Here is a 144,179-nt window from a genome sequence, read left to right as displayed (position 1 = left end):
GCGAAATGCATAAAAGGGCTCCCTAGAACACTGATCACTCAGCCTTTTGCATCCACTGCTGCTGGAAGAGCTCCACGGGTCGCTTGGTGGAGCCAGGGCTGGAGCTCCTGGCACCCAAAGCAGACACTCCACACCTGCTCCTCAAACTGGCCATTGCACAGCGCTGCCTGCCTGCCTGTCTTGTCACATCTTGTCTCTCCCCTTTCCCTCTTGACCTGTGTTCCTGTCTGGGTGTGTTACCAACAATATGATGCAATTTCTCAAATTCTTCACGCTGTAGGGAACTTTTACGGGCATTCAGGCACATCATTCTGAAGCAGAGCAGGGCAGGTGCAGTTTCTGGCTCCCTACCAGACAGGAAAGACTGCAGGTCTCACGCTGGGGGATGTGGGGGACCCTAGAAGGGACTTTCCAATCTGACTATCCCTGTCTCCCGAGGCTAGTTCCTCCTCTTTCTCCCTGACTCATGTTCCTGTCTTCCCTAACCCTTCTCCTCATGCGGGTTTACTTCTACATTTTGGCTCCAGACAGGCTCCCCTGACCCTTCAGAATCTCCTCTTTCCTCCAGCGCCCCCCCCCCGCCCATTAAAACAGTGCACGTCTCGTTAGTTGAGAGTCAACACGACAACAGAACCTGGACCCTGCTGAGATCTAGTTAGACCCCTGTGCTGTCTAATAGTGGGAGAAGTTCTGAAAGTCGTGTAGTTGGGTGATTGATGTCTTGAAAGCTCAGTGCACTGTTACACACTTAGATGGTTTAAGTCAGTCCCTCCATGTGGCCAGGGAGTGTGGGAACAAGATATATGAAGCTGTTTGTTGGTGTAACATGATGTTTACTGGTTTACAGTAAACTTTTTCATATAAGGAGTAAACTTTAAAATAATGACTAAAAAGTATAGCCGAGTGAACACACCAGTAATATAGTCATTTGTTATAAAATACTATGTACTGCTCGTTAACTGTGTACTGTGATCTTTTTCAAAACTTATCTTTTATAAATTACTTTATTTCATTTGCATTTTTATATGTATGTGCATGTGGTATATCTGCACTTGTGTGTGTGCACTTGTGTATGCATGGAGGCCCGAGGAAGGCACCCATTCCTCTGTCACTTTCACCTTGTTCCTTTGAGGCAAAGTCTCTTGCTGAATGTGGAGCTTGAGTTCTTTGGCTAGGTTGGAAGCCAGCAGGCCCCAGGAGTCCTCCTTCCTTTGCTTTCTGCAGTTTTGGAGTGTCAGGTGCCCAGAACACCATGCCTGGCTATTACGTGAATGCCGGAATCCAAACTCTGGCCCCAGTGCTGGCTCAGCAAGTGCTCACTGCTGAACCACCTCTCAGCCTCTGTGCTATGCTTTATATGATGGGCAGCACAGGGGGTTTGATTAGCCACAGTAAGTAACGCCCTGTGACAGGCAGCCAAGATAGCTATAATAGCACTCGGGGATAAGAATGTCTTTAACCTCCTTTATAATCTATGGTGTCACTGGCTGCAGTGTTCCTATGTAGTGCACGACTGTATTGTAAAATAGGGTTGTTTACTCCAGTGTAATCCAGGATGTCCTCGTGTGTCCTGGTCAGTACTAGGGAAAAGGTAAAAGCTCTTCACCTTTTCTGATAGGTGTCCAGGAAACCTCTAGAGCAGTGTTCCTCAACCTGTGGGTCGAGACCCTTTCACAAGGTCACATATCAGATATTTACATTATTTTATGGCAGAAGAACGATTACAGTCATGAAATAGCAACGGAATAATGTTGTGGCTAGGGTCACCACAACATGAGGAGCTATTTAAAGAGTGGCAGCATGAGGAAGGTTGAGAACCACTGCTCCAGAGGATGTCTGTCCTGCCCTGTTCTCAGGGTTTGTGATCACTTGTGTATTGGCAAGGTCTAAAGACATCCAAGAGTCTCCTCCTTACAAAACTGAGTGACCAGCTTCTAGGTTAGGCCATGAAGCACAGGCTGAAAACCTGCTCATGCAATGGGGCAGCTTCTGTCTGACAAATTATCTCCATTCATCTGAACCATTTCTAGACCTGTGTGCTGACTCATGCCAAAGCTACACCCTCAGTCTGCAGTTAAGAAACATCCTGGGCAACCATTAACTTTCAGACCACTGGGTGGTAGAATTCTGGTGGCCCAAACAATAAAATCCACACTGATGCTCAGAAAATAAACTAAGTATCCTCTATGTGCAAGCCTCTGGCTAGTGTATTGGAAGAAAACACCCATTTAAATTAGGTACCATGGTACATGCCTATAATCTAAGTGCTTGAGAAAAGGATTGCAAGTTCGAGGTCAGCTTGAAAGATACAGCAGATTTAAGGGCAGCCTGAACTACATGATAAGACTTTTTTTAAAATGACTAGAAAAAGGAAACTTATGCTATGAAACAAACCAAGTTGAACAGAGTGAGTAAGAGGCACAGACAGAAGAGAATAAAAATTTAGGGGAAGGCTTTTCCAAGAGTTTAGGAAAAAAAAAAAAGCAATGACTAATCAAATCAAAACAAAACAACAACAAACCTCGGAGAAGGTCATGGAGGAAAGAACAATGTTACAACCCAAAAAAGATCCACACGTGAAGAATCTGTAAGGTGTATCAAGGAAATGAAAAGAAAATCAGTAGAGTTTGAGGCAGAAAGCAAAGGGTTGGGAGTGATTGAGGTAAGTAGGACTTGAGGCTAGGCATGTCTGGCCTTGGAGAGTTTGGGTATAATCCATGTGACAAATGAAGCCATTGAAGGCAGGGAACCACAGGAAACATTTGAAATCCTAAGGTCATTGTTACTTTTAAGAGTACGGACAGACAGTGGATTACTGAAGCCCTTGGGAGAACATGGCTGAGTGTGTGTCCCTGCTGGGGAAGAGTGGAATGCTGTCCTCTACTCAATGGGACTTGCTATTAGAGGTCATTGTAGCTGGCATTTTCTTTGGGCTGTCAACCAGCTCAATAAAGATGCAGAGACTTATTATTAATTATGAATAATTGGCATTAGTTTGGGCTTGTCCCGCTAGCTCTTTTAACTTAATTTAACCTGTTTCTATTCATCTATGTTTTGCCTTGGGGATTTTTACCTTTCTTTCATTCTGAATGTCCCACTTTCCTGCTTCCTCCATGTCTGTCTGTCTGGCCCCCTGACATCTCCCTGGCATCTATTTTTCTTTCACCCTTTACTGGAGCCAAAATTCCTCCTCCTCCTTTCTCTCCCTGCCCGGAAGTCCTGCCCATACCTCCTCCCTCACAACTGACTGTTCCGCTTCTTATTAGACCAACCAGATGCCTTAGGCAGGCAAGGTAAAACAACATCACATCTTTACATAGTTAAACAAATGCAACACATCTTTGCATAGTTAAACAGCTATTCCACTACAGTCTGTGTGACAGGTAAGGGACAGAGTAATCGCAAGCAGGACTCAGATTTCTTGTCCGAGAGGCTGGTCCATGGTGGTACCATTAAGTGTGTCTGAGAGGGAGGTTGTATGGGTTAGCATGAGTGAGAATCTGTTCATTTGGGAAATAAGTTTCAGACATTTGTCAGGTCTCCACTTGGGGACTTTCACTAGAAAGCTGTAACCTGGAGAGGAGGTCCAGACCCGGGAAAGGATGGCATTTAAAGTGATGGAACTGGGGCTGGAGAGATGACTCAATGGTTAAAACAATTGCCTTGTAAATATACAGGGCCAGATTTCAGATCTCTAGACTCACGTACATGGCAGGTAAGCATGGCAGCCAGCCAGTAATTCTAGCCTCAGGAGGCGGGGACAGGAGATTCAGATCAAGCTAAGAAGACTGACTAGCTGTGCAGGAAAGCTGTGCATTTGACGGGGAGACCCCACCTCACAGAATGAGGTAGAAGAATGATAGAGGAGAATCCCTGACACCAACCTTGGGCTTCTACATGTGCACATATGTGTCCATGCACCTGTACGTGAATATACATATATGCACGCCACACACAAAAGAAGCAAAATAATAAAGCCGTGGAATGAATAGTGTTTTTAGGAAGGTGTGGGAGGGAAAGGGAAGGTCAAAGGTCCTTCACCCCAGCCCTTCCCCTCAAGCCTTCTCCTTATTTCCTAGTCCTTCCTTTAGGCACCTGTGGAAAAAGACGCTTCTCTGCTTCTCTTTCACACAGGAGCCTTGTGGCCCTCAGCAGATGAGTCAGCTCTGCCTCTTTTAAATTAGAAAGCTGGGTGCCAGCAGGCATGGTAGTGCACGCCTTTAATCCCAGCACTTGGAGGCAGATCCAGGTGGATCTTTGTGTGTTTGAGGCCAGCCTGGTCTACAGAGTGAGTTCTGGGACAGCCAGAGCTATTATAGCAAGACCCCATTTCAAAAAATCAAACACACACACACACACACACACACACACACACACAAAAGAACAAAGAAAGATGGATTTCCACCCCTCCATCTCCTTTCTGATGACCTTTCCCTTCCCACCGAAGTGTGGAGACCCATAGAGGTTTCCTAGTGAGATCTGAGCTTGCTTTACCCAGCAGGGCTGTATAAGGGGAATGACTGGACCACAGGCATGGTTACCAGGTGTTTTGAAGGGTCTATACATGGCTGTGTGGTGTGCTTTGATCTAGCAAGGGGGAAGTCTTTTGCCCTGCCCCTTGGCATTGTTATAAAAAGCTCTTTTGAAAAGACAGAAGGGGCCAGTGGATTTTGATCCAGGTCCTCCCAAAGCTATCTTGTGTTTCTGTCTGTCTCCTCTCCTCTGTCCTTCTATCTGAAAGTTTCTTATTCCTCTCTCCTCCTCATAGGAAACTTTGAAAAGGTAGGAGCTGGCCTCCACAGATGGTGCCCTGAGACTCAAAGACTGTACCTGCTTGTCTTTATGTTAAGTGACTGGGCTTTTCTTTTATCTCTCTAGGAATATTTCCTGGTTCAGGGTCATCAAATTATCTGTAAGATAAAAAAGGAAGGGATAGGAGTTGGGGATTTAGCTCAGTGGTAGAGCACTTGCCTAGCAAGCGTGAGGTCCTGGGTTCAGTCCTCAGCTCTGGCAAAAAAAAAAAAAAAAAAAGGAAGGAATAAACTTCAAACATTGCCCCCAAACAAGTACCTAAACTAACAAACACAACAATAGTGTGAACACTCGGAAAGACTACCCTTCTGGCCTGGTCGTGGGGATTAATTGTCTTTCTAAAAGTAGGCTTTTGTGATGAGTAATGCTTCAGCCTGCTCTGCTAAGTCTTGCTGATCGTGTGACGCAGTCTATGAAAGAGAACTGCCTGGTTCTGGGTCAGCTACCATGACTAGTAGACAAGCGAGTGCTCCCCTGAAAGTCGGTTGTGAGGTCAAAGCGCATGGTAAAGCAACGGGTGTCCTTTGGTGTGGTGCCTGAGACTCAAAGACTATGTCTGCTTGTTGTTATGATAAGTGATTGGGCTTTTCTTTTATGTCTCTAGGAATAACATTTCCTGGTCCTGGTAAACTCATACCTTCTCCCACCTATAGCCCCCAGACTAAGCCAGGAGCCAATTCCTGCTACAGAGAGATGTGAACAGGAAATGTCTTCATTATGGCTGTAGGTTACCCACAACAACTGAGGTTTCCTTGTAGTTCATTTCTACTTGGGTTTCACTTGCCCCGCCCCTTTCTTTCTGGTGCAGAGTGAGGCCCCTTTTCTAGCCGCTTTCTACAGTGCCGAAGTTCTTTTTGCTTTTCATCTGCCTGTGACTCGCACTATGAAAAGTGGTCTGATCCACAGCCTTGCCCCTAGGCTGGAGGGCTCTGAGCATCCAATCTTCCGGTCCCTATGAGATAGCAGACCAACAGCAAAGCACAAACCCACGCATCCACTGTGTGCTCTCCTGGCCAGGTTCCTGCCTGACTGTATGCTGGGCTTCATCCCCACAGCTCCTCCGCTGACTTGTGATGTGTTTCTGCAAAAACTGCTTCTTATGGTGCGATTGCTTTACATGCTCAGCTGATGTGGTTATACCTCCTTGTTTATATATTTTTATAGCTTTTGTGACATTTTGGCTGGGTCTCTTGGGTATATATGATTCAGTAATACTTCCTCTCTAAAAAGTTAGACATTATCATGTGACTTGTTTTGGACAAAGAAACATGATCAGAAGTTACATTGTTGCCTCTGAGTCGAGACTCAGAGCCATGGTGTGCCTTGGCACACTTCTTCCAAGGCTACTGCCATCCATCAGAAATCCAATATGAGCCGCATATGAAATCTAAAGCATTTCACTAGTTACACTTCCAAAGAAAAAGACAAAATAATTAATTTTAACAGTATAGTTCATTTAACCTAATTAAGTAAAAAAAAATCATTAAACAGGTAATTAATGTTTTTCAATGCATTTCACCCTTTTGTGTTAAATATGAGATTTAATATGTATTTCACAATTATTTCTCTAGCCAGATGAGCCACATTTCAGGCTCAGTAAGTGTATACGCCTAATGACTACAGTTATCTTTGGTATCCATTGACAATTAATTCCAGAAAAAAACAGCACATAAAATTTGCAGATGTTCAAATGCTTCATATAACACTGGCATAGAGTTTGCATACAGCATATGCCAAACCACTCTCCCATATATTTAATCATTTCCAAATGACTTTATGATACCCAACACAATGACATTTAGGGTAAATAGTTTTTAGACCACATACTGCATTTAGATAATTTCTTTTAAGGTAAGATCTTTATGCGTAGCAAAGATTGACCCCAAATTCAGAATCCCCACCTCAGTCTCTTGAGTACTGAGAGTATAGGCATGCATCACTGTGTCCACTCCTTTTGTTGTAGTTCATTTTGGCTTTTAAGCCAGGTGGAGTGATGATGCACGCCTTTAATTTCAGCACTTGGGAGACAGAGGCAGGCAGATCTTTGGGTCTGAGGTCAACCTGAGCTGTATGAGCTCCAGGACAACCAGGAATATATAGAGTGAAAAAAAAAGTGAGATAGGGGATCACTCACTCTGTAATGCAAGCCAGGCTGGAACTCACTGTGTGTTCTAGACTGGCCTCAAAGTCGTGGTTCCTGAGGATTACAGGCATACAAACCACACCTAGCCTGTATTACCTTTACTAGTGGGTGAATATTTTTTGTTTGCTTGGTTGTTTTAACAATTTTGGCCTGCAAGTGGTTGAATCTACAGAGGCAGAATTGTAGCTCTGGACCGCCAACCACACCAGACTGAGCTGTGTGAGCCTCAGCATCAGATAACAACAGACAGAATCCACCAGGGTTCCCAGAAAGAGTGACTTGGAGCAAAGGCCACACATGCCGCCATTGGTGTTATAGGTGAGTGTGAGGCTGGCCTTCACTGCTGTTAATCACTGACTTTAGGGTCGTCTTTGCAGTGGTATAACTTAACTAATAGAGAAATGTTAATGGAAGGTTAAATACTGATATAAAAGTAAGCTGAAATATGTGGTGTAAGGTAAACCTCCATCTTGAAATCTGAAACCTAAATCCCAGTTTGGAATAATTTAGATTTCAGAATTTTAGATTAAAGATGATTAACAAGTGAAACATAGACAAGTATTCCATAATCCAAAACCAAAGACATGAACAACAACAAAAGCCTCTAAAATCTGAAACACTCCAGGCCTGAGCACTTTGGATAAAGGATACTCAAACTGTACAATCTTTAAAGCAGAAGCAACAGATAACCAGAACATTTTTAGCAACTGGAAGAGTGATAATGAGCTCTATGTAGTGACAAACATTTGGTAAAACTCTTACTTTTCTTAGGAAATTTTACAAGGTATTTGTGGTGGTCTGAATGAAAATGGTCCCCTAGACTCATAGGGAGTGGCATTATTAGGGTATGGCCTTGTTGGAGTAGATGTGGCCTTGTTGAAGGAAGTGTATCACTGGTGGGTGGGCTTTGAGGTTCCAGAAGCTCAATCCAGGCCTAATGTTGCACTGTCTCTTCCTGCCTCCTGGGGATACAGATGTAGAACTCTCAGCTACCTCTTCAGGACCACATCTGCCTACATGCCGCCATGCTTCCCATCATGATGATAAGGGACTAAATCTAAACTGTAAGCCAGCCCCAATTAAATATTTTCCTTTATAAGAGCTGCCATGGTCATGGTGTCTCTTCATAGCACTAGAAACTCTAAGACAGTATTCAAAACACTTGCAGTTTTAGAAACAGGGCTGGATGGCAGAATATTTAGTAACATGTGTTAGCTGTTGTTGTCTGCATTATTAAAGTATTATAAGTTAAAAATCAAGATAATTGCTTTTTTAAGAAGTAAAATAAAAGGAAATAGAGTTTTGGGGACTCATATGGCAGAGACGTATTAACTTTTTATTAAGCCCCAAATGAGGAAGCTAAAACCATGGCTTCTCTAATCAGCATCTTTGAATTCTTCCAATTTCCTTCAGCAAGCCAGTTCCAAATATACTTGATATAACAACTAAGAGGAAGAAGGATTTTATTTTGGTAACAGTTACAGAACTTTCAGTCACTGGACTGGAGATCTGTTGTGAGGCAAGACACCATGACTGTTAGGAATGTGTGTATGGTGAAGAAGCTTCTTTCTCTCATGGTGACCAGGAAGTAGATTGGGAGCCCAGGATGACTCTCAAAGTCATGCCCCAGTGATCTTCCTCCTCCAGGTAGGCCACACCTCCTGTTTCTGCAACCTCCCAAGATGGTGCTAGCACCTGGGAACCAGAAGTTCAAAGCATGAGCTATGGAGCATTACATGACAACCACCATCCAGTTCTTCCTTTCTGTGTCATTTGGTTGATTCCATAGAAATATCTTAAACGATGCCATTATCAAGAGCCATAAATACTCTGCAATCTCACTTTCAAGGAACTTAAACTATGATTTTTTTTTCTCTAGAATCCAAACAACCCTTTGACATATTGATCACCAACTACTGGTTTTGGTTTCGGTTTTAACTATCTTCCTCATTCAGTAACCTTTCCTCCTTTCGTATTACAAGTCAAATTATATTATATGGGTGATTTAGATCCTTTTCATCAAGTTCATGTATTGAAATCCTAGCCCTAGTATCTGAGTAAGTGACTGGATTTGGATGTAGGGCTTTTAAAGATGTGATTCAGATCAGTTAAGGTTACACAAATGGGTCCCAAATCTGACTAGTGGCCCCATAAGAGGAAAGTTTGTTGTTGTTCTTGTTTTAAATAAGAGATAATTTATTCTGAAGCCAAAATTATGAGTAACCATGGCTTAGGAACATGGAGCTGGATTACCCCAGGTTCCACATTCCTCCACGGGAGCAATTCCAGGAAGCTGTTAGTTGTAGAAGAAAGAATGTCAGGATCAAGGCACTTGTAAAACACATTGGTGGATGCATCAGAGAAGCAGGTCACACCTAGGCAGACAAGCCTCAGATATTATCTGTTAGCATTCTTAACCCTTTGATGAGTTAAGAGCTTCGTGAAGTCAATGCATCACAAAGGTTTTTGTGGGTTTATAAGGATGTTAGGTCTGACGCAGAGGTAGGTAAGGAATGACCCCCCCTCATAAGAGGAACTCAGAACATATAAATATCGGGGATGTTCATGTCCACAGGAGATGTTATAAAGAACGTGAGAGAAAGTAGGCCACTGCAGGTGAAGGAGCGCACCCTTAGGAGAGACCAGACCTGCTAAGACCTTGATCTTGGGCTTAAGGCTTCTAAAAATGAGCAAAGTTTGAGTATTTGGCAATAAACAAATAAATATCATATGATTTCAAGACCTAGAAAGACCATAGGGTCTTTTTGATGAATCAGATGTGAGTTCCTATAGAAGACACAGTCCCTAGCGCTTCCCATACACTCAAGGAGGACACTCGATGAGCCAGGTTACCAAGTACCTTCTCTGCTTCCAAGTAGAGAACCTTTACAATGCTTTTCCTAGGAGGCTAAAGAATTCTGGAGGAGTTCTGGAGCTGTCACACTCTCCCAGATTTTAGAGGAGAGAGAATGTGAAGGCATGAAGAGAAATCACTAGTGTAGCTGAGAGGTGTTAGAGATATGGACAGAGGACAGAGAAGCTGGGGATAAGCAGTTAGAATTGTTTGAGTCATAAAATTTGGAGCCACATTTAGCTGTCTTGGCTACTGAGTTTCTGTTCCCTCCAGCACTCCTTCCAGATAGCATTCCCAGCAGGGCCAGGCACTCTATGAGTTACAGCAGGGCAGACCAGACCTAGAGTAGGTTGTCACCAGGACCTTGAATACCCACCTCCCACATGTCATCCAGACCTGATCTTCATAAACATTGGTTGACTGTCCTCTCTCCATTGAAACCTTCCAAGGCCTCTTCATTCCTTGTAAGGTAAAAATTAAACTCCTGAAACATGGTATCCTAGGTCCTTCCCGACTGCTGCTTTATTTAAGAGAGTCATTTCTTGTCACTCATGTTTTATACTTCTGGAGAAATAAAGTATGTTGAGTTTCTTGCTTGTACTGTGATTAATCTATACTTTCCTAACTTACTCTCTTCCTGATTTTTTAATCTACCCTCTACTGTAGTGGCTCTCAACCTTCCTAATGCTGTGACCCTTTAATACAGTTCCTTGTGTTATGGTGACCCCCAACCCTAAAATTATTTTTGTTGCTACTTCATAACTATAATTTCCCTACTGTTATGAATTGTAATGTAAATATCTGTGTTTTCTGATGGTCTTAGGTGACCCCTGTGAAAGTTGGGGGTCACCACCCACAGGTTGAGAACCACTTGTCTTCCTTGTAGCCTGTTAGGATGATTAGATGTTCTTATCTGGATGGTTCTAAAGCCATACACATCTATTGCTAAGCATACTATTCACGTTAAGATTATGCAATGCTATTTTGTCAAGTTGAGAGCTGGATAGATGATTAGTGTTTCTGCCTCTTTTTTTGTCTTTTTTAATTTAAATTTTTTGGGAAAATTTCACAGTTATATTATTGCCTCCATCTTTGCCTTCTCTCCTTCTCTTCCCCTGTTCTCCCAAATTATGGCCCTCTCAAATTATGGCCTCATTTTCTTTAATTATTATTGTTACACACGCATGCACGTGCATGCGCACACGCATGCACACACACACACACACACACAAATGAAACCTGCTGTTTCTATCTAGTATTGTTTTGTATGTATATGTTTTAAATTTTATTTTTATTATTTTAAATTGCATGTAGGTGCTTATTTACACATGAGTGCAGATATCTGCAGAAGCCAGATGTGTCAGATCCCTTGGAACTGGAATTACAAATGGTTGTGAGCTGCCTAACAAGGCTGCTAGCAACCTAACTTTGCTTTTGCAAAAGCAGTATGTGCTCTTGACCCTGAGCCACCTCTCCAGACCCTTGTGTGCATTTGCTTTTAAAGCTGATCACTTGGTATTGGAAAACCAATTAAAGACTTCTTCCCTGGGTTCTCCCTCTCTCCACAGTCAGTCATTAATTGCCCGTATTTCTTCATCTGGGGGTGGGGCTTGTGAGTTCCCCCATCCGCAATGATATGTCAACTGATGTTGTCAATTGTTCACAAGCACCCACATTACTGAGCTGTCATAGATGGAGCGTCCCCAGTTCTTATCTTTATGGCCCAACTTCTGTGATGTTTCCTGAGCCTGGAGTTGTATGAGCTGTGTTGTAGATTCGTCAGTTTGGGCCGAGCACCCCACGGTCAGTTGTTCTCTGCTTCGTGTTTAAGTTGTAGCTTTCTGTAATGGTCTCTATCTGCTGTAAAAAGAAGGTTCTTTGAGGAGGGTGAGAGCTGCACTTGTCTGTGGGTGTAAGTGTGTAAAACATAGTTGAAAATTGTACAGGTCTACAGAAGCGGCTTAGTAGTTTCTCCTCTAGGTTCCATGTCTTACCTGCCCAGGGTAGTTGGCTGGATTTATAGAATGAACTCCCTACTATTTTAGTGAGTAAACCTTAAATCCAGTTCGATGGCTGTTGGTTACCACCAAGATTTAAGTGCCGCCACTATAGTACCTTCGGGGGCATCTTGCTTTTCTGGCCATTATCATGGTTTGTAGGACTTACAGCTGGATGAGACTATTGGCCTTCTATTCACTGATGGGCATTTTATCACTCTTTCTTTTTCCGTATTTGTCGGGGGTCTGCTTAAGTTGCTGATCTCCTCTTGCTTTAACTTTAGTGGTTGGGATGGATCTAGAAATTCCTCCATTTCTTTTAGGTTTATTTTCCTTCATGGAATGTAAGCCTTTAAAAACATTCCCATTTATTTACTTGTTTGTTTTTATGTCTCCCTGTCCATCTCTAATTTTATTAATTTGAGTCATCTTTTTCTTCTGGTTGACTGGGCTATCATCTCAAAGAACCAGCTCTTAGCTCTGTTGATTCTGCTTATTTTTGGTTGTTGCTGTTTCCATTTCTGCTCAGATTTCTCATGTTTCTTGCCATCTACTGGATTTGGGTTGAGTTTGTTCTTGCTTTTTCTAAATTCGTAAGTAGCATTATTAAGTCATTTGTTTGTGACCTTTCTGATTTTTTAATGTAAGCACTTAGAACTATAAGTTAGAACTGCTTTTAATGTGTTCCAGAGTTTGCATTGTAATTTTCATTTAATTCTAGGACATTTTATTTTATTTTATTTTGAGCTGAGGATTGAACCCAGGGCCTTGTGCTTGCTAGGCAAGCGCTCTACCACTGAACTAAATCCCCAACCCCATTTTTATTTTTTTATTGATTACTTTTTTTTTTTTTAACCCATCCATCATTTAGTAATATGTTAGTCTTTGTATTTTTCCTCATGTAATTGAACTCTTCTACCTTATCTTCAAGTTCTGACATTCTGTCTCCTGCTTGATCCATTCTATCTGTAAGGTTTTCCCCTGAGTATTGTAGTCTGGTTACCAAGCTTTTCAATTCCAAATTAATTTCAGCTTAAGTTCTCTTTGATATTTTTTACTTTACTGGATTCAGTTTTTTTTCCCTTTTTATTGAAAATAGATTATTTTCTCATGCTGTACATCCTAATTACAATTTTCCCTTCCTCTACTCCTCCCAGTTCCTCCCTACCTCCCCTCCTCTCCCATCCAAATCCACTCCCTTTCTGTCTCTTGTTAGAAAAGAACAGGCTTCTAAGATATAATGATAAAACATAACAAAATAAAATATAATAACAGAAAACATCACATTGAAGTTGGACAAGGCAAGAAGGAAGTGAACCCCAAGAGAAGACACACAAATCAATGACCCACCCATTCACACACTCAGGAGTCCCCTAAAAATACTAAACTAAAAACTATAATGTATATGCAGAGGACCAGGTGCAGATCCATGTAGGACCTGTGTTGCTGCTTGAGTCTCTGTGAGTTCATGTAAGATTCCCTCAGTTGATTTAGAGGGCCTTGTTCTCCTGGTGTCCTCCCTCCCCTGTGGCCCCCTCTTCTGCAGGCTTCTCTGAGGGGAGAAGGGATTGATGGAGGCATCCCATTTAAAGCTGTGTGTTCTGAGTTCTCTCTCTCTCTCTCTCTCTCTCTCTCTCTCTCTCTCTCTCTCTCTTGTCTGGCTGTGGGTCTCTATTTATGTTTCCATCTGCTGCAGGAGGAAGCTTCTCTGTTGATGGCCGATAAAGTCCTGAGTTGTCTTTAATGTTTCATTCAACAGTATGCTTGTGATTTTATTGCTATTTTCATTGAGCTGTTTGTATCTTTAAACTTCTTGAACTCTTTGTGAAGTATATGATTGTTTATCTTAAAGATCTGCTCATCTATGTAATTCTCTTTGGAGAATATTTCTGCAGGACTGGTGGTTTTAGGGGGAAATATACTGCCTTGGCCTTTCATATTGTGATTTTGGTAAGAGACCTAGGCGTGTATATCTGATATGAGATTCTAGGCTCACTCTTTTGAGTGGGATTTCAGGTTGTTTTTATAGTTGGCCCAACTGGCCCAGTCCACATCAGATATGAGGAGTTGGTAGATCAATCCTTCAGAGAGTAAACAGGGGTGGTTCAATTAAGTGGTAAGCAAGAAAGCACAGGAATGGAACAAATGGATCTGCTTGGATTGGTGCAAGCTTTGCCAGCCCTCTTGGGATGCTTGGGAATGTGAGGATGGTGTGGGTGGGCTGGGGCCTCTAACACAGGCTAGGCTGATACATAGTTTGTGCATACTGTAGGGGCAAGGCCTTGAGGCTTGGAAATGGTGCGGACAGGAGAGGTTCCGCTGACTCACCAGGTTGGATTGGGCACACTGAGGTGTTTCCTGAGCTAGGTCTAGAGGTTGGATACAGTGCAGGCAGGCAAAGGTCCAGGGAACTCACCAGACTGGGCCAACACACAGGATACATGACCTGGGCAAGGTCTATAGGTTGGATTAGAATGGGTGGGTTAAGATCAGGTGTGCTAACCAGGCCGGGCTGTTGCTTGTTGTCATTTTGTTGTGTTTCTTGAGACAGGGTTTCTCTGTGTAACAGTCCTGTCTGTCCTGGAACTTGCTTTGTAGACCAGGCTGGCCTTGAACTCAGAGGTATGCTTGCCTCGGCCTCCTGAGTGCTGGGATTAAAGGCGTGCACTGCCTGGTGGCAAAGCTGTTTTTTTAAGACAGGGTCTCATATAGCCAGGCTGACCTTGAACTCATTATGTCTCAGAAGATGATCTTCAATTACTGATCCTCTTGCCTCTATTTCTCAAGTACCAGGATTGTAGACATGTATCACCACACCTATGCATGTATCTTTTTGTTTGTTTGTTTCATGTGTCTTTTACATCATATATCTTGATCCCATTCATTCCCCCCTGCCATGCTGTCATAAAACAGATGCTACATGTATCTTATAAATGCTTTTAGAAAGCAAAACCAATGATCACTGAGAAGAAGGGACTGGTGAAATCTTGGAGAGCTTGATCTGTAGAGACTTCACAAATATTTCTTGAACAAGTGGCGATGGACAGAGAAGTATGTGGCTGAAATAGCAGAGTCTGGCTCTAATACACATAGTCCAGATGCTAAAAGTACTACAGGCATGTTTGTATACCAATAGTGGAACATAATTTCCCGATCCTTATTTATCTTTTATCAAGTAGGCCTCTAGAATTCTGATTGTATAAGTTAGTACACTTGGTCTTGCCTTCCTTCTTGGAGAGCAGTTCCCAGCACCTGACTTTTACTATAGCTTGCCATCAATTCCAACTGGGGAGCAGAGGCACAGGCTTCCTATGGTGGAGGGAACTGGGTATGTAGTAACTGTGATAATGTTACTGATTATGCAATGTGTCTGATTGTGCAACCGTGGCTAAGGCCTTAGTGGACCTTGACACAGTGGATATTTACTGTGCATTTCTGGACTGAGATATGAAATAACAGACAGTTAGTGTTAAGTAACCTTTTATTAAATGTCAAGGTTTTTGACAATTTATGGAGATATGTTCTCTGGAAGCACTCCATTGTATTATTTCTTGTCCCTGGAACACCAGGAGCTCTACTGTGCCTTTATGTGACCCCTGGACATAGTGGATTGGTTTATAAGTAAAAAATGAATTTCAGTTAAATCAATAACAAACTCCCAAATTCTAAATCATACTTAATTGAACTGAAGTTATCACCTGATTGAAAAAAAAAACTGTCTTATTAATAAAATGAAAGGTTGAAAGTTATGGGATGAAAGGCCTGGAGAAATTCAGGTAGCTGTACACAGCTGCTAAGAAGTCAGCCAGGAAGAATAGCCTTGGGGTAGACATGATCTTGTTCACACCGTGTTCCTTCAGGATGATTCCAACGTAAACATAGCCATGAACTTTCAGTTCCACAAATATCAAAGCCCAGCATAGTTACAGATGAGGAATTAGAAATAGAAAAGGAAAATGACACAAAGATAACAAATTCCTCAGTGAAAGATACTATAGGCCTGGGCTTTAACATGTCTGGGCAAATGTTCCAAGTCCTTTTACCCATTGATATCTAAACAACAGACTCATATGGCTTGCCCTGAAAACATTCATTATTCTGACTTGGCAGGTTATATATTAGGAATACCTCTATCTATCTATCTATCTATCTATCTATCTATCTATGCATATAACAATAACTAATGAAAAAAGAGGCCATGAATTTGAAAGAGAAGAAGGAGGGGTACATGGGAAGATTTGGAGGGAGGACAGGGAAAGGAGAAATGGTGTAATTGTATTATAATCCCCAAAGCAAAAGAAAACGATTTCAAACAACACCTCGGAAATGACTTCTTGCTAGCTACACCCATAGGTCAAATCATCTCTCAACAGGGATCAGCCCTCATCAGAGAAACCTCTCTGGGCAGTAGATGGCAATTAACACATAGGCCTTCAGCTGGTCAGTGTGCAGAGCACAAAAGAATGTGGAGTGTTCGGACCTATCTCAGGCATTCCCATCACACTCCTTAGCCCAGAGCTCAGGGGCCTTTGCAGAAAAGGGTGTGGAAAAGATGATGAGAGTCAAGAGGTGGGGGACCTCAAGGAAGCAGTGTTTTCAGACACAACAGGGTAGACTCACTCAGAAACAGTGACTGTTGACTGCACGCACAAGACCAGTGCAAGTTCTAGCCAGACAAATCCCAGGGTGGGGGTGGGGGTGGGAGAGTGAGAGGTGGGGAGTAGGGGGGGGGGGGCATGCAATCCCACCACTAGCTAAGGAGATGTTAGCATTTGATCTTCCTTGTTGAAACCTCCTGGCTGTGTAGGAAGGAATGGGAGGTTGGGAGCAGGGTAAGGAGAGGTGTTGAGATAGGTGAGTATGTTCAAAATATATGTAATGAAATTCTCAGAGAATGAATAAAACATTTTAAAAACACATTGGAAGGTAGGGCTGATGAATTTTTTGCAAGAGTAATTTTATACTGGAAAAATACTTAGGGAAAGTTAAGGAACTTTCTCCATGGATAAATGGGATAAGTTCAATTCCATATTCTAGACTTTCTCTTTTAAGTGTTTAACATTCTATGCTATCTGAAATTAATATTTATAATGAAGTACAAGTCTAAGTTGTTTTCCTATAGGCTACCCAATAATCTCTTTCATTTTGTGGAATACTTGTAAAATTATGAAGTATGGGTTTAATGTTTGCATCACAAGTCATGATATAAAAACAATCATGAGAGACATTAGCTGTTTCAAGCTATAGGCTACTTGGGGCTACTTTCTTGCTCAGCAGCAGAGAAACAGAGCCGTTTCTTCTTTGAATTAACAATTTAATCATAAGCACGTGCTCTTCTCCTCATGGAAACTGTTAGTTATACAAAGTTCGAACCTGTCTGACCTTTTGACTTCTAGCCAATAGAATACAGAAGAAGTGATGATGTCTTCATTTTGAGCCTCAGCCTTGACAGTCTGGTGTTTTTGTGAAGACATGACTCATCTTTGCTGGCTCCACAGCCGACCACAGACTTGAGCAGCCCAGCTGAGATCAGCCTGGCCCAGCCCGGAAGACCCACCCAGTTGGCCCCAACCTGTACTGCCAATCTACCAGAGAACCAGGCTTTAGAAAATGGTTCTTGCTATAGTGTTTTGAAATGGTTTGTTAAACAACCATAGTTATTGGTACAGGGGCCATTTTTTTTTTTAATTCACTGCCCTCCAAAAGCAAAATTAAGAAATATTGGTTGTTTTGTCCAGTTGTAGAGAGAGTGAGGTTATTTTTTATACTTAACAATTCTGAGAATGAAACCAATAAAATAACTAATTATTTTTCTCTGTGGAAAAAAATAGCATGGGAACACCCAATAAGTAGTCTTGTGGCATTCTTATTGTAAATTTAAATCCTAAATTCAATTATGAGAAAATAGATGAATCCAAGACCTGAACAGCTTGGTGTGTAGGGTTACTTGCTGCTAAGCCTGATAACCAGAGTTTAATATCCAGATTCTACAAGGGAAAGGAAAAAACTGTGAGTTGTCCTGACCTCCACATTCATGCTATGGTGTGACCCTCCCCCTCACACATAAAACATCTCACACACATACACACAAAACAAATGAATGCAATAAAATTGAGAAAACAAACCCAAATTGAAGAACATTCTTTAAAAGAGTCAAGGTTATAAAGATGGTGTGTTTGTGTGTGTGTGTGGGGGGGGGTCAGGGTACCATGCAGTACATGACTCCAGACTGGATCCTTTTATTACAAAGAATATTATACTATATGGACACTGGACAGATATGGATAGAGTTCATAATTAGATGGCTGTAGGACATGAGTGTTCATTTGTGTGTGGTTGTATTGTGTAAGAAATATTCTTGTATAAACAAGGAATATGCCCCTTCTCTCTCTCTCTTAATAAAGCTCTAGAAAGGGTAAAAAAAAGGAATATGCATTCAAATGTTTGGTGGTTTTGAGGACTCATGACCTCTCTCAATAGTTCAATTAAGAAAAGTTAAAAATAAAAACAAAATTTTAAAACAATAGATATTAATATAAGGGCAGGTCTAGTCCCATAAGATAATTAAAAAAAATAGTTCTTAAAAAAATACAAGCCAATAAGAAGCAAACATACAGATGTAGATACAGTAAAAATATAAAATTCTCAGTAATTTGTTTTTGTTTATCAGACTTCCTGGGCATAAATGTTGCCTAGGATCCCATTTCCTATTATTCCTCCGCTTATATTTGTTTATTTTATTGTTTTTGTTTTGTTTTTCTTTGTCCTATTGTTTTGAGTCAGTATCCCACACTGTGGGCCAGACGGGCACAAACAGGCCATCCTCATGAGTGCTGGGATTACGTTGGGAACCCAGCCCTCTACAGTGTTTAAGAATGTAAGAAGAATTCTATTTGGCATGTCAAACTAAAGCACTTAGCCAGCTTTCTTTACCTGGAACCAAACACAGTGAAATGACTACATGCCAGAAACATCCTAAATAGAGGTAGACAGATGGCATATATAGTGTTTAAACAGCGCTGACTACCAAACAAGAAATATGGTAATTAACAGACTGTTCATCGGCATGCATTTTGTTGTCACTGTTTATTTCGGAATGGTTTACTCATGACACTATGATTTGATTATGACAATCTACTAACTTCATTTGACCTAAGACTTACTCATTCTTCTTTATAAGTAAAGCTTTCTCTTAGATAAGTTTTAAGTGTGATATTGAGTTTTAGGAGAAAAAAATAAAACTGTTCTACAGGAGAAATTGTCAAAATAATTATACTGAAAAAAATAAGGTAAAATCCAAGAGATATTCTAGTAAATGTAAATTATGGAGACATATGGATTATGTCTCTGTATTTCAGTTATACAAAGCTATAATCACTTTAATTATTAAGCCTTTCTAGCTAGATAGCTTTGTAAGATGTTTGTTGTCCTACTCTTGTCTATATAATAAACAATTATGTCTGTATTATGTAATGTTACAGATATTCAGCAAACCAGTACAACTATTTACTGGCAACTAGAATAACAGTGTGGATCCATACATCATTATGGATCATAATTTTAGATAAATCACACATTTAAACATTTGAAAAAGAAAATCTAGAAGAAATAGGGATTGCAATTTTTTTTTTTATTTATAGGAAAGTTTCTTAAGGTTAGAAAAACAAGTCAATAGTAGCAATAGTGGAGAGGGTACCTGAACTGGCCTGCCCCAGTAATCAGATCAGTGAAAACCCTAACTGTCATCATAGAGCCTTTCTCCAGTAACTGATGGAAGCAGATGCAAAGATCTACAGCCAAAAACCAGGCCGAGCTCCTGGAGTCTAGTCAGTGAAGAGAAGGGGGATTCTATGAGCAAGGGAATCAAGATCACGATGGGGAAACCTACAAAGACAACCAAACCAAACTAGTGGGAAATCATGAAATTTAGACCAACACTTGTAGAGCCTCCACAGGACTGGACTAGGCCCTCTGCATAAGTGAGACAGTTGTGTAGCTTGATCTGTTTAAGGGCCCCCTGGCAGTAGGATCAAGATCCACCTCTAGTGAATGAGCAGGCTTTTTGGAGTCTACCACCTATGATGAGACACCTCACAGCCTTGAGGCAGGGGGATGGGCTTGGACCTGCCTCTACTAAATGTACCAGGCTCTGCTGACTCCCCATGGGAGATCTTGCCTTCTTGTAGGAGGGAATTAGGGGGTGGATTGCGGGGGGTAGGGTGGGGGGAAAAGGCTGAAGGGGAGGGAGGAGGGAAGAGGGGGAATCTGTGCTTGGTATGTAAAATGAATAAAAAAATTCTTAATTAAAAAAAGAAATACAAGCCAATAAGAAGCAAACATACAGATGTAGATACAGTAAAAATATAAAATTCTCAGTGTGTGACCTTAAAAGGAAAATGTACAGCAAATAGGAGACACAGTGATAAATGTTGAGTTCACACACACCAGGGTGAAAAATGAGTGAAAGCTAGGAGAGAAGGAAAAGTCAATTTATAAGAGAAGAGACACAAATAGAGAAATTATGAAAGAAGATGTATAAATACTGAACCAGTTTACAGGGAAATTTGCTAGTGGCCCAAGAGATGAAAATCATAACTCTGAGCTGTCAGAGGCATCTGCTGAACTAGAAATGTCATATAGCAATGTCACAATACTCAGTGGTGATGAAGGTGTAATGGACTAGCTAGGTGCCTTAGCTGAGTGTCCCTGTGAAGATTGGGGAAGTTACTTTGCATGCTGACCTACGAATATGAATATGTTTTGGAATTAACTAGTCCTTCTACACAAAGGTGATCATTACAAGCGTCTTTATAATAACAAAAACAGTACCTGTGTTGGAGTCAGGGTGGGAGCGAAAACCTAAATACTGTGGCTATTGGTTAAGCAAGCTATAGCAATAGCACCTAATGTAGGAGTAGGCAGCCATTAAAATGGGGTCACGAGTGAACAAAGATGAGTTTAGAAGCCTCAACAAGTAGAAGACAACATGGTATGCCTTGTGTAATTACAGGTCATTGTCACAGAAGAACCAGCGTAAACAAATAAACCACGAGATTATTCATCAAGGCATTGACAGGAGATGTAAGTGCTAAGGAATGAGAGATTCTTTAAAAAAAAAAATGTCTTCCCTATTTTTCAAAAAAATAAAATAAATAAAAAAAAAACCACCCACACTGACATTATGATTTCCAAAGAAAGAGGAGAGATGCTGTGACAGTTAACTGGAAGTTTCTTCCTGTACAAGGATTCGATAACTGTCACCTAAAGTTCATGAAGTGATCATCTGTGTGTGAATGTTAGCACACTCTGAAAACACAACTGGACGATTGCAGAGCACAACAAAGGTCCAGTACCCTGCTGAGGCTCGTGCTCAGGAAGTCCAGTGCTGACCTGCACCAGGAGACTTTCCTCTGCTCGAAGCTGTGGAACACTGTGAGGCTTTACAAACCTACCCCATGCTCACTGGTCAGGAAACCAGCCTCGCTGTTTATGTCAACATAATGTGTGCCTGTGCCATCCCAGCTTTTCACACAATTAAATTCATGGTGTTTTTTCCATGGTAGAATTGCTAACTGGGAGGGAAACAAAACAAAACCACACAAAAACAAAACCAAACAAGCCACCAGGCAGTGGTGGTGCACGCCTTTAATCCCAGCATTTGGGAGGCAGAGACAGGTGGATCTCTGTGAGTTTGAGGACAGCCTGGTCTATAGAGCGAGTTACAGGACAGCCAGAGCTGTTATATAGAGAAACCCTGTCTCTAAAAAGCAGGCAAGCAAACAACAACCCCAGCAGTCCTGCCACCACTGTTTTTAACAGAGGGGTAGTGAGTAGAAGTAGGATCAGGTTTTCTCTCCAGGGAGGGAGGCCATTTTGAATGTTCACAGTACGTTTGGGCTGGCAGTATTGACAATCCAGGAAGTACATCAGTAATATCGTCTTACCTATAATGTTGCTGTTCCTTGCGGTGGAGGGTTTTTAAAGTGAATGTAATACAGCAGGGGGTAATCTTCCACTTAGCTTTATAATTCTATTAGCAAAATGCCAGGAAAGAAGGAATATCATGTTTTCTCAGAATTGTGTCTTTTGCAACTTGAGATTCAAGTTCAGGTTTCTTGACGCACCTCTGGGCATTAAATCTGAATTAATTATTGTGTCCAGTTTCCTCCACCTAACCCCTAAGACAAGTGCAAACAAGCCTGCAAAGGTTACACCATGGCCAGTAGAAATCATGTCAAGGGAGTGCTCAGACAATATGGTGCTCTGCTGGAGTTTGTTCATTGAGAAGAAACAAAGGGAGGTCCAGGGCAGTACCTCATATCTTCTTGTTTAATTCACACTTCCCAGGGATGGGTTAAATCGCATCAAGAAAAATTTTGCCCTAACATCGAAAGGGGGTGGTTTCCTCTTTCTTTTCTCATCTTTCTTCCTCGAGGAACAAGGGGGTGGGAGGGGCTGTAATGCAGCAGGCAGGCCAGGTTGCCTGCAGGCTGATCAGGTTCCCACCCATTCTTAGGAGGAAAAATGTTGTTTCATGGCAGGTCGTTGGAATGACTCACAACAGCAAACAGACTGAGAGCTCTCTGAAGTTGGGTCTTGCCAAAGGACATCAACTCCTCCAAGTGTTTTATTTCTTGTGATAAGTTCTCAGGAAGGAATAATTAAATTAAGGAAGAAATTTCATCATTTTGACTTCTAGAAAGTATACAATTTTCCTCACATTGCCTTTTTGTCTTGGTCATAATTATCCGTGATATATCTTATTGAGAGATACCGGAAGCTGGTCCTGGGCAGGAGAAATAGAAAGGCTTCTTACTCTCTTTATTAAAAATGTAAGTGAAGAATTCCCTCCTCTTAATATAGTTTGGGGGCCAGAACTTATGAGAGTGACTTGTAAATTACTTTTGAGATTGAATTTTGTACAATTTTATTTTAAAAATAAAAATAAATATTAATTAATTGTCATGAATAATAACAGAAGCAAACTACAAAGACCATAGTATATTACGGTTGGGACATGGATGAGACCAAGACAGACCTGGCTGAGAGGCCCAGGTTAGTAACCATTAAGTCTGGAGTTTACTGCCATCTGAGAAGCCATGATTATTGGTGGGTGGTTTGCTCTTCCTTGCATGGTGGTGATGTCAGTAGGAAAATGTAGGTAAGGAGAAGGAAGAATGCCAGGGGTAGAGATAGAGAGGCAGCGTAGTCAGATATGAAAGGTTTTCTTCTGAATTCAGGTCAAAACATACAGGTGAATGTCACCGAGAAAATGAGACTTGGGGGATGCCCTATGTCTTATAGATAATGGATAAGCATAAGATTGGAGGCCTGACCTAGGATGATGGAGTGGTCCAGCGAGAGGTAGGTATGGTTGGGCTAGTTTATAGATAATGGGAATGGGAAGAAAGGGACAAACGCTTGACTCTGTCTAGAATAGGCTCCATAAGGTGCAAGGATTTGTTGACAGTATCAAGAATGAATAAATTGCACACTGGGCTTTGTGCTCATCAGTTTTCCATCACTGAAACCAAGCCCCGAGAGTGCCAACTTAAAGGAGAAGTGGTCTGATTTGGCTCGTGGTTTCTGAGGCTTGAGTATGTGCTCACTGGGCTTTGTTGCTTTGGTCCCGAGGTGCTATCTATGTGTCACAGCAGGAATCATGGTGGAGGTCTGTTCATTGCGCAGTGACTCAGAAGTAAACAGGGAAGAAAAGATGGCGATTCCAAAAGCAAGTTGGGAGTATGTGTCCCATAACCTAATCCTCTGCCGTCCAGAGGCCCCCCTTCCTCAAGGCACCACCATCTCTCAGGAGCACTGGCTAGGAAGGGCTCTTGGGGGACAATTATCTAAATCATAGCAGGTGTCAGAAGAAAAATTGCTGATGTGGTAGTCTCCTGGTGTATATTATGAATTAATAGGGATCATCCAGTGCATGGTAGTTTTATCCAAAAAAATAACAAATCTTAGTAATTCTCTCATGATCCCTTTTAGTCCCTGACTGAAGGCAAACACCTCAAAGGACTTGCCATCTGAGTGCATCAAGAAGACTCATACTTTAGTTTTGGACATGTAATTGAAATGTCTAAAACCTTTCTGTGGCTTTTTAGAGTATAGTATTAATTTTTAATTATTAAAACTGGTATTAGAATTTATCGATTATTTTTGTTTAAATGTGTTCATAAAAAGCATTTAAAACTTAAATTAGATTTATTTATTTTAGTTTATGTGGTGAATGTTTTGTGTGTATGTATGGGTGTGCACCAGATACATGCCTGGTACCCATGGATGTCAAAAGAGGGCATCTGATACCCTGGAACTGGAGTTATAGATAGTTGTAAACTACTATGTGGGTGCTGGGGACCAAATTCATGTCTTCTGTAGGAACAGCCAGTGCTCTGAACTTCTGAGCCATCTCCCCAGCCTTGCAGAAAGCAATTATATTATAAATATTTACCCTTATATTCACAGATGCATATAGCTCTCATCCCTCACCAAAGAGCAACTCTTTCTTTTTCTTTCTTTCTTTCTTTTTTATTTTTTTTAATTTTTTTTATTTTTGGGTTTTTGAGACAGGGTTTCTCTGTAGCTTTTGGAGCCTGTCCTGGACTAGCTCTGTAGACCAGGCTGGCCTCGAACTCACAGAGATCCACCTGCCTCTGCCTCACAAGTGCTGGGATTACAGGCGTGCGCCACCACCACCCAGCTCTCTCTCTCTCTCTTTTTTGGTTAGAAAATGTTTTTGATAATATCTCTGTTTGCAGCTGACCACGTATACTTCCTAGAGTTGTGAGCCTGAGATGTGTTCAGTGGCTCAGACACATCACTAATGAGTTCACCGTTGCCAACAAGCAGTTCATGTCAGGAGATGTGAGTGGCTGCCCGGTACTCTGCTGCAGCTTACCGAGGGCTTAATTTCTCTTTATCTTGTTTATTATCGCTTATGGTGAACAAGCTAGGAATTCATCTGTGTCCTAAATAGGAGAAAGCAGAAGCACCAAGTTTCTTTCCCAGAAGCTACTTTGGGGGCTTGGGGATGTCAGCCTGGAAGCAAGCCCCCCGAGCAGAGCTTTTCTTCTGTTGTGAGTTATCGGTGCCTGGCTTTCCCACTGCATCGCAATTCTTCTCCATGAAAACTATATTCCAAGAGTGCAGGCAGTTTGCTGTTCTCAGCACATCCTGTGTCTGTTCTCATCACTGATTCTTTTTCTTGTGTTGATCGGTAGTAACAGCCACTCCTTTTCTGGAATGTCCCGTCTGTGTGTGTGTCGTATGAATCACGAAAGACCCTCTGCAAGTCTCAGCATCCTCAAAAGTACCTTTCAGCTCCACTAGGGGAAGGAAGTGTTCTGTCTGTGGTCTCTTTACAGTATCAGAGAACGCTTAACCTCTATCAAGTTTGCATCCCCAGACTTGTTGATCATCAGCCTTCCTGACCAGACCACGAGATATTAAAACGCATCATGTGTTCTGAGCACTTTGTACCCCCACCTGCCCACACTCACACCTACACTCGTGCTTGGCTCTGGGCTGTGGTGGCCTTGAATTCAAGGAGCTTGTGGAAAGATCGATGACTTCCTGGCTGCTTTATAGCCTCTCTCCCCACCTCACATGCCCTCACTTGGTTTCTCCTCCTTTCCCATCCCTTCTTGCTACTCCTGGTCTTTATTAGGTGGCTATATCTTCGGCTGCTCTCCTGTACTCACTTAAAGACCAGACTTTAAGGAGTGAGTGGATGTCTTAAGCATAGCCAACCATGTGACCCATGTTGTGTTGTAAAGCAAGTGTGACCGTACTTCCTTTTAGAAAGCAACATTTCCTTATAAATGCCAGAATCAAAAATCTCTCAGGGAAGGAGAAGTTTATTTCTGTAAGAACTTTTAGAAAACTATTTATTATGAAACCAAGTTGCTCAAATATACAAAGACATTAGCTACTATTTGCCTATCTAAAGGAAGGGCTTGATAGGACAGTCTCAGTTATTGATGTGACAATGTCTTTTGCTCAGAGTCACTTTACTGAGAAGCTGGTTCATACTCTGCTGTTCAGAACAGAAGTAAAAATGCCATGAGGTGGCTTGAGGGTCAAAAGCTCTCCTTTCTTTTCTTTTTCTTTTTCTTTTTCTTTTTCTTTTTTCTTTTGTATGTGTGTGTGTGTGTGTGTGTGTGTGTGTGTGTGTGTGTGTGTTAACCACATGACCTTTAGAAGTGACCTTTGCAGTTTCTATAGCTAATATTCTGGGGACTAAAGTCAATAGTTTGTGGGCTGAACAATTTGACTTGGTAACCCCCTAAGCACATTCTAGAAAAAAGTGACATGACAGAAGGTCTCTGTGAGGTGAACTGTTGAAATCCAGTCTACTAAATGAGAGAAGTGGCTTGGACCCAGGTGAGGGGTGGCTTGTGCATGGATATGGAAGAAGGTCAAACGGTACTCACTGGGGATGAGAGCAAATGGGGATTAGAAGACAGGATCAACGAGATAGCTTGGCATCGAGGCCTAACTCACCACTGAAAGAGCATTGAAGTTTTTCCTACAATGGAGACGGCTTTGGGTACTTATGAGAAGCACAACAGGATTCAGTCAGTGCTTGAAAATGAATGTTGTGGCTTTTTTAAAGGGGGCTCAGGTACCACCACAGGGATCCAACCATGCAGTGAATGAACTGGAATGGCTACAGTAGAATGATCAGGACCTGCCATCGGAGAGAGTATGGAGAAGAGAGAGGCTCGGGATGGTTTTGAAGCCCTGAGCTCAGGTACCTGGAAAGCAGAAGTCAGAACTCACGAGAGGGACTCATTTTAAGATGCAGTGGATCAGTTCAAGTCTAAGTGTTGAGTCAGAGGTAGAGGCAGCAGAATGACCCATGGAAGCATAGCATGGACAGATGGCAGGTGCAGACCTCTTGGCTTTAGAGAGGGGGACTAGCGCCCCCTGTGGTGCTATTCCCATGCACTCAGCACAGAAAGCACAGTCCTCCTTAGGAGACTGACAGCATCTCAGAGATGTGCAGACAGAAAGTTTTATGATGAACTCCCAAACAAGCATAGAACGTTCCAAGGCAATCAGGGTAGAACACCCAGACTGGGAAGATGAGAAACCAGGCTGTGTCGTGGTGGAGACAATCCCACAACCACACCAGTTGTTGCCATCAGTTTCTTAATGGAAACAACCAGAGATTCTGAATCACCTGAACATTCATGGCCAACTATCCAGAGTCACTTTCCTGTCTATAGCCAAGTTCCATGTGTGGTGAACTAAACACAGTTCTTCTCAAAGCAAGCCCATCCTTCCTTGCACTCCTTTGCCAGGTCCCTAGGTTAACGATCCTCCATCTAAATTGTTAGACAGGAACTATCGTAGCCCAGAGGCTGTGCATGTTCTGACAAACTAACACAGACAGTGCACTTTGTTTGTGAGGTCTGCGTTGGAATAGATATGTCTGCCCTACAGAGCTGAGGCTGTCTGCCGCTTGGACTGAGCTGAGGGTGATCTCTGTGCACATGTTCCCTTTGAGAATCTGAGGATGCGCTCTTAAGAGGAAAAAAAAGACATATCTATTTCTATCAAATTTTTTCATAAAGGATAATGAATTTTTAGCTAGGAAAATAATTTTTTTCTTAACAATAAAGACTTACAAGCCCAGAAAGCATCTTTAACGTTTTAAAAAGTAAAGAGAGCCAACAAGACAAATGCAGTCTTCCTCTTAATGGCATGGATTTGTTACCTTAACCTCTGAGCCTCTCCCCAAGGTTTTTAGCTTCCCAGGGTTTATCTGCACATATATTGCTGACAATTTGATATTACACAGTCAAACAGTTTTGCAAATAATTTTGCAAATGCCAGAGATCGGATTTCCTTCACCATGTACTGTGTGATGTCCTAAGCAGAAAACTTACACCTTGCTCTGTTTTGATTCTGAATAGGTTTCATTTTGCAGATATTGGTGGCTATTAATGGATGTCCCATATGATCCTTCAGGGAGTTACATGATCCACTGCCTATGTAAAAGGCATGCAAAGTATTGATCTCCAGCACTGGGAAAGAAAGGGAAGGGAGGAGAAGAAAAATAGATGATGTAAGACATGTATTATCTGTGTGGGGGGAATAAAGTCTACCTGTGCCTGTTGGGGAAACAACAGCCAAGGAGAGTAGATCCCCTGAAACAATAACACTGATGTCCTAATTATCCAGATTTGAGATTAAAATTCAAGGCCACATCTTCTGCATTTTTCTAGGTACTTTCCTATGTGGAAAAATATATAAAAGTCCAGCTGATATTGGATTTGCTGAAGATGACATTGTTTTATGCTCTGGCACCTCCTACAAATGAGAGGACTTTTTGCTCAGGGGCCTGGTGAGGAAATGGTTACAAAGTGGTTGCCAGGGGCAACTGGTATCACAGACTCCCCTGACTATGACCCTAGAGCCCTGTGGATCAGGGGCACACTTTAATGGAAGGCAGATGGGCATTGGGCAAGCACCCTGGACTGTCAACTCCTCAAACGTGCACATACTCAAACTTTTTGCTAACACTACAGTTAAATCCCTGCCTTTACCATTCCCACTCATGGGCTGGGCTGAGGTCTTGCCCCATGATCCTGACAAAATGCCTGGATTTCATTAACCATTGTTAATGGGTGACATAAAGATGTTGCAAAAGGAAACAGTCAAGTGTATTTAAGTTTATTACTTTTAACTATAAACTGTTACGTTTGTAATCAGCATGATACGAGGAGGATGCCTTTTCTTCATTCTTTATTTATCCTTTTGATCTTCATTTAGCCTCTTTCAGAATGTGCTAAGCTTACTTTGCAGTAGTTTTATCCTTATACTAAATACAAAACACCGGCTTCTACCTCATACATCACGGATTAAAGTGTGTGCCCAGATCAGATGTAACAAAACAGGGCTTTTCAAACACATTCATGTTTAATAATTAAAGAGGAGCTTCTGGAAATATGATAGCCAAAGTACGTTAATAAATTAATGCTTTTTCAAGATGGCAAGGAGTCACTTGTAAACAACCCCACTGAAAAAGAGTTCTCCTCGCTCATAGGAAGTCTGAGGTCTACACTGTAGGGAGGCACACTAACTGTGTGCACTTGCCATAATAGCTTGTATTAAACACTGAACCTAGTCTTTGGTCTTCTTGCTAAGCCAGAGTACATTCCTGGTATGTCAATAACCAAAATGGATATAAAAAGGTTTAGGCAAGGACCAGAATAACTGTGGAGGGTGGAGAGGGGCCATGGGGTACAGGGGTGGCCATGGTGGTCAGAATGTCAAGGGCAAACATATGAACTACTGAATGGTGATTGGGTCCATAGACTGAATTCTCCCAGATTTAAATTTTTTGTCATTGTATCTGAACAGTCTCCCCTGCTCTATTCCACAGGCCTCAGCTGTAGCAAATAAGAAAGATCAGCTGCAGTCAGAAAGCTCCTCTTTTACTCAGCACCTCCTAAGCCCAGTTTCCTAACCCGAGGCAGTATCAATATTGCAAGTTGTCCTAAATACTCAATAATACATTTAAGCTGCTACACTTAAGACTTGCGATCCAGGGAGCACTCAGTAAAGTGATACTCACATACTCACTCTGTGCTGTTATTCTTTCCTTTGCTTTTCCCTGGCCGTAGAACCCCATTGTAATGATTATTTGTACATGTTTACTAAGCACCAAACCACTATCATGAAATTATAGTGCAGGGGAGTTAAAATGTATGCAAGGATTTACTAAGCAAACAGCAGCAGCAGTGGACCATAAGATAGAGGTCAGAGTCTGTGTGTCTAGTCCCTGCTCACTGAGTACACAGCCACATCGTGGTACAAGGTGGTTGTTATTACACAGCTTAAGGAGACATTGGGTGGCTTCTGAGGGCTGGTCTTGATGGGAATGGAGAGACAGCAAAGGCCTGTGGTGTGTGCACTCTCACGACGGCTTCTCTTATCTGGGATCAAGAGGCTTGTGAGAAAGTTCCTGGTGGGAGGGGACAACTGTCCATGCCTCAGTCCCCGGGTAGAGGGCGAAAGGTTCTGTGGACTCTGAGGCAATGCTTCTCCCAGGGTCATTGGAGAGCAAGACAAATGTAGAAAGTAGCCATGATCTCCAGGGTCCTTTGGATACATTCTCATTAGAAAGGGATCCAGGGACTGCATTGGGAACCCCTTTGTACTGTTTACCTGCTCAGACCCTGTCTGGTCTTACCATACTCTTCATGACACAAACTCTCTGTGCCTGGAGTTTCTACTCTAGCCACATTAAAGTCTTTACAGTTTCCTAACAGTTCTTTTTTTCACCTTCCCATTGACTGAGAACAGAACAGCTCTATCTCCCTTTATCAGCTCCATCCTATCAGCCTGTCTCCTCCATGCCCACAAGACCCAGGCCACTTCATTCCCTCCATGACTGGCCACTAGTGAGTTCTGTAGTCTCAGGGCTTATGGACACTGTGGCACTAACTGGGCTCTGATATATACCCGCACACCTGACCTCCTGTTCCCAAATAGGTTCTCTGAGAGTGGAGACCATATTTGTTTACAGCATAGTGCCAGTTGCACAGGAAGTACTTAGTAATCAAGAGACCAAGGCGGGAGACACTGCACGGGGAAACAGTCTGGAAAGGGAAAGAGGGGGAATAAGAATGTGCTCAGATATCCAGGGAACGGTTTGAAAGACTTGCCATGACTTCACTCCGTAAAAACTCCACCAGCAAGTAAGTTGCTGATTCCTCTCCAAACAGGTAAATAAAACAGGGTCAAAAGTGGACATTTTCCCTTTCTTCTGAATGTTAGAAAGATACGTGTTTATCATTAAATAGAGCCAAATGTATACTTTAGAATCCAACAAGGAATGCTATACATCGTCATTAACACATCTTTGCATGTATTTGCTTACAGGGACTGCAGGTAGCTGTTCCCGTGTAGGAAAGCAGCGCTTTTTTTTTTTTTTTTTTTTAAGAAAGAAAAAAAAAAAATACACGTGTACTACCCCGTAATCTTAGGAGGATTATAACAGGGATAGTATGAATTTAGTTTGCTTGTTTTGTACCCTTCAGTAGGGGCAGATTAACTTCTTTAAACATATATGTATTTATCTGTTTTCTGATGTAGTACATACAGGCTTTTTATAATTTTGTGTGGCAATTACAGAAGTTGGATAGTTATCTAACACGTGTAAGGATAGGGCCTTTCTTTTGTGTTCTATCCTTAGCTTTGAGGAAACAAAAGAATAGAATACAAGTTCAGAAATGAACAGAAAATAACAACAAAATATTCAGTAGCTGGTCTCCAGTGGCTTCTGGCCATCCGCAGCTAGCTACTGGTAAAATTGTGAGGGACAGTGGGACACAAAACTCTGTCCTCACTGCCGCTCTTCTCCATCACGTGGCTTTCTTCAGAATTAACTACTTTGCCCACTTTAGCTCCAGGATGGCCCTTGACTTTGAAAACTGACCCGTGACCACAATGGGTAGATCCAGAGACCTCCAAGTTTGATCTGCTTTCCATTAATGTTAGCATCTAGAGCTTGCCAAATAAATGCTGATGGGAAACAGTTTGAATCATGTGGAAAACTTCAAAGATGAGCATAATTATTACATCGAGGACAGAATCATTGAAATGCTTCCTGTGTCCTTGAGATGTCTCCAAGGAGACACCCTAAAACTGTCATCATTAAGAGTGACAACATTATGCTATCAACAAAGAAAGTTTCAACATAAACTTCTAAAATATTCAGAGCTCTGACCAGCTAGGAGACAATGAAGTTGCTGTGAATAAAGAGATAGACAGACTTGGGGGCATTGAGATGGCACAGCAGTTAAGATGTTTGCCACCAAGCCTGATGACCTGAGTTTGATCCCTGGAATTCACATGACAGGACAGAACTGACTCCTACAAGTTCTTCTCTCACTTCCACATAGTGCCATGGTGTGCCTCTCCTTCACATATAGAAATATTTTTTAATAGATGTTTTCTAAAAAAGAGCTTAGTCATTTCTTCCCACAACTGATGGCAAGGTCCTGTTGTTGAAGACAACACTTACTTATCTCATTGAACACAGAGAAGTCAATCTGGTGCCTAACTAACACTGTCACTCCTACTGAAGAGTGTTCATGGTACTAGAAGGCACTCTGCATGTTACCAGAGAAGAAGGGTAACTGCTGTGGGATGTTCTTTATGCTGTGAATGTGTTGTTCTGATTGGTTAATAAATAAAGTGCTGATTGGCCAGCCAGGAAGTATAGGTGGGACAAGCAGAGAAGAGAATTCTGGGAATAGGAAGGCTGAGGCAGAGAGACGCTGCCAGCTGCTGCCATGACAAGTGAGATGTAAGGTACTGGTAAGCCACAAGTCACATGGCAACTTATAGACTAATAGAAATGGGTTAATTTAATATATAAGAACAGCTAGCAAGAAGCTTGAGTGATTAGGCCCAACAGTTTAAATAATATAAGCATCTGCGTGTTTATTTTGTAAATGGGCTGTTGAATTGCCGGGCTTAGCAGGACCCAGAGAGAAAAGTCTAGCTACAGGTAACCACCAATACAATTACAAACCCTGTTATCTACAACGGTGACTTACCTGAGTGATGTGCCAGTGCAATAGTGGTACAAATGTGAGAGTAACCATCCACTCTATGATAGATTTAAGGCCCCCACTCCATTAGATGGAACCTGTCTTAGGTAGGGTTACTATTTCTATGATGAAACACCATGAGCGAAAGCAAGTTGGGAAGGAAAGGGTTTATTTGGCTTACACTTCCACATCATAGTCCATTTTTTAAGAAAGTCAGGACAGGGACCCAAACAGTACAGGAACCTGGAGGAAAGAGCTGATGCAGAGGCCATGGAGGGGTGCTGCTTTATGGCTTGATCTCCACAGTTTGCTTAGCCTGCTCTCTAACAGAACTCAGGACTATCAACCCACAATGGGCTTGGCCATCCTCCATCAATGACTAATTAAGAAAATGCTATACAGGCTTGCCACAGCCCAATCTTATGGAGGCATTTTCTCTGCTGAGACTCCCTCCTCTCTGATGACTCTAGCTTCTGTCAAGTTGACATAAAACTAGCCAGCACAGAACTCTTGCCTGACATTGCTTGGGTGGCCAAGAACCCAAGACTAGATAGGCTTTGAGCTTAGGGGAAAACCAAGTACTACTACTGTTCTGCTAAAGGAACATAACAATTAAATGACTCCTAATGACATTCTGCTATACCCATAAAGCAGTGTCTCACTGAGCCATTATCAGAGAAGCTTCCTCTGTATTAGATGGAAACTAATACAGAGAACCATACTGTATGATATTCAGAGTGAGAGAACTCGGAACACTCAGTCCTAAATGGGATGTATTCATCAAGCCCCTCCCCTTGGAGCTCGGTGAGCTATGCAGAAGAGAAGGCAGAGAGACTGCATGAGCCAGCGAAAATGGAAGACAAGGAAACAGTGTCTTCTAGTCACTGTTTTATATATATGTGTGTGTGTGTGTGTGTGTGTGTGTGTGTGTGTGTGTGTGTGTGTGTGTATAACACAAAGTGAACTCAACAGTATTTTTGCAGATTTTTTTTGTCTCATATTGCTTCGTTTAAACATTTTTCATCTGACTGGTCTTTTACACCTGTATTATGGTTTCCAATTTTGTGTTTTTATGTTTTTTGTTTGTGTGTTTGTGTTTCTTGTGCTTTTTTTGGTCATTTTTTAAATACATTTTTTATTTGCCTGTTTATTTTCTAAAGAGAGAGAAAAAGAACAAAATGTTGGAGATGGATGGGTAGAGAGGTGGAGAGGACTTGAGAGGCTATGGGGGAGGAGAAACCGTGGTCAGAATATATTGTATACATTTACAATCTATTATCTACCATCTACCATCTATCTATCATCTATCTATCATCTATCTATCTATCATCTATCTATCATCTATCTATCCATCTATCTATCTATCATCTGTCTATTTATCTAGGTTTTTTGAGACATGGTTTCTGTGTGTAGCTCTGACTGTCCTGGAACCCATAGATTCACCTGCCTCTGCCTCCTGAGTGCTGAGATTAAAGACCTGTGCCACCACTGCCCAGCTTAAAATGTTTTTTAAAAGAGCTTTAAATATATATACAGGCATAGTAACAGTGGCCAGATTCAATTCCTGATTTTTCTCTGAGTAGCTGTGTAACTTGGTCAAACTGGTTTCTTCCTTTGAATCTGGATTTCTAACTACCTCCTTAATTTAGTATTCATGGCCGGGCAGTGGTGATGCATGACTGTAATCCCAACACTCGGGAGGCAGAGGCAGGTGGATCTCTGAGTTCAAGGCCAGCCTGGTCTACAAAGCGAGTTCCAGGACAGCCTCCAAAGCTACAGAGGCTCAAAAAACCAAAAACCAAAAACAACAACAACCAAAAAAAAAATTTAGTATCCATTCATTCAATAATTTCAAAATGTTTTCTTATTGAGCAAGCATTAAAACTTAGACTCCCTGCTGGTTATTATTCTCTCTCTCTCTCTCTCTCTCTCTCTCTCTCTCTCTCTCTCTCTCTCTCAAGGGTTTCATTGTCTTGGGGCAAAGCCTATTGATTTAAAAAAATGTAATAACCCCAAAATAATGCAATGCATAATGAAACGGTCTTGATATCAGTAAGATTAATAAGGTGTCACCATACTTGAAAACATTTCCATTTATTGTATTTGGGAAGAGACTTTTTAACTCTTACTCAATTTGAAAATTGCTTAAGCTTAAAAGATATTCCAGCCAAAACTTGTCTTTTAATAAAACAACAGAAAGATGGACAAAAAAGTAAGGTATGAAGAAGAGAGGACATGCAGACAATCAAGGAAGGCTTGAGAAAGGGAAGTTTCAACACCATCTGATGCTTAACAGGTCAGCAGAGATGGTGATGGAAGTGACTTCAAGTGCACAAAATCCAGAAAGTGTAGGGAGTCAGAATGAGGTGTTTGTGGTGTCCTAGGGTTTAGGAAACATTTTTTCAAGGAGATAGCAGCAAACATCTCATACTACCAAAGCCTGCAGAAGACAGTGTCCATTGGTCCTGACAATATTTGGCAGAACGGAAGGGGCACAGAATTGACCAGTGTGTTCACATAGTATGGATGAGAAATTGCAGCACAGAGCAGCTTCTCAAGAAAGCTGTGTGGAGAGATGAGTGAACCAGACAACAGCAAGGAGCTTATTTCCTCCATCCCCGTGGTCTCCCCTTCCTCCCTCTCTCCTTTCTGCCTCTCTTCTCCATTCCTTCCTCCCTTTTCTCCCTCCCTCCTCCCTTCCTGATTGATAAGACCCAAACCCCTTTAAAGAATGTGAAGCGGATCTGAGGGTGAACAGTCAGTTCACCCAGAATGCGAGGCCCCAGGTGAAGGCTGGTCCTGCAGTAGGAACAAATGCCTGTTCTGAGAATTAAGTGAATGAAACATGGGGAGTGGCAGGGACAGGAGGCTTTGATGAGAAAGAAGGAACCAATTACCCAGGAAGAGGAGGGGATTTGTGTCTGGTAACCTGCAAATTCTCTGGACAGGGTTTGGTTTGGGGGGCACAGAAAAACATTTGGAATAATTACAGTAGAGAAGGGGAGTGGGGAACAATATGCATCAATATACATTGATGGGACATATTTGAAACTCAGAATATCTTTGAGATACACCCAGATCAGCTGTAGCGATGCTATCATTAGACGAACTTGGGAGCAGCAGATAGAAGCAGGTGAGGTGATAGCGATTCACCCACTAAGAGGCAGGGATTGGTAACATGGAGAATGTACAGATGTGACTTTCCAGTCAGGAGTGCTTCCATTGGGAGCAGTTACTGTCAAGGCCACAAAGATATGAAATTGCTGAATTTGAAATTGTACAGCTGGTACCATTTGGTTATTGGACCTACGGTTGTGACTGCCTTGTTTTGAGAGCTGGACAGAAGTACTCAACTTCTTGTCCTACTCAAGTCCATGGACACATAAGAATTTTCAACAGATCAATCCAGTTTTTTCTTGTACACAACCTTCAGTGTTCTAAAAAGTAGTAGATTAGTAAATTCTGGGCCCATATTAATAGGATGTCCAATAGCAGAGACACTTTCTTATGCATACAATGACAAAAGTTCTCTCTCTCTCTCTCTCTCTCTCTCTCTCTCTCTCTCTCTCTCTCCCTCTCCCCCCTTCCTCCCTTCCTCCCTCCCTCTCTTTTTCTCTCTCTCTCCCCTCTCTTCTTAGAAAAGAGATCTGAATTCAGATATGGCCAAAGCAAGAGTCAAGGACAAGAGCTAAATGAACCAATTTGTCCTCTCCTCTGGCTGATCAAACTTCTAGGTACTGGGGGTCAAGGCGGGACTGGGATATGGGGTAGAACAGGAAGGCTGCCCAAGCGTATGAGGAGAGAATGCAGATGTGCTACCCCCTGCAGTTGTAATGGTTGTATAAGATTTCAGAGGGAAGCCCAAGTGTGAGCCCAGGTGCCTGAGGCAATCCCACCGATGTGTCTTTGTGAATGTGAGGTAGCCCAGAAGGGAAGGGAAGAAAACTAATGTTTGTTGAGTCCCTAGAGTGAACTAACAGCTCACTCTTCCTCATTTGAGTTCACATATCAGCATGGTATCTTATATGGATTTTTTTTTCCTTACAGAAAAGAATGCAGGGCTCACAGCAGCATAAGAACATGCCTGAGTTTTGCACACAGAGGTCATACTGGGTAGCTCACACATGTGTTACAGAAATAGGCACCGCAGTCTGGGTGTCCAGCTTTGCCACTTACCAGCCTGATATGTGGAGAACTTGTTTACAGTAGTGATACCTAGTTCACTGTTCAGTGAGAATGCTGTCATCAGTGTTGTAAGCCTGTTTTGTAAATGCGGTTCAGTCCTTAACCAGTTGACTTTAAGAAGGTGTTCTAGATCAAATCTGGATGTAAGAGTGGGGCTGGTTTTCTGGAATAGGAATTCCACCTGTTAGCAGTAGCTTTCTCCAGGGCCCCAAAACCTAGTTAGTCATTCCCGATAACCTTTGTTGTAGGTTTCAGACTTTCCTAGCCAAAGTCTTGCATTGCATAAACCTACTGGCTAAAAGCAACAACACCACATGCACATGCACATGCCCAATTACACACTTATGCACATACACAAACAAAAGCACATGCACATACACGCATACTCACATATGCATCTTATTCTGCTTACTGGGTAGAGCTCTGAATCAGTACTTTCCTTCTATGCATTGGGAAGGTTAAATGAAATAACCAACAGGAAATGGCTCCCTCAGTGATAGAAGCACAAAGAAAGCATTTTAGCCCCTGGTGGATGTTCTTATGAGAACTTGGCAAACACCAGGTTAATTCCATTTGGTTGGCTTCTAAGCTCAACTCTTTACCCAACACAGACTCGATTAGTAACTGAAGTCCCAACCTGAGCTCCCAACTCTATCACTAATTCAGTGTGACCTAGCATAAGCTTCAACACCAGTTTACTTTTAACTAAGTGAGAGAGTTGGCAATCAAATGATTTCTGTATAAACTTCTAGCTCTGATGTCCTCTAGATCAGTTTTTGATATAATTTATCAGATTTCTGTTAGGTCTTTTCTGTTTCCTTCAGCCAGCGGACAAGTTCTATTCCATTACTGCTACAAGCAGGGCTGCTCTTACTAAATGGCCCTCTAATTGCTGGGTAGTTTATGGCCTGAGAATGCAAACTAAGCTGAATATTAACCTGGGCAAAGCACCATACCCATTTAGTCAGGGGTTATAGGACTCCTGTCTGCCCCAGACGATGGGCCAGGGGGCATATGAAGAGACACTAATTGTAGTCCCTTCCCTCAGGAAGCATAAGGAGACATACAAAAATCTGACACCACTGTGAGGGAGTATGTGATTAAGTTCAAGCACTACAGGAGTTGAGACTAAGGAAATAACAAGGCCATTCTGAGCTGGGGTAACCAGAAAGGCCTAATACAAGAGTCAGGAGTTTGGACACAGAAGATGCTTGTTTAAGAGGTAAGAGGCATTCGGTGTTCGGCTCCCAGTGTGCATCATGTATGTCAAGAGCCAAGGGTGAGATCTGAGAAGGTCTTTGCATTGCCTGTTGTCTTTGCTGATGCATATGCGTGGGGTCAGGTGACTCTAGGCATTGTTCTCTTGCTCTCCCAGAAGTCCTCATGGCTACCGTTTTGTACAAGGACAAGCATACACAGTGAGTTACTGCATTTACACACGGGGACCTGCAGGTGCCGACAGTGCATTTGGGCCACTCCCCCACCCCCCCATGCTAGATTAAGTTTCATAAAGGTAAGAGTCCTTGTTTCTCTTGCTCTAAGCATGTAGAGCCCCTCCTATAAAACAGGCTTTCGGTAAGTCTTTGTGGGAAAATAGATGAAAAGTTATCTGTACTCCCTAGCATATGGGTGACATATAGGGGGTGCTTCCCTGTCTGAAGCTCTCAACAGTATTACAAGTGTAGCCGTGGTGATTCTTCTACCTTTGGAGTTTGTTCTATTTAAATGTTAGCCCAATCCAGCCGCCTGGCCCGACTCTGAGGCCTAAGTGCTGCTGGCCGGATTTCTCGTTCAAAGCCACTGATGGAGCTACTGCCAAAACTTGCTGGAGCCGAACAAAAATCCAGTGGGTGTGGGTAGAAGTAAAGCTATGCTTGGATGACAAGCAAACACCAGAGAGATTAATCTTACAAACTCACCTTCGAGATCAGATAAAGGCAGTTTGACTTTTAAAGGACGATATTCATTTTTATCAGTTTAATAAACATCTCTTAGCAACATTGATAGTCATCTCTTAATGGGCAGATATTCTTTAAAGCCTTGTTAGAAATTGAATGTAAACCGTTCTCTCATCTTACTTTAGCTTATTGCCTCTTTCATGATGATATTTCACTAAATTAGTCTTTAAAAAATACTTGGTGATATGTGCAAACAAGCCAGAAATTCTTAGGACTGTGGTCTAAAGAAAGCAAATAAACAGAGTTTACAAAATAATTCAGAGCTCTGAAAGAGACAGTGTTGAGTTGTAAATACAGATCTCTACAGACAAGAAGCTAATTATCATAAGTCCACACTCATAAGGATGGCTATAAAGATTAGAAAGGGAAAAGGATCCTCCAGATTCATAAAACCCTGCCAGCCAGTTGCAAAATAATTCTCTCCACAGAGTTCCAATGTGATGGTGATTGACATTTGTACTCCATCAACTGTGTATCGGCATGGACTGAGTACCAACTCTATGCAATGAATAGTTCCCAAACACATTGCCATTCTATATGAGCTTCTTCTGTGGAGCACAGCCAGGGCTCAGTTTCATTAGAAAAGAGACAAGGGACATAGCTGTTATTTGACAAGTCCAGCCACTTAGTCTTGGGGGTAAGTGGTATTAGTATTTGCATGAAGGCATCAATGCCAACTGTAGTGGTTTGAATGTGAAATGGCCACTACAGATCCATGTGTTTGAACTCTTGATCCCCAGCTGGTACTATCTTGGAAGGGTGTGCAGGTAGAGCCTCTGGAGAAAGTGGGTCACTGGGATAGGGCCTTGGGGTTTTGTAACCCAGACCTGCTTCCCTCTGCTCTCTGCTTCCTGACTATTAGCACAATGTGTCCAACGCATGATGCTCCTGCTGCAATGCTTTCTACACTATGATAGATTATCTCCATTTAAATATGAGATAAGGGGCTGGATAGATGACTCAGTGGGTAAGAAGAGCACTGGCTGCTTTTCCAGAAGACCTAGGTTTGAATCCCAGTACCTACTGGGCAGCTCACAAAATATGAGCTCAAACAAACCCTTCTTACCTTTAAGTTGATTCTTGGCAAATACTTGGCCACAGCATCAAGAAAATAACCAGTACCCCAACACCTTCTGCATACATTTGCTGCGATTTTACTGCTGGGGCCAGTTCCTCTTTCTACTTTTTCATAAGGCCTACTTTACTATTAATCATTCTTAAACAAGATTTGGAGTTTATTAAGGAAAGACCTTAACATTTAAACAAGGGCATGGGGGTGAAGGCACATAAAACATGGACAGTAGTGCATGCCCTACAGCTGGCATGGGTGTTTCACGAGAGAGCCCCCCATACGGTCAACTTTCTTGATCTTGATCTTCCTGAGATATCCTAGAATCTTTACTACAGCCACTCAGATTTTCTTGCATTAACAAACTAATATATATATTAGTTTTTATATATATTATATAAAAATATATGGATATATATGATTTTATATTACTTGAAAAGCCCTAAGGTCTTTATTAAAATGGTTTCAAATGAGAATAGCAATTTTATTATGGAAGAGGACTTTAGTTTGTTCATGGATAAAGACCATTTGCAGGAGGAAGTAGAGATGTATTTTCTTTTCAAAAATATCATTGCATAATTCCTATTTAAATTCCAACACAATTCTTCACAGAAATTGAAAGGACAATTTTTAACTCTATATGGAAACACACACACAAAAACAAAATGCCAGGATAACTAAACCATTTCTGAATAATAAAAGAACTGCTGGAGGTATCACCAATCCTGATTTCAAGCTGAACTACAAAGCTACAGTAATAAAAAACAGCATAATATTGTCATAAAAAGACATGTTGATCAATGGAACCAAACTGAAGACCCAGACACATAGTCATATACCTATGGGCACCTGATTTTTAATAAAGAAGTCAGAAATATATACTGGGAAAGGCAGCATCTTCAACAAATGCTGATCAAACTGGATGTCTGCATGTAGAAGAATGCAATAGATCCATACCTATCACCTGCACAAAATTCCACTCCAAATGAATCAAAGACTTCTACATAAAATCAGATACAATGAACCTGATAGAAGAGAAAGCGAGGAATAGCCTTGAACTCATGGCACAGGAAATGACTTTCTGAATGAAACACCAAGAACACAGGCACTAAGAATATCAATTAATAAGTGGAATTTCATGAAACTGTATGACAAAGGACACCATCATTTGGACAAAGCAGCAGCCTACAAAATGGTTAAAGATCTTTATTTATTATACATCCAATACCTATATATATTGGTATTAGATGTATAATATATATATAATCTAAAATATATAGAGAACTAAAAAAAACCCTGTATATAAAGAAAAAAAATGACCCAATTTAAAAAATGGGTACAGAACTAAATGTAGAGTTCTTAAAAAGATGAAATTCAAATATCCAAGAAACACTTGAAGAAATGTTCAACATCCTTATAGTCATCAAAGAAATGCAAATGAAATTTACTTTGATATTCATCTTACACCAGTTAGAATGCCAAGATCAATAAAACAAATGACAGCTCATGCTGGTGAAGACATGGTGTAAGGGGACACTCATGCATTGCTGGTGGGAGTGCAAACTTGTATAGCCATTATGAAAATTAGTGTGGCAGTTCCTCCAGAAGCAGGAATTAGATCTACCTAGAGATCCAGCTATGCTACTCCAGGGACTATACTCAAAGGATTCTATATTCACACTACAGAGACACTTGCTCATCCATGTTCAATGCTGCTCTATTCATAATGTTCAGAAATTTGAAACAGTCTAGATACCCATCAATAGATTTTAAAAATGAAATTCACAGGTAGATGTATGGAGCAAGGAAAAAAATCATCCCAAGAGAAGTAACCCAGACCACAAAAGATAAACATATGTATTTGCTTACATGTGAACTTTTGCTTTTAAGTTTTCAATAGACATGCCAATGTCTGTATAACCACAGAGGTCAGTGTAGCATAAGGGCCTAGGAGGAAGGGGAGGATCTCCAATAAAGAGGAAAAATAATATATAGTTATGGAGGGACAGAGAGGGGATATTTAAATGGGAGCATTAAAAGGAGAAGGGGAGGGATGAGAAGGATAAAAGGGGGAATATAGGAGGGACAATTAAAATTAAGGGTCATTTGAGGCGGGCATATGGAAACTTACTATAGTAGGAGCTTCTTAAAATATACACATATATGAAAGAAATATAAATGGAGCCACCAAATAATGGAGGAGACAAGGCCCCAAGTAGACATCTCTCACCACCAAGTAAACTTCCAGTGCTAGAAGTACATTACATCTAATTGAATTGTTGGCCAAAGGGGCCTCACGGAAACCTCCAAACAACTCAGGTTATTTGCCAAACTTACTAGTCACTCTTCACAAACTGATGGTAAGACCCTATCTTTATATTTCACTGAACACAGGGAAATTTAGCTGGTGTCTACCTAAAGCCTTCACCCCTACTGATTCGTCTTCATGGTTCTGGAAGGTACTCTGCAAACTACCAAAGGAGAAAGGTAAACACCAACCCAGCTACAAACCTGGCAATCACACAAGGGTGACCTGCCTGCAGGATATGCTGATACAACAGTGGTACAGACATTGAGGGAGTAACTAACCACTATCTGATTGGATTTAAGACCTACTCTATGACATTGAACCCATGCCTGACATTGCTCAGGTGGCCAGGAACCTAAGACTAGACAGGACATGGGCTATGGGGAAAACCACATACTATAGTTCTGCTAAAGGAACATAACAGTTAAGTGACGTCTAATGACATTCTACTATACTCATAGAGCAATGTCTTTCTCAGCCATTATCAGAGAAGCTTCCTCTGCTTCCAACTAATACAGAGACACACCGCTGTACAATATTCAGAGAGTGAGAGAACTTGGAACACTTAGTTTTAAACGGGATGTCTTCATCAAACCTCTCTCCACACCGCCTGTACAGGTCCCCATCGCCCCCCACCCCAGAAGTGGTGGGACCTGGGATGGAGCCTTAAAACGAGGTGGACTAAGGTCTCGTGCAATAGCCAACTTTATTCAGAGCATCACATAATTTATACTCTGAGGGTTAAGAAGAGTAAACTGCACATGGGTAAACTGTGCAATTATAAGGTCAAGTTGCAGGTGTCAGGCAAGCCATGTGTGGCAAGATCGTGTTTTTCCGAAGAGGCAGCATATAAACAAATCACAATAGCCATGAGTAGTATGAGTGACCCTAAGTCAACTCACTCCTATCTGCTACTCCTGACAGGGGTACGAAGACGCGCTCCAAGAACACTTCCACGGTTTTGAAGAAACCGAGATCACAAGACACTTGTCTTGATTTCTTGGGGTTTTCTCACAAGCCCTCAGAATTCTCATGCGAGTCCATGTTTGGACCGTGTTCTGACACAGGTTCAAGCCAGGTGGGGTCCCGGCACAAAGGGGGAAGTGGATATGAACTCCCATCCCTAATCCAGAAGCACGGATAGCTGCTTGCAAAGGGAAAATTAGTTGTCTCGAATGGTGTCTCACTGAGCACACAAACTCTGCTTAAGGATGGGGCCATTCCCAGCGGTGGACAGTCAACACAGAATGAGCTCAGTGGTAATTCTGTACTTTTTCTTTGTCTCATGCTGCCTTGCTTGAGCATTTTTAAAGATCTTTTGCTTGTATATTATGGTTTCAGATTGTGTGATTTTGTTTTGTTTTGGTGTGTGTGTGTGTCTTTCCTTTTTCTCTTTTCTTTTTCAAGATTTTCTCATTGGCAGTGTTTTTTTTTTGTTTTGTTGATGTTGTTGTTTAGCCTGTTGGTTTTCTAAAGCCTGAAAGAAGGATTTGGGTGGATGGGGATGCAAGGAGCATCTGGAGGGAGATGAGGGAAGGGAAACTGACCAAAATGTATCATATGAGAAATTATTTCCAATGAAAAAGTGTCATTGCAAGTATTCATTATATATGGTAGTGTGTTACATTATAAATCAAGCATACTCTCCCTGATAGTTCTACTTATTTTCTCCTCGTTCACCCCCATACCGTCTACCTTCACCCCTTCCCCTAGTCTCTCCATTTCTTTTTACAGTTTAGCTTCAACTTTCATATCACATATAATTAATGTTATATGTATTTATATAAAATATAGGAACCATATATGAGAGAAAACATGATATTTGTCTTGATGAGACTGGCTTAATTCATTTAATATAGTCATTTCCATTTACATCTATTTTGCAAATACCGTTACTTTGTTCTTCTTCCTGTTGTGCACAATTTACATTTTTTACCTATAGGTTGGCTCCATCACTTAGCTATTGTGGATGGTGCTGCAATCTACATCAACGTGCAGTTATCTCTGTGCTGTGTTAACTTGGAGTCCTTTGAGTAAATGCTCAAGTGCAGTATCGCTGAGTGGTACTGCAGATCTATCTTTAGTTTTTAAAGTGCCTCTAAACTGATTTCCATGGTGGCTGGACTAGTTTACACTCCTACCAGCAGGGCATAAAGGCCCCTTTTTGTTCATATACTTGGCAGAATTTATTGTTGCTTGTTTTCTCCATGACTGCCATTATGACTTGTGTGAGGTTGACTCTCAATTTCATTTTGATGGCTTGCAAGATTAAATGTTTTAAAATATGTATTGGTCACTCATGTTTCTTCTGAGAATTCTTTCCATTTCATTATCTCATTTATGGGTTGGGCTACTTGGTTTCTTATTACTTTCCTGAATACTGTAGAAATCAATCTTCTGTCAGATGGACAGGTAACAAAGGTCTCTCATTTGTTGGTTGTCTCTTCACTTGATGAACTATTTCCTTTGCTGTATAGAAGGTTTAAATTGTATAAGGTCCATTTGTTGCTTGTTGACATAATCTCCTAAGTAACTAAAGTTCTATTTAGAAAGTCCTTACCTCTGCTTATTTCTTGAAGTATTTCCCTCTAAAAGTTTCAGATCTTACTTTAAGCTGTCTGATCCATTTGAAGTTGAAGTTGATTTTTTATGCAGGATATGTGTAATGGCTGGTTTTGTGTCAACTTGACACAAGTTAGAGTCATCAGAGGAAGGTGCCTCAATTAAGAAAATGCCTCCATGAGATCCAGCTGTAAGGCATTTTCTCAATTAGTGATCAGTGGAGGAGGCCCCAGCCCATTGTGGGTGGTGCTATCCCTGGACTGGTGGTCTTGGATTCTAAAGAAAGTGGGCTGAATAAGCCAGGGGAAGCAAGCCAGTAAGCAGCACCCCCCATTGCCTCTACATCAGCTCCTGCCTCCAGGTTCCAACCCTGCTTGAGTTCCTGTCGTGACTTCCTTTGGTGATGAACAACAATTTGGAAGTATAATTCAAATAAACCATTTCCTGCCCATCTTGCTTTTTGATCATGGTGTTTTGTTGCCCCAGTAGAAACCTTAACTAAGATGATGAGAGAGAGAGAGAGATCTAGTTTCATTTCTCTGTTATACATGTGGGTATCCAGTTTCCCAGCACCATTTATTGAAGAGGCTATCTTTTCTCCAATGTATTTTTGCCATCTTTGTTAAAGAATTAGATAGTTAGAGCTGTGTGGGTCTATGCCTATTCTAGTCTATCAATTTACATGTCAGTGCTGTGGCAGTATTATGTTGGTTTTGCCCCTATGGTTCTGTAGACCAACTTGCAATCAGGTGATAGATACCTTAACCATTATTTGATTCTCAGCATTGCTGTGTCTGTCAAGGTTGTTTTATTTCTAGACAAATTTTAAGATTTTTTTTTCTATTTCTGTGAAGAATGGTATTGGGGTTTTGATTGGGATTGAATTGATCCTATAGATTCCTTTTAGTTTACTAAAGTCATTCTCACAATATTAACTCTTCCAACTCATGAATATTAAGAGGACTTTCCATCTCTAATATCTTCCTCAATTTCTTTCTTCAGAGCTTTAAAGTTTTCATCATAGAGGTCTTTCATTTTCTTGATTAGCTTTATTCTAGCATCAAAACAAAACAAAGCAAAACAAAACAGTTGAATAGATGCCTGTGGTAGTTTGAATGTAATTGGCCTCCATAAGCTCACTTAGAGAATGGCACTATTAGCAGTGTAGTCTTGTTGGAAGAAGTGTGTCATTGTGGGGGCGGGTGTGGAGGTCTCCTGTGCTCAAGCTACACCCAGTGTGGGCACAGACTCCTTCTGCTGCCTGTGGATCAAGATGTGGAACTCTCAGCTCCTCCTCCAGCACCATGTCTGCCTGCACATCGCCATGTCCCATCATGATGATAATGTTTTAAACCTCTGAAACTGTAAGCCACCCCAATTACATGTTTTCCTTTATAAGAGTTGCTGTGGTCATGGTGTGTCTTCACAGCAATAGAAACCCTAACCAAGACAATGCCATTTGTATGGCTTATTTCTGGCAGTACCATCAAAGATGACCTCATTCAATTCCTCATATACAATATGTGAAGCATCAATGATGATGATGTTCAACTCCTCATATGCAATGGATGAACCAGAAGGACTAAAGGGCAATGTTTTTCTACCTTCCCATTAATACAGTTACAAAGTCCTAAGAACGCTATCCCATAAAGTCAGCTATTCCTATCTCAGCAAAAATTGTAGTATTTTTTCTAGTTTCTTGAACTCTAAAAAAAAAAAAAAAAATAGAATTTGACCTCAAATTTCTTGAATTCATTTATTTTTTTACTCTACTGATATGTAGCACCTTTTGTAAAACTTAAACTTCTGCTACAGCAAAGTTGAGAAGGTAGGTGGGTACAGGACTCAAGTCTCACCGTTTGTGGAGTGGATACCCTGCCTTTGGGGCTTCCTTCATTTCTGGGAGTGATTCCCCCTTTAGAGAGCTGATGTATGGAAAGCAACAGCTATGAGAGGAGGCTTTGAGTCTTTGTTCTACTGGACTTGACCTCTTGACCCTTAGTGATCCCCTTCTCCCACCATTAAGGAGAACTAGCCTTGGGTTACCTTCGACGGAGAAGGAACTGGTCCCAAGGTGAGAGACTCAACGGGACAGATCTCATCCTGTACCATACTGCAGAGCAGATGGTTGTAGCTTGTAGGTAGGAAGTAAATGCTCTGTTATTCCAGATTATTGACAATTTGTTATATAGAATTACCACAGCAAGAGATGATTGATGGAGCTAACAAAGGGTTCCAAGGGACTGAGGGGGTGGGGAAAGGCAGAAGACAAAGTTGAGGGGCCTTTGGATAATGATTTGCTTTATCTACAAATGAAGTCACGGTACTTCAAATAGCACTCCCACAACGAGAGTCTGATACCCTTCATGTCACATTTGCTATCTAGTTTCAATATTTAGTGATAGTGTTAAGACCCAAGCAGTAATTATAGTCCTTGACAAGGTCTGGTAATGGAGAAACCCCTGAGGATAAGACTGAGAAATGTAATGCAGTGAGTGCTAGAACGTTTTATGTTCTGGAGAAATATATTTTAGGTCAGTTTATGAAGAATACACAAGCTTTAGTGACACATTCTTTTTTTTTTCCCCCCGGGAGCTGAGGATCAAACCCAGGGCCTTTTGCTTGCTAGGCAAGTGCTCTACCACTGAGCTAAATCCCCAACCCCTGGTGACACATTCTTAACTGTGCCTTTCTGATAAAAACTCGAAAGCAATGACTGAAGACAAAGATCCGTTTCCATCCTCACTTTGGAGCAATAAGATTGGACCTGTTGAGACAAATACAAACAGAGTTAAAACTACTTTTATAGCAAAAGTGTCTGAATCTGCCAGTAATGGCTTAGTTAATAGTAGCATTGGTATTTCCTTCACTTAGATACAAACTATATTTTTAATTTCATGCTAAGAAATATATGATACAATAAAATATCAAGACAACAAAATGATTCGGACTTACCTCTGGAGTCAATCTAGATGGGACTTGATCTCTGCTCAGTGACTGCAAACCGCTTAAACAGGTTTCTCTTGTTTGTTTGAGGCATTTTTGTAAAAAAGACATTTATTTTTCACTTTTCCTGGTGTTAACTGGGGACAATCATGCCACAGTTCTACTTTACAAAACTCCCAGGAAAGAACAGTCAATGTGATGTTCATGTGAAATATAATTACTCACTTTTCTGCCTTTACAACATGTTTGCAGAAACGGGATGACAGGCCAAGACTCATATAATATACTGCCTGTCATTAATAGCAAGCACATGCCATTGAAAGCATTTCACAATAACACTTATGCAAAAATAATCATTTTTTTGATTCTTTGACTATTTTATGACTATTATAGCACCTCAGAAAGGATTGCCGGAGCAAAGGTATAATAGGAATTTATTGAATAAATAATTCACGATTTCAATCACAAGTAAGTAGTATACATTTAGCATGTACAAAGCTTTCTTCTCTGTCCATGATCTCCCAAGTTGTCCCACGGGCAGAGTCGTGGTTACTCTTATGAAGATGACTTAAAGTGAAGCGATCCTTTTTCTTGTTCATAAAAAACCATCTCTCCTCCTTCAAGATTTATCATAAGACTGACAACTGAATGGATTTTTTAAGTATCCCATAAAACGTGACTCTTTCCTCCCTTTAATCTAGTTTGTACCTCAATAACCTAATTAAGCAAGCAGCGCTAACAATCACACTGAATTATCAGTGAGAATTTCCACTGTGCTTTAAGTCATTCTAATGGGACATCCAGCATCTCATTTCTTCTTTGCAGCAGTCCTGCAGAGTCTATATAATTTCCACAATGCACAAAGAATCCAAGCACAGACATGAATGACAGTTTTAACACCATAACGATAGTGTCAGCAACACAGCTTCAGTATTTGGTTTACCTTTGCACAGAGCGTGAATTTGCACCCCCCCACTCACTTGGCAAGTTCTTTAGGGTAAGTATCATTATGCAAAGATGTCCATACCCCTACCGAATAGTAAATAGTCAACAGGTACTGTATTTCCTGTGGTCCAAAAGTGGACTCCTTTTCTACATCTAAGAGCCTTATAAACTGAAACATTTGTCAAAACGATGTCTTGATTATACGGCAGCATTTCTCTCTTTTTTTTTTTCCTCAAGTGTGTTATTAATCTCCAGATGTTTCTGAAAAAATTCCATCTTAGAATCAAGCCATTACAGAGGCAAACAAGTGCAATTCAATCCAAACTTCTCCAAGAAAAGCTTACTGTAAAGAGTCATTCCAAGTGTCCATGAGATACATGGCTACAGGAGGTCCCTCGCCCTCCCAAAAGCCACCCCCATTCCCTAGAGGAGAGTGGCCGAGTCCACACTGGGGAGGTGACAACATTGCTTCTGTGTAAATTATGTACTGCAATTTTTAAAAAAATCTTCCACCTTAATACTTTGTTTTTATTTTTGAATGGTCAGCCATCAGAGTGGCCCTCTTTTTTTTTGTCCCCCCCAACTTGATGTATGAAGGCTTTGGCTCCCTGGGAGTGGGTTGAGGTGTTGAGGCAGCCAGGGCTTTTCTGTACACTGACTTGAGACCAGTTTAATAAAGTGCACACTTTACCAACAAACAAACCAAAAAGATAGATTCCTTGATATTTTCTTAGCTGAGGAGAACAGCAAAGGGGAAGAGCACCAGACAGGAGGTCGTGAGGCCCATGGTGTCAAGTGAGCCAGCCCCTCTGGTTGGGGACTGTAGGGTGTGTGTATAGTTGTGATCGCAACACTGAGGTGAGAGGGAAGGCAGGAGGAGGGCCAGGCTGCCTCGGACAGTCTGTTTCTCAACTGCAGCTTGAGGGGAGTCCTCGAAGACTGCTGGTGATATCACGGAGGAAGAATTAAAGTGCTCCTGAGCCCTCCTTGTCTTGCTTGGGGCGTCAGTGTTGTGGTTTGAAAGGAACCGTCATAGGCAATCCTTTCCGTGTGGGTGGCTTGAACAAGGAGACAGAGCTGAAGGTAGCTGCTCCCGTGACCCGTTTGTTCTGTTGTTGTTGTTGTTTTCCTGAGAAAAGAGACGATAGAGGCTGTGGTTGAAATTAGCCAGAAGGAGCCATGTCTCTGAAGTGTCAGCCTGGAAGGAGGCTCAGTTGCATGAGGGGAGGTGTCTCAGGGAGGGACGCCTTTTCCAGCAAGCTAAAGGAAAGAGATTCGTGTAGGCACACGTGCATGCAGAACTACGCAGTGAGGCTGAGGGACAGAATGCCGAGTGGCTCTGAAGTTCTTTGCTAAGAATGAAGAGGTGGCAGATAGGAGAGTAGCTGCAGGAGACTGCAGGAGACACTGGAGAGCTGCCATGTGCTTATGTCGCTGGGCGTGTTCCCAAGACGGGAGAATTTATAAGTAACAGAGACATTTCTCATAGTTCTGGAGGCTGGGGAGTCTCAGATTAAGGAAGCAGCAGGTGTGGCACCTGGTGAGGGCTACTTTCTGCTCCCTGTCGCTCTAGTGAGACCAGAGTCCTCACATGGTGGCAAAGCAGATGAGAAAAGGAACCAAAGGGAGAGAAAAGTTCCCTCCAGCTCCTTTGTAAGGCACAAATTCACCGTGAAGGACTTAATTACTTCCCCAAAGGTGCCCTCTCATACCATGACAGTGGGAAATCCGGTTTCACACATGAAGTTTTGGGGAACCTTCAGACCACAGCAGAGACCATTCACCATAGGAGTGCTCTATGCAGTGTCCTGAGTTCCTTTTATGGTGGTAACTCTTGGGGTAAATAAAGAGGAGAAAGGGGAAGATTATTTTCATGCATATAATGAAGTAGGGGATTTTTAGAGAAGATGGATTTGGTGAAAGAGTTAGATGGGAATTCCAGTTTGGGGGGAATGTAGATGTTCACAGCGTGTCTCTTATTTTGGTTTAAGGTGTCTCCAAAAGGCCACCACAACTGTTTCAAATGGTATGTCACCGATGGACTAGAGCTGAATATAACTAAGTCCCCACTCCTAAAGTGTTTGAGTTCTTTTTCTCAAATATTACTTTCTGTTCTTTAGAGACCAGCCAGGTCCTATATAGCCATCTTACAGAATCTAGGGGTCATTTATTCCCTACTGATGACCTAACAGAAAGTAAGTATCTCTCTCTCTTGGTGATAACCCAAACATCGTATTTATGTGACCACTTACTATTTTAACCTTTCAAAGCTAATCATTTTAAAGCACTTAACTCAAATACTTGATTGGTTTCAAGATGTTTTATTACAGCGTGGATGTCATCATTTCTTAATGCCATTAACACTGTTAAAAATGAATTCTAGGGATAAAAAGATGGATCGGTGGGTAAGAGCATAAAAACATCAATATAACTAAAAAGCCAGCCATGGCTGCACATACATAAAACCCCAGCACTGGGGGTCAGGGACAAGGGGATTCTGGCAGGTCTCTGGTTAGCCAGCCTAGGGAGACAGTGAGCTTTGGTTTCAGTGAGAAACCCAGTCTCAGGAGAAGAAGACAGCCCCTGGCCTCCATACCCAAGTATACCTTCAACCCAAAACCCCACCACACATACACATTGAATTCTGTTGGAATGTGTAATACTACATTGTTACTGAGAAAATACTATGATTTTTGTGAGTACCTGACCAGTGTCTTTTGAGTTCTACAGGCATTCTTACATTTCCACTAAGCATAAGTAGTTTCATTTGGGGAAGGGCCTGGACTACAGTGCACTTCTCAGGGTAATGTTGAATTTTTATAACATGCTTTAAAAGAGCTTGATTAAAATCTCCACTGCACAGTTCATTCATACCCACGGCTTGTTTTGTAGGCTGAGCCTGGCAACTGTTGCTATGCTGTTCACTGGGTCATTGAAGTTAAATTAATGTAAGCACCTAGAAATTCAGGCACCAGTTGTGTTCATTTATTAAATTTTTAGTGTATCATGCCAGGACAAGCACAAAGTATGGGAGTAAAAGTGTTTATCAGATTAATACTGATATGCAAGTTGTACTAAAGAGCACACAGTACTGGCAGAAACACTGACAAGTTTTTCAGAGAATCTCCTGTCTGAGAGAAAACAGATATAGGCAGAGGTTTTCATCAGGACTGCTGGCTCCTAAATAACCATACAGAGACTTAACATTAGTTATAAATGAGTGGCTGATAGCTTAGGCTTGTTACTAACTAGCTCTTATGACTTAAATTAACCCATATTTCTTATCTACACTCTACCATATGGAGGTACCTTTTTTCAGCACAGCGTGCTCATCTTGCATCTCTCCTTGTGACTCCACTTTTCTTCTTCCCAGAGTCCTCTCAGTTTGGCTCTCCTGCCTAACCTCTTCCTGCCTAGCTATTGGCATTCAGCCTTTTATTAAACCAATCAGAAGGCATCTTGGCAAAGACACATCTTCACAGTGTCCAAAAAGATTATTCCATAACAAATGGAGTCCTCTTCCTACAGTTTAGAGGTTTCCTGGCCTTGTTTCCCAATTCTATCAGTGTAGGTAAGAGGTGAGCTGCTCACTATCCTGTTAGGTAGGGAAGTTGTAACACTCTTGACCTTCTTGAGAATGGCCATTTGGGGTAAGGCACTGGGACTTATTAGGAGCTGGGCTGCAATATAAAGCATCATGTTACTTGTTCAGGCTTCAAGCAGGTAGAGTCTGATTGCTAGAAAGTAAGGGCTTTGGTTTTGTTTTGTCTTTTATTTTTGACAATTTATTTATACCTGTTTTTTCTATATAACATTGTAAACAGTGCAAAATAAAAGACAAGTATTTTGTTTACCATTAGAAAATCCTGAATGGATAGACAGACTACAATCATTTTTATCAGGAAAATAAAAATAAGTTATGGGACATGAGTGGGCTGCAGATACAGCTCAGTGATAGAGTACTTGCTTAGAATATATGATAAGGCTGGCATATGAATATGAACCTTTAATGCCACAGAAGAAGTAGGAGAAGGAAGAGGAGGGCGAGGAGGAAGAGAGGAAGGAAGAAAAAGAAAAGAATGAATACAATACCTAAAACCAAAGTAAGAATAAAATTCAATAAAGAACAAATTGTTTTTTTGAGTCTCTGGTAGGTAAAGACTTAGTTTCCCACACTGTATTTCATAGGCCTTGGGAAATGCCCTTAGAATGTGTCTAGTGTCTTGGGCCAAGTATGGTGGTGCTTACAGTATGGTGTCTATCACCAACCAACGTTCTTGCCAAAAATGTCCCATCTTGGGAGAGGAGCTTCTGGGTCCCCACCATTCAGCTGAGGATCTGTTGGCATTTGATGGCTACTAAGGGAGGTACCATTGCTTTTCTTTGGGAATGTGGCTGCTGGTGGGTTGTTCAAGTCACAATAGATGGCCCCACATCCATTCCCACATGGTCAGCACTAACTAGACTCAGGGGCCTATTAATTATCATCATCATCATCATCATCATCTTCATCATCATCAGCATATCATCATCATCATCACCACTATCATCATAAAGAATGTCATTAAGTCCAGAGAGGTAAGGTTGGTGGGACCCATGGAGAGATGCAGGGAGGTTGTGGAGTGGATAAGAGCAAAATATATTATATACGTGTGTAAACCTTTCAAAGAATTAATAAAGATATTATTTTTAAAAGATGTCCCAGTGGGTTGGGGATTTAGCTCAGTGGTAAAGCGCTTGCCTAGCAAGCTCAAGGGCCTGGGTTTGGTCCTCAGCTCCGAAAGAAAAAGAAAAAGAAAAAAAAATATGTCTCAGAGCTGGAGAGATGGCTCAGAGGCTAAGAGAGAATAGTACTGCCTGTGCAGAGAGCTGAATTCAATTCCCAGCACCACATCAGTGGGTCAGTAACTAGTGCTCAGGTGATCCAATGCCATGTACACAAACACACTCACAGAATTAAAAGTGGAAAAGTAAATAGGTCTTGGCCAGGCACAGTGCCACACATCTTTAATCCTAGTGCTAAGGCAGAGGGCAGGCAGATTTCTGTGAGTTTGAGGCTATTCTGGTCTACATAGCAAGCTCCAGGACAGCCAGAATTACACAGTGAGAAACTATCTTGAAAAACTAAGCAAGAAAAGAAAAGAGAAGAAATCCTGCATTGGATCACCTTCCTCCAAAAGCAGGACCAATGATGGCCTGTTGTAAGTGTTTCAGCCCACTTGAAATTTTGCTCAAATTCTTAGGAACCTCTGGCTAGTTCTTAAGCATTGTGTGATCAGAATCCCCTGGAGGGCTTTATGGGTATATACAGTTATCCTTCACCTCTACAAGGGATTGGTTCCAACATCCCCAAATCCTCAATGGCGCTAATTCTTTATTTATATGTAATACACACACACACACACACACACACACACACACACACACACACACTATTTTAAACCACCCATCAAGTGCATATAATTCTGAAAACAATGTCAGTGTTATGGACTGTGCTATGCCATAGTTGGTATACTTTATAGTCTAGAGAGTAATGGAGAGTACAAAGGTTCACTTCAGACATAAGATTTTTAGACATTTTCCGTCTACAGTTGTGGTTGAATCTATGACATGGAACCCATGCATGTATAGAGAGAGCAGATATAGAGCCCATGAATACAGAGAGCTGACTGTACACACACACACACGCACACACACACACACACACACACACACACACCACAGTAGGTGGTTCTCATCTTGGTGGTGAGAAATTCTTGCTTGAACTAGCATTTAAGTTTGGCAAAATTAGTATTTTTTCCCACAAAATCTGCCTTTAAGTTGAGCAAAACCCTTTGCTGACATTCCTCATTTGCTCTTTAAAAAGTTGGCTGGTAAGGATGTGAGAGCTTCACTGTCCCTCTATCAAGGACTTAGGGCTATACGCTCCAAGTGAGGCTCAGCCCACCACCATATTTGAGTTGCATTACAGAGACACATGCTAAAGAGAAACAGTGAGATCCACACACCATAGAATATAATTTTCTAGGTGCTTAGTCAAGGTGAGACACAATTGAGGATCATGTTTTTCCCTGGAGGTAACAACTGGAAAGAACTACTTTGGGAAAGGGAGCCCTGATCCTTGTACATACTGCTAAGAGTACACATTATCTAAGTAAGGTTATCATTAAAACAAGTCTTGGGGATTGTGACTTAGTGCACAGTGTATATAAACAGATCTAGCTATGCTATGGAATTAGAGACATACTTCATTTCTGTACTGAACCTTTGATAGAGTGATGAAAAGTTGTTTTGCATTTTAGTATAGAAAGATCAATTTTTGATGGAGATGAAAGATATTAATTGTTATTTAATAGGTCGGTTGTGTATTTTCAGTTAGGCAGCAGGACAAAACTAAGGCATTAATAGCAAACATTCCCTTGCTTGTCTCGTTTTGTTTTTCTTTTTCTTTCTGGAGCTGAGGACTGAACCAAGCACTCTACCACTGAGCTAAATCCCCAACCCCTTGTCTCATTTTTTGTTTTGTTTTGTTTTGTTTTGTTTTGAACCATCATGAGACATGATCATCGATGCTATAGTTCTACTTGTTATGTAAAGTACTTTCAATCATTGTTTTCTTACTAAAATATGAGTTAATTGAAAGGAAAATGTCAAGTAAACTTAGCGTTTCTGGCAAACAAATGGCCAGAGTTGAGGAAACGCTGTCCAAAACCACCATTCACAGGAGTTTAGCATAATTCATTTTTACCACTTTCTATGGCTGAACTTCTAATTTCTCTCCTGTTATAAACATTGCTGCAAAGAACTCTTCCATCTGAATATTGTTCACGTCCATAATGGATTCCTTTGGAGCACTCACCGATGTGGAGCTGAGTGAAAGGGCAGTAATTATATCAGATTAAAGTTTGAAATTAGTGTCCATCAACCAGTTTTATGAAGGCATTTAAGAGGTTAGTAAAAAGGCATTTATAACCCATGGGAATGATTTCTTCTTCATTACTTGAAGGGTCACTAAATGCAGCTGCCTTTAAATATTTTCTGGGACCAAATGATAGTTCTGAGTCAGGGGAAGCCCTATAGTGGGGAAAATGCTTGACTGGAAGATCTGGTTCACAGTTAATGTTAACCTTTCTACTTAATTAGCTTTGTGATCTTGTGCAAGTCCTAACCACTTCAAGCTATAATTTTCTCATGCATAAAATTGTACTAAAAATAATATACTATCTCACTGAGATGTGATTAAATGAAATGATATATGTGAAAATGGCTTGTAAATATTGAAGCATGATATAAAATGTTAGTTGTTGGTATTGCAACAGTGTGATATATGTTCCCCCACCCTCAAGGTACTCTGAAAGAACAATTCTATGACTTCAGAGGTACAAGTCATCTCATGCAGTGAAGATAATCCCTTACCATCATAGGGGTAATGTCCGCAAAAAGGAGATGGACACAAGAACTGTGTTGTAGTGAGGATCTCTTGCTTTACTGATACACCTTTTCCAGTGAATACTAGCAACTGATATGTCGTTGCAGTGGATGTGATTAGTAGCTTCTACATTGTTATTCATCTGCAAATCTGTGAAAACATCAATTACTCAGAAGTCACATGACTTGCTATTCTAGAATTGGTCTGGTGGGTCAGGATTTCTGAGTCCAGGTTAAGACAAGCACTTTCTGGCATCTATGGGTTGTCAGAAAAACAAATGGTGTCCACTGAGACTGCTGCATTACTGCATGAACTGTGTCTGGGTGGCTTCTGGCCATGGACAGAGGCAGGTAGTCTGTTGAGCCTCCTGCCAGAAACCCCTGGTATTGGCCAACTCTGGAGAAGGGAGCAGGGTAGAAATGTAATGTGTTCAAAAGGGCTAGTGGTCAGCACTGAGGGCCTCTGGGCTCAAGTTAGCTCAGACACGTCACGATCCAGGGCCTCGATATTGTTATGTACAGAGCAGGGGAGCTGGGTGGCCTTCAAGGTCTCTTCCTTGAGATTTCTAGAAAGGTTCTGAGGGCTGAAGTGGAAAGTGGGAGATTGTCATTGATGTGGACAGAGAGGTTGCAGCTGGGCAGTGTGGTGGGGGTGGGGGAGCAAAAGTTCTACCCTGTGACATCACAATACCCAGCACAGACTGGATCTTAGCATCTGAGAAGGAAAGCAACAGAAGTTGAGTTACTGACAGAGCAGAGGTAGAACATACCTGGAGGAGCCAGAAGGACCAGCCAGCCATGACTCCAGCGCAGGTACACGACTTTTGCTTAGCTAAGGGTGGAACTTGCTAGTGTCTAGAGGAAAAGGAGACACCCACAGGAGAATACGTCTCTCTAGAAAGAACAGTACGGCACAGGGGCAGCAGCTAAGGTACCTACCAGTCCTAAAGAGTGGTAGGAATCCAGAGGGGCTCCCAGCAGAAGCAGAGCTGGGGTACATCCACTCTACAGTCATTCACAAGGCCTTGAAGCCACAACACCAGGCATTCTCAAAGTTCTCAGACCCCCTACTGGACTCTCCCCAGGCACTGGGAAATTCAGAAGGCACGGGGATCTCCAGTGGTCAGTTCACAGCAACTTTCTAAAGGAAATAACTCCTTTGATGATAATATTCTGCATGACTTTTTTTTCTTTTTAATGGCTTCTTCCAGAATGGCAGAGAAGAGTCAATATTTTAAACATTTAAGTGAAAGAATCATTTTACTAGATATAGTTTAAAAATACAATAAAAATCATGTAAGGTAAAGAAAGGTGTATTTATGGGTTAATGATGGAGATTAACTTCAAAGTCTAGTTTTGTAATTCCAAGGTTTCAAGAGCAAAAGGCTAACCCTAGGGACAGAGAAAGAGAAAGGCCTTCTGGCTGAGAAGTCAAGTTCTACAACTCAGCAGGAGCCATCCACAGTTACCCCCACCCACTCCACCCCCATCTAGGGATCCTCCAGTGAAATAGTTGCTGGACATGTGAACGGCTCTGTTTTCTTTACCTTGCATTGGGATTTTGGCTTCTAAAGTATTTGTTTCTTCCTGGAGGCCCAGAGAGACTCCAAGTGACAGCAAATAGCTGTTTTGTTGAGCAGCAGGGCAGAGCTCAGTGTTGGTGCCAGGCCCTGACTCATCTTTATTTGGACTCCCTTGGGTCTTAACACACACACAGCAACCCCCAGTCAGAGCCCCTGACAACCCAGGCAGGCTTTTCTGAGCATAGTATGCAAGATCCGTTTGTTATGATGTTCCATCAATGAAAGCAATAACCCAGGGCTCTGAGGTAGATCAATTACCCACAGGGTACACCAGGCATAATGGACAAGAAAGAGACCAGGGCACAGTTTTAACAGTCTTCAGCCTCCACCACATCATGAATAAATACATCACAGCAGTAAGAGTAGTGACCTGCTCTGGGAAAGCAGCAGTACCCCACAGCATGTAAAACCCAAAGGGACCCAGGTCAAAGCAGAATGTGCTTGCATGCTAACTGTATAGCACACATTCAACTTCCATTTGGAAAGTTGCTATGATTTTTCACGATTAAAATGTGGTCCAATTTCTTAAGACTCTGAAAATTAAATTGTCCTTGGCCACTTTTTTAGACCGATTTCATTTTATAGATAGTTAAAAAGTAGGCTTAGGTTTTACCTAAACTAAAAGACAAAAAGCATGATTTCCTAATTCATCCTCATTTACATTTTATTGACAGTAATGTTTCATGAACTTTGTGTTTGTCATGTGGCATGGGATTTTAGAGTTGTAGGGGACTAGGAAATCATCCCAGTAGCTCTATCTCCTGAGGAAATCAGCACAGAGATTGGGTGTTGGCTGGGAACCAAGTCCTGTCAAGGAGGTGGCTGGTCCAGTACACTCTGTCCTTGACTCATGTTGAGTTAGTTGATATTGGACTAACTCTTGGCACTTAGAAGTTAGAATACTCTAAAAGTGAGAATATCTCATTTTCCCCACAGGTTATTGGGGAATGCAGATGCTCTCTAGAGGTAACTATGCTCCCTCCCAACCTTTGCACCAGACTAATAGACCTGTAATCCCAGTCACAAAAAGACCCCAAACCCACCCAAAGGGTTGAGAGAATAATGAAAACAGAGGGAAGTTAGCAAGCTACCTTGTCTTGAAGCCTGACTGGATATAGCCCATTACAAAGAAAACAAACGAACAAAAAATAGGATGGGGATGGGGTTGGGGATTTAGCTCAGTGGTAGAGCGCTTGCCTAGCAAGTGCAAGGCCCTGGGTTTGGTCCTCAGATCTGGCAAAAAAAAAAAAAAAAAAAAAAAAAAGGATGGGGAAATGGCTCGGTCTTAACATGCTTACTATGCAAACATGAGATGGCCAGAGTTCGAATCCTCAGTACTCATGTGAAAAATTGGGCATGTTAGTACATGCCTGCAAGCACAGACCTAGGATGTGGAGGTAGGAGGATCATTGGTGCTTACAAGCTAGCTAGTCTTGCCTAATCAGTGATCTTTAGGTTCCTCAAGACAAGCTGCCTCAATGATGCAGAGAGGGATAGACTCAGATCTGACATCTGGCCTCTGCATGTTCACACACACACACACACACACACACACACACACACACACACTACACAAACATGAACACAGGACACACTGCATATATACACTCTAATAAGCATTTATACAATTTACTTTAGGGGTTGGGGATTTAGCTCAGTGGTAGAGCGCTTGTCTAGCAAGAGCAAGGCCCTGGGTTCAGTCCTCAGCTCTGAAAAAAAAAAAGATTTATGGGCTGGAGAGATGGCTCAGCCATTAAAGGCAAGGCTCACAACCAAAAATATACAATTTACTTTGTAACAATTATAGTCTTCTTGTGGTCTTGCCTTTTACACTGCAGGCTATTGAGAGATAATGGTAGCAAAGGACCATGGGAGTACATAGCAGGTGACAGCTAGGGATCAGAAGGTCAACCTATCAGAACCAAGGGTTCTGTTGGAGGAAACCATCACGCAAGGCATTATGGAATTACTGCCTTTTGAATGAATTGGCTGTTTCTTGTTATAAACTTCTTGTGTGATAACAGCTATGATATCTCCCCATTTACCATGCATTTGCATGTTATATGTACATGTAATCTCATGATTGCATCTCAATCTTATGGGCACACATAATTGAGGATAGTCTAGAAGATGGTTTCTTATTTAACCAACATACTAAAATATGCTTCACACTAGGTCTATTGTTTCATGTGGGCTGTAGACACTTAGAGGTCCTGTTCTCCAATCTTAGCCACTGACAAGGCAAAATTGGCCAGACAAGTGTCCTCACAGAACTTTCACAGAGCAGAATTGCAGGTGCCTGGCCTTATTGGATCAAAACCCTTCAGAAGAATTAGAGCGAACCAGAATTGATAGTGCAGGTGTCTGGCCTTGGTATATCTGAGTCCTTAAAGAGATCAATAGCACCTATGTTGCTCTAAGCTTCCTCCACCGGCACCTCCCTATTCTGACTCAAAAAACAATTAACACTTTGTATTTATTTCTACACCAGTTTTTAGTCTCAGTAGACTAATTATGTACAGGTCCTGAGAGTCAGGTGATTAACAGAAAAAGGCTGTTAACTGTCTAACCATGTCTGGATATTATTAATCACATAAAATAGTACATGTATTCTTTGCCTTTTCCTTAAATCTCTCATTGGTTTAATTTATTCCCCTGTAACCCTTGAAGCTATCCCTTTAAGAGATAGCCAGAACTTTTTACAATCTACAGCTATTGTCAGTCACCAATTAAGCAGACCAAGTCTTTGCTAAATGTGACTCTTATCAGAATACTTGTGCCTGAGAGTTTACTTTGTAGTTTTTACTAACAAGTTGTTAACAAATGGCTATATGTATGTGTGTGTGTGTGTGTGTGTGTGTGTGTGTGTGTGTGCAAGAGGGGAAGAAAGATGGAAAGAACTAGGTAGAACAATGAGAGAACAGCAGAAGGGACCGAGAGGAGCTGAGTATGAGAACAGAAAAGAAACTGTGTACATAGAATTGAGAAGAATGAAGCGAATGGACTAAAGGACTCAGTGTGCTTATTTAACATTTGATAGGCCTCAGATTAGAATCCTAGCCACTTGTAGCTTCTGTTCTGGACCCTGATAGAACTCTCCTCAGGGCAGGCACCTGTGGGGAACTCGTTAGTAGGCAGACCATGTTCCTTTAGGAGTGTATAAGTGTAGCCTGCATGTGCATGGGTAAACACTTTGTATGGCAGCCAGGGTTATTTCACACTGAAGTGGTAAGTGACCTACCCTTATTTCCCAATATATTTGCCAAGTGGGGCTTCTGGAGCTTTTCCCTATGGTTTCAGATTTTATTTGGAATTACCTTGTGAAGTCAGGTGCTTTCTCAGCCTTGCCCAGGGTTTTTCTATAGCATTGCATATGTCTTACATCTCCAGTCAGTTTGTAGGTTTATGCCCTGGCACTCTCTGGACACAGGTACTCCACATTTCTAACTGAATTCCTTGCAAATATACTAATATCTATGCAAAGATCTAAATTCTGGAAGAAATCGAAGTGTGAAACAAATAATCTGTTAAGATAAATGCATCTTAATTGTCACTGTTGTCAGCTTGCTCCATTATTGGAAGCAGGTGATGGGTATTTTTGTTGCTCTTGGCAAGTGTAGAAGGTCTTATAGAGTCATACTGGTTTATAGTCAGCTAAAACATCTGACCCCTAAATGGCTCTTCTATATATTCCTGGCTTTCCGTGCAGACTTGTCTGTGGTAAAGAGAAATATGAGTGTTCCTTCAGGGAAAACCAGTCCATTGTGACATAGGCTTTGAGCAGAGCTGTGGTCTGTCTTTCCGCTTCCATATTAATTTCAAAAGCTGTGTAATATATTGAGAAATTTGCATACACTATGGCAGGAAGCTGGTTGTGGAAAACAGGAAGAAAGGGAGTTTGGATTCAGCTTCTGCAATGTGGTTTTGAAGTCCCGGCTCTCTCCAGGAAACTGACATGCAGGTATACCTAGTAAACTTCTGGAATGCTTCCCCTGAAACCACCCCAAAACGTGCAGCTTGACAATGTCACTTAAAAGCCTCAGGAGGGGATAAAAGAAAGAAAGGTACCTCTCCAAAGGTCCTGAGGCATTAAATTATGAGTCTTGCTGCCACCACCTGGGTGCCTTGGCACTTGGCCACACATAGATCCCTGACACACACAGGGCACACCCCTTTGGCCCAGCCCAGCCCCCATCATACCCCTTCCTTTAAGGATTGTGCAACCTGAGGCCTGTGAGGTCTGGAAAGGAATGTGACCCAGAGTCAATGGGTGTTGGTGCCACCAGGGACACAAGGATCTCTCGTGCTGTTTACCCTGTGCCTCCGGGACTCTAGGGGGGAAAAGGTATGCTTGAAAACAAGTCCTCAGCAGAGCTATGAGGCACCACTGAAGTACCTGACCCCTTGTCCTTGCTACCTCCGGAGGCATGCCTCTCATTGATCCCCAGTAAACCTGACCCACCCACCTTGAATCCACTCTTCCTAGTCTCTGTTACAAGCTATGTGTTGGAGGTCTTGTGTGGAGGGAGAAGGGATGTCCCCAGTGGTGGCAGAGTGCCAGAAGCTAAAGGCTGACTGGCCAGGGCTCACAAGGCAAACCCTATGACTGCTCCTCTGTTCTCCCAGGACAAACAGCTTTCTCCATCTTGACAAGCATATTCTGGCCACCATAGGTGGGCTGCCTCACCTCTTCTGCCTGAAGAATGGTGTTACAAGCTGAGTCATTGGATACCCTTCCTTTAAATTGCCCAAATATCAGGATGACCATGCCAACAGAGCTCTAACCAAAAGGAAGGCATTCTCCCCAAGTCCTGTCATTTGTGCTATTAGGACAAATGAGTATCATTACTGGGTATCAGTAATTCTGGGTATCAGTACTTCTGGCTGTCATTACTGGGTATCAGTACTTCTTGGTATCATTACTATAAATGACAAGCGCTACATTTATGAACCAATATTGTTCGCAAACTAAGTGTAATCTCAGAAAAGGAACTTTGAATTGGTTGACTAACTTTTTGCAGAGCTGAGAGTGAACTCAGGTCTCAAACATACTGGGCAAGATTCCCTGAGCTACACCTCACATCAAGCATTCTCCTCCTTTGGAGAATGTTTACAATGAAAAGCTATCATTTTAGAAAGGCTCCTTATTGTACTGGGTTATATTCCTTCCTGTGTTAGGAACTGATATGGTTTCACTCTCCTAACCGATGTGCCATCTCCCATGATATCACATCCTTTCAAGGTAGTTATTTTCACCCCAAAGAATTCAACGTTGGTTTCAATCTAACTCATATTTTTTGAAAGTGTATGTTCTTGGGACTGTACCAAGCACAAGGCATTAGAAAAATGAAATACTGTATAAGCTCGACTTTTTCAAAGTTCAAAGATTTAGTTGGCATAACATGTACACCTGCCAAGAGTTCAAAGGCAAAGTAGAAACTCTAAGTATGTGAAAAATGTGTACACTGTAGATTTCAAAGTGTCCCTGGGGCTCAGCAAAGAAGAGGCAAAGTGGTCTGGAGTGTTTAGGGAGCATTGAGCCATGGAAGGAATCTCAAGGAAGAGAAACAAAATGACTGACCGACCCATGCTTGGGGAAGAAACACATTTTCTAATGAAAATTTTGACCCTGGCAGGACTGGCCTTGTTATCACCTTTTTCCCTTTGCGTTCACAACTCCACAAGCACAGGAAACAATTCACATGCCTTACTGGGACTTCGTAAAGAGGAGCTCTAGAAACGTATAGACACAGAGAGGAATGAAAAGGTCCAAGTAGGTACCTGTGGGTAAGGTGCTGCAGGCTATCACAAGGGCTAGGTCTGAACTAAATCTTGCGTGCTGACTCGGGAGCAAATACCCTAATGTCAGCATACTCCAGATGTAACTCACTGTCTTCTGTCAGCCTGCTCCCTCTGGAGATCCCTATCTCAACCAGTGACCATACTGGATGCCCAGTTGCTCTAGTGGGTATCTGAAATATCCTTGGACACCTAGGTCTATCTGTCTCTCTGCCTTCATCCATCCTGCTCGCAAGCTCATAGCTCTGCATCCTCAAATCGATCATTTGCAGCAAAACCTACCTGTTACTACTGCCTGTCCGGTTGTTATCATCCTTCCCTAAGTTGGCTCATCTCCCTCTGTACTTCTCGGCAATGCACTGGACACTCCTTTCTAAAACTCTCTGGTTTAAAAACAGACGTTTGCAAAACAAGGGCTGCATTTGCTTTGCCTTGTTTGGCTGCGTCAGCCACCCATCCCCTCATTTCTCCTCCTCATTCCTCATAAACCAGATGGATCTGGCTACTTTCAACTTCCTGTCCACCCGGCACTTCCTCTTCTCCACAGTCTTCACGCCATTTCTTTAGCGTTTCTGAGGCTGAATTCCTAACATAACAGCCTCTGCCCTGCGTCCTTCCCTCAGTTTCTACCCCCGTTAGACATGACAGTCTTGCTGTAGACAGCTCTCTGAAGCTTGAGCCAAGTAGTCTGGGAGACTCGGAACCCAGAGAGTGGAAGAATGTGTCAAGATGGAATAGCATGTGCGAAGACCCAGTGGAGAGAACTCTGTGTTTAAGGAACTGAGGAGTCTGAGTGGACAGGGAGGAACTGGCTAGAGGCTACCATGAAGAAATAGTCAGGAGCCAAGCCGGAGGGCAGGGTGTGCTAAGAGACTGCACTATTTGCTTGAGCTGAATGGGAAGTCTTGAAGGGTTAGGAGCAGGACGGTGAGAATGTGTTATTTACATTTTAAGAGAACAGCGAGGGCACAGAGGAGATGGAGAAAGACTGGAGAAGGTTCCAGTTGGACTGGCAGGGCAAACCTAAGAGAAGCGGCAACGGCAGGAAGGCTGTGGGGCAGTGGACTCAGAGCACGGTCAGGACAGATGATCAGGCCAGGCTGGGTGATCAAGCATGGCCAAATGAGGATGAGGCCAAGCGGTTATACAAAGGTAATATTGGAGATAGTAAGGCATGGTATCACGCCCTCTAACCCTTCTGTGGAGACTGGCTTTCATGGCACAGAAACAGGAAGCAACGTGGATTTTTTGGCTTAGGCAAACCTACACTTCTGTGAAAACGACAACTTGTTTTTGTTTGCTTGCTTGCTTGTTTGTTTTGTTTTTGAGACACGGTCTTGCTGGGTAGCAAAGTTGGCCTCTAAATCAGAGCCGTCTTCCTGTCCCAGCTTTCCAGTTACTGGAATTAGAGGCCTGCACCATCCCACTCGCCACGAAAGTGCAGTTTTTGAAGAAGACACTGGAAGTGTCATGGCGGTAGACTGGAAATCTCGGCCGTCGAGATGGGGCGCTCGCTGCTGACAGCACACCGTGTTTAAAGCGGTGGGCCTGTCACGGCTGTGCAGTCCTGGCACACACATATTCATGAAGGAAAAAAAATAGTGATTTTCTAGAAAAGTCTATGTGTACATGGTGTTTTTGGTTTTTTGTAAGCAATACTATTCTGATGAAAAACAATTCTCCTTCCCATCCCAAGTCTCAGTCTACCTCTATGGAACTTTACCTGTTTTATATTTGCTCCAGCAATGTTCTATACATACACAAATGTGACTGAGTACATACATGTTCTCCACATGGTTACAGATTGTATTGTTCATATGATACATATAGAGACAAGGTCTGTTTTCACGTGAGACTACTGCACAAATGCTTCTATGACTTGTTTTTCAAAATGAATTCCCCTATATCTTCATTTTTATTGAAGTATAACTTTCGTTAAATAAAAAGCACTTATTCTAGATGCTCACTGATGTATGCTTTGATTAATGTATGTACCCAGGGAGCTGCTACCCTAATTAAGACATAAAACATATCTCTCACCCCAGTAAACTTGTTCCGTGTCTCCTTCTATTTGATTATCTAGGCTTTTATGGGTAGTTACCGATCAGTGTACCTCTCTAGGTTAGTTTTTCCTCACCCAAGAATCTCTATAAATGGAATAAAATAAACTATACTCTTTTTTTTTCTGCCCTTATACAAGATGTTTTTGTAATCTTTGTTGCTGTGCGTATCTCTGGTTCCTTGTTGATGGGAAGCACCCTTTGTGTGGACATCATTGTAGTATGTGAGTCTTTGTGTCTGGCTTCTCTTTCTGCTCTGTAAAGATGAGGAAACAGAAGAATTAAAATGGAAACTTGAGGAGCAAACTTGAGATGCCCAAATGGAATAGAGGTGGTACATGTTAAGACATTGACAGCATGGGGCTAGAGAGAGGGGTCATTGGTTAGGAGTGCTTGCTGCCCTTTGAAGGACCCAGATGCAGTTCCTAGCATGTGCATGCTGGTTTACAATCCCCCTTAACTCCAGTTTCCATGGATCCACTGCCCTCTTCTGAACTCCCTGGGCGCAGACACACACGGTGCATGTGTATACATGCAGGCAAAAATACAAACACACAAAATGTGCCAGTGGACATGCTAACATGGAATGAGGAAAGCTTTCAGGGCCTCAGCCCTAGACAAACAGTGACAAGCAATTGAAGATTGTTAAGAGTTGGAGAAATGGTCTTCCCTGGGGAAGAGCCCCCAGTTGGTTCTCCAATACAGGTGGTCAGCCCTGAAATACACAAACAAGCAACAGTATATGGACTGAGCAGGCTATCTTGAAGCATTTAGGTGTGTGTGTGTGTGTGTGTGTGTGTGTAACCAAGAAATAAAAGTCAAGAATTTGAGAGAGTGAGGAAAGGTACCTGGAAGAGCTTGGAAGAAGGAAAAAGAAGAAGGAAAGGAATTATGAAATTATAATTTCAAAAAAAGAAAATATTTAAAAAAACCAAGACAAACACATTTTTAAAAAGATATTGACAGCAGTCAGAATGGACTATTTTGTCAAAGTCATGCCTGGACAGACAGGAAGAGATGATGCCAGCTGAAGCCCCGTGGCCTACATTTCCTCCTCTTCCTCCATTACAACCTCTCTAAAGCCCCTTCTATCCTGGGGTACAGAGCGTCTCCACACTGACGTCAAGGATGCACTTGCTCTTCTTCCCAGGCCACCACCGCCCCTGCTGGGGTGTACATGAGCCCTGTCAGTGGGGCCTGTCTGTATCCCTCCCACCCCACCTCCTGTGGCAAATTCTCCCTTTTCCTGACTCCTGAATCCCGCTGCAGCTCTTCTTCCTGTGCCCGGGATCTTGTGACATTGTCTTCTTGGGCCCTTCATTATCTCTGCACACTGCATCAAGAGACACCCAGACCAGCTTCTCACTGTAGTGAACCAGGTTTGCATTTCAGTGATTTCATCAGAGCCAATGAACGGGTAAACCATGGCACAAATAACATGATTCTTAAAATTCAGAGAACTATACCAAGAAGAAATTGAAAATAGAAATCTAAAATGTCTTACTCAGAGAGTGGGTCTCCCTGCCCTACACTTGCTACACGTTTTGGGTTTAGAAGATAAGACCTACCCACTGAACATCATACTATGGCCATTTCCCCTGCTTCTTAAACAAACAAAGAATTTCAAATACCTATACAAGCAGATGTTACTTTCTCCTTAATTTTGACATTTAAAAAAAAAATCAATCATAAGCCAGGCGATGGTGGTACGTGCCTTTAATCCCAGCACTCAGGAGGCAGAGGCAGGATCTTTGTGAGTTTGAGGTCAACCTGATCTACAGAGCAAGTTCCAGGATAGCCAAGGCTACACAGAAAAACACTGTCTCAAAAAAAAAATCAATCATAAAATATTTTTAAGTAATACTATATTAATTGGAGTTTCTGAGAGAAACAGAACCAATGGGATATATTTATAAAGTAAGGTACTGATTCTCATGATTTGGAAGCTGACAAATCCTAGGACCCAAAGTGAACAATCCTGAGACCCAAGGAAAGTGGGTACTTGGTTTGAGCTGGAAACTAGGGAAAAACAATGTCTCTGTAATAAGTTGTCAGTCAGGAAAAGATTTGCTTTAATCTTAGGGAGGGTAAGATTTTGCTCTGTTCAGGCTTACAACTGAAGATGTGGGGCATCTGCTTTTGGGGTTTACTGATTGAAATATTAACCTTATCCCAAACACATTCTCGCAAAAAGAGTTATGTTATACCAAATATCTGGGTACCCTGTAGCCCAGGCAAGCTGGCACATAGAATTAGCAATCACACCCAGAGAATAATCCTGAGTGGACAGTTATCCAGTCTCCAGCAGATCGACACTGTTTACTGCACAACATGTTTGTCTATTTTAGAAATGAAGAAACATATTCAGAGAGTTGAATACGTTTATCTAAGCAGCTCACCTAGTACATGGCAGAGCTGGGATCCCAGACCTCTTAAATGCTTCAGCTGGGTGTGGACAGTTTTCCATGTGTCCCTGAGCTCTTCCTTCCCTCAGAAGAAAGAGAGTTGAAGGCATTAGCTGTTGCTCAAAGCTCAGGGAAAACCGTGACCTGTCTTCATGTGTGAACACGCTGGACTGTGTGCTGTGTGCAGCGTGCAGCTACGGAAGGGCCCCACTCTCCTTTGAAAGAGCTCCATGGAACATTAACAGTTACTGTTGACTGAAAGCCACACCCTTGTGCTGTGTTCGGACACTCACTGTGCAGTGTTTACCACAACTCTGTGCCCTTCCACTACCCACTCTGCCATAGATGGGCAGCATGCCAGGCCTGCTGTGCTGGGCAGGAATTCTGAGGCATCCCTTTCATACTAATATCTTTGGATCCACAGAAGTCTCCTACATTGTCTCATCTGTCCCCATGGGCCAGTTCAATCCTGTTCCATTCCTCTCCCAAATCTTTTATAAACAGCTTAAAATGTGCATGAATCAATCATTCTGTAGGTGTGTGCTGACTGCTGACTCACCCAGTACGGGCTGAGCCTCCCTCTGTGGAGATGGTTCCTATTGCCCCATGAGCTGCTGCTGTTCCCCATTGTCCAGCCTCCCCTGCTCCCCCCCAACCTCCCTGCCCAATCCATGCTTTAAGGAAGCATTGTCCAATAGCAAGCTTTACTATAAGCACCTAAGTCCATCTTATATACTGACTCCTCTGTCCTGTGTCCTTGTAGCCCCCTCCTGGGTGCTCTTGGAGTGTCTTTTATCATGACAATATAATTAGTCCTCACAGTGCTGTTGAGTTGATTTTGACAACAGCCAACATCCCTTTTGTACAGAGGGAAACACTCAGGCTGAAAAGAGTGAGTTTCTTACCCAAGTCCAGTTAGAAGCCATATCTCCTAGGCCAGAGCTTCTGGTGTAGCCTGTAGATAGCAGCTCTGATGAAGTGGAGTGAGGAGACCTTCCTGGTCCCACCCAGGGTGGGCCACATCCAGGACAGTATTTGTGGAAAGGCCCGTGTGGAGGTCAGCATCATGTACAACAATATAAATGCCCAACAAAGAAATTCATATTAGAAGAAAAATGGGGACAGAGGAGAACACATGTTACTGACAGAAGCAGAGCTCCATGGTCTTTCTGCTTCAGTGAAAGGCCCAGGAAAGAGCTGAGACTCCTGTCTGTCTGAAATTTTGATGGGTGACTCAGTTGGGTTCCCTATTCCCAGCAGAAGTGACTTTAGCTCCTATTATATGTTTACAGAAAATCAGCTAGTCTTTTAACTGTAGGGTATTTGGATCAGTGAGTTCTCCGTGGCCTCGTCACAGCCTATACTCATATGTCTTGTCTCTGTGGCGTGATGCTTCCATGAGAGCTTGATCTGACTTTCCATAGAGTATTATTCCAAAGCTGTGACCCAGATTATTGAGAGTGGACAGTCAGGTCTTAGGCAAGGCCTCTGAAAATGGCAGATCAATAAATGTACAAGGAAATTCCATCCTTAGTACTCACAGTTTTCCCACAAAAGGGAGAGAACTCTTGCTCTTCAGGCTGTTTCTCGTTTTTCTTTTAGACGGGAATAAATTAACTGCAGGTGCTTTGCCAGCAGTGGTGACCAAGGTCTCCCTCTAGGCTGTGGACAGGGAACCCACTTCCCACATGACAGGGGTTCTCAGGAAGCGTCGTATTTCTATCCAGGCTCTGTCAACAACTGATTTCTGTAGGAGAGTGCTTGGGGCCTCGTTTCTTAGCTTGTAAGAATTTGTCCCAGTTACTGCGTAGGTCAAATGTAGCCACATGATAGGCTTTGTTGACAATAGAATACAGTATTTTCCTTCAAGATAAGAGGGAGTGTCTTTTGATAGAAACAAGGTGAGGACAGTCAGGAGAGCAGGGCAGAGTGGTGAACGCCTCCATCGGATCAACAGAAAAGTGTGAGCTCTTCCTAGGACTAGAGACTGAGGTTTGTGTGGGAACGGTTGTGCTCCACTTGAGCCCCACAGTCAAGTGTGTTGGCTGAGATGAAGAGTCAGGGTTGTTGACAAAGGCAGAGTTACACTTGATCTGACAGTCTTAGCTGAACAGAAGGTGGTTGGGAAAAGGGTGCACAGACGACAACGGAGGAGCTCAGAAGTGTCAGAGTTTTAACTGCAGCAACATGTTTAGAAGGGAGCTGGCTGTCAAGACAGGTCGAGGTGGGCATGATGGGAGGCTGGAGCTTAAGGCTGAAGAGACTGAAGACATCAGGGACCAGAGTAGGCTAAGGGAAGGGAAGGGGGATGAAGGTGATGACTTCCCGGGAAGGGCACATGGGCACGAAGGCGTCAGCCTGGTGAATGGGATGGAGAAAGTGAGCTGTATGCCAAGGTTCCCTTGAGGAGATAAGAACCAGATCTGAGGCTGACTCCACCAGGATGAGACCCTGTAGGTAACAGGGAAACCGAGGGTCAGGGCAAACTGTCTGGAAGAGCTAGACAGGAAGGGTAGGGGTGCCCAGAAAGTATAGTGGCCTGGATACACACTCAGATTTTAAATTTTATATGAATCATATATAAACGAGTCAGTACACATATAGTTACCATTCTGGCTGCAGGAGAGACACTAAGGATGTGGAAAACCCGTGAGAGTAAGGAATAATTTTGAAGTTGAAAACTGCTGTTGACGGTTGCTTTCTTTTTGAACACTAGAGGGCAATACAGTCACATTGAATGCAGATCAACTTTGTGTTTGGACTCAACTGTTTTGAGTATCTTGCTTGAGTTTTTAAGAAAGTTACAAAGAAGGCCTTTTGACAGACATTCATGTACAGGAGCCTGGGGCAGAGATACAGTTAGATAAGTACTTGGTACCCCCATCTCCTCTGACTTAGAGTTATAATTGCCATGATGAAACACCATGACCAAAGAAACTTGGGGAGGAAAGGGTTTATTTGGATTACACTTGTACATTGCTGTTCATCCCCGAAGGAAATCAGGACAGGACCTCAAACAGGGCAGGATCTTGGAGACCAGAGCTGATGCAGAGGCCATGGAGGGGTGCTGCTCACTGGTTTGTACAGCCTCCTTTTATGTAGAACCCAGGATCACCAGTTCAGGAATAGCACCACCCACCATGGGCTGGGCCCTCCCCCATAGATCACTAAGAAAATGCCTTACAGCTGGATCTCATGGAGGCATTTCCTCAACTGAGGCCCCTTTTGTTAATGACTCTAGCTTGTGACAAGTTGACATATAACTAGCTAGGACATCCTACTTGCCACTTCCCAGGTCCAGGCTCACGGGTCCAGGTTTTTACCTCCAGGACTGGTCCTTCACCCTGCCTTGTCTTGGTCATGACAGTATCTAAGGTCTGGTAGGAGAGGCACTGGGAGAGAGGCTGAGGGACTGATGTTTTGTTGCTCCTACATCTGTGGGGTGGGGTGACAGGGACAGCTGGCTGGCTGTGTCTGTGGTGTGGAACAATCCAGACAACTTTGTGAGATTTGTATAAGACACTGGAAGGAGGAGGAGGGTTGTAATAGGGAGCATGGGGCTTGATGGTGATGAGGGACAATGGGTTTGTTCTCCAGAGGATGGAGACCTATATAAGAGGAACTTGTGTGAAGGAGGCAGAGGGGTCAGAGGAAGAGATGCCACCAGCATTGGAACCCATCTGGTCTTGCATGTCTAGAACCCAGGGGTGTGGGTGTCACTGTTGAAGAATCAGCAAAAATATTACCCACCCTATTCTTATACTTTTGGTTGTGAGCCCAGCCTTTAATGGCTGAGCCATCTCTAGCCCACCCACCCTATTCTGAAAGGGGCCTTTCCCCTCTCACTCCCTCAGAGAGGCCACTCAGCTATGGTGGTACAGTTCTGGGTACCTTCAAAGGGTACTTCAGTAAGACCAAGTTGTAAGTGCAGGCTGTCAGGACTGGAAGATCAGGACGACAGCCAGAGGCTGCTTGCAATTCAGGGATTTCTGAGCATTCCTTTGAAATTTCTCCTCCACAACTGGAGTGAGAAGGCCCGCCTACAAAGGATGGTACAAAGTCTCTGCCATTCCTTCCATGAGCAGGTTGGAATGCACTGCTGCAGAGATCCACTGGGGACACCAGAGGTTTATACAGGCCCTGGTGTACTTAGTGCAGTGACTAAGGACTAAGACCAGGGAACCACACAGCCTCCCAAGCTGCAGACCATTGACATAGGGAGGAAGATGTGTCCCCAAAGGAGGGACACACTTTGTCACTTAAAGCTCTCTTGCCCAGCTTCTTTAAATTTAACAAGACTATAGAAACACAATTTTGTGGCTGAGCACCACAATCCCATTTCCAGACTTTTAGCCCTTCTTGATTGATGTCCGTAGGAGAAATCACATGACCACAATTAACCAGATCTCTTTCCTAAATGGATGTGAAGTCTTAAAATGTAATGTCTGTGACTGTAGACACATTTAGGAAATTGCCAAGTGTAACATATGTGCGGTTTTTTTCAGCATCTCTTTCTCTTTGCAGGGGACACCTGTTACCTAGGTAAGGTTCCAAGCTTCAGGTCAGACCCTTTAAACCACCACAAAGACTGCATCTTGGTTCAGGCCTGCTTCCCTTTGTAGGCTGCTGGACCACAAGTGCCGAAAAGCCTTTATCATTGAAACCCTATTGAAAGAGACTTTTGCCCCAGCAGGGAGCACTTCCCTTGTTTTTTAGTTGCCTAACACCAGTCACTTGAGCTAATCTGAACAGGAGACAAGGACCAGCTCTGGAGTCCCAGGTCAAGGTTCTGTTTACAGATACTCTGTCAAAGAAGGACATCTGTCAGGCTCAAACCTCCTCGGTTTATTACAGCAATTTCTTATCATAAGTAAGCAACAAGGTGTTTAAATTTCACACGTGTGAAATACATACTGCGTTTCCTAGCAGGTGACAAGACTCCATCAATATTTCCTCGGTAACACTGTTCTCAGATTAGAGATTTACTTAAGTGAACGCATGTTGTCCCTGACACAGACTGCAAGGAGGGCCTCATTAGTAGCTCCACATCTAAAGCCATTACTTCTGCCTTCTTGAACTTCAGCTCATTCATCACCCACCTTGGTCACAGGTCGGTGAGAAAGGAAACGGCAAGCCACCCCCCCCAAATTATTAGCTTTTGAAACAAAGCTTTGCATGAGGTATAAATGATCTCAGAGCCAGCCAACCTGTTTTCAAAGCCAAGGTCTCCCACCTGGGGACCTTGGGTAATTTTCTTAACTGCTCCCATCTTATACTTTTCTTCTATAAAATGATAATATAAAATGGCTCAATGAATACTTCCTTTTTAAAAGTAGTAAAAGCATGCTTTATTCAGTAATGATTATGACAGGGAAGGGAGTATGGAACTGGGCTCCATTCTGAATCCAATACGAGCCAGTCAAGATTCACCCCTGGGGCAAAGTCTGGACCAGCAGATAGAAATTTACTGAAAGGCACCATCAGGGATGGGAAGGATTTGGGTGAAGTAGACGTTAGTGTTCTTATTGAATGTAGCTCAGGACCAACTGAGGAATGGGGAATTTGATAAAATATTCAGGGTTATCAGACATTAAGATGGAATAGTCTCTTCTAAGCTTAGGGACTGCTGGCAAGATGGCTCTGTGGGTAAAGGTACCTGCTGCCACGCCTCATAACTTGAGTCCAACCCCTGGAAGCCCCACATGGTGGAAAGAGAGAACCTGCTCCTGAAAGTTGTCCTTTGACCTCCACATTCACACACGGCACATGACTGCCCACCCACACAAAGCAAACAAATAAATGTAATAAAAAAATAAGAATAAACTGAGTTCTTATGACTCACCCTCAAACCATGTGGTCCAGGCCAGACACAGAGACGAGGCTGTAGTTCTGGATGGAAAAGGCTGACTGAAGTTCAGTCAGAGTCTTTGTCATGTGATCATGAAAGCAGTAACACTGTGATCCATTGAGACAGCGCTGAATTTAAGAATAAGAAATTCTCAGCCGGGGGCGTTGGTGGCGCACGCCTTTAATCCCAGCACTCGGGAGGCAGAGCCAGGTGGATCTTTGTGAGTTTGAGGCCAGCCTGGTCTACCAAGTGAGTTCCAGGAAAGGTGCAAAGCTACACAGAGAAACCCTGTCTCGAAAAACAAAAACAACAACAACAACAACAACAAAAAAAACAAAAAAAAAGAAATTCTCTATTTTTTTCCACCATTTATACAATTTTAGTACTTAAGTGAGATAGTCTTGTTACTTGCATTTCCAGCACTGTTACCACCACCTTATCATTACCACCGTTGTCATGGCAACCATCTTTGACTCACCACATCACTGGGTAAAGTGCCTCACAGGACGGAACAGGAAGCAGTTTCCACTTGTATAAGTCATTCAACTTAGTGGTGAATTATAGGCTTGGGAAGCAATCTATCAGGATTTCATGTTCAAACTCCTAAAGCACCTCCAGTGTACTAGGTTCTGATTTGAGGAGGGAAGAAAACAATAACTACCCCCTCCCCCATTCCAACTGCTGCTCCCCCCTTCCCTTCTTGTTCCTCCTCCTCCTACTTCTCCTTTTCTTGAGACAAGGTCTCTCTACATAGTCCTGGTTGTCCCTGGAAGTCACTATTTAGACCAGGCTGGTCTTGCTCTGTTTCCCGAGTGCTGGGATTAAAGGCTTTCACCACTATACCTGACATTATTATTACTTTTGAAAACTATTTCATAAAATACATTCTGATCACAGTTCCCCCTCTCCCAACTCCTTCCAGATCCTCCCCACCGCCTCACTCACCCAACCCCATGCTTTTCTCTCCCTCTCTTTAGAAAACAAACAAAAAACCCAAACTAGAATAAAAAAGACATAAGAAGCACGTACGCAAGCTCGCATGCAAACACACACACACACACACACACACACACACACACACACACACACACACACACACACAACTTCTTAATCAGTCCAAACTAAACCCAGAAAGCAATGGGCTATAAAAGTCCACAGTGTAATTGTTGACTTTTTGTAGTCAACAGTTTACAATAGTCTTGGGAGGTTTTAAAGAGCCCATTTCTCTTTTACAGAGGGGCCACACAGAGAGTGACTTGCTGGAAATCTAAGAAAACAGGTCTATTATTTTTTAGATCCCGGAGCTTGGGCTAAATTCTATGAGACCAAATTTGACTTTGTGTTTAATCACATGGATATCATTATCTTCAGCAGATGTTTCCTTAGGAAACCTGAGCTGTGGAAACATCTTCCAGAGGGCGCCCGCCTGGCAGGTGTTTTCCACATTACTTGACTGAAGAGCTCTCTGAGTCTGCTCTCTCTGATGTGGGGTCAACAGCAGCTCTCAGCTGGGCAGCTCCCTAGAACCACCGGGGACCTCTTTAAAATGCCTCCAGCCCAACCACGCTGCAGGATTTGGCTTTGGGTCCTAGGCACAGACACTCTTAGACTCAGTGCCTGCCATTCTTGAGCATTCTAATCTAGTTCTTCCTCTTTCATCTTGTAAGTTTCCATACTTTCTACATATTTGTAGATTTGGCCAAATTAAGAGCTCAGCCCCATTGTAACTTCAAATTTATATTAATATTTTTCAAGACCTCCAAGTGGGAAACAATGGGCCTCACCTTTGAAACCAAGCTGGTGGGCTTTGTAGATAAAATTATCAAGAAAAACCATTTAAAAAAAAACCTTATAAGAATAATAAAGCACTCTAGGAATTAACTTGTTTGCTCCCCTGTCACGTATAGAATGGGATTCTACAGAGCTGCCGGGGTCGTTATGTAGTTATGGCTGAGACGCTGTTATAGTAACATCTTCATTTTACAGGACCTAAGACACAAAACCCGGAAAGTTTCCTTTCCAATTTCATGTAACACAATGAATTCTGACCAGACTGTCGCTCTCTTTTGAAACTTGCTAGTGATGGTATGAGACTGGATGTGTAACCTAGTAACAAAGTGTTTGTCTGGGCACATCTGAGGTCCTGGGTGCCATCCCCAGCATTGTAGACAAAACCAAATAAAACCCCAAACCCAAACCAGCTAAACAGCAGCAACAACAAAGAAAACAACAAGGTGCCCTGAGTTCTACAAATAATAATAATGATTGTGATGATGATAGGGATGATGATTAGTAATGATGAAGATAATAATAGTGATGATGATGATGATTAATAATCATACCTAAACAGCTGTTGCTCGTCAGATTTGACATCTCTGTGACACACCTAACAACAGGTTTATTTCTGCTCATGGTCTTGGAGGTTCCTGTCTGTGGTTTTCTGACTCCTTTGGCAGGACATCGTGAAAGCAGCAGTATGTGGAGGAGGAGGCTGTTCACCTCATGATGGACAGGAAACGTGCAGAGGGGAAGGGTCTGGGGAATCACATGTGACCTTCACAGCCACATCTCCAGTGACCTACTTATATGAAGTGTCCCCCACAGTCCCATGTGTTGAACCCTTCCTCTCCACACCATAGCAGTGATGTCCGGAGGTGATACAGACTGTAACAGGGATGGCAACACTGCCTTTGTCCGTGCTGTTAGGAAGCCTTTGTATGAAGATGTTTGTTACAACGGTGGCCCTGAACAGCCTTGTTTAACATGAGTGCTAGGTGAGCCTTCTTAGATGTGAAATTCAAGTGAAAGACCAGGTACTCTCACATCCACCGTTTTGGTTGAGCATTCAAGGACTTTGATGGATAGCACCACAGATTCTGTACTAGTCGATTAGGTATTTCTTCAAATAATCCTAACCATATGTTTTAGTTGAGAATGATGTCTTAAAGGTTCTGATGAGCCTCTAAGGGAACAGTGAAGATTACTTCAGTAGAACATGGGGAAATTAATGTTTTTGTTTATTTTGCATCTGACCAAAGTACCTCGCAGAGACAATTGGGAAGGTTTATTTTGAATCGGTTTTCAGGGGGTTTCAGTCCATCATGGCAGGGAGGGGAGGGCAGCCATGGCAACAAGAGAGTATAACAGAGAGCCTGTTCACAGCATGGCAGGCCAGGGAGTAGGACAGGGTAGGAACCAGGGATTGGGTACAACCTTCAAAGGCTTGTCCACTTCTGCCAGCTATCCCTACCTCCTGAAGTTTCCAGAACCTCCCAAATGGCACTGCCAGCTGAGGACAAGTATTCAAACATGAACCCATGGGACATTTGGGATTCAAACCATGACAATTAACATTTCACACCCCTCTCTCCACCAGAGTGGGTCATTTCAGCCTTCCACCCTGGCTTTTCTAAGTCCTCCTTTTTAAACGTTTGAACCATCCACATCACAATGTCTCTAGTTAAAGTTTTTAGATCCATTGCTATGTGCCGTCCATCGGTTCTCCCTTTTACTAATACCAGCTGAAACTCTTTCCTTCAGTGAAGTCTCACCAGGCTCTGCCTTTCCCTTTTGGTGGTGTGTGCTCAGAAACCCTGTGTATAGGCGTGTAATAGCAGCTTATGCACGAGGGTATACATATGTAGTACATATACATAGATAAAGGAAGAAGCCCCTTCCACTGCATCCTCCCATTTGGCATATTCCAGCAGTCGCTTCACGAGGTTCTTTTCTGACCTACGTGGTTGTTTTTGTCCAGAGAGGCATGGCCAGATCTTGTCTACTGCTTTACAGGACCTGGTAGCATCTATCCAAAAACCCATGTTTATGCTTCCTTGAATGGCTTGATTACCATCCCTTCTGGAAGTCTATGACTCTTGAGCCCCACAACCCCAAAGTCTGTGTCCTTTTTTAAAATCAGTATTTTTCTAGCACCCAGTCCTGTGCCTGGACCCAGCGGGTGACTAGTTTGAGAGAACAAGTCAGTAAGAACCTGCAATTTCTATTTTATTTTTATTACTTTTTGTTGTTCTTTTTAAAAAATGCTTTCTTGCTTAAGCATAGCTACAGTTCCATTTTACCCAAGAGTTTTACAATGCACTTTTAAAGCTAATGAATTATGCGATACTGAAATGTTAATGACGTAAGAAAAATAAGTGTGAAAAATATTGAATGGTACTGAAATGTCGGTGTTAAGTGGAATTTGGAAGAGCTGCTGTAATTTGTTTTTGTTGTTTTTGTTTTTCGAGGTAGGATTTTTCTGTGTAGTTTTGCACCTTTCCTGGAACTCACTCTGTAGCCCAGGCTGGCCTCGAACTCACAGAGATCCGCCTGCCTCTGCCTCCGGATTAAAGGCATGCGCCACCACCGCCCAGCTAGCTGCTGTAATTTTTAAAGCCATCCACACCTTGTCAACACAGCAACTGTTTTCTTTTCTTTAAAGGACACTGTCCTTAGGTTGAAGTGATGCTGGAATTTGAGCATTTAGCTCTTCCATCTCTTAGTGGGGTGTGCCCTCACTCCCATTTCTCCATGATGGGTTGCTTCCCAAACTGACTGGAAATGAGATTGAGTGAGGTTTTTCTTTGCCATCTAAAGTACAAACGCCCCCTAGAGGCGGACTCCGTTCTGCACTGAGCTACGGGATGGCTTCAGGCCTTCCTGTCCTGCTAAGGAGCAGAGGCCACCTTTAGGCCCCCAGCCAGGAGCATCACTGGCCCCACCCGAGACTGTCAGCAGGAGCATCACTGGCCCCACCCGAGACTGTCAGCAGTATGCTCTGACCAGCCGTCGCTGGAGCTGTTTTCTCACATGACTTTCTCATGTGAGCGTTTGCGATTGTTTAAAGATTACACGACTGTGAAGCTATGGGAAGAGTTGTATCAATACAGTAAGCCATTAAAATTCCCCTTTATTATTTCCCAGTAATTTTAGCTCAGCTGATTAGCCTTAGAACAAAAAGACAGTGAACTCTAGAAGAAGCCGCTCGCAGGTGAAGGGAGCCGAGAAATCCTGCTGGAAGCCCAGGGCTGTTCCACGGCAGAGCTGGCTGAGCAGCGCACCAGCTAATGAAGGGTGGATGCTGCGTAGGTTCGTGTCACGATGCTCTGTAACAGCAGACTGTACGGTCATGTATGTTTTATTCATCCTTTGTTACGTTTTCCAGAGGGATAACCAATTGGCTGATAAAGTAACAAATGAAAAGTAACCCGACTCCATTGGCCTGCGCAACCCAGCGGCAAGGATGGAAAGGAGTAGGCCTTAGCTCTGCCACGGCCGGACTGCTATGGAGTAGGGCACCTTTCCTGCTGCTGCCGTCGGCTCTCTGCACACCTGTTTCCAGACCCGGTGAAAACACCACGTTCTTCCTGTCGGAGGACAGAATTGGAGTCATAGGAACAGGTACTGTGGGCTATTGGAAACATGCCTGAATTGCCCCGTCTTCAGATGGCTGTTTATATAAATACTGATGCAATTAAGAAGCATTTATGTCCAAATAGCAAATAAACGATTATGCTGGGGACAGTGATTACTTTTCAAACATGGCGTGTTATTTCGATTATGAGAAGTCCCAACAAAATGGCAGGGCCTGTTCATTTCCCCAGTGATGACCACTGCAGTGTGTTGTCTACGTTTAACCAGCCGATCTCCAGGTCCACACTCATGTCTTCTAGTCACGAAAGAACCATGCAAAGAAAGGCATAGTTTGATTCTTGATTTTTCATGATTCACGTACTGCAGCAGGGAAGAAGAGCACTCTTGGATCCCTGGAAGCAGAGTTTTTAGAATATTAGTTTTATTGTGATGCAGTGCCCATCTCCAGCACAGCACTGACCCTTCTTTCAGTTTTAATCAGGACCCTGAAGCAGGTGAGCAGCGTGCAGTTTGGTGACAGTGGTCAATGCTTTAAGAGTTTATGATGGTAGTAGAATTATAATGCAGCCAAAAAGTCATTTTCAGCTCAGAAGATTAAGTATCACATACTGATGATCAAACGTCAATTGCTTGATGACTTTGCAAGGCACCATTTACCCCATTGGATAGCTTATAGAATTATGTTTAGGAATATTAGAATTGAAAAGTATTAAGAAGAATTTATGAAAATTAAATTTATATGCAAGATTAAATAATGGGCCCATTATTTAATACAGGTTGTTTAGGAAGAGGTTTTATAGGCAATTTTGACTACAATTGTTTAGTTGGTATTTCTTGGGACATAATATCTTCATTTTTATGTAAGGATTTCTATGTATTACTCTCTCTGAGATGAAATGACATCTAAATAATACATGAAGAGTCTGGTTCTGAGCCCAGTGAGGAGATGAAGTGTATATTGTTGCTGCTTACACATGAAGAAAATGTGCAATTTTCCTGCACATTTCAGAGCCAGCCAACTGATAACCACACTGGCCAACTTTTTATTATGTCCTAAATATAATACAAATGCCTCAGGGCATTTTAAGTACATTAATTTAGAATCATTGTATGTCTAAAGAGAATTTTTTTGGGCCTAAGGCAAAGAGGACACAAAATATGGCAAACTCTATGCTACCCATTGTGAACATTGCCAATCTATATCATCAGGCAATAGTCCACTACTGCATTTAACTTAGCAAGAATAAATTATAACACAAATTTCTCAAGGAAATGATGATTTGAAAACGCTCATAAATTGAAGGAGCATCATGCTTACCTGGCTATAGATTTTCATTTAGGAAACTAATCAGTGAAATCTGTCTTTATTTTTCCATTGGGATGAGGAATGTAGGAAAGCATGGGCCTGAGGGCAGGAAAACATCCCATGATGATGTTTCCAGGACTTTTCTCTGGAGGGCTTAGGCATAGCCCAATCTCCCTGTTCCACACCAGGGACAGTTTTGAAGGCAGCATCCTTCAAAATAATATTACAATGGTGTCTGAAAATGTTGCCAGGATCCCTGGCCTGCCTTACTCCCAGTGAAAAGTGTACTGAATCAGTATGCAGGCACACTCATCCCTAGGAACTTTGGGTGTTCCCCTGTAAAACATGTAAATGCTAATGGCTAGGATGCTTTGCTTGTAGACAAGACGCTCTTATGCCTGATAAAATGATGCTGGATACCTAATCTAACACACTCACCTCCTATCAGGGACTGGCCAGCAGGGGTCAGCACTGAGAACTAGGCGCTTTGGGATGGAAGGTGAGGCTTGTTTTTCCATAGGGGGCAGGGGCAAGTTTAGCAAAGACCAGAAGGCCTCAGGCTGGGGGTGGTGTGGCTTCCAGAGCCCTGAGTGCAGCCATGGGACTATCTGGAGATGCTTCGAGGCGTTTTGGCGCAAAGAGAATCTCCTTTCCTACTTATTGGCCTTACAAACTGGTCTGCAGGCAGAAACTCCTAAATTTTTATGTGGCTCTTGCATGTCTTTACTTTTTAGTATCTCCTTCCTATTTTATTTTGGGAGCTCCCTCTTAGTCCACAAACGTCTCACTGTATGTGCTGAGAGAAGAACCTGTCATGGTAGCCCTTAGATCCTGTTGTCCCTTCCGGGAGCCTCCCATCCTGGACACAGCTGCAGGCCCCCTCATGGCCCTGGTCAGGTACAGTGTAAGGCCGCATGGGTGGGTGTCATCCCATTCAGGTGATTTAAACACTGTGAACATTTTTGTGAACTGTTAGGCATCTTACCCTACATGATACACCAAAGAACACAGGCTTAGAATCGGATTGATCCAAACTCAACACTCGCCTGTGTAAACCTGACCAGTTTTAGTTCCGCTGGACTCAATATTATCAATTAAAAACAAAATAAATCAAAACCTGGGACAATGACATAGAGATTCACACTCATGACCACTTGGAAGCTACCAACTCATCCTAAGAGGCTTCATAAAGTGACATTAATATACAAATTATTAACTTTCCACGATTAAAACACTAAAAGACTACCAGGTCCTCATTACTGTGAGTTTAAGCAGCTGAATTGGGTAGTATCCAGAGACCAGGCATTGCTGAAGGCCAGACTTCCTATAACTCCATTTTCTATGGTGATGCATAAACTCTTATGTTTATTATTTTAAAAAGGGAGACAGTACTCCTGTGAGTCAGGTAACTCATGTTAACACAACCAATCTATGCCCTCCCTGCCTCTCTGAGGCAGACCTCAGAAAAAGGCAATTTCTCACTGGGATGCCAATTTGTTTGTTTACTCTGGATTCTCTTCCTTAAAGAAGGCCCACAGTGAAGGCACACCAGAATCAGAAGGTGTATAAGGAGCATAGAGTGGGATGAACTGTCTCAGAGCCTCAGACCATCGTCTCTCGCTTGCGTTTCTTTTTTCTTTTTTCTTTTTCTTGGTTTTTCAAGACAGGGTTTCACTGTGTAGCTTTGTGCCTTTCCTGGAACTCACTCTGTAGACCTGGCTGGCCTGGAACTCAGAGACCCGCCTGCCTCTGCCTCCCGAGTGCTGGGATTAAAGGTGTGTGCCACGGCTCTCTGGCTGCGTTTCTTTCCAGCAAGGTTGCATAGCCAATGAGACATGGATTCTTTGGCGTTTCCTTTTGGTAGTATCTAGTTGGTACGCAAGTCTTCGCCTCTGTATTTTCTTTCTGTCCATGTCCATGTCTGTTGTGGTGTGAATGAGAAATGTCCCCCATAGCCTCACATGACTGAACACTTGGTCCCCAACTGGTATTGCTGTTTGGGAAGGTTGGGGGACCTTTAGGAGGTAGAGCCTCACTGACAGTGGGCCTTTAAGGGTTTGCAGACTGGCCCCACTTCCTGTTCACTTTCTACTTTCTGAGTATGGCTGTAGTGGGACCAGCCAGTTTCCTGCTTCCGGCGGCACGTTCCCTGACAGTTGCCGCGTCTTTGCTGCCATGAGAGACTGCATCTCTCTGGAGCTGTAAGACAAAATGAGTTCTTTCTCACTTATGTTAATTTTGGTCAGGGCATTTTGTCACAGCAACAGACTTAAACTAAAGGCAGTGACTAATTACTCTTCAAAACAGCACAGAGGGAACCTGGCTCTGTCAGTTTTATTATTCAGTTATCCGAGGTTTCCATCTGGTCTGACAAGCCCAGGAGACATTTATCTCTTTAAGATAACTTGAAGACAAGGTAGTTCTTCCCAGATCCATCATGCCCTGACCTCCCACTTTGAGTTCATGCAGTCTGTCCCTGGCATTCTTTAGTGCCGATACTAGGATCAAGTGATATGACACATGCAGAGGTGTCCTGACACACAGATGATGCTCGGTAAACGCTAGTTCCCTGTTCTCCATGTCTTTGGGGCCATACAAGAGCTTTGATAGCCTTATTGGTCAGAACGTGTCCACAAACACGGACTGCAAGCTTTGAGGACTAGAGAACAATAGTGAAGAGAGATATGTGAGTGAGCAAGCATAGTTCACTGAGCACAATAAGCAAATTGTTCCCAGACTCACAGGTTGTGGAGATAAATGGAGCCTCACTGGTGTACGGCTCTGCTGTACAACCACAAGGCCTCATCATCATCCCCTGCACCTGAAGAGGGGCTTGAGGCTCCACCCTTCACTCTCATCGTTGGCCCCTAGTTTATATTTATATCATTGTTTCCCTTATTAATCACGCCTAAAGTATGCGCAGTATAACCTGATGCTCCTCCCACCCCCACTCTTCCCGCCCTTTCAGGTCTTACATCTTTCCGGCGTCCAATGCTGCCAAGCATTTCCAGACAAACGCTTTCAGAAGTATTATTGGGTCTTCTGAGAGCGATCCTCTGACCAGGCCCAAGGGTGGCAGCAGCAATGTCTTCTGTCAGTCTTCTGCCTCTGCTTCCGGTAGAGGAAAACTTAGGTCTTTGTCTGCCTGGGGCTGCTTCTCCCTGGAATGCGGTCTCAAAGTTCCAGACCTTTGTCCTCTTATGTCCTTAACAAGTGTCTGGGGAAACATCTCTTTGATTTCTAACTCTCTCCATAACCCAAGCCTGATGATGCATGCTTGTAATCCCAGCACCTAGGAGGCTAGGGAAAGAGAGTTGCTGGTTCAAGGGCAGCCAGGGGATAGATGAGAGGGTGGATTTAAGTATTCTAGGACTATCTGTTGATTTATGGGAACCATGATGCCCTAATTAGCTTTAATTGTCAACTTGACACATCTTAGAGGGATCTGAAAAGGAAGCCTCCACTAAGGACTTGCCTAGACCAGATTGGCCTCTGGGCATGCCTATAGGGGTTACCTTAATTGCTAATTAATGAAGGCGAGTTCAGCCCACTGAAGGCAGCACCATTCCCTTGGTAGTTGATGCAGGGTTGTATAAAAAGAAAGCTAGCTAACATACATACAAAAAACATTATACAGACTGAGCAGGTTGTATTTATGTATTTGGAAATGTGTATGTGTGTGTGTGTGTGTGTGTGTGTGTGTGTGTGTGTGTGTGTGTGTGTGACTGTAATAATAGTTAATGAAAAAAGAGGCTATTAATTTGAAAGAAAATAAGGAGGGGTGTGTGGGAGGGCTTGGAGGGAGGAAAGGGAAGGGAGAAATGCTGTAATTAGATTATAATCTTAAAAAATAATTTTAGCCAGGCGGTGGTGGCAGAGCCAGGTGGATTTCTGTGAGTTCGAGGCCAGCCTGGTCTACAGAGCAAGTTCCAGGAAAGGTGCAAAACTACACAGAGAAACCCTGTCTCGAAAAACAAATAATAATAATAATAATAATAATAATAATAATAATAATAATTTTAAAAAGCTAGCTAAGCACAAGCTGGAGTGAGCCCGTAAGCTGCTCTCCTCCCTGGTTTCTACTTCAGGTTCCTGCCCTAACTCCTCCAATGGCGGACGGTGACCTGGAAGTATAAACCAAATAGATACTTTTCTCCCTCAAGTTGCTTTAGTCATGGTGTTTTATCACGACGGAATGAAACTAGAACACAGGGCATCTCTCGTGTTTTATGAGACAGATGACAAAGAATGAACACATGTTTGTTTACTTTGTTTTTTCTCCCTCAAATGGGAACTATTTTGAACCCTGACTATAGAGGAAAGTCAATAAAGAAAAGATAACTGGGCTGGGAAGATGGCTTAGTCAGTGATGTGATTCCTTCACAAAAGTGAGGACCCAAGGTCCCCGTGTCCCCAGAAAAATCCTGCTATAGTGGCACACGCTTTTAATCCTAGTAGAGGGGAGGCAGAGACAAGTGGATCTTGGGGCTAGCAGGCAAGCCAACCAAGCCAACTGAGAGTGTTCCAGGCCAGGGAGAGACCCTGTCTGATAACAGGGATGAGTGGATTCTGAAGAAGAAAACCTGAGGCTGACTTCTGACCCCCTACTCATGTGGCACATGTGCATGTACACACACACACACACACACACACACACACACACACACACACACACACACACACACACTCTGCTTGCTGGGCTTTGATTTCTCTTTAGCTCTCTTGGATAGTTCTCCCCAGGTTTCCATTACCCACATCAATCAGTTTCTCTTATCTCTACTGGGAATACTATATTCTGGATCTACTGGATGTATTTGGTTCAAATACCTTAGTATATCACTTATTTTCTCAAATTATTCTTCACCAAGGACCTGGTGAACACCTTCAACTTAAAAGAACAGAGATTTAGGAAAATCCACAATAAATTATAGCCTGACTGGGAGGAGATTCCCCAGGAATCACCATAGGTGTTTGAGGGTATAAGATACTTGGGAGCCATGGAGGTTTGAATGAAAATGGCCCCCAAAAGGAGTGGCACTATTAGGGCATGTGGCCTTGTTGGAGGAAGCATGTCACTGGATGTAGGCTTTGGGGTTTCAGGAGCCCAAGCAAACCAGGCCCAGTGGCTCTCTCTCTCTTCCTTCTGCCTGGGGATACAGATGTAGAACTCTCAGCTACCTCTCCAGCACCATGACTGCCTGCACACTGCCATGCTTCCTGCCAGGATGATAATGAACTAAACCTCTGAACTGTAAGCTGGCCCCAGTTAGATGTTTTCCTTTGTAAGAGTTGCCATGGTGCCAGGCAGTAATGGTGCATGCTTTTAATTCCAGCACTCGGGAGGCAGAGGCAGGTGGATCTCTGTGACTTCCAGGCCAGCCTGGTCTACAGAGTGAGTTGTAGGCCAGCCAGAGCTGTTGCACACAGAAACTCTTTTTTTTTTTTTTTTTTTTTTTTTTTGAGAAAAAGAGTTGCTGTGGTCATGGTATCTCTTCACAGCAATAGAACCCTAACTAAGAAAGGCCTCTTAGTTGACAATGACCAAAACCTGGCTAAAACATGCTTAGAAGGGAGTGTGGAAGTGTGTAAATGTCTGTGTTGGTATTTATTGGTTCAGTCTAGGAGAAGGTTGAGTGGTCCACTGTAGGGGGTAGGTACTATGGGTAGGCCTGGAAAGATCTAAAGCCGGAGGACAGAGTTCCAGAGACTCTTCCCACCTCCTGCTGCTCTTCTGTTAGTTGGTTTCAGACTATTTCAGAGCAACCGACAATACTCAACTTGCCCGTTTGATAGACACACTGGGTCACTGTCCTATGTAAAATAATCTAGGGATGAATGCTAATGTCTGGCTTGGATCAGGTAGCAGCTCCTCATCTTATCAGGTGAAATGTGAAACAGAAGCAGGTCTTTGGGAAAGCGTGTGTGTGTTACACTGGAGACCTATATACTCCTCAGAAAAATGAAAAAGAGAGTTAATTGGCTGCTAGGAATATTACCAGTTATAAAGATTTCTAGCCAGAATGACCCAAAGTCTACTTGATAATACGCCTAGATGACCTTTAATTCCAGATTCGAGGATTTGGATTGCTATGTTTATGCATTAACCAATTACTTAACTTGGCAAAATGCTATACATTTATCATGTGTAACATGATGTTTTGCACATTATGCATACATGGTGGAATGGCTAAATCAAGCTAATTAGCATTATCTTATGCTTTTTGTGGTGAGAATGCCTAAGCTCTACCCTTGGCAATTTTTAAGAACACAGCACATCACTATTTGCTATAGTCACCATGCTGTATGTTAGGTCTTCTGAGCATATTCTTCTGACTTACTGAAACCTTATATTCCTTACTAAAAGCTCTTCAGCTGCTCCCCACCAGTTCCTTGTAACCTGCATTCTACTCTTTAATACTCTGAGTCCAAGTTTGGGGTATTTTATTTTTCTAATGAGGTCACGTGTTATTCATTCTTCTGTGTCTGGTTTATTTCATTTAACATAATGTCCTCCAGGTTCATTGATGTCTTTGCAAATGACAGTATTTCTTTCTTTTCAAAGTGCAATCCATCGTGTGGATACACACACCACAACTCACACTACACCATGTGTGCTTAAATTGATTCCGTATCTTTCTGCTATGGACAGCGCTACAATGAGCTAAGGATGAAGATTTCTCCTCAACACACTGATTACATTTCTTCTCAGCCTACACCCAGAAGTGGCATTTGCTGATGCATCCATGGTGTTATCAGTCAGTAACTTTCAGAATCCTGCTATCCAGCAAGATCTTGGACACTTATCCAAAAGGACAGCAGGATGGTGTCGAAGCCAAACAGGAATCCCTCCTTTCCAATCATTCTCATTCACAGCCTGTGTGTAGTGTGGATTGTGGAGAATCTGACTTGTTCCTTCTGCTACTAGGAGCACCAGAAGCCAGAGGAAAGGATTTCGAGGCCAGCAGCTGCTGTGGCAGTTTTTCGACATTGTGAGGAGTCACCATAGCTCTGGTGCCAAGAGAAGAGTGAGACGGAGGATTGGAACAGCAGCTCTAGTTGCCAGAACAGATGAAAAGTTCAGTAGTTTACCAAGTAGAGTAGCGTCCAGTGGACATGTTTGAGTTTGTGTTGTGGTGGGCAGTCAGGATTCCTTCTCCTACTTTTCTTATGTAAGATCCTATAAATTATGCCCCTCTGACACCCAGGGACTCCTCTTTCAAAGAAGAGAAAAATATATCAGGTTCCATGGCTAGCTCTTGACCCTTATAGTCTTATTATTGGGTAGGCTGCTTTTGATCTAAGCGCCTTAAGGCAGTTGGATGTCACTTTCCTCTTTAAAGAAGCTGAAGGTTCACCACAACATTTTGAAATTACATTGTTGTTTTTAGGACAGTCATCCATCACTAAACCTTGCTGAAGTCTTAGGGACTTGTAAGATCACTGTAAGCAACCAGCTAACAATCTGTAGCTTCTGCTTTTGTCTGAGGAGATAATGGCATGGACCTTGTCGGAGGAGAGCTGGGAGCTCCTCCAGCTGTGTCTGCCTGCCACTGCTATGTGTAATGTGGCTCTTTTGATGCCTGTCTTATCCTTACACTGCTTCAATGACTTGGCCTGACTAGGGGTGTCAAGAGAATGAAGAAGAGACAGACACGCATCCCCAGAAAAGCTGGCATCAGTTGGACTACACTTTCTGTTGGAGAAACTGCAGCAGCCCAGAAGCATGGCATGATTATTATATACAATAGAACAGAGGGGCAGTGTTGTTGCATACAGCTGAAACAGGAAACCGGTTATTACACACAGATAAACAAGGAGGCGGGGTTCATTGTATACAGCTGAACATGGAGGAGGCTTTAACTAATCTCAGAAGAGAGCAGTCTCTAGGGAATAGTCTACTAAACACCCAGGGAGAGTCAGCTACAGTGGGCATTTTCTTCACATACTATCAACATCCACATATAGACCAAAAGGAAGACTTTGCCATCCCTCTGAGCCTCACCTGGAGCTGAAAGTGTTGGCCATTTCCTTGGGTTTGAGGCTAGGGTCCTTGACACGGCCAGCTCATGACAACACACATTCACTTAGGACTTGACACACTCAAGGCTTCCTCAGCTCCCCACAGATGCCACCATTGTCACCAGGGATTCTTTGATCTGTCCCTCAAACCCTGAAACCAGCTCCTTAGCCTTGGTATACTCATTCATTCACATTGGTTCACTGGTGTGTGTGTGCGTGTGTGTGTGTGTGTGTGTGTGTTCAAGAGATGGGCATGCATCTTTCATTTAGAATGAACATATTATCTTTTTCTGATTTTCTTTAATGGTTTTTAGTTAATGTTTAATTAGTATACAAATTAGGGAGTTCCATTATGCCATTTTCTTGCATAGATATCACTTATTGGACCTTGTTCATCTTCTTCACCACTTTCCTCGGACATTCCTCTCTTCTTGCTGTCTCCTTTCCTCTCCTAAATAGCCCCTCTACTTTCATACCATGTAAACATATGTGCATATAGTTAAATATAGATTCTGTGTGGGAGAAAAATAGGAAATAGTTTGTCTTCTCCATAATCCTTGCTTCTCTAGATCTTCTCCCCTTCCATCATAGACCCCTGTCTATATTTAAATCTTGATTGCACATATACGAGGGCGGAGGCAGTCTTTGTCTCTGTGCATGGAGCTTATTTTGCCAGAACTGGTAGTCCCCAGTTCCATCCGTTCCCCTGCAAATGATGTTTTCATTCTTCTTTGTGACTGCAGAAACAGCATATGCTTGTATCACATTTTCTTTAGCCATCCATCTGTCGAGGAGCATCTAGGTTCCAGATCTCAGCTGTTGTAAACAGTGTTGTAAAAACAGTCATGCGAGGGTTTCTGTGCTTAGATTCCTCTGGCTATGTATCCAGGAGTGGTGTGACTGGATCATATGGTTCTTCTGCTTTTAGTTTCTTGAGGAAACTCCGTGTGGCTTTCCATAGTGGCTGCATCACATTAGAGTCCCACAAGCCCTTCATAAGGCCCTTCCTCCCTATATTCTAGCCATCATTTTTTTTTGTCATTTTCTTTCTTTTTACTTTGAATAGGTGCTCAGTATAGTTTTAGTTTTTATTTCCTTGGTGGCTAGAAGTGTTTATTGGCCATTTACAGTTCTTTAGAAGTATTGAGTCAATTCACATGCCCATTTACTAATTGGATGATTTGTGTGTGTGTGTGTGTGTGTGTGTGTGTGTGTGTGTGAGAGAGAGAGAGAGAGAGAGAGAGAGAGAGAGAGAGAGAGAGAGAGAGAGGAGAGAGAGGGAGAGAGAGATTTGGAGTATATTAATTAATCCCATCATAGATTTATAGCTGATAATGATTTTCTTTCATTCTGTAAGCTGTCATTTGTTCTATTAAATGTCTCCTTCCCTGGTAGCAAATTTTAATTTTATTTATACAATGCTGCTTGTTACTTTGGAAAATTGTTTCCCTGAGCTGAATCTTTTTCCAGAAGTCTTGCTTATATCTTTATATCGAAGCATTTTCCTTTATCATTTTAGAGTTCAGGGGTCTTATGCTAAAATTTTTGATATATTTTTAATTGACTTTTTATGAGTCAAGAGAGAAACAGTTGCATTCTTTAAATGTAGTTGGCAATTTTCCAAGCACTATTTTGAACACTTTCTTTATTTGTAATATATATTTTGGACACCTTTGTCAAAAATTAGGTGTTAGTAGCTGTGTGGCTGTATTCTAGGTTCTCTGTTCTACTCTATCAGTTCATGTGTCTGTTTCTGTGCCAGTATCATGGTGTTTTTGTCACTATGGCTCAGTAGTATAATTTGAGTTCAAGTATTGCAATACCTCCAGCATTGTTCTTTCTGCACAGGATTACTTTAGCTGTCATATAGATTTTAGGATTGAGTTGTCTAGTTTTGTGAAGAATGCCATTGAAATTTTTATGGAGATTGTACTGCATCTGTATATAATGTTTAGTGATGTATTTTTAAAATATTAATTCTGCTGACCAATGAACATAGAGATTTTCCCATCAGTGCTAATGTCTTCTTATGCATTTCAAAGTTTTTGTTACAGAGGTCTTTTATCTCCTTGGTTAAGTTTATTCCAAGTTGTGTGTGTGTGTGTGTGTGTGTGTGTGTGTGTGTGTGTGTGTTTAGATTTATTTATTATGTGTACAGTGTTCTGCTTACATGCATGCTTGCATGCCAGAAGAGGGCACCAGACCTTATTACAGATGGATGTGAACCACCACGTGATTGCTGGGAATTGAACTCAGGACCTCTGGAAGAACAGCCAGTGCTCTTAAATGCTGAGCCATCTCTCCAGCCCCCCAAGTTGTGTTTTTAAAGCCACTGACAATAGTAAACCCCCACACCCAGGAAGGATTTTATTTGTTGACTTCGTAGTCGGCTATTTTGCCACAAGTGTTTATTGAGTCCTAGAGTTTTCTGCTGGATTTGTTAAGTCTTCAAAATACTGAATCATGCCACCTGCACGTAAGGATAATTTGACTCTTTTACTATTTGTGTCCCTTTTATTTTTTCCCTCATGGCTAAGATTCATGGCATGTAAGAGTGAGGAGAATGGACACCTAGTGTAGTTCCTGATTTAGAGGGAATGTGTTCTGTTTTTCTTATTCGGTATGTTACTGTGGGCCTTGCTGTAGAAAGCCTTTGCTATGTTGAGGTATATTCCTTACATTCCAAGGTTCTTCGGGGTTTTTGCCATGAGGGATGATGAACTTTGTCAAGGGCCTCTTTCTGAGTCCCTTGAGATGATTGTGTGTAGTACTGTATTGTTGATCTATGTATGTTGATGCATCCTCAAATCCTGAATGAAACCAACTGGTCACAGTGTAGGAGCTTCTCACTGTGGTCTTGGATTCAGTCTGTATTAGACTCAGATTTTTTTCTATATTCATCAAAACTCTTCTCTTTTTCTTGTATCTTTATCTGGTTTTTGATTCAGGGTAATCCTGGTTCATAGGATGCTTTCTTTTTTTCCTTCCTTTCAGGAACAATGTAAGAATTACTGGTGTTGGCTCCTCTTTAAAACTAGTTCTTTTAAAATTCTGGTAGAACTTGGCAATGACTTCTCCAATTCTGTGGTTTTCTCAGGTATGAGATTCTTCATTACTATTTTAATCTCATTGCTTATTGTATATCTGTTGATGTATTTTAATTATGGCCTCTTGATTTGGTTTTGGTAGGTCATAGATTTCTAGAAATTTACCCATTTGTTGCAGATTTTCCAGTTTATTTGAATGTGTTTTCAATTTCCCCTGATTACCCTGTGAATTATTGTTATCTATCATACTGTTTCTCTTTTTGTCTTTAGTTTTATTAATCTCTCTCTCTCTCTCTTCCTCTCTCTAACTTTGGTTAAGAATTTGTCAATCCTGTTTTTTCAATCACCTTTTCAAAGAACAAATTTTTGCTAGATTGTATGTATTGTTCTTTGATTCTCATTTCATTAATTTCATCCTTATTAATTTACATCTACTTATTTGGGGTTTGGCTGGTTCTTGTTTCCCTAAGGCCTTAAGGTAAGTTACTAAATTCTTTGAGATTGCTCCAATTGAACATTTTAATTATGGGCAGTTATAAATGTTCATCTTAACTGCCTTAGCTGAATCTCAGGTCCTATTAAGTTTTGATTTTATTTCAATTGTTTCAGGAATTTAAATTTTTTCCTTGATGGATATTGCTTCCTTTAAGTGACCCATTGATCATTCAGAAATATGTTGTTCAATCTTGAAGTCCTTGTATAGTATCTGTAACTTCTCTTGCTAGTGCTTTCTAGTTTTATTCCATTATGATCTGATACATGAGATCACTTGAATGCTAATTTGGAAGAATTTCCATATACTCCTGAGAAAAAAAGTCCATCCTACAGCTGTTAGATGGCATAGTCTATAAAGTTGCTTTCTGGATTTTGGGCTGAATGATCTACCTATTGGTGAAAGTGAAATGTTGAAGTCACCGTTACTATTAGATCAGAACCCAGCTGTTGTTCTATACCTCTTAATATTTCTCAAAACTGGGAACCCCAATGTTTGAAGAAAACATTCTTACACTTGTTATATTTTTCTTTCTTTTGTTGTTTTGTTCTTCCTTTGAGACAGGGTCTGAACTCACTATTTGCTTGAGGCTGGTCTTGAACTCCCAATGTTTGTAAGGGAGTTTCTAGACTGAGTTCACTGAGGCAAGAAGACCCACCCTGGGTATGGGCAGCAGTATTCTGTGGATTGTAAGGAGAAGTAAACTAAATACTAGCATGTATAGCTCTCTGCTTCCTGACTGTGGATGCCACAGGCCAGTTGCTTCACACACCTGCTGCCATGACTTCGTGTCTAGGACAGACTGTAATCTCTAACTGTGAGCTCAAATGATGGCTCTTCCTTCCGTAACTGACTTTTATTGTTGATTTGGTCACACAACAAGAAAAGAAATCAATACACATGAATCAACAAAATCAGAGGCACGGCAAAAACAAGGAAGTTTCTCCTTTAAGACTAAAGATGATGTAGAAACACTGCTAAGACCCCAGCAAAAGTAAAAGAGAAACCCAACAGTAAAGGGGTGCTGCGGTGGCTTCCTTTGGGGTCCTCTAGAGCTGGAGTCTTCTGGGTGGACGCAAGAAAGTGATGATCAGTTGGATTCGTAGACTCTTGTCTGTTCTATGGTCTGTGCTGGGGCTGAGCCTGCACAGTGTCTTTCAGAGCTATATTCTTCATGTTACTGTCTTTCCCTCCTGTGTACCAAGAGATTCTGCTCGCCACATCACCGTGCATCTTTGACCCGGCTGGGTTCTCACAACTTCCCAAAGGTACCTCAGTCTGTACACTCTTGTGTGGCTAGTGTTCTAGACAGGCTACCCTCGATGTACTGGGAGTGGGGAAAGCAAACCTCTCATTGAGACACATACAGACGGCTCTGTCTCTGTTCTTTCCTGCTAAGTATTAAGTAGAGGGATGTGACTGTTGATGTCAGGTAGTCCCCTGGGTTTGAGAGGTCTCCATTGTGAACCTCGTGATAGATAGTTTGATCTATCTCTAGGTGTTGACCTACCTGTTGACTTCAGGCTTGTGTTTATCAAACTCCAAAGTTCTCACATGGTGAGATCGGCTCCTAGACACTAACGGTGGCACTGCATCCCCTGCACATGTCACTTCTGGAGCCAAGCCTCTTGCCACCTGCTTCTCAGCGTCTGGCCTTCCTGCTGTCTGAAGCTGCCTTCTGGATCCGTCTTCATGTCGGGGCTATATGGTTGACTTCAGGCTCTCTGACTTAGGATTATCCCTGTTTTCAGACCCCCAGGGTAGCTCAGTTTTAAACATTGGGTCCCCTTCAAGATCGTGCCTAACCACAGACCACTGAGCCGAGGGGCGGAGTGTGAAATGGAATGCCCCTCCACGGCTGACTTGGTCCACTGGAGCAGTCATTCAGTCTCACGGAAAACTACGAGCAGCTTTGAGTTTTAAGAGAACTGTGGGCTTGATGGTAGGTTGGATGGCCAGGCTCTTTGCATTCGAGCTACGGGGATGGTCTTTCAGATGGAGTTTCCGCCTCTCCACTCCACACTGCAGAGCTTTGTGTAGGGTGCTTTTTGCTGAGTCGCCCTTCTGTGCCTCAGCACCTTTCAAGAAGTGTTCACCACCTTCCTGAAATCTCTCAGCTCTTTATTTTAGAATTAAAAAATTTTTTTAATTAATCAGTTACCTAACTAATTAATTCTGTGTGTGTGTGTGTATGAGAACACACACGTGTGCACATGTGGAAGTCAGAAGACCACTTGTTGGAATCGGAATGGGCTTTCTTCTTTTACCATGTGATTCCCTCAGGTGAAGCGCAGGTCATCAGGTTTACCGGCAAGCACCTTATCTGCTGATCTATCTTACCAGCCAGTAGAGATGGAATTACATGGATGATTGTCCCCATGGCTAGCTAAATTTAGAAAATGTGCAAACATAAAAGATACACAAATTGTATGCAAGCAAAAGAAAGCACTTACATTTTAACTTGTGAGAGCTGATTCTCAACACTTCTGGAATAGCTATCTGTGTAGAGCCCTGTTCTATCTGTGTGGCTTCTTGCACGCTTGGACTGGAGACAGCTTTTAGCTCTCAGCATTTTCTCCCCTCATATTGTACCTCGCACGCAAGGACACTTCGGACTGTCGTTTCACCCAGGGTTAAAAATGCACTTTCTTCCCTTGCAGGGGGTGGGATCCAGAGTGCATCACCTTCATGGCTATTTTCCCCTCTTTGGTTTTGCAGCTTGAGAAATGGAGTGTAATGTACCCAACCAAAGACAGCGGACGATGTCAACAACAGGAGTAACTCTCTACGAAATTCTTGGCCTGAATAAGGGAGCATCGTGTGAAGAAATTAAGAAAACCTACAGGTACCTTAGAAGTGCGGGCGGCGGGAGGGGGGACAGTTCCTGTGCTATACCATTGGTGGTTTCTGGTGACTGTCAAGTGGTGCCAAATTAAAGACATAAGCTTCTTGCCAAGGCCAGGTGATCTGAGTTTTGGACCCATGTTTCCTGTTGTGTATCATCAACAGTTCCAAATAGATAGGCATAGAAGTGATCTTGGAAAGAATTACTGTGTGCTGCCTAGCCTGAGAAAAGGATAATACTCTAGACTAGGAGAGGAAGTCATCAAGGAAGGAGGAGGAAGGAAACCTAAGCCAATCAGTAGCTGCACTTTAACCCATGTGACGTGACATCACTACATCTGGTAGACAGGCTTGTCACAAATGCTGGACTGTCAATCACACCGTTGAAGCCTTTAGTTTGGATCTTTCCATAGCCGATTTGTCTGTAATAGTTACTGCAGAGAAAAACTGGACTATCATTTTACTTAAAATTCTAAGGATAAAAATACACATGAAGCATAAAATTGCTGATTTTTAAACTATCAAAAATGAAGATAATGTGTATCTATAATTTTACCTGAAGACAGTTTTCATGGGGAGTTTGCTTCCTTTATCCTTTCCTGTCTAGATAAGACAGTAAAAGATTAAACTGAATTTGTCTAGTTTCCACCCATCTTTCTTTCTCCTCAGTCCTGCAATGAAAACATCTTGATGTTGTTAAATGTCCTGTTTTCATGCCTGTGACCTATGTTTATTCTCAACTTATCTAGGCATTTTACAAGCTATTATTTAACACGGAAGTTCTTTTAATCTTTCTCTATGCTTAACATCCTGTATATAAATCACAATATCTATTCCCTATTGTTTCCTAATTGAGGAATAAAGCTCTTCTTTCATAAGACAAAATGAAACCAAACTTGATCATTTTAATTAGTATCTTCTTGATTTTATCTTGAACTGGGTATTTTTAAACTTACAGTTCTTTTTTAAATATGTGGAATTTAAAAAATTTGAAATAGACAAATTGTTAGTAACTTCCGTTGTGTCATGATCATACTTGTCTTGGCTGAAAAGCCCCTCTCAATTACAATATTACAAAAAGACCATCTCCTTTCTCCTTTCAGTACATTCGTGATTTTGCTTTGGCATTAAATCTTTGATCCTTTTGGGGTTTTGTTTGGTGTAAGGACTGAGGCAGCTTTCCAGAGTTGGTTTTATCAAGTCACTGGCCCACCAGTGTTTATTGACCTCTCCGATTTTACCACTAATGAGGCCTTCCTTGGCCTTGAGCTTCACCTCGTGAGGCACTATGGGAGCTGATGAGGCCTCAGAAAGCTTATAGAAGTGACAGTCCTCCAGGCCGCCATTTGGATCCAGTTTTTAGAAAATGGCAGAGGCTGATTAAGGTCAATGCAGATCTTCTAACACACATTTCACTTGGAGTTCTAGGGCCAGAGAAGTCCTTACTGCTTTGTTTGGCATAAGAACTTCAGAAGTGTGCCTCGCTGTGGCACAGCCCACAACTAATGAATGACCTCATTGGAACATCACTGAATCTCTCCTAAGGTTTAGGCTAAGCTGGTCTGTGGGGACGTTGGCAGTGGGAGTCAGAGCAATTGCATTTGAGGCTTAATAACGACAAAGATGAGGAGTTAAGCTACATCAAACTTCCTTTCCATTCTTAAAGCTCAATTTACAAATATGACTTTTAATTGCCTTTATTAATTTTGGAAGCTGAGATTTCAGGTCATATCCTAATTAAGACATTAATTATGATGAGCTGCTTGCAAGTTTAGTAATCACAACATAAAGTCTTTTCATGTAATCAGTGTCTTGCCATTAATTTGGTTTTAATGTCAAACAAATATTATTTTTCAGCTGATTAGAGAACTAGCATGCTGCCCAGAGCATCTACTTCTATCTAAATTAGACATTTGTATTCTGCAAGTAATTCAAAATGTAGGAGCAGGCTGCAAGTCCACTGAGAATATTATTCTTATACTCGGAGGTCTGGATTGAAGCAGTGAGAGCATAGTGAAATGAAAGGCCAGTGAGATGTAATAAAATTACCAACTGCTGATCCATATGCTGTTTGACCTCCATTATAATCCTTGGTTGTCCTCTTGAAACCAAGATTGAGTTAGGAAGTTTCTTCTTTTACCTTTATTCTTACTTTTGAATAGATACTAAACAATATATTCAGTGAGTTAAAATAAAATCATACACGTTCCAGGTTACCTCCTCAGGAGAAACAATATTATTAATTCCTTGCTTACCTTTGTGAAGAGACCTCATGCCTATATGAGCACAGAGAACTTCTAGACTGGGCAAGATGGAGTAGAATTCTTCTCCCTGCCCTTCCTGATATGCTTGGCTGCAGTTCTTGAGACTGATACAAGAGACAACTAAACTGAACTCTGACAGCTAGAAGGGGTGAACGAGCTGATAACCTCAGGATCAACGGATCAACATGGCCACAGAGCATCCTTCACCTCTCCCACTTCTCACCTATCAGAAGACAACCCAGTCCAGGTGTTTTCTCAATTCCCACCTGTTCTTGCAGCAGAATAAATCTGGATAGCCTCAATCTTTCCCAGTTGAACACATCACCTAATAACTCTAGACAATCCCTGCGTGATAGACTGTCAATTAAAAGTCCCTTGACCATAAGGATAGGGAAGCACTTCCATGTCTATAGCCCAAGGCTCCCTCTTCCACTCAGAGGCTCCGTTTGGCAGAGGACATTAGTAAGAGGGGTTCTATAGTAGGTAGTTAGTCCTGAAGTGCGCCTTTGTCAGAGGAGGTCAGAGATTCCCTCCCCCACACTCCCAGCCTAAAAGCAACTCAGCCTAAATGAAGTCCCACTCAGCTTGCCAGGTATTATGAAGGATGCCAAAAGGCTCATAGGAGGGTGGAGAGTTGGCTCAGCAGTTAAGAGCACTGCCTGCCTGCTCTTCCAGAAGACCCAGGTTATCCAGCATCCATGTGGGAGCTCACAACAGGCTGTAATTCTAGATCCGAGTAATCCAATACCCTCTTCTGGCCTCAGAACCCACAGCAGACATCTATCTGGTACACAGACATATAGGCACATCCATACACATAAACTATATACATCCATACACATAAAATAAAAATAAAGATTTAAAAGAAGAAAGGCTCATGGGAGACAAACTAGTAAATCAAAATAGCACCATAAAAACTCTGAAAATTAGATTCTAGTTGGCACTACACGTAAAAGTAGACTGAGACCTACTTGTTAAACCTAAGCAGGTGACTATTTACTATAATTTTTAAAAAAGTGACAGGCCTGAAGCAACAGTCTGGAAGGAAACGGGCACAGCACTCTTCAAGGGCTGAAGGAGAGCTGCAAATATGGCATCCCGTGACATTGTATTTCAGCTATCAGGGGAAATTAAGAAAGTTAAGAAATCCTCAGACAAAAGACATCCAGAGGAGTTTGTCACTAATAGATCTACTCTTAGAGAATTCCACACACATGTGAGCACACACACATGTGAGCACACACACATGTGAGCACACACACATGTGAGCACACACATGCACACAAAGCATGTCACATACACAAACACACACACACACACACACACACACACACATACACACACACACAAATTTAAAAAGAATTACTTCAAGAGGTTTTTCGAAATACTGGAAATAACAAAATGAACGTCATATCATCAAGAAGAAATGGAGGAAAGTTGAAATCAGAGTAAACTAAGACTACCCTCCCTATGAGTTTCCTAGATTATGAACTGCTGGATCAAAAGTTACACTACCACATGACACTTTTGATGGTCCTGGGTGGCAGTGAGATTTACACACTTTACTAAAATCAAGAAACACTGATACCAATATAGTCACAGATTATTTGAGGACTCCCACGCAAACTACTAAGAGAACTATGTAATAACTGTACAAATAATCAACATGTAATCCTGAAAAAATGCTCAGATAGCCCACAAGAAGACAAAAACTCGAAAATGGGAGAAGAAATAGCAAACAGAAAACAAAACAAAGAAAAAAATCAGACTTAATCCTTTAACACAAGATGTTATTGTCAATAGCCAAATATTATATATATATATATCTTTTCTTAAACAAATTCAAATATACTAACCATCCCAGTTCATTCATTATATTTTAACAATATACCTCAGCAATGATCAGCTCAAAAAGGTTCTCATTCATTGTTTAACTGCCATGGTACAGATGTCCCATGACCTTATCAGTTTTCTGTTGACAATTGTGGTTTTCATGTGACATGTGCCCCATAGTTTCTGTGGTTGAAAAGTTAGTACTTAGCTAGAGGCACTGTTTTGGGAGGTCACAGAACTTTTAGGCGGTGGAAGCTTGGTGGAAGAAGTGGGTCGATGGAGGTGGGACTTGAGGTTATGAAGTCTGCCCTGTTTCCTGGGTACAGATGCCATGTAACCAACCACCTCACTCTGCCACTGTGCCTTATCTGCCAGGATGGGCTGCATCCCACCGTGTTGTAAGCCAAACTAAACCTCTGCTTCCTTAACTTCCTATCTGTCAGGTATTTGCCCATTACAGGAAAAAAAAAAAAAAAAAAGGTAACTAATTAGGTGGCTGCCCTTCAAGGTATGTTGTTAAACAGTATTTGAGCTTCTCCTAGAGAGAAACCCCATTGCCCTGGAAAATCAGGGAAGGGTAGAAGAAATTAAAAAAAAAAAAATCTTTGTTTCCATTCCCTTCCCAGTTATTGTGGGTTCTAATCCCAAACCCCCAAAACAAGGATCCAAAGGACCCAGAAAAACCATTTACTGGCTCAGTCCTGGTTGTTTCTGATTGGGGATCTGAAATTATAGCATCCTCACTGCAGATGAACAGGGACATGGGACCTCACTCTGTGGATGGGAGAAGGAGAAATGCCCTCTAAGAGGAGTATACGACATTAGGAAGGAAAGTTTGGGCACCTTTAGTCCTTTAGAGAATTACCACAAGTAGCTGCTTCAAAGACCTCTGCAAGCCCCTCCCATACCTGTGGGTAAATCCCTCTCAGGGTCTGAAAAATGCCTTTTCCTTTTAATTTCTGAAATTCAACCCTTCATTAAGTAGCCGATCTAACAGAGCTCCTTCTCCCTCAAGGACAGCCAGGAGAGGGACAATAGAAGCTTTTACTGTGTCAGACTATCAGTCACCTAAGCTCTTGCCTGGTAGAGATTGTGTAGAAAGAAATGAGACCATTTTTCTCAAGGTCTGTGGAGCCCTTTGTGAGAAGGCACAGTGGAAATACCAGGTGCCATTGTGACGGAGCGAATCTCCTCGTCATCCTTCTCAGTCTAAAATTAGCCTGCCATTTGGCGCTACTGTTCAAAGACCATTCATCCCGCTAGCACAGGTGAATGCTCGGCTGTATCTAAGTGACATATTACAGAAAGTGAAACCCGTGGTGTGTCTGTCTTCTGTCTCCCTCAGTAAAGAATAAACTGTCTTTAGCATTGCGGACTTTTATCATTCCAAAGACTTTAGTAGCCGAGGCTCATTTAATCCAGTCTTTTTACAGATGGGCGAAAGCATTTCATCTTTACCAGTGTTTGAAGGGGATGAGCAATGTCTATTTATCCCATCACTTAGAAATCTTACCACCTACTTAATGTATTATTGGAAGGAGGCCCTATTAAAATGCTGATGCCCTCGTGTCAAAGGATAATCTCTCTTCTCCTCATTTGTCCTAACTTTAGCATGCTTTGCCTTCCCAACTTAGTTTCTCTGAGTCAATAGAGTTCTTAGGAAGTTCCTGAATGAAGCTGGTGAAAGGGAAGAGAGATGCTAGTGACATGTGAGGTGGCCAGACAGCCGGGGACTTAACAGGGACTTGAAATGAGGGACTCGGGGATTTTCAAGTGACCATTTCTGCTAACTCAAGAACCTAAGTTATTCTCAGGGTCCCTTCTGAGAAAGTGTATGGAAACAAAGAGCCAGGTCATTCCCATTCAGTGGTGTCCTCCAAGCCAAGCTTCCACCCTGCCAATGACACCACTTTGCCTACAGCTCAGTGGGTATGTCTGTGGCCACTGTCTGACACTGGCTCTGGCCCACCACTGCCACTCAGTTAGATACAACTGCCCTACATCTGTGTGCATCACCCATGCATGGCAGGCAACACAGGTGTTCCCTAATAGCCACCCGAGGCTTCAGGTCCTCTGATAACTTCTGGCCCAGAAGTCTCCCCTATTGTTGAGACCTGAGCCTCTAATCCCTGGTGGTGGGCTGTGATCTGGGGAGGTACGGAGCTGAGTACCGAGACTGATTTCCCTCCTCTTCTCATGTGTTCTATTGAGCTCCCTAAGGGTCAGCTCTCGTTTCCTATAGGACCTGGATATGTGCTCAAGGCTGAGCTGGAGACTAGCAGCAGGGATGCTCTGTTCAGAATCTCAGTCCTCTCTGACAGATGATGCTCCTAGGTCAAGGTCATCATGCCTCCTTCTTTCTTGTAGATGGATTCTTTTCCACAAGATTTCAGTCCCACAACGTGCTCAGATGGGCATCTTCAAGGCTGCCCCACTGGTTCTCCATGTACTCATTTGAAGGAAGCCCTGGGGTTGGCTTAGATTCCTTTCTCAAAGGCTGCTGCCCCGACTTTCCAAACGTGGCCTGCTATGTCAGATTTCCAGCAGTGAGTGAGAAGAACATGTGCAATGATTCGAAGGTGCCATCCACCTGTGGTTCTGCAGCCAGGCTACCTTAAATAACTTGAACTGGGTAAACTGGCCAAATTTAGCACTTTAGAACTGCTGCTACTGCTGCTCAAAATACATCGCTTGTGTGATTAGAGTCCCCCTTTTCATTGACACCGATTAGCATATATGCATTCTTACTCCTAAGCTACTGGAGTGTTGTTCTGTACCTCACACTGCAACGTATTATAACTGAAGTCAGGAGGGCTGATGGAGCACTTAGAGATCTCAACTAGGTCTAGGGAGTCTCTCTGACAAGAGCAGTAGCTTCATACAAGCAAGTTTTGTTCATTATCCCATGAGTACTTACTGCACACGAACTATGTGCTGGACACTAGTCTAGGTACTGAGAAAATAACAGTAAACCAGCTGAATCAAGTGTTTGCCCCATGCAGCCGGTATTCTGGGGAGGCTTACTAATAAGCAAGTGAGACATGCAGCCTAACAGATGTTAATTACTATGGAGAAAAGTAAGGCATGGCGGGAAGGTGGGCGTGTTAGGCATGACCTGGAAATTGCCTATTCTCTTCAAAGTGTTCCACGTGGATTTTCACACTAAATTCTTCTAAGTATGAAGTAGTGGTTAGGAGCACAAAGCATGAAGCTACAGAAACCAGGACTTAACCTCTTTTCCTCAGCCTCATTTTCTTAAAAAAGTAATGTGGATAAAAAGTACTAACTTGGGGTGGCTCCTGAGAGTCACAGAAGGATACTAAGTGCCAAGTGTTTCACCCAGGTAGAGAGAGTCAGATAACTGGACCCATTGAATAGAGTCACCAGGCTCCGCCAGGACACAGTACAAGGAACTCTGCTAAGAATGTATGTGTGATATCATAGTTTGAAATATTTAGATTCCACTGAAGACATTAAAAGGTTGGGGCTGGAAAAGATGGCTCACAGGCCGAGAGCACTGGCTGCTCTTGCAGAAGTTCCCAGGTTCAGTTCCCAGCATCCACATGGTGGCTCACAGTGGTCCACAACTTCAGTTCCAAAGTATCTGACACTCTCTTCTGGCCTCTATGGACACCAGGAATGCATGCAATGTGGGTATGTACACGAAGCCCAAACACTCACACGTCATCTTTAAAAGATTGCTACAGTTGATAACGGTATAACTCAGTCGGGGAGCACCTCACTAGTAAGTGCAAGATGCTAGTTTGATCCTCTAAACCAAAACAAATGCACAAGGAGTAAGTAAATAAATAACTGTAACTTCTATTTAGCACACTAGTGCTGACCATACTGTGAAAATCACATCCCTTGCACGTTTAACCTTCGTGGGGGTTTGTTTGTTTGTTTGTTTTTTGGTTTTGGTACTAAGCTAAAAATGAGTTTCTCAAAGTTATTTTACGGGATTACCAAGCCAATCAAGTGAGAACTCAATTGAAGGAGTTGGAGAAAGAAAAAAGAAGCAAAAGCAAAACTGCAATTGAGGTCTAACATTTTTTGCAAGAAAAAGCAGAGGAAAGAAGGGAAGAGAGAGCTAGGAGACTAAGGGCTCCTACAGGACCATGCTCAGCAGGTCTCCTTTCCTGCAAGGCAGGGCACTTTCTAAAGGCTCCATGACTTGCTGCTGTCTCATCTCACCCGGCTCCTGACCCGCTTTTTCTTTTCTGCATCTCCCACTCCATCAACTTTCTTAGGGGCAGACATGCCCCCCCCCCCTGCTCCCAGCCCCATGCTAACATTTGCCGGAGGAAAAACTGAAGCGATCAGCAAGTATATTTTGATTGTGTGGTTCTGCCTGCTCTCTCCTTGATTGTGTTCTTATTTCCAGCTCTTCAGAACCGTTTCTCAAATGATATACTTAACCATCTTGCCAGATGAGAAGTAGTCAACTAACCCAGCAGACGTAGATGGGGGCAGATGGACAGGGAAAGGCCATGTCTTCTGTTTGGGACACAGTGAGAAGTAAGCAGGAGGTGAGGGAAAGGACCCAGAGTCAGTTTAGAGAATGTAAGTTTTAAGTTTTAAAATCTCACATGCTGGTGTGGTTGCTCACACCTGTGTTCCTACTATTTGGCAGCAGGAGGCAGGAAGAATGCTGTGAATTCAAGGGCAGCCTAAATCCCATAGTGATTTCTAGACCCTGTCTCAAACAACAGCAACAATGTTATGTAAATGTTAATTTAAAATGTTTAAATATGTGTGTGTGTGTGTGTGTGTGTGTGTGTGTGTACTTGAGTGTACATATATGCACCATGTGTGTGCAGGAGACTGTGGAGGTCAGAAGAGGGCATTGGATCTCTTGGAACTTGAGTTATAGGTGGTTGTGTGCCATCACATTCATGCTGGGAACCCAACTCAGGTCTTCCGCAGGAGCAGTAAGTGCTCTTAGCAGCTGAGCCACCTCTCCTGCCATAACTGTTACTTTATATTTACACCAGTATTTATACTTTTAAGGTTATACAGAAATAAGATAAAGAAATTGAAAATACTAGGTGTCCATGGCATGCCTGGTACAAGAGCCTAGCAAATGTCAGCCCACTGATTAAGAAACCACACAAAGATCTCGTTCTTTCTTAGCTCCTCGGAGGACGGCCAGATGAAAGGAAGTTGGTTTCATGCATCACTAAAGTCCCCATGCTTTGTGGACCAGTTTAACCTCTTGTTGACAGGGTAGCAAGTGTCTTTGTTCACAAAGCAGCAGGGGATTCGAACAATGCTTCTATGTCATTCTCTGTCACATGGAACTTTCTGGAAAAATTATCCCAAATTCGAGGTTGAGAGTCTCTTGAGTGAACCAAAGTGAGGCAATTGCTGGTTTCACAAGGAGCAGGAAGAATACCATTTCTGTCGCAACTCCAGTCTGTGGTGTTTTTACCCATCTTTATTAGCAATTACAGGTAAAGAGAGAGGCTGCTGGTGAATAGAGTGTGACTGTGGGGAATGCACAGCTAATAGAAGAATTGTAAATATTTACAAGGCACAGTGATGATTCAAGCTCACAAGATTAATTGAAATTAATCTCTATCAGGCACTAATTTGTTTCCTGAGTTCTAAAACCTTCCACTAAGAAGTATGTAAGGCCATGCTAGAGACAGTTTCCGGGTGGCCATGTGACCTCCCTTCTCCTGGATATCTTCATCTACTCCATCCTCTTGGCTCTTCTGGGAGCACCAACCTGTCCTTCCTCAGCATCGGGAACATTACATCAACGGCATGTCCACGCATTCAGTATTTATTCCATGTCACATGTTTATTTATGTTATGGGGAGCATATTGAATGTTTCATTAATATGAAGCCTGTGTTTTGTTGTTCCTACTCATCACTGGGTCTCTGATTTTGCTCCTGATTTTGCTCATTATGGAATAAGTATCTTGCTAAGTTTGTTTCTGCACAGTAAGCTCTCTAAACAGGAGGGACTACGTGTCTACATACTCATGGCAGACAGAACACAGGAGGCTTTGGCAATCAGTAGAGACAATTAGAGTTCATATTAATTAAAACCAAGTGCTTCCCATCACTCATTCCTAGCCTCTTCCCATCACTCATTCCTAGCCTCCTCCCATCACTCATTCCTAGCCTCTTCCCATCACTCATTCCTAGCCTCCTCCCATCACTCATTCCTAGCCTCTTCCCATCACTCATTCCTAGCCTCCTCCCATCACCCATCCCTAGTCTATACACTTTGCTAGATGCTAGAGAGAAAAATCACAGGAAATAGAACTAATGGTTATAGTTGAGTAATAAAAAAAATGAGTATATTTTTGCTACTAAATCAGGAGCTTTGAAGAGAGTCTATGACAAAGATAGAAATCTACACGAGATGTTAGAGAAAGCTTCCCTATTGGTTAAATTATTAAGGCCACTCCACGTAGTTAAAAGGGAGGTTTATTTTGTGGGGTAACTTACAAATGAAGGGGTAGGTTACAGGGTCTGGCAAGGGTATAGCACAGTCCGGCGGTGTTCTCTGGAGAACTCTGCTCGGTCTACCTCCTGCGTCCAGAGTCCGGGAACCAAGAGACAGAGACCTTCCCCATCCTTCGTCTTCCGCTTCCTCCTCTGCCCCGCCTTGTGGGCGTGACCATTACCGAAGCCTCAGTGGGGATTGGAACTTCCAGGCCAATGCTGGGATGGCTACCCACTACACTTCCCCATGAAAGTGAGAGGGGAGGTGTGGGTGGAGGCCGGAGGACAACTGTGAGTGTCATTTATCAGGCATTGTCCCCGTATTTTGATGAAGCAGTCTCTCACTGACCTAGAACATGCTAAGTAAGCTAGTGGGTGAGCTCCAGGGTTTCCCTAGTTCCTGCCTCAAGGCTAGGATTGCTAGTGGGCACCAACCAGACCCAGGTTTTGCTTTTGTTCTGTGTTGGTTCTGGGGTGTATTCAGATTCTCAGCAAGGGAAGTTCTTTGCCAACAGAGCCACCACCCCAGCCCTGCAGGTACAGGTAAATATTAGTGTGGAAAACAATCTTCATTGCATGGCCCCTGTCCTCATCCCATACTTGCTTCCCAGGTCAACAATAGCACTGAAAGAACGGCATGCCATTCCAGTTACCACTAACAATTTGGGTACCAGAATGATCAGGAAAAAAATCTTACTTGCAAAGAAGTATTCTTGATTGATCTACCTAGTGGCTTACTGGAAGACTCAAGGACTTACTCAAATCTACCCAATCTAGATAGGCAGCTATGGGGATGGAACATAGGGGTTATGGAAACATTTGTAGGCTAACGTTTTATCACTGCATCCTTGGCCAATGGGGAACAGCTCACTAAGAATCCTGGGATATTCTTGTCATGGAAGAATCATGGAATGGTAGAGAATGGAATGGTCTAGCGAATGAGGCTTGGAATAAGTCATGTCGTGGCCCTCAGTAGCCAGAAGCCACTCCCATGCCTAAAGTTGTGTTCACACTTAGAGAAGACCCACAAAGGCCTGGAGTCAGTTCTGACTGCTTTCAAGCTCTGTGTACGCACACTAAGGATAGGCAGAACTGTAAACTGTCTAGATGAGTGTCAAAGGTGTGCTTTAACATACAGGGGACTATTTGCAAAGACCATGAAATGTCTGGTGCCAGGTGGATAAAGAATTCCATATCTGATCTTTTAGTTGATTATTAAGCCTATGCATACAAACCTTACAAGTTAGGTCAGAAAAGCAATTTTAACTAACAACTGTAACAACAAAAATCACAAGGAAAGAGAGAGTCTGGTTTATTGAGTTGCTGCAAATATCCAGTTTGAAATGTCTAGTTTTCAAAATAGATGAGGCATGCATGTAGGGAAGTATGGCTTGTACACAGGGTGAAAAATTGAGACGGAGAATCGGGAAGGAGAGCTGTGATACATAGGTGAGCTGTGAAATATTGTCTTCTAGATATAGCGTGGCTGCTGCTCACATACACTCATGACAGCTGTGGTTACCTGTGCAAGACTTGTGCAAGGTCAAGCCAGTCAACATTTCTGCATGGATGGGGGAAGGGTTTCTTAAGCACCAGCCATAGCCCAGGAGCCAGATAATGGCTGCTGAGGCAGGAAGAGTCACTTTTCTTTGGAGACTGGCCACTGGTAGGTTGTCTATGCCCCATTGGATGCTCCCATACCATGCACATATAGAGTCAGCACCAGTTGAACTCAGATAATAATAGTAATAATTAATAATAATAGTAATAAATGACAACAACAGAGACATGAAGTTAGGAGAGAGACAGGTTGAAGTGGAGGGTCCTGGGGGAGTTCAAAGGAGGCAGTAGGTGTGGATGCATTTGGAATACATTGTATATATGCATGGAAATTTCCAAGAGTAAATTTTAAAAAAATCTTTTTTAAAAATCAAAGAAAGTATACCTTGGAAAGGTCTGACTTGGGACATAACAACACAATAAAAAACTCTAAACCAGCTAATTCAAATTTACAAAAAGGAAAATAGTGTCTAGAGAATGAAAGGAAAGGATGAGAATCATCAAACAGAGAATGTCAATAAAGAAACAGAAATCACAAAAGGAATCAAGTAGAAATTCTGGGATTGCAAATTCAATAACTTCAGTGAAAAGTTTAGTAGAAAGGCTCAATAGGAGATTGGAGATGCAGAGGAAATGCTGACTGACCTCAAATGCAGCCTACGACCATCCAAAGTGAAACAGAGAAAGGAAAATTAAGAGTCCAAGAGACTGCGGGGCACCAGGTCTCACACCAGCACACAGATGTCAAGTGTCTGAACCTGTTTTCTGACACTCACCTGTGGGCACACTCTGTTTCTTTATGTGGGCTAGTTTTCCTACAGGAGTTAACTCTCTGAGCTGGCCACTTCCAAATCAGGATGGACAGCTGAACAGAAAAACAAGTAGCAACTTGAAGGGAGGATGCAGGTAGTAAGGGCAGGTGAGCAGGCTACGGGAAGACCCCAAGCAAAAATGGGTCTCGAAAGCCACAGGTGTGTCTGCACCACTGCGCTCACATTAGAGGGGAAGTGTGCAAGCTGTGGGCAGAGGATATGGAGCTGGAAGAGCAGCCCATGACCCGCTGTGGAAGTGTGAAGTGGGAACGTCGTGGACCAATGGCTTTCAGATTGAACATGTCATTAGTCCCTTTATAAGAGAACACAGCTCATCAATTCTCACATCAGGTTAAACTAGCTTTATGCTACAGTTATAAATCAGAAGATAAACTCTGTATACAAAAACACAACAAACTAAATTTCCAATAAGATAATAGCCAAACTGTAAAACCAATGGTTCTCTGACTTCAATGCACAGCTGAATCAGCTGGGTGACTTTGCAACCCTGAGAAACTCCAGACCTGCAGAACCAGACACTCTAAGCTCAGGGCCAGCCTTTGTGAGTCTTGTAAACAATAGTCCTTCACACATGGTCTTAGCAATAGATGTTGAAAACTGTCCGGGCCAAGGAGAAATGATAGGCACAGAAAACTACAGCGACAAAAGATTACCAGTCTACCCTTGGTCCCTTATGACAGACAGCCCTCATCTGGTTCAGGGGCAATGAGCACCAACTTTCTGGGTTCTGTCCACTCTCCAGTCACGATTCCTGGAATCTGGGTTATCTGGTGGTCCGTCCTCCTCCTTGCTGCTCTTACTTGTAATGCACTGGCCACTTGGTACGAAACACCACTTTTGCCAAACTTGGCTACAAGAACCCCTCGCTCACCTTGTACCTGCCTTTCCCCACCCTAGTCTCTCAAGCCAGGACCAGAAAAGAACTGGAAAGACATTCAGGGAGCCCAGGGAAGAAAGGAGCAGCCATCAAACACTGCAAAAAGGTCAAGTGTGAGAGGGATAAAAAGAAGCCTGTGGGGTTTCATCCAGAGTGTCATAGAAGGGAGGGCATGTTTGGGAGAGGACTGCAAATAGAAATCAGGTTACAGGGGCTTGAAGAGGGAAGGAGCACAGAAGAGTGACCTTTTGTGTGAAGCATGCTTTGAAGAAGTGTCATGGTGAAGGGGAAGAGAAGAACATTTATAAACAAAGGGAAAGCTGAGGAAGCCAGGCCTGACGGCATGACTCTGTAATCACAGGAAGACGGTGAGTTCTAGGCCAGCCTGGGATACATAGTGAGTTCAAGGCTAACTTGAGTAACTTAGTGAAACCATATATCAGAATACAAAGAAAAAAAGGGAACTCTTGGGGTACAGATTGGCAGTACACACTTGCCTAGACTTTAAAACATGACCTAGGAAAGTTTGATTAGTACCTTGACCTTAAAACATGACTTAGGCAAGTTCTGTTACTCAGGAGAAGGGACTGGCAGAGCCATTACTGAAAACTCTAGACTTGGGAGTGGGAGCCTAAGATGCTTTAGGATCCACTCACGTGGGTAGAGGGAGGGCACAGTGGGAGGAGGGGAGACAGTGGTGTGCTTACTCAGAGGCAGAAGAGTGTGGATCGCTTCTTTCTGGTAATCTTTTTATCCTTCCTGAGTCAGAGGTGGGAGGCCTGTTGAGAGAGGATGAGGGAATTGGGAATCGAGCTGTGGACATCTTTCTTGAGGACATGAAAAGGAGTTTACTGAAGTTGAAAGTTGATAGGCAGGCCTCATGGGAGACCAGCAAAGGGAGGAGTTGTATATTTTTATTGCTTGTTGTTCACAGGGTTGTAAAATCTTGTCCAACAATGCTGCTAAGCCTAGAAATAGAAGTGGGAGCCACAGTCATCTTCTTGGGGGTACGAAAGGAAATCATTGGAGGAATTTGGTAGGATTTGAGGAGGGTTCAAGTGTGTGCCTATGATGTTCAGAAATTAAATCAACAAGACCCCCAGTGTGTAAGAAAAGGTCCTGTTAGGTTTTGAAAGGGAGTTTAGGGGAAAAATGGTTTTAAATGAGAGCTTGACCCAAAGATGCATGAGAGGACGATGCTGTGTGTTTTTACACTGAGAGGCTTTGAAAACTGACAGGTTTCCAGCGCTGCCAGCTAGGCCAGCTAGGCCAGCTACAGATGTTACTAGGACCTGCAGGGAGCTATGTGCAGTTTGCGGTCAGTCGCTGCAGCTTGATTCAGAAGGGAGCAGCAGTCTTGGCCTGCTCCGAGCTCTCACTAGGAGCAGTGGTGGGAGCTGCCGCCGGAAGTAGGAAACACGGTCCCAGGCTGAGGAGGAGGTATGCCCAGCCGTTTCTCCTCCAGCCTAGGGCTTTAGTCCCTCGACAGTCACAGTTCAGTAGAGGTGGCTGACCTGAGAAAAGAATGTCCTTTCCCTCTAGAAAACAGTGAAGTTAGAGACCCAGAAATTGTTGCTGGGGGCTTGCTCCATGTACAGAGGTGGATAAACATACGCAGCCTTCAGACTCTCTGCAAGCTGAGGCAGGAGACATCATATGCAGCATACCAAGATCTTAGTGGTGTCCAAAGTTCAGGGTCTCTTTCTCAGATTAGCATTTGTACAACCCGCATAGAAAGAAGCTTAGAGAATTGGGACATATTTATCGAAAATGCTAAGGCAGATACTCTAGTGGGTTCCATTTTATCAGGGTTTCATTTTCTCTAGGTCCAGGAAAGCCATAGAAGAACATGGCAGCAACCAGAAAGCTGAAACACAGTGCCCCCAATAGGCATTTGGACTTTTGGAAAGCCTAAGTGTTGATGTGTTTTTAAAACACTCATAATTTTTTTTAAAAAATTGAAAAAGTCAAATTCACAAACATCTCCGGTACAGTGGCGTCACCATCTCAACTGCCACTAGAGGGCAGCACTTGCCTCTTGATGCAGTTCTACCGGGCACAAAGAGACAGAACCGTCTTTGGCTCCTCTCTGTCTCCCACTCAGTAGTCTCCTCCACAAATCGCAAATGTGACTGTGGATACCACAAAACTAGGACAACTTCTTTAACAATAGTGGGGTGGACGGCTCAGCTGTTGCGTCTGCAGCTGTGGGGAAGTCACAGGGCTGTGTAGTGTGGCCTTTCGCCTGCCCCGCCCCGCCACGATTCCTTGGTACTGAAAACACTTGAGTCATGCATCATGGTATCAGGTGCTCCAGAAATCATCACACAGCAGGGGTGGTTTCAGCACCTGTATCTGCGATGCGAAGCCAAATGGTGTCCTGGCCTTTCTATTTTGTCCTTACGATGTCATTATACTCTTCTGGCCCCACGGAGCCTGCTTCCTTGAACACCACCGCATTCTCGTTCCAATCTCCTCTCAGCAGCCCACGGAATTAAAGCGTCTTGTGTCAAGGGCCGCTGACCAGGGAGCAGCATATAATGCAGTTGTACAGGGTTCTGGAAGTTTGCGAACCAAACAAGGGAAGGTATGATCATGGTAGGCAGCAAAAGCAACTGACCGCTTGGTACTTGGACAAGGTTGCACCGGAAACAGTCCCTCCTGCACGAGGTCCACATGCTGACAGCTAGGAGGCACCATACTGAAGGACAAAGGCTAGGGAACCCCAAGAGCAGAGAGGGTCAGCAAAAGCAATACCACTCAGTCCACAGCAGAGTCTGCTCAGAGAACTTCCCAGGGTCTTGCGGCTCAGGGCTGAGACACAAAGCTCTGTGGTGCCAATGGCCAGCAGATGCCAATGAGTTCTTGCAGGATGTGTGAAATAGGGAGGAAGGTTCCTAGAGACTAAAAAGCTGCTTGTTTGGGCTATTTTTAAAAATCATCGATGTGTAAAAAAATTGCCTTTGGCTTTGGCAGGCTTTGAGCTAATGGGTCTCAGCTGCAGGGAAGAGCCTGAGGCCAACAGGCAAGCTCATTTGTTGCACAGGCTAGGAAGCTCAGAGATTAGCCAAGAGTTGGAAGAGGATAATCCGGAAGTTCCTGGCCAGCACTGACTCAGGAACCCCTGCTAGTTCTCTTGCCCATGAGAGAAACAGGAAAAACTGAGAGGAAATAAGCGTCTCAAAAGCATTTGACAGAGAAGAGCCACTGACCGCTCTACACTCTGAAGGGAGAGAGGCTGCAGGCTTCAAACAACTCCATGGGAAGAGAGAAAGCTGTATAAATGGCCCATAGATGGGAACTTAGACGTTATATTGGGACAGTAGAACACCACAACTCAGGACCAAGAGAACCAGATGCAAATCATCTGTGGCTGGAACACCATTGGCAGACCTCAATAAAGGTGGCCCTGTGGTGACCTCTTGAATCAAGGCTGGGGTTCTGAGTCCTTTTCGATAATGTGTCAGAAGTGATGGTGGTACAGGTTTATAATCCCAGAACTTGGGAGGTGGAGGATGGGAGATCAGGAGTTCAAGGCCATCTTTGACTACCTATTGAGTTCAAGGTCAGCCTGAGATACAAGAGAGCCTATCTAAAAACAAATACATAATGTATAATGCTATTTCAAATCTGGAAATGACCCACCTGCTTCTGTTTGGCAGTCTGGTTTTACATTGAGCACTGTTTAAGAAATCTGACTTCTCCAGAACATCCTCTCTTGTCCTTCGGGGAAACCACATGGGAGAGGGTACTCAGCTGAGCTTCCCCAGAAAAGGCAAGTCGTGCTGAGAAAAACTGTTCCCACCTCTTCCTCTCTGACTATGATACTATAAGAAAATAAATAAAATGCTACTGTTTAAGGGCATTAAGCCTTAAGTTGTACGCTGTTAGATGGAAGTAATTGAAACAGCACCTCTGGGCTACCGCTAAACATTTAGATACCTGTGTAATGAAGAAAATCTTGGTTCATTATTTGGGTTCAGATGGTCCCCCAGACATCTAAAAGTAGGAAATAAATTGCCCTGTGATGGGAGATTATGTCTTGATCTTCAAATTGCTACTGGGAGTATTAATATTAATTAAACTAATTAATATTATCCCACAGAGATTATGAAATCCAAGTCAGCAAAGTTAGAAGTGAGGCAATAGAAACATGGCAACTTCAAACGTTAGAATTACCAGATGCAGATTTCAAAACAAATACGATTAAAAAGATGAAAGACGAGATTGAGAATTTGCACACAAAGTCTCTGCCAGTTATGTGAATATGTGTGAATAAATTTACAGGCTAATGCTATCACATTTATACCAAAATGTAGAAGTCCCAGACATGGCTCTGCTATGGGGGTAGTTTTAGAATATAGGCAGAAATCTGTGGCTCCATCTTCTTTTCAGCACCATGCAGGTAGATTTCTGAGAGATCGCAAGGGGCACAAGTTTCATGGTCCAAAAGAAATTAAGGTATCTTTAAAATAGTAGCCACAGAAAGAATCTGAGGAAAGGGGGGCATGTATGAAGCAGGAGAAAGGCATCTGGAGACACAGCTGTGCATGGTGGATTGTGGCTGAGTATGCCCCCAAAGTTCTCCTCTGACATTCCAACCCATGGAGGGAGAGCTGGGTGAACCCATGAGGATCTGCCCTAGGAGACTGGAGGCTGGGGAGAGCAGGAAGTAGGTCTGATCGGAGAGTGTTAACTGTGACCAGTTTATCTCCCTTACGGGACACTTTTGGAAAGCACACAAAGGTTTGGAGATGAAGTCTCACATTCTAGTTGAATACCATGCCATTCGTACATGTAAAACTAGAAATGGCAAGAAATACCTTTAGCACAAACAGGCGACTGTTCTATTTCAATCTAGTCCAAGCTTCCTCAACCCTTGGGTCCACTCCATGTTTGCTGGCTCTGGAGATAATCCCCAAGAAGGTGGGACACTCATCGACTTCACCTGCTTAAGCATTTGTAAGACTTTGGTATCTGCCCCTGCTTTGCTATCTGTGCCAAGGAATCTCAGAGCCAAGAGTGTCTGCCAAGAAGAGTCAAAACACCACTGACAGCCAGGACTTGGACTTGCTACAAATGGAGGCATTCCAGCCCTCCAAATCAGCCAACACCATTGTTAGAGGGGTGTGATAAATGGATTGAGTGCATCTGCCCTTGAAGCTGACGAAGATCCAACAGGGTAAAAAATGACAGGAAGCCAGGCTTCTGGCCGAGTCTGGGTAGGGTGTGTAGTGTCCCACTGAAGCCTGGAAATGAGGCAAGGCCTATCAGAACCATTTTCCAGGGAATTTTCCCCTTCTGGGCAGAGGTCATAGCCCTTCCACTTGATTGGATGACACATGGTGTCTTGAGATCTAACCCTAGAAAGGCCGCACACAGTGAGAATTCCAGGAGTGTTATGCCATAAAAGATACATGTGCTTGAAGAATCCGCTTGAGGAGCTGAGACAGTGAACACGGTATTTATTCTGAGGACATTTCTTTAAACTTCTCTAACACCCTCTGGCTCAGTGACAGGTCACTTCCAGATGTCACAAAAGAACAAATTTGTCATCAGAGCTTCAAGATGCTTTGACAAAATCATATATTTATAATAAGCAAAAATAAAGCAAAGAATCATCTATAATCCTATGTACTGTTAATTTACTGTTAATAAACACTGTTAATTTTGTTTGTTACCTTCCATTTTCCTATTTTCTACTTTTTTTTAACCTTTCTCTCTTTTAGACCTCTCTCTCTCTCTCTCTCTCTCTCTCTCTCTCTCTCTCTCATATGTGTGTGTGTGTGTGTGTGTGTGTGTGTGTGTGTGTGTGTGTGACTGTCACGAGGATATCAGGTTACTAAATCACCCAGTGGTCAGTTCTGAGTCCCTGGCTTTCACAGCCTCTCTGCATCAGCCTTCTCAGGGATTGCTTCTCTTTGAAATGCTCTTCCCTTGGATCCTAAGACTGTGCACTGTCCAGATTTTTCCTTCTGTTTCATTGACCCTTGCTTTTTATTGTTCGTTTTAAAATGTTTTTGATTTCTGAGACAGATTGACTTTGAACTCAAGAGCCTCCTGCCTTGACCTCTTTGGTCCTGGGATTGTAAGTGTGCCCACTCTCCATGGCCAGTTCTTCTTCAGTCCTATCCCAAGGCTGTCTCTGAACTTCGTGGACTGCTTTCTTTGGACTCTCTTGCAGTCTCATGATTGTAAACATCAGCTGCCTACCAAGAACTTCCCAATGTGTCTCTTACAGTATCTTCCTTCTGAACTCTGGATTTACAGCTTTCTAGATCCGCTTAGAATTTTAATAGGCATCTCAAATGTCCAAAATAGAACTTTTAGACCACATCAAAACTTTCTCACTACAAAAAAAGTCCCCTGCTTTCTCATTAACCAGTAATTCCCAATTCTGTTTGCTGGGGCCAAACTTCGCTATCATCCCCATCTTTCTTTCATCCTCATATCCAAAGCATCAGCTGTCACTCAAAGCATATCAGGAACACACCACGCTTTGTTCTGTCCTCCACCACCACGCGAGCTTCTGCCTAGAGCACTAGAAAAGGCCGTAGAAGCAACTGCCCACTTTTGCCTTGGCCAGCTTTCGGACTGCACAAGCCTTCTGAAGATAGAGTTGGGTATATTGATGGTCACAGAATATTCTGGTGGGCTCTTATGTCACACAGACTAAAGTCAAAATTTTTGATTTTAAGATACAATAGAGCAGAATGTAAGCGCGTATGATCTAAGAGTCAAATTGCCTGTGTTTCAAGCCTGGATATGATGTTGGGCAGGATACTTCACTTTTAGCATCTAGGCACTCTCGTGCGTGACATGGGGCCACTGTAATCCCTTTCTCATGCTTGTTGTGAGAATATTTAAACCAAGCTCACAAGTCATGGCATGTGGTAAACATTGAAGAGTTCAAAAATGACAAGGTAAGCATTTGGGGCTAGGAGTAAAGACTTCCTTATCAATTAATTTAATAACCATGACACAAGGGGTTGGGGATTTAGCTCAGTGGTAGAACGCTTTCCTAGCAAGCGCAAGGCCCTGGGTTCGGTCCTCAGCTCTGAAGAAAAAACAAAAAAACAAAAAAACATGACACCAGTAGTTTCAGCTGTAAGAAATTAATGTTACTCCAAACATCTCGGAAAGCAAAAAACAAAATAATGCAAAACAAACAAAGAAACAAACAGTTTGGTCAACAAAACTTAAACTAGTAAACACTGATTAGTCTATTCTCTTTCTTTTTTCTGAGTTGAGGGGTAGAATGGATTATAGACCTCGATTGACATTTCCAAGTATTTTGGTACTTCTTAAGCATCCTTGATCCTTAGCTTACAGAGACTTCCATCCACTTCGTAATCAGCAAATTCTAATGCCTAAAATAGTGTGATTTTTTTGGTTTAGTTTACAGGTTGGTTTTAATATGTGGCACTCTTCTGTTCTGTTTTTGGGCTTTTAGTAAAGCGCTAAAACAAACCATTGTGTCTGAATCAATACTGTACGCAGCAGTGCTTAGCACCTGTGCACACCCGGGATGGGCATGCAGGAGAGAACAGTCATGTGGAATTTTAGCTGAGGGTCATATAATTGACATTTCAGTGGGGAAAGAAAGTGAAGGCTCGATTTTGAACATGGCTTTAATCATTTGAATTGTTTCTTGAGGGAAGTGAGAAAAATGGCTGCTGGCTAGGATGCCCCATGGCTGACTTGTTAAATCCATTGTACAGGTTGCTTTTTATAGCTGAGTATATGTAAGAACAATCCAAGACATCCCCCAACACAGAACACAGACCATATCCTCAGGATCAGCTTTATAATCCCCATGGGAAAGAGGAAGGGCCTTATACCCATAATCATATATGCCCAGATTATTGATTTGTATACTTGGAAGCAATAGAAATCATGGGTTTGTTTAGAAACATAAAAGGTGATAAAGACATGTGGGGGACTTATGAAGGGGCCCAAATATGTTCATGGTAATATAGATTGTAGCTAGAGAGTTTTCTTGCCTGGCCCAGGGTCAGGACAAATCTCTCTCACCTGCCTGTCCTGCAGCTGCTCAAACCCAACCAAGTAAACGCACAGAGACTTAGATTACTTGTAAACTGTATGGCCATGGCAGGCTTCTTGCTAACTGTTCTTATATCTTAAATCAACCCATTTCTATTAATCTATAAGTTGCCACGTGGCTTGTGGCTTACCGTTATCTTAACATCTTCTCATGGCGGCAGCTGGCAATGTCTCTCTGCCTCTGCCTTCCTCTTCCCAGAATTCTCCTCTCTCCTTGTCCCACCTATACTTCCTGCCAATCAGTGTTTTCTTTATTAACCAATCAGAGCAACACATTTAACATGCAGAACATCCCACAGAAATAGATTTAAGAGTTTTTATTTTATTCTTTAAATTTAAGAATATGTAACATGGATTTCTGCCTCTGTAGGTAGCTCTATAGGTTCTAAGTGGAATTTTAGTGTAAACCAGAAGTCATAAAGACCTCCATATGTTGAGGTGGACTACAATCACCTTCATTTGCCAGTAGTAAGCTGTTTCAGGCACAGCTTTTACCTAGTGAGAATTCCTTGGAGGATGTGAGGGAGAAACAATCTGACTGTTTCTGCACACTGGGAACAAATGACATCATATAATGAAAACTTACTTTTTAGGCAAATGTGGAACTTAGCATTCCATGGTATGTGTATGAATAAGTGATGTACAAATGAACCCTGCCTCTTCTAAAATGTAGTTGTAATTTTTGATAAACAGCTAATGCTTTTCCTCCTTACTTTTAATTTTAAAAGAAAATTAGCCCTGAAATACCATCCAGACAAGAATCCGGATGACCCATCTGCTGCTGAGAAGTTTAAAGAAATCAACAACGCCCACACAATCCTCACCGACATGTCAAAGAGAAACATCTATGACAAGTATGGATCGCTGGGACTCTATGTGGCTGAGCAATTTGGAGATGAAAACGTTAACACATACTTCATGCTGTCAAGCTGGTGGGCAAAGGTAAAATCACTTACTCTTTCTTCAAAAACAATTTCCTGGAAGATCACAGTATTATTCATCCTCTTAGACCCTGTCTCAAAGACCAACCTTCCTTCTATTAAACTCTTATAAATAAAATGAGACATCACTTCCACTGAAAGCTGTTATTTGGGGACCATTTTTCATCAGTCCATCAATTAATTATGAAATCCAACACGACTTAACAGGCTTCTAGACATTAATTATATTTGAGTTTGGAGCTTCAGGTTAATTCTGACTGCTCCCCTCTTATCCTGTGGTGACTAATTAGGAACTGACTCATTGCTCAAAACCCAAAATAATTTATTAGTGTGACAACTATTTAATAAATTATTATAAGACAAATTTAGCCATGTACTTTACTATTTTTAGTGTAGGCTCCATCAGCAAAGACAATACCTAGGAGAATGAGAGTAATTACGTCACAGGCTCCGCTGGAGCTTGCCTTGAGGTAGAGAAGGGCATGAGGGAGAGACAGGAATTAAGTAGTAGAGGACAGGGAATTGGCTAGGGACAGAGAAATTGATGGATACCTGGTTAAGAAAAAGACAATATAAAGGCTTAATAAATCAGAATTTTAGTAGTAATCTTCTTTTCCCCGGAACCCCTAAAATATGTATGTGTAGTGATGGCTTTATATTTCTAAGATTTTAATATTCATTCTGATAAAAGTAATACTTTACATATAGAACATACATATGTTCCATTAATGTGTTTTGTGAGCAGTTGACATTCACATGAGTTGTGGTAAGTATTAATTTTTTTTAAAAACCCTGCTCTCCAGAAAAGGCAGGATTCATGTTGAGTAGAATTTTGATTGTCATTTTCTCCCATTTCATCTTCCTATATTGAAGAATTTGATAAGCGAGAGAGTATGTTTTTGTAGGTAAGCACGGAGAGACAGTTTGTACACAGATCCCCACTTGCCTTCTGCTAACTTCCCTAGATCCCCACTGACCTTTCTCTGTGGGGAACTTGGGAGAAAGAGATGATGTTAAGTGGATTTGGAGCATGGAATAAGAAGGAACACTCTGACCATGTCATCAGTGAGGGCAGACTAGTAATCATGTAACAAAGTGGGCTTTTGAAGAGTTGCCTAGGACCCTTTCTTCCAGGCCTGACACCTATTCCTATGGAAAGAGTCTACAGGCCCACTAACCACACACACACACACACACACACACACACACACACACACACACACACATTTATCTGTTTGAATATTGTACCTTGTCTACCTAAAGATGAGAATGGATGGCCTTGTCCAAGAAGGTGAAAAAGCTGATTAAAATTCCTACAGATAAGCTTCATCCACTCAGTCTCAAAGACATATGACGCAAAGCAATTAGTCATGGCTCTTTAAAAAGTATATTTTCCTTTTCTGCTGTACCAAAGCTCAGTTGCATAGTACTCATCAAAGTGGCATTAAATATGCTCCATATGCATGAATCAATGTATCATCAAGATGTGCATTTAAAAAATATCAGCTACCTGCTTGTATCTAATGGTGTAGTAAATGTGGTAAGGGTTGAAGTAAGGCTGTTTCCCACAAAAGGCAACTCCCCTGGAGAAAGAAACAGGATAGGGATGAAAAGGAGATTTTCAGAAAACAATACAAAGAAAGCAGGTAGATATAGGTGAAGAAGGGCACAGGTCCTTGAGGGCCATGGCTGGGGAATGCTCACAGGAGGGTCTTGGAGGCAAGTAGGGGTTTTAAATTTCCCTGAAATGACGAAATCATACAAGACACATAGCAAAGAGACCATGAATTTCTGTGACCAAAGGTCCCCTCTGCAAGCCATCCTCAGGCTCCATCCCACTCCTGGAGCCAGAATGAGCAGATGGGGAATGAAGGGGAAGGAAGTGGGGGTGTCAGCACTGAGTTCTGAGGTCGCTGAAGAAGAGTGTGTGCACACATGTGATCTTTATCCATGCACCACTCCCACTCATTGATTATATAAAATCTGCATTCAGGTTTAAGATGTACAAACTTCTTTGCATATTATAATAAATTTGATTTTTCTCAGTTGACAAAAAATAGGATTTTTCTTGGAATTTCAGATTGAGAAAGCCAAGAGAAAAGTGTTTCTGTTTAATGAGCATGGCGTTTGTGCTTGTAGGGAGTTCTTGGTGCTGTTCCCTGGGAGGAACGAGTAATTTGCTTGCCTATCATTTTATACTCATTAATTCAGTAGAACTTGGTGTCTGCAACATGTCAGATACTAATCCACCAGGCACACGGGGTTGAAGGATGACTGTTGGTTGTAGCCTGGTATAGGGAGACTGACCCGTCAGCCTATCTGTGTTCCTACTGTCAGCAAGAACAGAGTAGAGAGCTAAGTTCATATGGCACACCACTGGGATACGAAGGCTAGGCGGGAACAGAGTAGAGAGCTAAGTTCATATGGCACACCACTGGGATACGAAGGCTAGGTGGTCATTGTTTCACAGTGGAATCAGGAAAGGTACCATAAAGGTGATTTTTGAGATGTCTTAGACAACAGGTGGGTATAAACTGATGAATGGGCAGGGAGGTCTGGCAAGCAAATCCACACAGAGAGTCCAGCCGTATGGCAGGAACAGGGTTGTGCCATTGCTGGCAGAGTTAGGCACCCGATGCAGGAGTTCCAGAGAACCAGGGTTTCACATAGTCCAGTTCTACAGCCCCACACAGGGTGAAGTCAAAGGAAGCAGGTGTGGGGGCAGAGCAGCCAACAGGAGGCTTCTAGAATGACACCAGAGACACTGAGCAGAATCTGCAAAGCCCCCTCACCCACATAGGAAAGAGAGTGAGGACTTAGGGGTCTTCTGGAGAGGGTATGCAAGACCAGATTACTAACCGGGATGTGGGGTGGTAGGGGAAGGGGCATTGCCCTGCTGTGCTTCTGTGGTGATGATCGACTTGCAATGAACAAGTCAGTGGGGCTTGACCAGCAGATGTTCTGACCAGTGGCTGGTCTGGTTTTTGTTTTGCTTTGCTCACTCTTAGTATTCTCCAGAGCCTAAGAAAAAAGAAGAAAGTGCCAAATGTGGTTACTTTGACTGAAAGTAGTTTCCTCTAGGTCTCATTTGTACAAACGTCTGTGAGAAAACAGTTATTTCAAAGGACCTTAAAAGATGGTTCACACAGGGGTAAGGATAAGGGTGAGTGTGTGACGTGCAGGGTCCGCTGAGATGTCTTTAAGCCTCTGAGGTGCAGAGTTACAGGCTCTGTCTCTGGGGTCGTCTTCCTCTCCATTGTGCTCACTTGGGATTTGATCTGCCTCTGCTTGCCCTAGACCCTGTTCATCATCATCGGCCTCTTGACAGGCTGCTACTTCTGCTGCTGCCTTTGCTGCTGCTGCAACTGCTGCTGTGGACGATGTCGGCCCAAATCATCAACAGCAGAGGAGGACTTCTACATGTCACCAGAGGACCTTGAGGAACAAATTAAGACTGACATGGAAAAAGGTAGGGTGAGTGGAGAGTAGAGATCATGGGCATCATGCTACGGATCTGAGTGGGAGGTCTTACTAAGGTAACAGGTCCAGTGGCCATGCAGGGTCACTCCCCAAGACAATCAGCTTTGGTGGATATTTGGGAGAAGATGAAGGGCATTGACCTTGACTGAGCATAGAGAAAGGCTAAACTTAACAATATTAGAGAGAAATTATTAAATGCCCATGATGATGCAAAACAAGTATAGCTCTCCATCTCTTTATGAGAGAAATGGGCTCTGGGTTCAGGGAAGTTAGGGTGAGAGTGTCCAGTGCTGGAGGGCTAATGTAATTAATTTTTTTAAACTCTTCAGGGGCCTACCACCCAGGTCCCAAATAAATACTTGGAGACTTATTCTTACTTATGAATGTCTGGCCTTAGCTTGGCTTGTTTCTAGCCAGCTTTTCTTAAATTATCACATCTACCTTTTGCCTCTGGGCTTTTACCTTTCTCTTTTCTGTATGTCTTTCTTCTTTCTCTGCTGCTGGCTGTGTGGCTGTGTGACTGGCCCCTGCCTTCATCTTCTCCTTCTCCTTTTCTCACTCCTCCCTCTTCTCTTTATTCTCTCTGCCTGGCAGCCCCACCAGATGTTTTAGACAAGCACAGTAACACAGCTTCACAGAGTTAAACAAATGCAACATAAAAGAATACAACACATCTTTGCATCATTAAACAAATATCTTCAAGTGATACTCCACAACAAGCTAAGGTAGAAAAATTGCTTCTTGGAGATACACTTCAGTCTTCAGAATACCTATTGAAATACACGGAACTGACAGGTCACAACCTTGACTTTGTATTGCTGTGTGATGATCTGGGAGTGGAGGAGGAGGTAGACTCCTCCCCTTCCTCTGGATGTAGCTTCTTTGCTCATATGCACACTCTCAGATAGCCTCACAGCAGCGTGAAGAATGAACTCTGCTCAGCCACCTCTGTCTGTCCATCTATGTGCATACATCTCTGGGCTACGTTACTTCTTTCAAGTTCATACTATCCTGAAAGAAAAAAGAAACTGTAAAAAAAGAGCTCACAGAATTCAAAACACCAGAGAGATTTTATGGTCTTTGGACAATGTCTTTGTTAAGCAATAATCTAGGGTCTGGCCAGCCATTGTACTGCTCTGCCTTGAGGCCATCCTCACAGTCATTTTCTCCTGTGAAATACGTTATCATCTTGGGGTGCGTTCTTCATCACTAAATCCCACTCCCAAGACCCCCCAAACAACTGAAGGGATTGCTTGATAATTGAAAGAAGCACGCTGTTTTCAGGGTGGCTGGAACCAGAACGGAGCATTCCTCTGGTTCTCTGGTCACACTGAAACAGCACTGGAGACTACTTAAAGGCTTCCATATGCCTGCCCTCCCCATCAGCTGTGATGCTAAGTAACAGCCTGTGTGAATGAGCCGTCCAGACACCAGCAAAAGGATGTCTTCAGTCATGTTAATAGTACTGAATCCCAGACTCTCGGAATTGGAAGCTCAGAGAGGGTAGAGGGTTTTTGGGTTGGTTGGTTGGTTTGGTTTGGTTTTTTTGTGGGTTTTTGTTTGTGTTTGTTAGTTTTGTTTTCCTGCAAACTATAACATCTTGCTATGGGCATAGCCACCCAGTAACTAGAAGTATTCCCGTCATTTCATGTCACTGATATTGGAACGAAACTGTGGCCTGATGGCAAAATATAATGATTGTACTTTTACTTTGCACTATTTTATATAGACAGTGACAAATATGAAATCTTTTAATGAGGGTGGACAGAAGGAACAGGCATGCAGGATTACTAACAAATGAATTAAGCAGTGCTAATTACATGGAAAGGCCTTCCATTAGGAAAAAGTGGGGTCTGTGTCACAATTGCCCACAAGTGACCATGACAAGGCATGGGTCGCATATGCTCTTGTGAGAGAGGTACTTAAGAGTTAAGAACAAAATGCCACACTTCACTTCTGTGGCAACGACCCATTTTCTCTGGCTTTAACTTAGCAGGAAAACCAGTAAACTGACCTTGAATGAAATTGAAATGCCCGTTCCTGCAAGGGAAGAAATGTGTTGCGAGGGTGGTCTGTGGGGTGAGGCATGGTGTGTCTGTGGGTGCAGCATTACGATTCCATGTCGGGGATTACTGGCTGCAGTGACACATGATCTTTCTCCCTGTTACCCCCGTCAGTCAGCCCAACACTCAGCCACAGACAGCGCAGAGAGAGAGAGAAAGTCAGCTGCTGTGGCGACTTTGTCTTAAACTTCCTCATCTTTAGTCTGGGTAGAATCGATTTCACAATTTTTTAAGGCAGAATGCAAACCAAAGAGTTTCGTTGTGGCACCTTCCCACCTGTCACTGCACTTCCAACTCTTCCTGAACTTGTAACTTGTAGTAGGAAAGCCTAAACTAGGTGAATTGAACCCAGATCTCCCGAGTCCAGCGTCCACATTTATCTGAAAAGCCTCACAGCCCTTCCTGTGTTCAGTTGGATAAAAGCTCCAGCAGGTCATTTCAGTAGACCTTGGTGGAAGATCTCTTTTCTGGAACAGAGACTTAGACTAGGTGCCAGGTTCTCCCCAGGGCTCCTCCCTGCTGGGTGATTGGTGATGGATCTATGTTCCTCTCACTGTTCTGACGCTCCAGAGCTACCAACTCCATTACAGAGGTCAGATCCTAATCTGTAACACAAAGGAGCCATGTTTTCTTATTTATAAATATTTGAAAGATCTTGGGCTAGGGCGACCCAGGTTTTATGGGTCCTGAAATTTATGCAGTCTTGGCAGGGCTACTACACACACACACACACACACACACACACACACACACACACACACACACACACACACACACACAGAGAGAGAGAGAGAGAGAGGGGAGAGAGAGAGAGAGAGAAAGAGAGGGAGAGAGAGAGTTCTGAACATGAACTTAAATGAGAGAAAGGAATCACAACGAAGTAATGAGTTAAAAGTGGACAAGTATCATATATGTCACAAAGTCAGGGGAAATACAACCATGAGCTACCCAGCTCGTCTATATGGTATTTTCCTATGGCTGCAGATTCTTTGATTGCATATTCATGTAACATAAATGTACTGTATCATTTTCAGTTGAAAACATACAAATAATTCTGTCTTTATTGTGTTTGACCAAACTTTACTTTTTTATTATTGATGGATTAGAAGAGTTTCTTCTAGCTTTACAACTCAAGTTGACAAGGGTGTGTAAGGTTAGAGATTATTGTCAAATTTGGGAAGCCTGTCTAGTTTATTTAATACATATGAGATGTAAGAATTGGAACAATTTTCCACAGACAGCTTCTTTATTCTGCACATTTCAAACCATGTTAGAGTTACGACACCTAATTCTCCTGCGGTCAGAGCCCAGAGGACACATTCGTATGATGTGTCACAGTCTCTGGCATGGGTTGAATGTCCTCTCAGCACATGCATTGACACAGTGAGCTGGAGGAATATTCTTTAAGCCAGTCCTACACCTGTCTGGGTATCAATAACTAGCTGTACCCAGACTTACTGCAAACCACAAAATCAAGTCCCATTGAATTCAAACAGAACTCCTCTTCAATTCAGTTTTCCTTTAACTAAATCTCTTAATAGGTCTATTGTATCCATTGTCAGAAAGAGATGCCATGAGAAAAGTCAGTGTGGAAAGAGACAGGGCTTTTTCTGATTTTGATAAAATGTCTTCTGCAAACAGACCCTTGAGTTCTGCATTGCTGAGGGTCTCTGGGGCTTCAGTCTTATTGGCCATGCACTGAGTCCAGCATTGCTCTCTAGAGCAAACACCTGGGGGTGAGGCTACGCTTCCTTTGTGGCCGGTTGCCATGGTTAGGTTCAGATTCACATTCCAGATAATGTAAATTAATTCCGAGACATGAGTAGCCTACTGACAATTTAGGTTCAGATTTACATTCCACTAATTCAGAGACAGGTGTGTAGCCTACTGGCAATTTTAATGCAAATTAAGACTGGTAAGGAGGGAAACTAGACCCTATCTGAGGACTCCGCTTTCGGGTCTGTGGTCCAAATGATGGTGGTACCGAACACATTTCCCTGGGAAGGGGAAGGAACGGGGAGCTAAGGTAGAATAGTGCATGGATTGATAGGCCAAGAGGGGTTTATATTAACTTTCCATACATCTGGTCATCCTGTGCTTAGAGATTTGACCCATAAATGAAGGTTATGACTGGGAATTTTTCTTGCATGAATACTGAAAGGCAACATTTCTTTCTCCTGTTTGTTCTTCATCCAGAAATGCTGAAATATGAAATACAATAAAAACCGTATGGGTTGGGGATATAGCTCAGTGGTAGAGCACTTGCCTAGCAAGCACAAGGCCCTGGGTTTGATCCTCAGCTCAAAAAAGAAAGAAAGAAAAAAACAACAACAAAAACGTATATGAGGTTATTCTACTTCCAGAATAAAAGTTAACAACTACTGGATTTTTTCCCTTATGCCTTACTATACCAACCAACAGGAGAACAGGAGTTAGCAAGAGTTGGGACTTCATGATCCTTGCCATCCTCTGTGGCGGGTTTAATCTTGTACAAGTCTTGTAAGGGTAGCCACAGCCTCAGTGAGTTCCTATAAGCAAATACTGTTTCCCTGCAAAAGTTCACTACTTATGCTCTTAGAATCTTCCCAACCTCCCCTCCAACAGCAATGATCTGTGAGCCTTGGAGAGAGGGTATCATGCTCTAAAGCAGTGGTTCTCAACCTTCCAAGTACAGCCACCCTTTAATATAGCTTCTCATGTTGTAGTGATGCCCAACCATGAAACTGTTTTTGTTGCTATTTCATTATGTAGTTTTGCTACTGTTATGAATCATAATGTAAACATCTGTGTTTTCTGATGGTCTTAGGCAACCCCTGCAAAAGGGTCATTTGACCCCCAAAGGGGTCATGACGCACAGGTTGAGAAGCACTGCTCTAGCAGCTGGGCCGGTATCCGCGGACATACATGGGAGCACTGTGTGCAGTCCATGGGTTGAGAGAGAGACAGAGAAGAGCACACAGAAAGTTGGGAGGGAAAAGCAGGCAGGGGAAGGAAAGGTAGATGTGACCAAAACACATTATATGCATGTGTGAAATCCTCAAAACAGTAAAAAAAGGAAATACTACAAAACAGGAAAAAGAAAAGGAGTTAACAAGAAAAGTACATTTCTGGTTGAATTAAGTGATTGACCCCTTCTTCAAATTTCACTTTAAAATGTATTATGGGATGCTATATTTCTTAATTTGTAAAAATCTAAATTTAAAATATCGAATCCATTGGCTCATCTTTAAAAACATTAGAAATGTTAACTGGCTTTGAAATAGTGTAACAAGTCTGATTTTCCACATGCAGCTTTGTCTCTGCACACTTCTGTGTGTGGTGTGTGTGTGTGTGTGTGTGTGTGTGTGTGTGTGTGTGTGTGTGTTTCAGCCACACCCACTGTTTGCTTCTGCTGAATTGTCGGGCGTCTTTGTCATGGTAAACATGGTAAGGTCTCTGCTGGGGTGTGGTGGTGCTGGGTGGGATTTGCTAGCAGAAAGGAGAGAGTTGTTTGGGTTGTTCTGTTTCTTTAGATGATGTTGAAGACTATTACCCAGCCACCATGGTTAAAAAAATGAAGGATAGGGACTGGAGAGATGGCTCAGTGGTTAAGAACACTGACTGCTCTTCCAGAGGACCCAAGTTCAGGTCCCATCACCCACATGGTGGCTCACATCTGTCTGTAACTCCAATTCCAGAGGACCTGACACCCACGGCAATGCAGGAATGCACATAAAATTTAAAAAAAAATGGAGGGCAGACAGTTCTGACAGTTGGAGAACTCACAACTGGGTTCTCCAATTTTCTCAAAAGACCCTCCCAGTTCGAACCTAGGAGGACTGTAATGCTCTTGGAAATCAGTCAATATCAACAGAGCCTATCTTGGGTGATTGTTAGCCTTCGAAGAATTAAAACCTAAACAGTGAAATGTTATGTTATAGAATTAAACCCAACCAAATCCGTCCAGGCAAACACTAACAACTTTTGTGGCTTGATGGCTTCCTTTCCATGGGTAGAGAGTCTAAAGGAGAGGATTTATAATACTGACCTTGGGTCTAAAAAAGTATGATTCAGAGCACAGAAAAAATGTTGATTGCTCAGTTGTTACTGCTGCTTGCCTGGATAGGACTCAAAAAAATCCACAACTGCCGAGCAGAAGGAGCCATATGGCTCTTGTTCTCGGCCAAGATAGAGAGACATGCTATTGAATGCTCAGCATTCGTCACATCTGCCTGCCCAGGAAAAGGGCACGGAGGTGAATGTAAATTCACCCTCTCTCCTTTTGTGCTGCTTACTTAGTGTCCTTCTCCACACAGCGAGGAACCAGTGTCTCAGAACAGTGCAAGAAAATAACACTAGGAATCTGTGATGCTTCATACAAAGACATCATTGAGCATTAAGGCACCAGGCCAGGGCAGTAGGAAGGGGGAGCCAGCCCAGAACCATCCCCAACAAGGCAGCTCAAAGTGCATCTTCGATGTTTGACTGCCAAGATTCAGTAAGGTGTGTGTGTGTGTGTGTGTGTGTGTGTGTGTGTGTGTGTGTGTGTGTGAATTGAGATCATCTCTCCATATCAAATATTTATTGTGCACTTGGTATCTGTCTGTTAGCACACCTGGTTCCTGGAATCTTGAGGATTATAATCTAGCAAATAAGATTTAGAGGCAAATATTAAACACAGAAACACAGAGAGCTAGCCCATTTGCAGGCACAATAAATCTACCAGAAGAGAAACATGGAGGCTGTCACAGTGTCTTCAGGCTAGCACAGCTTTCCAGCGAAGTGACATTTAATGCAGAGACATAGGAGATCAAGATGTAGGAGACTGTGGAGATGGGAAGCCTTTGAATAAATGAATCTTGACACAAGAACTATTTGGTACGGTCCCTCCCTAAGTCCTGCAGATAAGATAGTGAACGGTATTATATACACCAGGCAAGGCAGATGGAATCATATTAGAGGGCTCCACCAAACAGTTTTATAACTGAATTAGTATGCCGGACTCTGTGAAGGCGGTATTTACAATGAGCTCGGAACTAAGATGTGTTTATACAAGGAAGGGCTCTACACATCAAAATCACCAGGGGCAACTGGATGCTCCGACAGTTTGCCTGAGAAGAACAGGAGTGCCAGGGACAGCTAGGAGTGAGGAAAAGGGGTCAAGAGAGAACCGCAGAAGGTCAGAGAGAAGCACCAGTACACTCTGTAAACAGATGGACATAGGGGTGATGCTAAGTGAAAGAAGCTAGACACAAAAGACAAGTGTGCTGTGATTCCAGTGAGGTAAAAAATATTCAGGAGCTCTGAGTTAGTGGAGGAGAAAATAGGCTGGTGGTCACCAGGACCTAGAGGAAAGGGAGAGCAAAGAGCAGCCCCACTCACTGGCTTCCATTTTGGTCCAGGGAGACATTTGGCAACTCCATAGAGGTGGTGAATTATGTGTGTCTGTTATCTGAAAAACTCCCGGTGACAAGAAGCACCGGGGGTGGGAATAGGGAGGAGGGGAATAGACCTAAGCAAAGCAAAATATTAAGTGTGGGATGTGGGAAAGTTATCCCAGCCTTTTGTTGGCTAATTGAGAGCAGCACACAGCTAGCTGCTGAGGCAGGGGGATGTGTCAGCTCCAATTCTGTGAAGTGTGCTTGAGTTGTTTTTTTTTATTTAATTCACTTCTTAGATCTTTTAAGTGTTATTGTTTTTATTAAACAGATACAAGCACATGTGCATGAAAAGACCTAACTTTTCACATCAGAGAAATTAATGTTACCCTGATCTATGGTGCTCTCTGTTCACTTTTCCCTTCTTAGAAGGAATTGCCTTGAATTGTTGGTCATCCTTCCCTACTATTACTTTTGGTATCACAATTATATTTATATTCCTAATCAGCATACTGCTTGGTTTTGCACATCTTTGAGTTTCAAATGAATGGCCTTTTTGTATGGTAACATTTTTCTGTAACTTTCTATGCTCCACTCAACATTATACTGCTTAGACTCATTTTGTTGATATGCTTGACTCTCTCCTGGAACACCTTTCTATTTTCAATCAGTCTGACTTTGGCTCACCCAGAACTTCATTGCCTAAGCCACCGGTCCTATTATTCTCACTGTTATAATATTCTGAGAAAGCATCCCTCATTTAGTATCCAATCTACTGGTGATGAACAGAGTAGACCCCACTTTATTTGCCGTTCCAAACAGCTGATAGGAATGTTCTCATACTTACATCTTAGTGCATGAGTGCTAGGGGTGTCTGTGTTTACACACAGGACTGGAATTCCTTAGGCACGGGGTATGCACACCTACAATCTATTAAGTAGCACCAAGCAGTTCTGCAAAACTGAGGGGTTGATTTACATCCCTACTAAGAGCTAACATGAGTTTCTGTTGCTTCGCATCCTTGCCAACACTTAACAATGCCAACCTGGAAATATGTGTCAATCTAGTGCGTGGGGTATGGCATAAGGCAGTGGCTATAATTTTCATCCCTGTGTTTACTAGTAAGGTAGAAGACCATCTGTGTGTATGTGTGGTATGTGTACATATGGTATAGGTTTAGGATATGTGTATGTTCATATGTGTGGAGGCCAAAGGTTGACCTAGGTAAATAAATAGCTTTTAAGGAACAACACTAAGGTTGTCTTCTGGCCTCCACACATGCATGTATACCCACATAAACAGACACCTGGACACACAAACACACAACACCACCAAGAAGAGAAAGAAGCAAGCAAAAAAAGAAAGAGATATGATTTTGTAAGAGAATCCAGTTGGTTCTTAGACCTGTGAATTCAAATATTACTCTCCTACTTTTGTAATTTCATCCTGAAAGGCACATTATTAGCTTTAGGCTAAGTCTTTGCACTGTCCTTCATAGGTTTTCATCTTTTATCACATTTTCTTTTTGTGTCTGTGTTATGTTCTGAATAATCTCTTCAGATATGTCTTTCACCTCATGAATTCCCTTTTAGCTTTTCAAAGCTCTTAAGTTTCTAAAATGTAATTTCAGGTACTTTAATCACTAGCTCTTTGTTGGTTTCAAAGTCTGATGATTTTAAATACATAGTTCTTTTATCTTTTGTTTGATAAATGCAAAGAATGAAGTCTCTCTGGGTCTTATTTTGTCTTTGTTGGTACTATAGGCTTTCAGTTTGTGTACACTGTTTCTATGTCTCTTTATTTTTCCGTGAGTGAGTTGTGAGGTGTGTGTGTGTGTGTGTGTGTGTGTGTGTGTACTATGAGCTCAAGTTTCTAACAGTATTATAGGGACGTTTTAGTGCTAAGTGGAGTATGATTCATTCATTTCTGCTAGGTTCCTGAGAACCTTGCGTTGAACAACTTTATAGTGGATGATTTTCTGGGTGTCTTCGAAAAAATATGGGTACCAAAAAGACAAGGGCTGCCAACCTGTGTGCATATTAGTTTGCCATCTGACATTTTTAAGGAAGCCTCTTCAGCCCAGCACCAGAGCAGAACTCCATGGAGACTTAAGCGCAAGTGTGGCTGCTTTGGACATGGGCTTTATGTGTTAAACTTCCTCTCAGGTGCTCCTCCAAGCAAGCCCTGGGCTTTGACTCCTGCCCCAACAAGAGCCAAACATGCAGTTATGGACTACAAAACCCTAGGGCTCATCCTCCATAGGAAAGCTATTTTTCATACATGTTGTTGCTTTCATGAAAAATGGAACCTGGAATGTGCAGTATCCAACCTGGGTTTGGTTATGATCCTGTAAATAGCAGAATTTGAAGAGTTCAGACAGTGTCTTGTGAGTTGATTTGCTTGTTCTTTCAACAGAACACCTGCTCTGTGCCCTGTTATCAAAAGAACTTGGTAAAAATGGGTCTGATGATGGCTTCTTTGTGTTTTCCCCCAGATACAGACTTTCCAGTTGTTCTCCAGCCTACAAATGCAAATGAGAAAACACAGCTAATCAGAGAAGGAGCTCGAAGTTATTGTACAGACTCTTGATGTTGGGCCCATGGAGGGTTCAAGCTCCTCTTCTCAGTTCAGCCATGTCTCTGGGTGGTCATGGGGGAGGGGGTAACATGAAATGCTGTGAACATATTCACATTTGTATTTTATTTTTAGGTTAAGGGGAAGATGATTGCTACATAATTTTCTCAGACTTTCTCTTTGAGTAGAATTCCTAATGAAAAGCATTCAGTTTGATGAATAAAGGCCTGAAGAGTTCTTTTATGCTGCTTGCATGAGGTAAGACTGTGGCAGTGGACAGTCTTTATGAATCCGATTGTAAGGTGAGCCAGACATTATTCCTCACAGACAAAAGTTGTAGAAGAAAAGACTCTTTTCACCCACTTAACTAAACACCATAGTCACGCTTGCCACACACATCATGTGTAAAACCCTCAGAGGAGTTGAGGGATTTGTGTTTGTGGAGCTCTTTGTCGATATTTAAAATGGTTACAGAAATACGATCTAAGAGAGAAATGGCATTTACTGAAAATTAGTGAAAACAGGAACAGATCAAGTTAGTGCATGCTTGTCGACTGGCTTTTAAAATGACAATAATCTTCAACCTGGGTCAATCTTAGAACCCAAGCCAGAGGATCAACATGAACCTGACCTAGCCCCAAACAGTAAAATAGTCTGTGTATAACCCGCCTGTACGAGGACTAGATATGAGGCAGATAAGGAGTAGAGACACACACAAAGTGAGGGATGCATCTCTGATGTCTACAAAGTTACAGTGCAGAAAGCATCGCACCGTTTTTTGTAAAATTCAGTATGTTGAACATCTCTGCGTGCTGGGCATCCTGAGCTTCAAAGTCACCTCGGTCTATGCTTGTTAGATTCCTTTATCTCCCCATGCCCAAGGGACCACGTGCTACTTCTAAAATGGTATGGCAGCAAGGCGGTTTATGGCTTTTTCCTGAGCCTGTCTTAGTTCTTTATGTAATCTTCATTTTCAAGTCCTTGTTACTATTTGTATAACATTGCATAAAACGCCATCTTCTTTTCCTTTTGTTTCTTCTCCCCACCCCACCAAATTACAGTCAATTGCTGCTAAATATATATTGTAAGTGAAAACTAGTGTCACTGTTCTGATAGTTCTGGAGTTGATGAAACTCTGCTCAAACTGTGCAGCTCCTGGGATGTCTCCCCCTCCACACTGAAGCAGGAAGAGTTGATTTGAAAGTTCAGAGAACTAGTCCTAACCTGTGTTGTGACCAGTCCTCATGTCCCCGGCATAGGGATACAGATGCACACCACAGCGGCAGCTTCCCAGAGAGTCCTTTTCAGAGACCTTCAACCAGACACAACGGGACTCGTGGGTTAGCCAGTGGATTTCAGGGTGAGTCAAAGGTGAGGCAAAGTCAGACCGATTGAAAACAGAAAGGTGCTCCAGGAGAGAGCCCAGCACACCAACTAGGACGTGTCAGGCCTTTCTAAGGGAGAGCTGCAATTAGGTTTCTTTATAATAGTTATATGTGAGACTTGGGTGGCTTTCGAGTCTTTTCCATAAAGCTTGCTAAGAAACCATTCCCTCTCTAACATTGCCCAAAGACTTTAATTTGTAACAGGGTTAAAAGTTGAAGTATCAGGTTGGGGATTTAGCTCAGTGGTAGAGCACTTGCCTAGCAAGCACAAGGCCCTGGGTTCAATCCTCAGCTCAAAAAAAAAAAAAAAAGTTGAAGTATTTTTTAAAAATCAATGTCTTAATTAGGGTTTCTATTGCTGTGAAGAGGCACCATTACCATTGCAGTTCTTATAAAGGAAAATATTTAATTGGGGCTGGCTTACAGGTCAGAGGTTTAGTCCTTTATCATCATGAAGAGAAGCATGGTGGCACACAAGCAGACATGGTGCCAGAGAAGGATCTACATCAGGATCAGCAGGCAGCAGGAAGAGAGGGGGACACTGGGCCTGGCTTAAACATCTGAAACCTCAAAGCATACCTCCAGTGACACACTTCCTCTGGTAAGGCCTCTCCTACTCCAGCAAGGCCACACTTCCTGATGGTGCCATTCCATATGAGCCTATGAGGGCTACTTTCGTTCAAACCTCTATAGTCCACTCCCTGGCCCCCATAGACTTATAGCCATATCATAATGTAGAAATGCATTCAGTCCAACTTCAAAAGTCCCCATAGTCTATCTCAACCCTGTTTAAAAGTGCAAAGTCTCTTCAACGACTCATGACAATCTCTTAACTGTAACCCTGTGCAAAATAAAGATAAAAGAGTAGATCACTTACTTCCAACATATAATGGCACAGAATATGCATTGCTGTTCCAAAAGGGTGGGAAAGGAACATAGTGAGGAAATACTGGACCAAAGCAAGACCAAAACTCAGCTGGGCAAACTCCACATCTCCACATCTAATGTCAAAGCACTCTTCAGATCTCCAACTCCTTTAAGCTTTGTTGACTGCAAAACACTTCTCTCTCTTGGGCTGGTTCCACTCCCTGTTAGCAGTTTTCCTTGGTAGGTATACCAGGACTCTGGCATCTCCAACATCTTGGTGTCTCCAAGGCAATCCAGGCTTCCACTTAACAGCTTCATGAAAAAGCCTCTCTAGGCCTCTATGGAGGGAGATTCCATAACCCCCTTTTTATATCCTTGACTCTAGAGCCAGAACCACATGGCTGAAGCTACAAAGATCTGCTGCTTGCTGAGGCTGGAACATGGCCCCCTTGTTCAATTACATCTTCACCAGCTTTCTGCTTTTGATGGTTTCCCTCACTGCCTAAGTTTGGCTGACCTAAAACTTGCTCTGTAGACCAGGCTGGCTTCAAATTCAGAGATCTACCAGCCTCTGCTTTCTGAGTGCTGGGATTAAAGATGTGCACCACCACACTCAGCCCTAAGCTTTCATGTAATTCCTTTTTACACATTGGAAGCTTAGCTGGGTGGGGGTCTTGCTCTGAAGTCATCACTCCCTTTATTCCACTTAGCATCAGGCTTTCTTTAACTTGTTTACACTTCCTGGTGCCCATTTTCTCCTCTAACTGTACATTTTGTATTGTTTCCTAGCTCTGCTTGCTCCTTGTCATTATAGATCTTCCTAAGTGTGACCACCAGTAAACAAACAACACAGTCAATACTAGGCCGTCTTGAAATCTCTTCTGCCAAAGCTCTTAATCCATAACTCTTGAATTTTAGCCTCAGGCAGATTTTTTGGACAAGAGAAGAAAGCAGCCAAATTCTTACCAAGGTATTGTGGAGGACCAAATTACTCAGGGTCAGAGAATCTTAGCTTGCTTTACCCAGTAAGGCTGCATAAGGGGATGATTTGACCATAGGCATGTTTACCAGATGTTTGGAAGGGTCTACACCTGGCTCTATGATGTGCTTTGATCTTGCAAAGGGGAGGTCTTTGTTATAAAAAGCCTTTTGACTAAATCGCCGAGGCTGTTGGGTATTGATCTAGGCCTTCCTGAAGGTACTCTCTGTTTCTTTCTTCTTGTCAACTAGGTCTCTCTATCTAGTATTTTTTTTTTTATCCCTCTCTCATAAGAACCCTTCAAAAGGTTGGAGCTGGCCTCCCACAGATGGCACCAGAACGTGGGACTTAGGTACAGAGGACAAGAGAGGGAGGGGGCACCTAGGAAGCAGGGGGACAGGTCCAGTTATGAATTAAAGTTTATGTGGTGGTATTTCAGGGGTAAGACTGTATATATAAACCAGAGTGGCTACAGTTAAGCTGAAGCAAGTAGTTAAAGGTAGGCTGCAGCAAGTATCTCTCTGTTTCTGTCTACCTCTATGTTTCTATGTTTCTCTCTCTAAAGTTGTAAAAAAGTTTGGTGACGTGTAGGCTTAGGTATATTAGGGTAGAATAAGCTGTAGGTCTAGGGATACGGTGAAGGTTTAATAAAGTCACTTAGGGTAAAGAGCAGATTTTTCCCAAGTGGGACCTGGAATGCACAGGGCAGCATTCAGCACTGAGCAGACACTGCAAACCTGGCAGTCCAAAACTGAAAAGCTACTTCAGAGACTGTCAGCTTCAGAAAGCAGCAGCAGCAGCAGCAGCAGAGTGTGAGCAGAGCAGCTGCCCCAGCCAGGTATTGGTGGCTGAGACCCATGGGGCATCATAGCTTCCCAGACAGCAGACACCAAGAGCCAGCAAAAGTAGAAGGGTTCTGTGTGCTTTCTGCCATGAAGGAGCCCTGACGCCAGAGAAGCAAATGGCAGGCAGCAGCTTGGAGAGTGCAGCAGAGACTTTGAACCCCAGTAGTTGGAGCACTGAGAGCCAGAGTCACTGGCGGTGAGTGCCCAGCAGAGACATCAGCAGGAACAGCAGAAGCAGCTTGACTTACAGCTGAGATTGACACAGCCCAAGCTCCCAGTGATGGAATGAGGAGGAGCCGTGGGGCTACCCTGAGAGCAGCATTTGGTTGTATGAGCAGGGCAGGATGCTGAGGACCCCTGGCAGAGCAGGTAACAAGCTGGGGGTACAGCAGCTGTGATTGGTTGCAGGTGGGTTTCCTCCTGGAGCCATAGTTGCTGAATGAGTGAAGCCTTGGCTCTTAGCATTGAAAGGAGCCTTGAGCTTGTGTAGTGTGAGGCGATTGAAAGCCCTCTAGCCTCAGGACACAGGAGTCCTTGGCAGATGTGCCTGTTATGGGAGGCACAGACAGACTGGGACTGTAAAAAAAAAAAAAAAAAAAAAAAAAAGGCATGTGGTTTGTTTGTAAGAAGGTCTCTTGAAAATGACTCTGCCCCAGCCAGCTAGCAGCTTTTGTTGTTGTCACCTAGGGGAAAGCTAACTGAAAGTGCCCTGTGGCTGAGAGTAAGGCTTCAGAGATGCTTATTGTAATGGATTTCATGTACTGAGGCTTCTGGGACCCAGTGTGCTGAGTGCTGGTGGCCTTGCGCTCACCAAGCCCCAAGTTTGGCAAGCTGGCTGCCCTGGAGGAGGCAGAGGACAGCCCAGGTGAGCTGAGCAAACATCTACAATTGGGGAGGTCTAGGAAAGTCATCAATCAGCAGTCTGCAATGTGGGGAGCCACAGCCCAGGGGCCCTGGAACCTCCTAGGTCAGAGGAGCTGAGGGCTGGGACACAGGAGGGAAGGGACCAAGGATGTGATCACTGAAGCTGCTCAGAAAGATGAGGTTGGCGCCTGCCAGCTTGCCCATGGTAAGCAGCATTGGTAAAAGAGGGACCCTGGCGGGGCTCTGCGGACCAGCATCAAGTCCCCTAGACCTCCAGGGGACAGCGTTGGGTCTCCCAGACCATACGTGGCCACCTCCCCTCCTCTTTCTCCTCCTCCTTTTCTCCCCCCTTCCCCGTCCCCAGCCCAGTGGAGGTGGGAGCCACACTCAGGCAGCCTGAGTGTGGCTGGCAAGCCCTCTCCTTTGCCTCAGATTCATTACTAAACATGGGTTTAAACCGAGTTGAGTTGTTGCCTTCAGGAGAGCGGCAACGAATTTTGGTAGTGGCACTCCTCATTTGGAACTGTTTACCGAAGAGTTATTACAACTTGGTAAGTTATACAGAGACTTCAGGGCAGCTGATGAGCCAGACTCTGATCTTGGGCTGTCAGTTGAACTTTGAGACTGGTATTGGAACTGACTTTTTGAACTTTTGCAAACCTCGGAAATGGAAATGGGACAATTTTGATTTCATCTGTATGTATTATCAACTTGATGACTTATGAATTGTTTTTGTGTATGCATATATGTTTTGTTAACTGTGGTGACTCATGAACTTCGTGAAGAAATGGATCTGTTTATGGAACTGTTATGTAGGAATGAGTGGAACTGGTTTTCTGTAGAAACAGAGAAATTAGTTTTCTATACCCAAAATGCATTTTAAAAAATTATAAAGAAAAATGGGAGTCAATATTCCTCAGTCTCTTTAATTAAAAAAATTATATTTTCTTGCCCCTTGAGTGGACTAATGTTAATTTGTGTTAATATACCCTATGTCTTGTTAGAAGAAAATGTAAACAGTTCTGTTAAGAGATCACTTTTGGGAGCTGGGTGATGGTGGTGCATGCCTTTAATCCTAGTGTTTGGGAGGCAGAGCCAGGCAGATCTCTGTGAGCCCAAGGCCAGCCTGGTCTATAGAGTGAGATCCAGGACAGGCACCAAAACTACATGGAGAAATTCTGTCTTGAACAAAACAAAAACAAAAACAAAAACAAAAACAAAGATCACTTTTGGATGTTTGCAGAAGTTTGTAAAATGTAAATAGTTCTATTGAGAGTTTGCTTTCTAATGTAAATTTGTGAGAATTGTAATTGTGCATAGTAATATTCATGCTAGAATTATGATGTTAACCTGTTAGTATTAATGATGATGCTAAGGAAGTCTTTAGCTTTGATGCAGTTGCATCAGGAATTTACTGATTTATTTGATGTGGTTACATCAGGAGTTTATTGATTTAAAAAAGGGTTTGGTGCAGCTAAGACTGCTATAGACATCTTAGACCCATTCGAAAAGACCATTTCATCTTTATCATCCTCTACTCCTTTACTGGAAGATATGGCAGCCATAGGGAGCAGGAGTGTTGCTGTGGTTGTTCTAACTTCTTGCAAGCTTTTAGTGGGAACCTGATTCTGAGCTGCATAGAGTTAAGCTCTGCACCCCACTTGATACTTATATTATTAAGAAGTAGGTATTTGTGGAGGCCTAAATTATTCAGGGTCAGGGAATCTGAGCTTGCTTTACCCAGTAGGACTGCTTAAGGGGATGATTTGAACACAAGCATGTTTACTAGGTGTTTGGAAGGTCTATACTTGGCTGTATGGTGTGCTTTGATCTAGCAAGGGAGAGGTCTTTTGCCTCTCCCCATGGCCTGTTATAAAAAGACTTTTGAATAAACCTTTGAGGCTGTTGGGTATTGATCCAGGCCCTCCCAAAGCTATCCTGTGTTTCTGTCTTTCTTGTCGGCTAGGTCCCTCTTCCTACCTAGTATTTCTTGAATACCTCTCCTCCTCCTAAGATGCTGCAGGCCACAGGAATATATCATAAGAACTCAGCTGGTTATGGCAAAGTCACTACCTGGAGGGATCAGGGAATTCCTCCAGAGGAAGCCAAATCCCAAGGAGTTTTTGGTGTTACTTGGCTTGTTATATATTAGCTGTATTCTGTTATGAAAATCATGTGTGCCTTCATAGTTTTCCCAATTGACTTTTCCCCTAGAAGGGCTAACAGTGTGGACTGGACATACACATTCCAGGTATTTGGAGAACAGCCTCAGGAAAGGCTTTCTCTGGAATCAGATATCTCCCTCAGCCACTTTCAAGGACTACAGGAAGCGCTCAACTTCCAAAGACTAACAATAGCAGCCCATGTGCAAGTCTCCTGACTTAAATTCCACAAGGAGACACTGCCCAGGTGGGTGACCAGCTTTCAAGGACTAACAGTGATAGTAGCCCAAATACAGGTAAATTCCACAAGGGGACACTGCCTAGGTTAGGTTTACACAATTTAGCTCGGACCCTCCCTTTTATACCAGGACTTCCAGGGCACAGGATAGAGAAGAGAAAAGAGAATGGAAGAACTAGATGTGTAAGAACTTGAGGGAACAAACTGAGATGGGGAAGAACTAGATTGAAGGACTAGAAGAGAGTACTAGAGGAACAAGATGGGAGATGGGGAAGAACAAGATGAGAAAGAACAAGATGAGAGAGAAGGAGATGGTAGAAGAGCTGATAGGGGAAAGAGCTAGATGGATGAGAACCTAGAAGGGACAGAACTAGATGAAGGAATTAAGATAGAACCTAGAGGGGACAGTAGTTAAATATAGAGAGAAATCAGGCAAGAAAGGAGCTAGACATGAGAACAGAACAGAAGCTGTGTAGAGAGAAAACTATCACAGAGAAATAAAGTGTATGAACTAAGGCGTTTCATGTACATAGATTCATTTCTTTTCATCAAAGATTAATTATCAGCTGGTTGTAGATTCTTCCCGGACCCTGGGAGGGGACTATTGAGGGGTTGGACCCCCCTAGTCCCCAATACTAAGAACCCTAGAAAAGGTGGAAAAGTTAGGAACTGGACTCCCACAGTCTCCTATAAGGTATCATAAGAACGACCTCTAGGCCACATATTAAAATTATTCTCCTCTGAAACCTCTTGAGCCAGGTCCCCATAGTTCAAGTCATTGCCATCCTTACTGTCTTCCATGCTCCTACTAGTATGGCCCATTAAGCAGCACTTAAAGCATTTGGTTGCTTTCCTAATCCAAAGTCCCCAAATCCACACTCCTCCAAACTAAAGCATAGTCAGGCCTATGACAGCAATATCCCAGTCCCTGCTACCAACTTCTGTCTTATTAGGGTTTCCATTTCTATGAAGAGACACCATGACCATGGCAACTGTTATAAAGGAAAACATTTAATTGGGGCTGGCTTACAGTTCAGAAATTTAGTCCATTATCTTCATGGTGGGCACAGGACAACATGGTGCTGGAAAAGGAGTTAAAAGTTGTACCTCTGGATCAGCAGGCAGCAGGAAGAGAGAAAGAGACACTGGACCTGGCTTGAGGATCTGAAACATCAAAGCCTACCCCCAGTGGCCACAACAAAGCCACACCTACTCCAACAAGGCCACTCTTAATAGTGCCACTCCCTGTGAGCCTACAGGGTCCATTTTCATTTAAACCATCAAAAATCAGTAAATAAAGTTGTACAGTACATTTCTCATGGAAATCATCTAGGTCCAAGAGAAGAGAGAGTTAGGAGCATACCATTTATGATGGCTACTCTTGGTTGTCAACTTGACTACATCTGGAATTAACCAGAACTAGAGGGCACAATTGTGAGGGATCTTCGTTAAATTTAAAGTAGGAAGATCCACTTCTAATCTGAATCTTTGAGGAAGGAAGATACACCTTTAATCTGGATCTTTTGAGCTGGGAAATCTCACCTCTAATCTGGGCCACACCTTCTGCTGGAAGCCTATATAAGGACATGGAAGAAGGAAGCTGTTGCTCTTTGCCTGCTTGCTCACACCTTATTGGCAAGTCTATTCCTTCACTAGCATTAGAGCCTACTTCTTTTCAACTCCAGTGTCTACTGAAGACCAGTTGAGACATCCCGCTTTGTGGACTGAGCAACTACTGGATGTTGGACTTTTCATAGCCTGTAAGTTATTCTAATAAATGCTGTAAGTTCTGTTACTCCAGAGAACCCTGACTAATACACCATTACACATCATTTTAGCCCAGTTTAGCACAACCTAATCACTTTAGCACAACCTAATCACTATCCTCAACATCCTGGCCCTAAGTGAGTAAACTTCATTTATTACCTTTGTTATATGATACCCTTTGGGAAACACACATGTCTTTGTGGATCATTTAACACCCCATTAGTAGCCTCTGAAGGCTGAAGTCTCCGGCTTTTCTGAGCATCAAAAGCAGATGGGGCCTCAGGGCCACAGCCTCCTCCCTTTCCTAGCCTTCTATCCCTGTGGCACCACAATTTGCTGTCTTTCTATGCTGCCTTATCTGTGACCAAGAGAGATGAGAATAAAATGATTAAGCTCTCTTTGACTTCATGTCTCCTCTGACCTCTAAGTTGCTGGGGACCAGATGCAGCTCCTGCCTTGAAGCAGCTTCTGGAACGTTAAGCATTCAGCAAATGTGAGCTGGTTTTATACAAATTATGACGTGCCAAAGCAGACAAATGCAGTGTGACTTGTTATGCATATAAACTCTCTCACCCAACAAGACCCATGAAGACTCCCAGTATTAATAGCCCCAATAACTACCAAGTGCTTGGAACTCTGTGACCAACAAATAAATACTACTTTGCATTTGGAGGAAACAAAAGGCTAAATAGCCCAATCTGTGGGTAATTTGGGCTTGACATTTCCTTCCTGTGTTCTGACTACAGGAAAGCAGGCCAGGCTTATTCTGGATAGCAGGTTATGATAGCAAAGCTCCTCTCTCTCTCTCTCTCTCTCTCTCTCTCTCTCTCTCTCTCTCTCACACCTCCTTCTTTTTTTTCACGTGGAATTTTCCATTTCCAGCTTGCTCAGGCATTTGGTCCAAAGGTGCTAAAGGTAAGAGCCAGGCATGATTTAGAATCAAAGTCAAATTCTCAGAGAGCTTCTGGCCAATATTTTCAATGCAGCTTGTTTCTGGCTACAGTGATATGAGGCAAATGCCTCTGAATGAGGGAATGAGTTCTTGAGAATGTGCCCCAGGAACAGAGAAATAGGTCAATTCTTTACCTGAGAGGGTGATGTCTACAAAAAGTGAGATGCTAGCCATCAGCTTTGGCAAGGGTCATTCAGAGTCAAGTAGCCTTCTTCAGTGGATTCTGCCCTGGTACCATGCTACCAGAGTGGGAGATTTCATAGTCATCTACTTATTTCCTTGCTATTTTTTTTTTTTTTACCAGAATAGACTCTTTTAAAAATAATTATTTGAGAATTTCATACAACATATTTTGATCATATTCTTTCGCCTCCCAACTTGTCATGATCCTCCCTATTCTTTCCCATCCAACTTCAAGTTCTTTCTCCCTCTTAAAAAACACAAAACAAAACAAAACTTTAAATCACAACAGAACTAATAGAATCTGATTTGAGTTGGTCAACTTCTCATGGGGCCTAATACTTGCTTATCCATAATCACTGCTGCCAGAAACTGGAAACAGCATAGATGCCCGCTAATTGATGAATAGATAATGAAATGTGGTACATTTGCACAGTGGAATATTATTCTGCCAAGAAGCATGAAACTTGCAGGTAAATGACTAGAGCTAGAAACAATCATCCAGAGTTAGGTAACCCAGACCCAGAAAGACAAACTTTGCACACATTCTCTTATATGTGGATGTTAGCTTTTGATTAGATAGAACATATATGTATATGTACATTCATGTTTACATATATATATATATATATATATAAATATATATATATTGTTTAGAGTAATTGATGTGCTATTTCTACATTACAAATGATATGTAGGCTAAAGGCCATTTGGGAGGCTGGCCTGGAAACCCACATACCTGAAAGGGTACTGCTTGGTCCCTGACTTACAAAGAGGGTTCCAGTTAAAGGCACATGATCTCTGTGATATGCAAATGCAACCCCACCTTCTGCATATCCTGATTTCTTACATTTGTGAACATGGCACATTTTACAGCAAAAGGTCCTGGTAGATATGATCCTATGAACTTTGAGATAAGATCGCCATATATTTTCCAGACAGATCTGGTAAAATCACAGAAATCCTTAAATTGTAGAAGAATGCTCTGAGAGATGCAGTGGGATCTCAGTGATGGAAGGCATGCCTTGAAGATGGAGCAAAGAAGCCATGAGCCAAAAAATATAGTTCTAGAATTGGGAAAACAGATATTCCCTTGGAGACCCCAGAGAGAAACAATGTCATATCAAAGCTGGAGGTTGTGTAGGCTGTGAGGGCACTGAGACAGATTTTCAGCAAAGGATCTTTTAATGGTTGGTCACAGCAGCAGGGTTCTGAGATAGAGATCTCAGAAGCAATCCATGTGACAAAGGATATCTCTTGCACTTACAGGCTTCTGAGGGATAAGTGCTTGAGACAATAGATGGTCTATACTAAGGGGTACCTGGGGTACCAGGTGTGGGAGTAGGATTATAACAAGTTTCAGCAAGCTGAGCTGGGCAACTGCAGCCGGAAGCTGGGCTTATTTTCCCTAGCCTACCTGAGGGCTGAACTTTCTAACAGTCACAGCAGGAAACCAGCCAGTTCTTTACATAAGCATCTGAACCAAGAGCCAAGAGAGATTGCAGGCGTAACCCCGCCCCCCCCAACCACATGCACACACACACACACACACACACACACACACACACACCACGCACATATACACACCACATATACAAAGACAATGTATGGAGACCCACCTTGCTCTAACAGACTGACTGTGGCCTGGGTCATACTTCGGCTGCCCCGAACATAGAATAACTTGAACATAGCTGGTGTAGTGTTTGCTCATTATCCTTCCTTCCCATTTCCCTTCTGTAATTCCTGGTCTCTAACCTCAACTTTTCCTTTGCCCTTTTCCATTCCTCATTTCAGCTCCTGGCCTGGCCTCCTGCCTCCCACTTTCCTCTTTTTTTCCATATGACCCCCCCCCATTGTCCACTCTGTACCTACACACTTTCTTTTACCCCCCCCCCCCATACACCAAAGTGTTGTGAATCAACCCAAACCACAGGGGAATATTTAGCCAAGAATGACCTTGAACTCCTTAGCTTGACCTTCTCATTCCCCTGCCTCCAGTTCCCATGTGCTTGAACCACGGGTATGCATGCACACCACAGTGCTAGGCATTGTTGGCCCCAGGCTTTCACGTAGACTTGGTAAGCACTCTACCAATCCAACCACGCAACTCCTGTGTCATCTGACCCAAGCCTGGCCTACTTCACTAACATGATCTGTTAGAAGTCTGAGCTGTTAGAGAGTGGCTGCTGATCGTTAGAAGGGGCTGGATCGTTAAGGTCCTTAAAATTCAAAGTGGATTTGGTATTTGGAGGGCATTCTCAGAAGTAGTCCAGACTTGTGACTCTTCAGGGAACAGGCCGTGTTCACACGACGTTCGGATGCCTGAGTGACAAGAGTAAGTCACAACTTCACAGTCCTGCTGAAAGAAGTGGACCCTCATAGAGTCATCCAGGATTAGACACCGAGTCCTCAATGATAGGTCATGTGTCCTACGTAACCCATGCTCTGTGTGGTCACGTAAATCACACTGTGTGACCTTGTGATCTATGCGCATGTGTGGAGTACCCACACGGGCCTGCGTGTGTATGTGTGGGGTGGTCCTTAAGAGGCGAGCCCCATGTCCCCCGTCCCCTTCTCCCACCCTTGTCCTTTCAGCAGGCCTGAACACATCTATCCCTTTTCCTTTTCTCAATAAAACTCTTGCTAGAGGGTTCTGTCATGTTTCGTGACTTTTCCTGGCAGGGTAAGACTGCGCTAAAAACCACCACTCCGAAACAGCCAGGCTAGAGCAGGACAAGGACTGTAAAGTCATCAGAGGACCGAGACATGAACCTCGACCGCAGACCGCACACGCTAGCAGCGAGAGCTTGCAGCTTCCCTCAGTGAAATGCCATGCTACTCTCTTAGGCCACAGTGCTGAGCTGGAGTTGGATTGAGACCATAGCACAGCTGGATTTGGAAGATGGGGATGAATCTTCTAGGACAGTGGTTCTCAGCCTTCCTAATGCTGCGACCCTTTAATATGGTTCCTCATGTTGTGGTGACCCCCAACCATAAATTATGTTCATTGCTACTTTTACCTGTGAATGGGTCATTCAGCTCTCCCCACCCTGCACCAAGGAGTCGAAACCCGT

The 144,179-nt window shown here is 42.7% G+C and overlaps 1 protein-coding gene across 1 annotated transcript; it reads left to right on the top strand.

The window, feature by feature from the left end:
- The first annotated feature begins 78,761 nt into the window (after positions 1-78,761).
- Positions 78,762-131,103, top strand: Dnajc5b (DnaJ heat shock protein family (Hsp40) member C5 beta). The gene is made up of 5 exons (XM_036177029.1): positions 78,762-78,878; positions 94,435-94,561; positions 117,180-117,393; positions 120,690-120,861; positions 130,787-131,103. The coding sequence occupies exons 2-5, from the start codon at positions 94,443-94,445 to the stop codon at positions 130,879-130,881; spliced, it is 600 nt and encodes a 199-aa protein (XP_036032922.1). The 5' UTR covers positions 78,762-78,878; positions 94,435-94,442; the 3' UTR covers positions 130,882-131,103.
- The last annotated feature ends 13,076 nt before the right edge of the window (positions 131,104-144,179 follow it).

This window comes from Onychomys torridus, chromosome 2 (assembly GCF_903995425.1).
Source record: "Onychomys torridus chromosome 2, mOncTor1.1, whole genome shotgun sequence".
Lineage (NCBI taxonomy): Eukaryota > Metazoa > Chordata > Mammalia > Rodentia > Cricetidae > Onychomys > Onychomys torridus.
This window is presented reverse-complemented; position numbering and strand designations above follow the sequence as displayed.

Coding starts and splice junctions, on each gene's coding strand:
- Dnajc5b (XM_036177029.1), top strand. CDS start 94,443: ATGGAGTGTAATGTACCCAACCAAAGACAGCGGACGATGTCAACAACA. Junction 94,562..117,179: donor GAAATTAAGAAAACCTACAG/GTACCTTAGAAG, acceptor TAATTTTAAAAG/AAAATTAGCCCTGAAATACC. Junction 117,394..120,689: donor TGTCAAGCTGGTGGGCAAAG/GTAAAATCACTT, acceptor TGCTTGCCCTAG/ACCCTGTTCATCATCATCGG.